This window comes from Hakea prostrata, chromosome 5 (assembly GCF_041222555.1).
Source record: "Hakea prostrata isolate BN-2017 chromosome 5, UWA_Hpros_2, whole genome shotgun sequence".
NCBI classification, from domain to species: domain Eukaryota; kingdom Viridiplantae; phylum Streptophyta; class Magnoliopsida; order Proteales; family Proteaceae; genus Hakea; species Hakea prostrata.
Window position 1 is genome coordinate 15,624,003 of NC_142604.1, and position 144,179 is coordinate 15,768,181.

The 144,179-nt window shown below is 38.2% G+C and overlaps 6 protein-coding genes across 11 annotated transcripts in view; 3 read left to right on the top strand and 3 right to left on the bottom strand.

Annotated features, from left to right (window-relative positions):
• The first annotated feature begins 1,501 nt into the window (after positions 1 to 1,501).
• Positions 1,502 to 8,929, top strand: LOC149015406 (uncharacterized). Its single transcript, XM_089156302.1, has 14 exons — positions 1,502 to 1,996; positions 4,529 to 4,640; positions 4,741 to 4,853; positions 5,060 to 5,182; positions 5,285 to 5,493; positions 5,824 to 5,899; positions 6,259 to 6,345; positions 6,465 to 6,545; positions 6,661 to 6,693; positions 6,788 to 6,841; positions 6,930 to 6,971; positions 8,325 to 8,403; positions 8,564 to 8,634; positions 8,752 to 8,929. Exons 1-14 carry the CDS (start codon positions 1,835 to 1,837, stop codon positions 8,839 to 8,841), a joined length of 1,332 nt encoding a protein of 443 aa, XP_089012428.1. The 5' UTR covers positions 1,502 to 1,834; the 3' UTR covers positions 8,842 to 8,929.
• Positions 8,930 to 10,605: 1,676 nt separating this feature from the next.
• On the top strand, positions 10,606 to 71,280 carry LOC149015407 (phospholipase D delta-like). Its single transcript, XM_089157014.1, has 10 exons — positions 10,606 to 12,027; positions 21,976 to 22,092; positions 32,653 to 32,838; positions 43,793 to 44,071; positions 44,160 to 44,213; positions 44,707 to 44,854; positions 65,298 to 65,446; positions 68,878 to 69,042; positions 70,380 to 70,577; positions 70,811 to 71,280. Exons 1-10 carry the CDS (start codon positions 11,077 to 11,079, stop codon positions 71,102 to 71,104), a joined length of 2,541 nt encoding a protein of 846 aa, XP_089013140.1. The 5' UTR covers positions 10,606 to 11,076; the 3' UTR covers positions 71,105 to 71,280.
• A 2,217-nt stretch (positions 71,281 to 73,497) lies between these two features.
• On the bottom strand, positions 73,498 to 80,324 carry LOC149015408 (uncharacterized). Of its 5 annotated transcripts, none has more exons than XM_089155958.1 (6): positions 80,231 to 80,304; positions 79,728 to 79,896; positions 77,188 to 77,439; positions 76,643 to 76,786; positions 75,506 to 76,258; positions 73,498 to 74,067 (listed from the first exon to the last, which is right to left on the bottom strand). In XM_089155958.1, exons 2-6 carry the CDS (start codon positions 79,845 to 79,847, stop codon positions 73,735 to 73,737), a joined length of 1,602 nt encoding a protein of 533 aa, XP_089012084.1. In that variant the 5' UTR covers positions 79,848 to 79,896; positions 80,231 to 80,304; the 3' UTR covers positions 73,498 to 73,734. The 5 variants fall into 5 exon arrangements, with proteins under 5 accessions (XP_089012084.1, XP_089012083.1, XP_089012081.1 ...); XM_089155957.1 differs by lacking the exon at positions 80,231 to 80,304 and adding an exon at positions 79,961 to 80,224; XM_089155955.1 differs by having other exon boundaries at positions 73,499 to 74,067; positions 79,728 to 79,982; positions 80,231 to 80,324.
• Positions 80,325 to 97,722: 17,398 nt separating this feature from the next.
• On the top strand, positions 97,723 to 104,953 carry LOC149015409 (putative RNA-binding protein C25G10.01). 2 transcript variants are annotated; one of them, XM_089155271.1, is made up of 7 exons: positions 97,723 to 97,809; positions 97,965 to 97,984; positions 101,432 to 101,563; positions 101,651 to 101,747; positions 101,821 to 101,970; positions 103,407 to 103,476; positions 103,573 to 104,953. In XM_089155271.1, exons 1-7 carry the CDS (start codon positions 97,807 to 97,809, stop codon positions 103,797 to 103,799), a joined length of 699 nt encoding a protein of 232 aa, XP_089011397.1. In that variant the 5' UTR covers positions 97,723 to 97,806; the 3' UTR covers positions 103,800 to 104,953. The 2 variants fall into 2 exon arrangements, with proteins under 2 accessions (XP_089011397.1, XP_089011398.1); XM_089155272.1 differs by having other exon boundaries at positions 101,438 to 101,563.
• Positions 104,954 to 105,063: 110 nt separating this feature from the next.
• On the bottom strand, positions 105,064 to 107,037 carry LOC149015410 (ornithine decarboxylase-like). The gene has a single exon (XM_089155270.1). The coding sequence runs from the start codon at positions 106,561 to 106,563 to the stop codon at positions 105,295 to 105,297; it is 1,269 nt and encodes a 422-aa protein (XP_089011396.1). The 5' UTR covers positions 106,564 to 107,037; the 3' UTR covers positions 105,064 to 105,294.
• A 3,439-nt stretch (positions 107,038 to 110,476) lies between these two features.
• The window catches only part of ATR (Ataxia telangiectasia-mutated and RAD3-like protein), a 43,453-nt gene continuing 9,750 nt past the window's right edge, over positions 110,477 to 144,179 (bottom strand). Inside the window, exons 6-15 of the mRNA XM_089154946.1 lie at positions 138,524 to 138,668; positions 137,836 to 138,399; positions 137,608 to 137,683; positions 136,837 to 137,146; positions 121,847 to 123,103; positions 118,024 to 121,414; positions 117,340 to 117,909; positions 113,403 to 114,026; positions 113,078 to 113,272; positions 110,477 to 111,645 (exon numbers count right to left, since the gene is read on the bottom strand). Of these exons, the coding sequence (XP_089011072.1) occupies positions 111,478 to 111,645; positions 113,078 to 113,272; positions 113,403 to 114,026; positions 117,340 to 117,909; positions 118,024 to 121,414; positions 121,847 to 123,103; positions 136,837 to 137,146; positions 137,608 to 137,683; positions 137,836 to 138,399; positions 138,524 to 138,668 (7,300 nt within the window). The 3' untranslated portion in view covers positions 110,477 to 111,477. The remainder of the gene's footprint in view (positions 111,646 to 113,077; positions 113,273 to 113,402; positions 114,027 to 117,339; positions 117,910 to 118,023; positions 121,415 to 121,846; positions 123,104 to 136,836; positions 137,147 to 137,607; positions 137,684 to 137,835; positions 138,400 to 138,523; positions 138,669 to 144,179) is intronic.

Here is a 144,179-nt window from a genome sequence, read left to right on the forward strand (position 1 = left end):
AGGTCAAAAGTTTGAATCTCTTTGAGAGAGAGGGTGAAATCTTATTTTATATTAAATTATAGTGCAAATTGCACTGACACCCCAAAATAGAGGTCTTAAAGCACTAACACCCCATTTTATGTTTAAAAAGCATAGAGACCCCAAAATTGAATTTTTATTGACTATATTTGTCAAATTTATCACTAAAAATAGTAAAATTATTGTTTATCATTGATTATATCCCAATAAACAGTGTTTGAAAGGTTTTTAGTGAAATTTTAAAAAATTTATCGCATGAAAATCTAATTTTGAGGTCTCTGTACTTTTTAAACATAAAGTGGGAGGTCAATGCTTTAAGGCCTCCGTTTTGAGGTGCCATTACAATTTGCTCTAAATTATATATAAAAGCTATTCTAAAAATGTAGTTGATATCAAGGTTTGACATGTCGGCCCTTGTCGCCTTGTCGGACCCTGGCGACATGGCGACTCGGGCGACTTTTGGTTTCATCGAACCCCTGTTTTGATTGAAATCCACTTTGATCGATCGTTGCTTCTTGTCTGAGATGGTCTTTCCATAACTCCGAGAGTTTTTTTCTCGCCGGCAACTGGAGATCCGAAACCTTCCTCTTTCTGTAGTTGCGACTTGCGATAAGGTTTCTTATTTTTACTCGTTTACCGTCGTTCTTGATGTAGGAAACCGAAACCACGGTCGGTGAAAGCGATGGCGGTAGCAAAGTACAGAGGGACATGGATGAGAGAGAAGAAGCTGACGGAGATGATAGAGAAGAAAGTGATGGAAGTGGAAGTGTTGTGCGAAGGAAACGAAGAGTCGGATGAGTGCAAGGTTGCGTGGGATGAAGTGGAAGAGGTGTCTCAGGCCAAAGCTGATCTCCGGAAGAAGATGGAGAAGCATGATCCTCTGGAATACTTCTGCCAGGAAAATCCGGAGACGGACGAGTGCCGGATCTATGAAGATTGAACAGTTTGTTGCTTGATTATCAATCTCCACCCTTAATTCCCATCGTCGTCGAAGCTATGCGCCACAATATCCAGGTTCTCGATCTTTATTCTTCTTTTCGACCGTCGTTGGCGATATATCGCCGAGAAAATGTAAATTCGGTGTCGTCGGGGGGTGTCGTGTCGCCCCCCAACGACATGTCGATTTTTCGCCCCGTGTCGGCGATATATTGCCGACACACGAGGAACCGTGGTTGAGATACACATGACATAAGCTGGCCCACCCAACTTCAGAAAAAATAAAATAGAAAAGGTAATTAGAAGAGAATGCTGGGGAGAGTTTGGTAATTTGAAGTCCCTGAAGTCACTATTTCACTTCACTTGGAAGCTACGCATCATTCCATATAGTAGCATATAGTTGTCTTACGTTGCTTCTCTTTGATTGGTCGGTTCTAAACCAAAATAAAGTGAAAGAGACCGACGAATCTCATCCAACCCTTGTCTTCTTTACTCTCTTTGCTCTCTTTGCTCTCTTTCTTCTTCTAACGGCTAACTTGAACGCAAAAGCAAACAAGCAGTTTGTGAAGTTATAGATGATAATGAGAGAACAGACTCCATAGTGTGATTAGTGTCAGACATACACTTATATATATTTAGAACACAGTTACACAAGGTCCTTCAAGTCTCTCAAATCTTTGCTTAAGATTATTAAGGCGGTTGGGAAACTTCAACTGGGCTCTCAGCTTCTTCCATTTCTTCATTTCCCACTTGCTTTAATTTTTAGCTTTTCGTTGGTTTTCTGGTTGTCATCTCTGTCTGAGAAGAAGAAGAAGAAGAAGAAGAAGAAGAAGAAGAAGAAGAAGAAGAAGAAGAGAAGAAGAAGAAGAAAGAAGTGGAGATGGTGTTTGCCAGGCTGAGCCAGCTCTTTGTGACAGTGTTTCTGTATCAAACGGCCATGTTCATGGTGATTCCGGCGATCACTGACGTTACAATGTCTGCTCTTTGTCCTGGGTTGGATGAATGCTCCATTGCTATCTACCTCAGTGGATTTCAACAAGCGGTATCTCTCTCCAACCTCTTTCAATTCTTTCTTCTCTGATAGCTAGATTTGGTTTATTTATTATTTGTTTTTAATTCCTTTCCTTCTCTCTTGCTACATCTTTCCATTTTCCTATCATATATAAGAGGTGGAGTGTTTACAGGTTTTCCATTTTTCTTTTCTTTGGTAAGAGATGGGGTAGGTTATAGAAGATGGACACTGTTGGCATACCTTTTTACTTTTTTTCTCTCCCCCAAAACTCGTTCAGATGAAGTCTCAAAGTGGTCCATAATAATGCTTAAAGTTTGGACAATCAAGGAACTTTATAATACCTACTAGGATTGTGGTTGTGCTTCTGGTGACAATTTCTTATGTAAAGGTCTTAAGACTTATAAGGTCTTGTCTTCGAGCCTCTGTCTGTACACTTCTCCCCTCTCTCCCCTCCCAATCTGAGTCTATGGACCCACAATTTAGTGATATGCACCAACCCCGCTATAAGCTACAGGAATATGGAGGCCTTTCCATAGATGACACTATAGAACGACCCACACTAATACCTAATGGCACGTTAGTCTTTTTTTTCCTCAATAAAAGATGTTATGCAATGACTATTGTACCATGATAGGCTAATAGTAGCTTCTATACAGATCCTGTAAGACCAAGAATATCTTGAATTCAAATCTCTTCATTCGACATGTTCCTCCCCCCTCCCCCCCCCCCCAACCCGAGGCCTAGATTACAGGTATTACTAATTTTTAGATAAATAAATGATACAAGTACATAGTTAGTAAAATCCAACTTAGCACTTATTATCATGCATTTACTTGTTCTAAATATCTTACCAGAGAAAGGAAACTTTTTCTAAATAAATTAATATCAAGATGGCCAAGTTAGGCCATTAGTATCTAAGTCACATTCAATAAAGATTCCTTTTGGCTCAACAGTCAGAATTCCATCAAAATTGGTTTTCTTTCCACAATTTCCTTGGAAAGTAGGATTTTATCATTTCTTCTTTTTTTTTGGTAGAAGGATCTTATCACTTGCCCTTTCTAGTATGAAACTGACATACTTCGTATTCAAATGATGAATTTTTAAATTTAATTCCCTCCTAGTGTATGTATCCTAATCAAAATTCCATCAAAATTGGTTTTCCTAGTTTCCACAGTTTCCTTGGAAAGTAGGATCTTATCAATTCTTCTTTTGTTTTTTGGTAGAAGGATCTTATCAATTGCTTCTTCTAGTATTAAATTGACATACTTCGTATTCAAATTATGAATTTTTGGATTTGATTCCCTCCTAGTGTACGTATCCTAGTCATAATTCCATCAAAATTGGTTTTCCTAGTTTCCACAATTTCCTTGGAAAGTAGGATCTTATCAATTCTTCTTTTTTTTGGTAGAAGGATCTTATCAATTGCCCCTTCTAGTATTAAACTGACATACTTCATATTCAAATTATTAATTTTTGGATTTGATTCCCTCCTAGTGTACGTGTCCTAAAGTTGGAGGATATCTAGTGTATTCTTAGTTGTAAGTTTGTTTTTATTCATTGGGAGGTAGATGTTGTTGGCTTTGTCCGAAAAAAAAATCACTTTTCTATGAAAACATGGAAGGTTGTTGGATTAAATCCAAACACAGGATATGTAAATAAAACAAAAAATTTATATATTTTAATAGAAAAGTTTTAAAGATGCTCTAAGATAACCGTTAAAAAACATAAACACCCCAAAACAATGTCAAATTGACAACAAGCCCCCTAATATATCTCTTAAATTTTCACAGTCATATATTCCATTAGCAAATTATGTTAAGTCATGGGTTGATAGTTTCATAATTCTTATATTGCCCTTAACTTATTTGACTTCACAATGTTGCCCTTGGTAAAACAGAATTTTAAATTTTATCTTTTTTCTTCCTCTTCTTCCATGAGTTCCTACTTTTCATGTTCATCATTTGCTCTAACTAGCCTAATGGGAAAAAAAGAAAAAAAAAAGGGTGACTATCAATTTGACAGAGTTTTATGGTGTTTGTACTTTTCACCAATTATTTTGAAATTTTCGCTAGAAAGGTTTATAAAGTATGTTTTCAGACCTAAGGATTATGTTGATTTGGAATATGTTAGTAGCAAAAGAAATCACTCAATGGTTCTACAATCTCTCTCTCTTTCTCTTCTTTTACATCGCACATATATATACGATTGCACTAAAATTTATTGGCCAGTATGATATGATATTTGATACTAGATGATAATGTCTCTAAATTATCTTGGAAGTAAAACTATGATGTTTTACCTTCTTTCAGTTCGGATAACTTATAGGAAAAGTTAACCATTGAAGTATTGCTCAATCAATAATGGTCTGACACCTCTTAGTGAAGAGTTCCCATATTTCATATTTCTTGTAGTATGTGTAAGAATTTCCACTTGTTAATATAGAGCAATCAAATTTAATAAAAATAATAAATAGTAATAAATAAAAAAAGAGTTGAGCTAAGTTTGGGTTTGCAACTAAAACCCTCCCAGGTACTAAAGTACTGTTTTGAATTGTTTATGCAGATCATTGGATTGGGAACTCTTGTGATGATGCCCATTGTAGGGAACCTATCTGATGAATATGGCAGGAAAACTCTGCTCATACTTCCAATGAGTCTCACCATCATTCCATTGGGTACTTTCAATCCTGATTTACACAAATAGAAATAAGCGACTTATGGATTACTTTGGTTTCTCTTTTTCATTATGATAATTTTAACGTACGGTTTTTACAGTGATATTGGCTTATAGCAGGACGAAATACTTCTTCTACGCTTACTACGTGCTCAGGATTCTCACCTCCATGCTTTGCGAAGGCAGCGTTCAATGCCTCTCGCTTGCTTATGTGGTAAGTCATATGTGTTAATCAAGTTAGGTTCCTCTACCCAAGAGACAACTGTTGAAAAGCAAGCATAAATCTGTCCGATCCAGATCGGTTATCTTTGCTTTGGACCAGTTCCAAAGTTTCAGCCTTGAACGATCCGGTACAGATCCGGGGATTAATTATTTTATGTAATGGCATTTGGGTAATTGTTGGCTTTTATGTGGTGGCAGGCGGACAACATTCCGGAAGGTCAAAGAGCGTCGGCTTTCGGGATTCTGTCGGGTATAGTGTCTGCCGCATTCGTCTGCGGAACTCTAACGGCTCGTTTCCTCACAACTGCCTTGACATTCCAGGTCTCGCTCTCTCACTCACTTCTCTCATGTATGTGATCTTCTGCTTAGCCCTCGGTGTTTGATCTTTCTTCAATCTTCACTGAAGCGTCAAATCTCTTTCAGGTCTCTGCAACTGTGGCTGTGCTTGCTGCATTGTACATGAAATTTTTCCTAAAGGAGTCGAAGAACTGCGGTATTGATGCGACTTCACTTCTTACACTCTCCAAGAAGACCAAAAATGTTGTTCATTTTGAAGGGGAGTCCTCCACTAAGGTTCAGCTCTTTAGAAGAATCCCGCCTATGAACGAGATTTTTTTCCTGTTGAGGATTAGGTAACTCGAGTATACTCACTTTGTTGTTCAAATTTCAAATCCCATTAATTAGATTTCCTCTAAATTGAAGCCTGTTAAGTTTTGATTCTTGAGATTATCTGATCATTTAGTGGTTTTTGGGCTTCTCTCTGTTTATGTAATTGGATTCTCTTTTTTTCTGGGATTCCACTGGCAGCCATCATATGCTTCATACACACTTTTTCTTTCCTAAGATAATCTTCTGGAATTCTAATCCACTGATTTATAGTCCGGTAGAATCAAATTTTTTTCTTACTGCTCTGACCATCTTATTTGTTTAAATATGTTTGATAAAAATGTCTACTTTTACAGCCCAGCATTTTCACAAGTAGCAGTTATTGCATTCTTCAACAATTTTTCGGAGGGTGCTCTTCATTCTTCATTATTGGTAATTTCCTGAACTTCATTCAAGAGCCTGGAGTTAAACCTTGACATTATTAGGAAATCAAATTTTTGGTCGTTGAAGTTGTTAATTCAAGAATGTTATTACAGGCAAGGCCGTAAATTAGGAAGAGTAGAATGTGGGTTAGGGTAGCAGAAAACACTCTAGGGAAACTTAAAGAGAAAGCAAAACTAACCTACTGTAGGTCAGAAAAATCAACACCCAGAATTACATATCACCTAATTATATATCAACTGTTCAACTAATCTGACTTGGTTTGTGTGGTGTCTTAGTATTCAAGAATTGTGCTGCATAGTCGTGCACACCCATAATCTTCTTGCTAATGACATTTTCCCACTATGCAGTATTTTTTAAAGGCCCGTTTTCACTTTAGCAAAGACCAATTTGCGGATTTATTACTGATAGCAGGGATTGCAGGGGCCATCTCACAGGTAGGTTTCCACGAGTTTCTCATTGTAGGTCCTCCATTTTCCCTCTTCATTTTCGTTTTAGTAACGTATTGCAGTCAAAAGTATGTTTTGTCGAGTTCATTCATGGTTTCATTCTGCAGCTTGTTCTTATGCCGCTATTAGCTCCATTTTTGGGAGAGGTGAAGTTGCTTATTATTGGGCTCTTCGCTGGTTGCACACATGTGAGTACCTAGTTACATTCTGTTGCCTGTTTTATCTTCAGGTTTATCATCTGAGCCTATCTGCATTTCTGCTTGTTACTTTGGGGTCATTGAGCTATTCCTTGGAATAATGCAGATGTTTCTTTATGCTGTAGCATGGTCTTCTTGGGTAACCTCCTTGGAACTAAATCATTTGGCTTCTTCCTTCTTCACAAGATTCAAATGTACATCATATTATGGTTTTGGATTTTACATACTTGCAGGTTCCATATGTCGCCTCTATGTTCTCCATTTTGGTTGTTCTCGCACCTCCATGTGTGAGTTCCCCACTTTGTACCATGCCATACCTTTTGGTCTCTCAGGTGAGAGTTTTATTTTGTGACGTGGAATTTATCATTTATGCAGATGAGGAGTATTGCTTCAAAACAAGTTGGTCCCTCTGAGCAGGTATTACATGGGGTTACTATCATTATTATTGTTGTTATTGTTGTTCGTGTAGATATAGATGAACAGTGGCCTCCTAGAACTGTATAGTGGTTTTCTCCTCATATGGTTCGAGAAAGAATGGTTTGGTTTTTTTACTTTACTGTCAAACATATCCTGGAAAAATGAAATCAATTCAACTATGATTTGAATCCCTTTTCTTTTCAAAAAATAAATAAGATTCTCTCTTCCCCAAAACTGAAACAAAAGAAATTGTTTGTACCCATAACTCAGGTTCAATAATTAGAACAGCTGAAAGGAACCCATTGGAGTTCTATTTATTTGGCTGTCCCCAAACCCCTTTCTTTGTCGCCTTTCAAACCTATTTTGATTTCTCGTTTTGGATCAATTCTATAGACCACTAAAAATATTGTTTCCTTGTTCATGGATTCTTTATTATTATTGTGAATCATTGGGTTTGTACATTCTTTGGTGACCCATAATCAGTTCAAAGGTGGAAGCAATATACCTTTTGCAATTGCTTCTATTCAAGAATCAGAGGTGCTACTGATGTCAAAAGGCTTTTCACCAATTCCAACAAAATTTCCTTTTGGATTTGTTGAAATTTGTTTAAATTAGATCCATTTGACTTCAATTTTTAAGATATGCTTACGAAGCCATTCTAACTGATTAATCTGATACTGGTCCTAGATCCTTGCCCCTTGAGAAATAAATTAATACTGAATGCTTAAGCTCCATCATATTATTAGTTTAAGAGAAAGGGAGGGGGGGATGTTCTATTTGTGGGGGGGGGTGAGCTGGGGTTGGAGGTGGGCAGCACCGCATCTGCCAGCATCCCCGAGTCTTTCTCTGCTCACCATATGGTTCATTTCACATGGGAAGGAGAGAGACAGACTATGGGGTTACACACAGAGACTGTGTTCCTTCACAGAGAAAATTATCCTTTTACTATTACTATGTAGTGATACCATTATCATTATTGTGGTTGTTACTGTTGCAATGGGGTTTGGAGAGTTTGGTGAACTCCTTTTTATTTGTAGTCATTGATTGCTAGCAATTTCTTCATAATGAATTTGTATGTCGAAAAGTCTAATGGAAAAGTCAAATCTTCAAGAAACTCTTGAATATGTAATATTTTGCTTTGCATGTATTGGGTATTAGTATTGCAAAAACCATTGATGTAGCATTTGTCAACCTAGTTTTGGGACATTTTAGGCTTAAAAAGTTGACTTCCTGGGTTATTTGGTTGTGGACTGAGCAAGTCTAATGAGTATTTGGTTTTGGTACTTTTACCTCCAGTTTGTTGCACTACAGTTGATTTGCTTGGTTTTTATGGCTGAACAACATTTATTTCAGGGGAAAGCGCAAGGGTGTCTTTCAGGCATATGTTCATTTGCCAACATTATATCTCCATTGGCTTTCACTCCTTTGACAGGTAACAGGAAATTGGTGGAGCAATAAACCGATTTTGGTATTTATACTGACAAGCAAACCTTTTGCTCTTCCAGCATTGTTTCTTTCTGAAATGCATCGTTTTACTTCCCATAAACCTATTTTGGTATTTATACTGACAAGCAAACCTTTTGCTCTTCCAGCATTGTTTCTTTCTGAAAATGCACCGTTTTACTTCCCAGGCTTCAGTATTATGTGCATTGGATTTTCACTGGTAAGTGTTGCTAATGAACAGTGGCTTGCTTCATTTTCTGTGATAGATCTATTATTAATCATCAAAAAGAAGGAAAAGTGGTGGATAAGATTATCACAGACGTCACCTTTTGTGCAGTTGATTGCCTGCATACAGAGTACAATGATAAGGGTAACTCCTCCTATTTCAAGCAACAAAATTGCCACCAGCAACTACTCGGAAGCCTAGTTTGCAATGGATATATCTACTATAGAACAACATCTGTCTGGCTTCCATCTCGCTATTGGGCAGCAATTAAACATTCCCATGCCTCTGAGCCATACTTCACTAACCTGCTTATGACTTGTTGCTTTACACTTGACAATAGAGGCTTCATGTTCCAAGTTCCTATAACCATGCAGAAACTGGCACTGAGCACCTGTTAACAGGATGGTTTGGCTGCAAGAGATCATGATTTGCCAGACAATAACATCTCACTCTTCACATATTACATACAAAAGGGAGCTGAATTAGATGATTAATTGCTCATTTCGTTCGAACAATTATGAGAATTGACCACTTTGTTATTGAAGAACCTATTGATCGAACTGTTCCTGTGCTGTTCACTTTGTTTTTTTTTTGTTTTTTTTTTTTTGGGTAGAAAACAGGGCTATATATTAAAGCGTGCCCTCATGTGCTGTGACTGCTGTCTACTTAGTGTGGTGGAAATCGGATCAAGCTGTTCATGTTCCTTTTCAAAAGAGACAAAGAAGCAGGAAGTCTGATGTTGCTGTTAGCAATGCACATCTCTTATGTTGCATTAGCTCTTTCTTATTTTGTTTCTTATGATTGCCTAATAAGTGGCCTAGTGTAGTTATTTAATTTATTTTGGACTGATGGCCTGAATTGTAAATGCTTTAGGGCTTCTTCATCTTTATTCCCTGGACTGAACTTGCTGCAAAACTCATTGATAGGATAAGCTAGCTAATTTACCCTCCTTGAATTTGTTGTTACATAACTAAGCCCTTATTGTAAACGATGGTATGTATCATATCCCTTGGTTTGTATAGGTTTTTTGACCTAAACTCTTTCATTTAATATAATCTTACTTTTTTGTTTTGGCAAAAAAGTGGTAACCAATCTATAGATTTAGAAGGGAAGGGTCCTACCTTGTCAGGTTTCGAAAGCGGGCCTTACCTAAATGCAAGGCGGGGCCAGAATTCAACATTGGAGGCCACAATAACCTTTTTATCCATTTTCTCTACTTTTAGAAAAAATTTCAATAAGAGAAAAGGATAGGGGGTGGTATAATTACATTGTAAAGGGTCAAATGACTGAGAAACAAAAAATAAAAAACCTAAAATTGGCTTTTATAAAGAAAGTTTAACAGGAATTGGGGCCATGGTCCCCTTGACCTTGGGGAGCTCTGTACATTCCTTAACATATATTGTAGAGGATTGAGTATAACGTTATACGCTATCCTCAATTGAATATGAAGGATAACACTAGGTGGTCCATAGCATCTTTTCTTTTCAAACTAAGAAGAGAATCACCACCCATCAAGTAAAGTATGCCAAGTTCCCAGCCTAACCATGTCTACCGGGTAGGACTCCAAAGTGGAGCAATGCCACTAGAATTCAAGGTAGTAAAAATGTATTTATATCTTAGAATTTTCTCATAAAACAAACATGTCTAATTTTTTTTTTTTGCCTGCATTTAAGATGTCTAGGACAGCTTATGGCTTACATGTATTAGGCCCTAAGAGACTTTCAACTCATCTCATGCTTATGTATGAGCCAACCTTTTAAGGTTGTTTTTTTTGATCGCCTGTATGGTGTTAATGTGTGTTATCTTCCAATTATGATTGAAAATTTTTGAACTTTGAATAAAAAAAAAAAAACACTAGAACGAAGGACATGGTTATCAGTAATTTCTTTTTCTTTTTCCATATTTTTTTCTTCTTATAACCGTTATGGTCTGTTTGTCTCGTGGAAAAGTTGCGGCCTTCTCCGTCTCCAGTCCTTCCTCTTTCTTCTTCTTCTTCTTCTTCTTCTCTCTCTCTCTCTCACCTTTTTCTTTTTCAAGTAAAGCATTACCAAGGGTTTAAGGAAGGAATCCTCGTGATTTTGATTGTCAAAGAAGAAATGAGGAAGTTTCTCTTTGCTTGCATGTTGCAATTTGCAACTGTCCTGTTTCTGATTCTTATACCTTTCAAGTTCGTTCTCACACTGAATAACTACCAACATGGAACCAGTGTAGATAAAGAAGAAGAAGATTGTAATGCCATTGCTTATTCTGAGTTTCAGATTTTAATCGGTGGTTTCTCTGCTACTGTTGTACAATCCTACAGAATAACATTCAAACGGAGCATCGAAACTCCGCGAAATCTTTCCTTCATCCCTTCCTCTAAGCTCTTCATTTTTTCGTACTAGATATTCATAGCATTCTTCTCTGAGGGCAACTTTCCTGTGCCTTCTTTTTCAGATGGATGATACTGTTGCTAACTCTGCTTCAATGGAAACTTGTTCTTCGGACTTGATTTTCCTCCATGGCAACTTAAAATTGGAAATTGTAAAAGCTCGTAACTTGCCTAATATGGATTTATTCATTTACCATCTCCGTCGTTTCGTTAGCTTTTTTGATACCTGCCGGAATCAACCTACAAATGGCAACCGCAATCACCACAAATCTCACCGCAAAATCATCACTAGTGATCCTTATGTTGTTGTGGTTGTAGGTGGGGCAAAGGTTGCTCACACCACAGTCAAGCGTAATGATGAAAATCCTGTTTGGAACCAAGAGTTTAACATCCCTCTCGCTCATCCGGTCTCTGAAGTTGAGTTCCTGGTTAAGGATAACGATATGTTCGGTGCTCAGCTTATCGGAAATGTTCTGATCAATGCTCGTAGAATCCTTTCTGGAGAATCCATCGATGACTGGTTTCCGATTAACGGGCCCAGTGGAACGCCTCCAAAACGTGACACGGCTCTGTATCTTAAGATGAAATTTACTCCAGTCGAGAGTAATCCTCTGTACCAGCACAGCATTGCTGCAGATCCCGAGCATTTGGGTGTTCGAAATACTTATTTTCCTGTAAGGAGAGGGTGTTCAGTGACACTCTACCAAGACGCTCATGTTCGAGCCGGGGACCTTCCGTATATTAAATTGGACAATGGAACGGTCTTCGAACACGAAAAATGCTGGGAAGACATCTGCCATGCCATATTGGAAGCCCATCACTTAATATATATTGTTGGTTGGTCTATTTATCACCAGGTGAAGCTCGTTAGAGAACCAACTCCCGGCAGACAATTACCGAATGCTGGGAAACTGACTCTTGGTGACTTGCTCAAGTATAAGTCCCAAGAAGGAGTACGGGTTTTAATGCTCGTCTGGAATGATATCACTTCCCTCAGTAATTCCTTCATCAAAACGGTAAGAAATTTGAAAATGATGCTTGTACTGTTAATTTTGATTTTGTTCTCCTACAGCATCCTTCAGTTCTCTTCTTTATGCCTTTGTTTGGATACCTAAGCCTAGACCCCATGATTTTGTCCCGTTGACTTGCATTTCAGCATTTGCTGAGATCTTATGTTAGAAAGATCTTTCCTTTTGACACAGTAGTGGTTCTTACGTTGATTTTTTCATCTTATTTGTCCCTTATTATAATTTTATTTGTCACTGTAGGATATATAACTTGCCAATCTTCAACCAATTCAGTTTCCAATCCATCGTCCACTCTTCCATTGAAGAATTACCACCGTTTTTTTAGGAAAAGCACTCTCCTATGACCTGAAGTATTTTCATGTGCATGAATTTGAGAAGAATGCTTTATGCTGTTGATTTGAATTCATCATTGTGTAGTTCTATGTTTCCTAGAAAATCAAGATAATTAATTAGTGCATACCAGTGATTTTTTTTTATTACTCATACAGTACAGAAATGAAGTAGTCAAACAAGGAAAGTGGGATTTTAAGGGGATACTAATGCAATGTGGAATGAGATGGCTATGTGTATCAAGAAGGTGGCTAAAGATGTCCTAAGTGAATCAAAATGAAAACTCCATTCTTATAGAGAGACTTGGTGGTGGGATAGTGAGGTTCAAGCTGCCATTAGGAATAAGAAAGCTAGTTTTAAGACATGGCAAAGAACTAAGGATGTTGAGGATTTTCAAAGGTATAGGTTGGATAAAAATGAAGCTAAGAAAATTGCGGGAAAAGCAAGGGAAAAGAAGTATGATGAGTTATACTTTAAGTTGGGCACGAAGGAAGGGGAAAAATCTATTTATAGATAGCTAAGATAAGTGATAGGAAGATTAGAGATCTTGACCATGTTAGATGTATTAAAAATGGAGATGGTAAAGTATTAGTATGTGATGAGGACATTAAGAAAAGATGGGAAATCTATTTCTCTAGTCTACTAAATGAGCATACTTCAAGCACTTATGATTCGGAAGACCACACCTTTCACCAAGGCACCAATTTTCAAACTTATATACGTAGAATTTCGTTGTCCAAAGTAAAAGAAGCACTAAGGAGGATGAAACTCAGCAAGACACATGGTCCTGATGAAATCCCAATAGAAGTATGGAAGAGCTTAGGAACCCATGGACTAGTTTGGTTGACTAAGTTGTTTATTAAGATTATGAGCACATGGAAAATGCCAGATGAATGGAGGAGAAGCATCGTGGTTCCAATTTACAAAAATAAAGGAGATATTCAAAGCTGTAATAACTATAGGGGCATTAAATTAATGAGCCATACTATGAAATTTTGGGAGAGAATAATTGAAACCCGTTTGAGACACTTAACTACAATTATGGAGAACCAGTTTGGGTTTATGCCGGGAAGATCTACAATGGAGGCTATTTACCTAATTAGGAGACTTATGATAAGGTATATAGAATGTAGGAAAGACCTTCATATGGTATTTATTGACCTAGAAAAAAATCATGATAGAGTCCTTAGAGCGTTAATTTGGCAAGTACTACAGAAAAGAAGTGTTGCAAGTAAATATGTAGATATAGTTAAGGATATGTATGATGGTTCGGTGACAAGTGTAAGAACAGTGAGGGGACAAAGTAATGAATTCCCAATTACAGTTGGGCTACATCAAGGATCAACTTTAAGCCCATATCTCTTTGCACTTGTAATGGATGAATTAACCAAAGACATTCAAGATGAGGTCCCTTTGTGTATGCTTTTTGTTGATGATATTGTGTTGATTGATGAGACTCGAGTGAGGATTAATACCAAATTAGAATCATGGAGAATAACTTTGGAATCAAAAGGCTTTAAACTTTGTAGAACGAAGACAAAATATCTAGTTTGTAACTTATAGTCATGATCGGATAGACGATGGGGTGGTGATACTTGATGATAAGGAGATTCCTTAGAGTGAATGTTTTAGGTACCTAGGTTCAATCATAAGTAAAAGAGGTGATTTAGAGGATGATGTTTCCCAAAGAATTTAAATAGGGCGGATGAAGTGGAGAGGTGCGTTTGGGGTCTTTGGTGATCAGCGTATTCCATTAAAGGTTAAAGGAAAATTTTATAGGACCGTTGTTCAACTAGCTATGATGTACGGTGCAGAATGTTGGGCTGTTAAAAAGAATCATATAGATAAACTCAGTGTGGTAGAAATGAGGATACTAAGATGGATGAGTGGCAAAACTAGGATGGATAAAATAAGGAATGATCATATTAGAGTTGGTTTGGGAGTTGCTCCCATAAGTGGTAAGCTTCGAGAAAGTCGTTTGAGGTGGCACGGCCACATTCAACAGAGACCTATAAATGCCCCTGTACGGAGAAGTGATATAATCCAGATTGAAGGAACTAGAAGAGCTAGGGGTAGACCTAAGATAACCTTAAGTGAAGTGGTGAGAAAGGATATGCAGAGCTTAGGCCTAGTATCTAGCATGGCCTCGAACAGAATTGATTGGAAGGCAAGAATCCTTTAGCCAACCCCATTTAGTTGGGACAAAGGCTTATTGTTGTTGTTGTTGTTGTTGTTGTTGTTGTTGTCATACAGTACAGAAATACAGTGAAAATGGTTGGGCCTTGTTGTAGGAGCAACAACTAGAGGATGGGGGGTCAACTAACTTGTGGACACCCCACCCCTTTACTATGTTTGGTCCACTTCAATAGCTGGATATATACACACGGAAAAGACGAGCCGGGTACGTAGACATAATCGTTTTTTTTTTTAGCCTAAATTTCAAACATCTTTGCCCTAAACAACAATCTCAGCCTTATTTGGACTAAACTCCTTGCTCTCTATGTGAAATCAGAAAGTATGAAATCAAAAACCCATCTTCTCATTAATGAGATCATACCTTTATATAGACATAAGGTATGAAAATTACATCAATAATATATCTTATCCCTAGTCTTTATTCTCTGACACCCTCCCGCAAAGTCAACGGTCCTTCCAGGAGCTTGAGTTTGGACCGCAAGAGACGGAAACGAGCAATAGAGAGACTCTTGGTAAGGAGATCGTCTAGCTGATCAAGGGTGGAAAGAAAACGAACACAAAGCTCCTTCTTGGCCACCTTGTCACGAACAAAATGAAAATCAATCTCGATGTGTTTCGTGTGAGCATGAAAAACTGGATTAGAAGTGAGATATGTAGCCCCAATGTTATCACACCAAAGGGTGGGGGAAGAGAAAGAAGAAACCCCCAACTCCTTCAATAAGGATTGAATCCAAGTAAGCTCAGTAGCAGCAGCAGCAAGGGCCCGATATTCACTCTCGTTACTGGAACGAGCAACGGTAGATTGCTTCTTTGATTGCCAAGAAACCAAATTGGATCCCAAAAAGATAAGGAAACCACCTTGGGATTTGCGGTCATCAGGACAGCCAGCCCAGTTGGCATCAAAAAATGCCTCAAGAGAACTAGAAGAGGATGGTGTCAAGTGTAGACCAAAAAGAATTGTACCCTTCAAGTAACGTAGAAGCCGCTTAAGAGCAATCCAATGATCCTCAGTGGGACTAGCCAAAAATTGACACAACTTGTTCACAGAATAGGAGAGACCCGGTCTTGTAAGAGTGATATATTGTAAAGCACCTACCAAACTACAATAAGTAGATGGATCTGATAGAGGGGCACCACCATCCTTAGAGAGGTGAAGAGAGGGAGCCATAGGAGAGGAAATGGGCTTTGCATCTAGCATACCGGCCCGGTCCAATAAAGATTGAATATACCGCTGTTGGGAGAGCAAAAGACCTGATGAAAGAGGGATTAATTCTATCCCAAGGAAAAAGCGAGCAATGCCGAGATCTTTAAGAGCAAATTCTTGAGCCAACGTAGAGATAAGGCGATCAATGGCCATAGGAGAAGGACCAGTGATTAAAATGTCATCAATATAGACCAAAATGTAAATAGGAGCCTCAGAGTGGGGTAAAATGAACAAGGACGTATCTGTCTTAGAGCCCATAAAACCCAATGCAAATAAGTATGAGTTGAGGCGCTGAAACCAAGCCCGGGGTGCTTGCTTTAAACCATAGAGGGATCGCTTAAGCTTACACACATAAGAAGGATATTGAGGATCAACATAGCCCGAAGGTTGGCTCATATAAACTTCCTCAGTAAGAGATCCATGAAGAGAAGCATTATTGACATCAAGTTGACAAACAACCCATCGTGAAGAAACAGCCAAGGATAGAATGATACGAATCGTGGTAGACTTAACCACCGGACTAAAGGTTTCTTCATAATCAAGCCCATATTCTTGAGTATATCCTTTGGCCACAAGACGGGCCTTATAACGCTCAATACTCCCATCAGATTTGCGTTTGATACGGAACAACCACTTACAACCAATAATATGCCGATCAGGAGGAGGCATAGTAAGTTCCCAAGTGTTATTAGATAAAAGAGCATTAAATTCGACATCCATAGCTTGGCGCCAAACAACATCTTTGCTAGCTTGACTGAAGCAAGAAGGCTTAAGATCAATAGGTCCAAGAGCTTGTAATGCCAAAGGTAATGGATATCTAGTGGCAAAATAGCTTTTAGGTAGCTTGGGCACCCGAGTTCCATCAAGAGAACGAGTGACCATCGGATGGAGACGAGAACAAGTGGAGTCGGGTACAATAGAATTTGAGGGCAAATGAGGATCATCCGAAACATCTAATGGAGCATGACTAGTGGTTGTAGGAGATAAAGATGCACTAGGTACAACCATGGGCTGAGGCAAAATAGTGAATGTAGACATCGGAGTGGGCTCAGGTAAACAAGAAATAGGCCCATTGGGGTTTAAAGAAGGAGCAGGGGGGGCTAACAGAATGATTTTCTAATGATCCAACATGATCTAAAAGCCCAATGGAGGACATATCTACAGGAATTAAAATGGGCCCAACATTTTCTGAAGGAGCTTTAGAATGTAATGGAGGAATAGAATCCTGAAATGGGAAGACCAACTCATCAAACACAACATGCCGAGACACAACAGTTTTGCCAGTGAGCAAATCAAGACATTTATAACCATGGTGCCGAGGACTGTAGCCCGTAAAAACACATGGAGCCAATCGATAATCAAGCTTGTGACGATTAAACAGACGTAACAAAGGATAGCAACGACATCCAAAAATTCTCAAAAACTGATAATCTGGAATCCGTCCAAACAATCGATAATATGGACTGTCAAACTTAAGAGTAGCAGTAGGCAATCGATTCATAACAAACACAGCAGCAGAAAAAGCATTAGCCCAATATTTCAGAGGCATATGTGCCTGGGAAAGCATAGCAAGGCCCATCTCAACAATTTGACGGTGACGTTGTTCAACACGGCCATTCTGTTCAGAAGTTTTGGGGCATGTTAAGCGATGGAGAATGCCATGGTCCTGAAGAAATTTGGAAAAACCACCACGAAATTCACCACCTTCATCAGTTTGCAGACACTTAATCTACACAGAAAACTGATTCTCAGCCATAGTTTTAAAAAGCTGAAGAACCTTAACAATATCTGATCTTTGAGCAAGAGTATAAAGGCAAGTGAAACACGTAAAATCATCAACGAACGAGACATAATATCTATGACCCTCAGTAGAAGGCTCAAAAGCTGGACCCCAAACATCAGAGAAAACAAGTTGCAGGGGTGCAGAGGTGTGTGTTGTGCAAGCATCAAAAGGAAGTTTATGAGCCTTAGCTCTCATACAATGTCCACATACAGTCCGTGATTTAGAATATACAGAAGGTAATCCAAATGTAAACAAAACACTACTAACAGTACCAAAATTTATGTGCCCAAAACGAGAATGCCAAACTTCAGGTGTAACTCTAACAGCAGAGTAGGCAGTAACAGAGGGAAATTCAGTAGACATCAGCGGCATTTTATAGACACCATCTTCAAGAACTCCGGTGAGCAGGACCCAGCCCGAGGATCGATCTTTGACATAAAAATAGCGATCATGAAATTCAAACAAAACATTGTTATCATGAGTGAACTTACTAATTGATAACAGATTTGAAGAGGCATGTGGAACATGAAGAATATTGTGCATCTGAAACTGTGAACCAGCAAGATGAATAGTGGAATGACCAGTGTGGGAGATCGACAAACCTGATCCATCACCAATTGTTACAGTTTCTGGACCAAGATACTCTGCTGGAGAACTAATGGCAGCAAGATTAGAGGTAATGTGATGTGAAGCACCAAAATCGGGAATCCAAGTACGAGTAGTTCCAAAAGTTGTTCCAGCAAACTGAGCCTGAGGATGTTCAGAGAATGCAGTATTCCTCTGATAACAGAATTGAGGAGAATGTCCCTGGCGATTGCAAATATTACAAAAGAGGATCGAATGTCTGTTACAACCACCACGGCCACCTGAGCGACCACCATAACTCCGTGAACCACCACGGTAACCATATGTAGAACGACCCCGAGAAGGTCAAACAGAGGATGAAGGACCTCCAGTGGTTGCAAATTGTGAAGAAAAAGAAGAAGATGCCAGTTGTGCAGAGATGTTAGTAAGATCTTGAAACACAGACTGTGGATGAATTTCCTCACATAATAGCAATCCACGAAGGTCTGCAAAACGAATCGGAGTATCCCTTGTTGTTACAGAAGTGATAAAGGCTTGATACTTAGATCCCAATCCACCAAAAACAAACAACACCAAATCTGCATCTGAGATTGGAGAAGAGGCAAGAGCGAGAGCATCACTAATACGTTTCACTCGCAGAAGATATTCTTGCATTGACTCTGATCCTTTTCGAATAGCATGGAGTTGCATCCGGAGTTGCATGATTCGAGCTTGAGACGGAGAGGCATAAGTAGCAGAGAGCGAATTCCAGACGTCTGCAGAGGTATCTAGGCCAACCACCTCTAAATGAATGGACTCAGTGAGAGAGGAAAGGATCCAACTCATAAGAAGCTGATCCTGCTTCTGCCAGATGAAGAACGCAGGATTTGGTTCGGGAGTACTTGAATCCAAATCAAGAAATGGTGAAGGACGCGGAGGCGAACCATCGATCAAAGCAAGCCGACCAGAGGACCGAAGCAAAGGCATAAATTGACTCCTCCAAACCAGATAATTTGTAGAGGAAAGCTTCACCGACAAATAGTGATGAACATTTGAAAACGATAAAGAGGAGTTCAGTTCAGCAAGAGGAATAGCAGAGGTTGAAGACGGCGACGCCATTAACGCAGAACGAAAGCTTAAAATTCCACCGAAAGCAACTTTAAAGAACGGTTTCAAGAAGCTTTAAGAACCTTTAAACGGAACGTGCAGAAGCTTTACACAAAAGGTATTGCAGAAGCTTTACACAAAAGGTTCAAAATCTTTACACATACGGTTTAAAGCTTTACACAAAAGGTAGCAGAAGCTTAAACAGAGAAGTGTTTCAAGAAAAATTCGATTGAAGAAAAGTGGTTTTAAGAAAAAGATAGTTGCAAGAAAGAGATAAGGTTCAGCACGGAAACCAAGAAACACTTGAAGACAAAAAGAAAGGATCATATGGACCGCACCTAGCTGATACCATATGTGAAATTAGAAAGTATGAAATCAAAAACCCATCTTCAAATTAATGAGATCATACCTTTATATAGACAGAAGGTATGAAAATTACATCAATAATATATCTTATCCCTAGTCTTTATTCTCTAACACTCTCCAACCACCTATATTTGAAGGCATACTTGATACAGGGCCTAAACTATGTGTATAATGTGTGTCATACAACATGCAATTCTAATACTTTAAACCTGGATGACAACACTACTTGCACTGTGTGTTCATAAGCACCTGGAAATTTTGCCAGTGTTCAACAGAGGCACAAAGACAATTCTTATATTCAACTAAAAATGTAGTATTTTGCTAACAACCATTCTATTCAGGTTGGCCTTGGCATAACTATAGATTATTTAGAAATATTCCTTATCCAAACATGAAAAGAAACAAAAATAAATATGAATTCCCTTTTTTGCTAAGGAGAAACCGTTCCTAGGCTAGGATTCTTTATGGACCTTAATACATTGGGGATTTATTTTTAGAAATTCCTACCTTACAATGAATTGATAACAATAACAAGAAGTAAATCCCAAAACTAATAGTCTACTATCCACAATAGGATTTATAGTTTCTCTATGGAACCAATGACTCTCCAAACTGTGAAGATTGGGAGAACCAAAGTTGGTTCAAAAGGGATACATCGGGCTATTGTGGAGTCCTCCTATGTTGATAGTTGAGAGAATATGTTGGACCTGCTTCGCCCACCTATTCACTTCTCTAGATCCTATATTATATGCTCTCTCAAAGCCAATGAAAACTGTATGAAGATCTTTCTGGTCAAGCTCTGGAAACAGTAGAGTGGGTATTTATGTACTAGAAAAGAAAAAGAGTAGACATGAATTTTTCAATAAATCAAATTGCTCCGGCACCCCCAAAACGGAGGCCTTTAAAGACTGACCCCCACTTTATCTTGAAAAGCACTTAGCTTCAGTTTTAGAATAGTTAGCGGTACAGTTTTAAAGATCATTATATCCTTATATATTATGGGGTGAAAAAAACCTCAGCTACGCTTCTCCATTAGACTTATTCCCCAACAACTCTTCATGATTTTGCCCCACCCCAACCTCTTTCTTTTCCTCTGTTTTTCATAAGGCATTTAAGTAATCTCATTTAATTCAAAGCAAGGACCGCAGTTTCAATTTTCAGACCGGTTTCGACCGGGCCAGAAACTGAAATTTTGGTCGAGACTTGATACTTTTCGAGCAAGGTTTCAACACTAGGTTTTGGGCTTATATGGGCTTCTATGTCATCTAATTTCTTGGCTTCTACCTATTTAAACCATAATAAACACAATGAAACTACTAGTTGTCCAAAAAAAAAAAAAAAACCATTGTTATCATTCAAATATACTAACGAATTGCTAGTTTCGAGAAATACAAACTGTATTGCATATAGATATAAAATCATTGGCATACATGAATTGTTCGATAGAATGATTACATAACAACAAGTTAATACAATGACCAACTAGCAATTATAATGTCCCATTATTCATCCAAAAAGAAACTACAATATCCCAAACTTTAGTTCCATGTTGAGTGTTTGCCTGGAACGTGGATCTATCCCCTTTTTGTAATAGTACTCCGAGTACTGGATGAAAGTTGGCCATGACTTTTTCTCATGAAGTTATCCATGAATTGAGACACTGTGTATCTATAGGTGAAGCATCCACCTTAATGTAGATATCCCCGTGTTAATTTTTTCCCCAAGTTTTGACAAATTTCCAGCATTTTCTCTAAGTTTTGACAAATTAGTTATTAAATTAGTGTAAAGTAGAGGTTGACATCACAAAATCAAGCCAAAAAATGGTTTGGGGGGGGGGGGGGCGGAAGTTGTTGAAACCTGCAAAATCTTGCAGGTTTGATAGGTTTGGACTGTTTTGGTGGAAATTTCGACCGTTTGGATTGAAACCTGATACTTATTTGACTCCACCCAAGTTTTGTCGTCATTTTTTTCAAAAACTGAATTTGAAATTTCGGTGGTTTTGACTGAAATTTGTATTGTGATTCAAAGATAGTTTTGGGATTTAGAAAAATAACAACAGTTTAATGGCATTCACTGACATATTAGACTAATGTGCCCAATGAAATTCCAACTTTGGGGTGTCGTTGAATTTCAAAGATAAAATAGGATATCAGTATTTAAAGGCCTTTATTTTGGGGTGCTGGAGCAATTTGCTCTTTTCAAAAATCATTGTTTTCTCTCTAGTATTGTTCTTTACATGCAATTCATTCAATTTCAGTTTGCTTTCTGCTCGGTTACAGAACTGCAGTTAATGGTAACTTGATAGTCTTGTGGAGCCTTAGAGGTAGCTTCTGGATGTTTGCTGAAGGTATATTCCTACTTTTTATGAATTTACTTTTGACTGCAGACAGGAGTAATGCAACCTCATGATGAAGAAACTCGAGAATTTTTCAAGCATTCATCGGTGATTTGTGTGCTGTCACCTCGTTATGGCAGTAGTAAGCTTAGCATTGTCAAGCAAAAGGCAAGTTTTGTACCATGAGTTCATTTCCTACAGTAATTGGTTGGCATATAGTTTTTCTGGGCATTAGGCTATTATCTGCATCTTTTTATGTCTATTTTACATTTTTCTTTTTTCCTTCTGCCCGGGGGGGGGGGGGGGTTGGAGGTGTGGGTGAGGTTGTGGTTTGTTTCTAAATGGAGAAGTCACATTTGGAAGGCTAACTATTGAATTCCAAGTAACCAACTACTATATACAACAACGGCAATAACAACAACAATAAGCCTTGTCCCAACTAAATGGGGCTCAGCTACATGGATTCTTGCCTTCCAATTAGTTATGTTTGAGGCCATGTTAGATACAAGGCCTAAGCTATGCATATCCCTTCTCACCACTTCTCTTAAGGTTACCTTAGTTCTGCCTTTAGCTCTTCTAGTTCCTTCAATCTGGTTTATATCACTTCTTCGTACAAGGGCATTTATAGGTCCTCGTTGAACGTGGCCGTGCCACCTTAAAAGACTTTCTAGAAGCTTATCATTTATGGGAGCAACTCCCAGACCAACTCTAATATGATTGACGTCTGTTTATTATATAGGCAGACTTCAAACTATAGGAATATACTATAGGATATAAGTCTAGACTGCACGATTATAAGAGAAGGACCCGATTATTCTTATTGTTTTCATCCAAAACCATCAGTGCATACATAAACTGTCAAAATTAGGAATTGAAAGTTGATCTGATTATCATACTCCAACCTAGGTCCAAGAAAAGATTGCAGTCCAGGCTGAAAGTGTGGTACTTTTGGAAAAAAAAAAAAAAAAAAAAGAATTGTTTTTTGGACTATCTATGCACTTCAACTTCCTTTGCTTGGACCACACATAGGGTCTGGTGAAAATTTTGGTCTCATTTGGCTAATATATGGTGTTAAAGTATACGCAAGTTTGGGCTATTTTACTGTTCACGTGAATAATAAAAGTTGTGTTACTGTTCACGTGAACAATAAAAATTGTGTTACTGTTCACGTGAACAGTATTATGCTAGTGATGCTACTCTACTTTCTATTTCTAATGTAGGAGTCTTGCTACATAAGTTTTGGGAGTTTGTAGAAAGCATAGTTTCTATTTTCAGCACTTCCTATTTTAGGAGCTAAAAGCACTTCTATTAGATTCTCTGTGTGATTCTAGACTCTTTAGCTAGAATCACAGGCCTCTTCTGCTGGTTCTTCATCTCTCTTCTTCTCTTCTTCTTCTTCTTCAAGTTCAGCTGTTGTTTTGATTATTTAAAGCTTGTTTTCTAACATGGCGTCAGAGCTTTTTTGAATCAAAACAATGTTGTTACTTGTTATCAATATTCTCTTCTGAAGTTCTCTTTTGTTTTTCTGTTTTCTTTGGTGTGCAGCCACCTAATGCTATATATTATGCATTGTTAGATTAGGTATTCATGTGAACTGATCTTCTTTACCTATTACCTTACTCTTACAAGTTCCAAAATTTGGAATACTATTTTCTACCTACCTTCGCTACCTCTTTTTGCTACACTTTGCAAACTTCCCCCCCTATTCGGTTCTAAGGTTGCAGAGTTTTTTTTTGTGCTCATTCTACTTCAAGTTTTAGAAAACTAATTTGAGGATATCTACCTCAATTTTAATGTCTTTACTTACAAGTGATTCAACCATGAGTACGGATGAATCTAAAGGATCTCAAGGAGATCATGTAAACGTTCAAATTACATCCATTAAGCAAGCTCAAAGGTAGTTCTAATTACTTGTTGTGGTCACAAGCGGTTCGGGTGTACATACTTGCAAAAGGTAAGCTTAAGTTTATTGAGGATGAACCTCCTGCTGAGATTGACAAATCCTATTTTAGTTGGATCCAAGATGATGCAATCATCAAAATTTGGATGTGGAATAGTATGGAACCTAATACTATAGCGAATGTTATGTTCCATAAGACTGCAAAGGGAATATGGGATGACGTGCAAGAGACCTATTCCCAAGCTAAAAATATAACTCGGATTTTTAGTATTTATGAAAAGCTATTTCAATTTTAACAAGCTGATAAGTCTCTGTAGGATTATTACAACTCCTTTAAAGGCATGATGGAGGAGTTGAATGTCTTTCAACCTCTCACCACATATATAGAGAAGCTTAAGGCCCGACGGAATGAATTTTTTGTATTTATGTTTCTTGCAGGATTGAACCTTGAATTGAAATCTGTCAAAGGACATCTTCTTGCTAGTGAGCATGTCCTACCCTTAGTGAAGCATATTCTAGACTTCAACGTATTGCCTTGCCTGAAGGGAGTTCTCTAGAAAAAAGTTCTAAAGAAGAAAATTGAGCCTTCACTACCTCTCGTGGAAGGGGACTTAATCATGGTTCAGAGGGAGTTAGCAAGTCTTTTGGAGGTCGTGGTGTTCAACTGTCTAATAAGACATCTCGACTTTGTACTCATTGCAGTAAAACATGGCACTTAGTGGAAGCTTGTTAGGCCAAACATGGAAAGCCAGAGTGGGCCAAACACCTTGCCAATTATGTCGTTTCTAATGGTGGTACTGATATAGTAGCAAACAACAATAGTGGTTTTGAATCTTCTTCAAGGGACTTGTCTAAAACTCTAAGAGATGATGTAAGCCAAATCCTTTGCCGATTGCAAAATATTAAGGCCGGCGCTTTCACATCCATTGGTACTCCTGCTGCGACACTTTCTCATGCAGGTAACACAACACTTCTCACTTCTACTCCCACCCCTTGGATCATCAATTCAGGGGCCTCTTCCCACATGGCTGGTAAGCCATCACTTTCTAGTTCTTTTTTTAAACCTACGACTAAAAATTCTGTTGCATAGCTAATGGGACTTTCACACCTATTCTAGGCTCTGGAATGTTTCTCATACACCTTCTCTTACTTTGTCATCCGTACTTCATGTTGCTAACTTTCCTTTTATTTTATTATCTGTTAGTTAGTTAACTAAAGCACTAAACTGCTCTATGACTTTTACTCCCACTTATTGCATTTTCCAGGACCTTCACACAAGGAAAATGATTGGTGGAAGTTGTGAAAGGAACAAACTCTACTATCTAGACTATACTGCCCTTATTGCGGCTTTCTCTGATGATGGTGTAGATGCTCTCCAGTGGCATTGTTGTTTAGGCCATTTGTCTTTACGTAGATTTAAAATTTTATTTTCTTTGTTTAAATCAGTGTCTAGATTAAATTGTGAAGCGTATGAGTTAGGGAAGGATCATCGTGCCACCTATCCTCCACGCTCTATCCCTTGTAGTGAGTCCTTGTTTTCTCTTGTTCATTCTGATATTTGGGGTCCTTGTAGAATTAGTAATAGGCATGATTTTCGATATTTTGTCACTTTTGTGGATGATTTCTCCTGTCTTACATGGTTGTATCTTTTAAAGGATCAGATAGAGTTCTTAACTACATTTAAAAGTGTTATTCATGAAATTTGGACTCAATTTTTTCTTCCTATTAAAATTTTTCAGTTTGATAATGCTTAAGAATATGCGCAACATGATATATCTAACCTTTGTGATTCTCTTCAAATGATTCATCAAACTAGTTGTCATTCACTCCCCAACAAAATGGAGTGGCTAAACGCAAAAATCGTCACCTTTTGGAGGTTGCACGCGCTATTTTGATTCAGTTGAATGTTCTCAAAAGTTACGGATGTGATGCGGTTTTGACTGTTGGTCATTTAATTAACCGAATGCCTATGACTTTGCTTTTTGAAAAATCTCCTTTTTCAATTATTTTTCCCAATAGAGAACCGTTTTTAGTTCCACCCAAAATTTTTGGTTGTGTGTTTTGTTCACATACCACATCCTTTGGATAAACTTTACCCCCGTTCTGTTAAGTGCATTTTTCTTGGGTACTCACGTGCTCAAAAAGGTTGTTGCTGATATGATCTGATTCTTCACAAACAATTTATAAATGCGGATGTGACTTTTTTGAAGACACTCCTTATTATCCTAGTCAATCTATGTCTGTTGAAAATTGTGTTTTGCATGATACTCCTCCTATTCCCTTTTTAGTTCCTTCCACTAGCAGTGTTCCTCTACAGATTTATCAACGGAGATATAAGTTGGCGGAACATATTGTGGATAATAGAGTTCCTCCTAGCAATATTAGCAGCTCTCCTTTAGTGGAGCCTGAAGCTGGCCTATGGATGTTCCTTCTTCATCCTCTCCACCGGCGGATTCTTCTAGTGGAGATCCCACTCTGCCTTCAGATGACTTACCATTGCTTTGAGGAAAGGTACTTGTACTTGTACTTTACGCTCTTTATCCTGTTCCCAATTTTGTGTCTATCTCTCACCTCCCTCATAGCTTTCGTTGTCTTGCCTTGTTTATGTCTGCCATTCATATTCCAACCTATCATATCAAGGCTCCTAAAATTCTTGGCTGGAAAGCCGCCATGGATGTGGAAATGGATGCTTTACAGTCTTGTCATACATGGTCTTTAGTAGACTAACCTCCTGGGAAAGATGTGGTCCGCTGTCGGTGGGTGTATACTATTAAGTGCCATTCTGATGGTACGGTTGAAAGGCTTAAGGCTTGCTTGGTGGCTAAAGGCTATACACAAACATATGGTGTGGATTATTTTGAGACTTTTTCTCCTATGGCGAGACTTAATTTTGTTTGTGTTTTGATCTTTTTAGTTGTGAATTATGATTGGCCTCTTTTCAGCTTGACATAAAAAATGCATTTTTATATGTTGATTTATAATTAAGTTAAAGTAGAGTAGCAAGGAATGTTTCTCGGGGAGGACAATGTTTGTGTTTTAACTGCTATACAAACGCTTATTTATTTACTCAAACAGTCTCCATAGGCTTGGTTTGAGAAATTTAGGAAAACTGTGAAGTCTTTTGGATTTTTACAGTGTTATTCTGATCACTCTATCTTTGTTAGATGGCAGGGTAATTGTGTTGTCATTGTGGCAGTTTATGTTGATGATATTGTTCTTTCAAGCAGTGATGTTGATGCAATTCATAATGTTAAGGCACACTTACAGAAATCTTTCCAAACCAAAGACTTAGGTGATCTACAATATTTCTTGGGGATTGAAGTGATCCGCAGTAAACATGGAGTAAGTTTGTCACAAAGGAAGTATGTGTTAGATCTTTTGACTGAGACTAACATGCTTGCTTCTAAACCTAGCGACATGCCCATGGATCCTTAGTTGAAGTTAGGACATGATGATGGTGACTTATTGAATGATGTTCATTGTTACAAGGGTCTTATTAGGAAACTTATTTATCTTACTGTTACTTGTCCTGATATTTCTTATTCTGTTGGTGTGTTGAGTCAGTTTATGTAGTCTCCCAGGAAGGCCCATTGGGACGCAGTGATGAGAGTACTTCGGTACTTCAAGAGTGCGCCCGAAAAAGGGCTCATCTATCGACCAAATTAGAGTATGGACTTGGTTGCCTTTTCTGATGTAGATTGGGCTGGATCCATCATTGATCGCCAATCAACTATGGGGTATTGTACTATTCTTGGTGGAATCTTGCGACTTGGAAGAGTAAGAAACAATCCACCATTGCTTGATTTAGCGCTGAGGCTGAGTATAGGGCTATGGCCCACACCGCTACTAAATTGACGTGGCTTCGTTTGTTGTTAGAGGAAATGGGATTTTAATTTTGTGCCCCTATGAAAATGTTTTGTGATAATTAGGTAGCCACTTACATTGCTAGTAATCCAGTGTTCCATGAGAGGATGAAGCATATGGAGGTAGATTGTACTTTATGCGTGATGCAGTCAAGAAGAAGCTTATAACGACTCCTTTTATGGGCTCTACGGACCAACTAGCTGATTTGTTTACCAAAGCTTTGTTCAGACCAAGTTTTCAGTCTATTTGTTGCAAGCTAGGCATGGGATATTTGTATGCTCCAACTTGAGGGTGAGTGTTGAAGTATACGCAAGTTTGGGCTATTTTACTGTTCACGTGAACAGTAAAAGTTGTGTTACTGTTCACGTGAACAGTAAAAATTGTGTTACTATTCACGTGAACAGTATTATGCTAATGATGCTACTCAACTTTCTATTTCTAATGTAGGAGTTTTGCTACATAAGTTTTGGGAGTTTCTAGAAAGCATAGTTTCTATTTTGGTGGTAGTTTATATTTTTAGCACTTTCTATTTTAGGAGCTAGAAAGTTACTAAAACTGTAATTTTTGTTTCTTTTTTTTTTTTTCTAGAGGACAATTACTTGTCTCTTAAGTTGTATTAGATTCATTAGAAGCTATAAATAAAAGGACTGTGTGATTCTAGACTCTTTAGCTAGAATCACCTGGTTCTTCATATCTATTCTCTTCTTCTTCTCTCTTTTCTTTGTTCAAGTTCAGCTGCTGTTTTGATTATTTAAAGCTTGTTTTCTAACATATGGTAAATTTAAGTAATTCGTGCGTTTCTATTTTTTCTGAGGCAGAGTTAATTAGTAATGAAAATATTTGTTTGGTTTTCTGAATTTGATTGTTGGTTCTGTTGAAGTGAATATGATTTTCTATGAAGTATTTGAGAGCTTATTCTGATGAACAAAAGTTTGTACACAACTATGTTTGTTGGGGGTTTTACTTAGATCATGGCAGTAAGATTGTTGAAGATATGGAAAATATTGCCGTACTTGTTTCTGTATTGGAATTTTTACTTGGTCTTGCATGTGCTTCTATTAACTAGGAATTGATCAATTAACAAATGTCGGTTTCAAGTGACTGTGTTTGTTTATATTCTTTGCCTTTTGCATTATGTTTATTTATGTTATGAGATGCAATCTGAAAAAAGCAAGTGGCTCACTATATCCTAGTGGAGGCATTTAGCTAGAGAAATGGTAACTTCCTTGTCGATTCAATTCAAAAGAAAGGAAAAAATGAAAAGGGGGGGGGGGGGGGGGGGGAGGGAACAAAACTTGTTTCCTCTAAGTAAAGTGTCCCTTGAGGACAGATTAGTTGTATAGTTAAGCTTTCCTGGTAATTGTTTTGTTGTTAGTCAGAAATTTCGAATACACGCAGTTGCAACAACTGCAATTCCTAGCATAGTTATCAAGGCATTGGCTGGGCATGACATGTCGTCCAAACTCATTCATCGCCTTGGGCACCTTGTTGATGTTACCTTGCTTTGTTTACCCATCACTCTGGTCGCCTTGCTACCTTGATAACTATGATACCTGGTCTATTCTTTTTCCTCTTCCCTAATGACTTCATTTGATATCTCATCCCCCTTGCTTGGGGTGTGTATGATACCTTGGCTCCTTGGGGGGTGGGGGGGGGGGGGAGATGTAAGAAAATTACCAACTTAACCATTATCCCCAGTGTTATTTTTGGTTATTTGCTAAAATCTCCCTTTGGGGGAGAAGGACGATTGTTAGTGTGGATGATTTAGAAGATATAATTGGAGGACCTGTATGTTTAGGTTGCATTTTGTGTACTTGGTAGAATCTAGCATATCCTAACCAAACCCTTTGCATGGGCTTGCCGTGCACTAGCATGGTCTGGAGAGGCTTACTTTTGTTATAGTTGAGCTGTTTTATCTGTATTTTGTTTAATTGCTTGTTGCTTTGTCTGTATGCAAAATTACTGATTCCTGTATGAAAATTTTGTTATATTATTCACAAAGCAATTCCTATGGGATTAATTTACTCATAAATTTACTATAAATGAAGCTATTTCTTTGTAGCCTATCTCTCAAACCCATTTCTCCACGGAAGCTTTTGCGTCATTTACAATGGTCATAGGCTTGTAATCTGTCTTTCTTTGTCGGGGGTTGTAATGTTCATACAGTTAAACTCCTTCTTGTTGCTTCATTTATGGATAACTGAGCTCTGTTGGTTCTAAGGTTGAGGTCTGCAAGCTATCATCAATTGTAATTTTATTTCTTTTCCTGTGAACCTTGTTGATGCAATAGTGATGTAGAAATAATCCAGGACTATGCTCAGTGGCTGCTCATTGATTTGGTGTATATCATAAAGAATTGACTGTGTCTGGATGATTCATGTGGAAAGGCAAAAGTATCTTGAGATTTAAAAGGTAAATGGAAGCAATAATAACTAAAATAAGAAGAATATTTAAGTTACAATTACTTATGCATCATGCCAACAGACACAAATCTGGATCCTCCACCCACATGGAGAAAAATTTTTGCAGCCCAAATGGTTTGGTTCATGAGACTATGACAGGTGTCCAATCTAACAACATAACACTCTTTTGTTGGGTAATCAACTAAAATAGAACCTAACCCTGTTAATCTAACTGTTTTCTGTTTAATCTCCAATTAGTTTTGTCATAGTAAATTTTTTCATATTAACGAAATCCCACTAATTTAGGAATCTGAAATCTTCTTTTACTCACTCACCTTCTCTGTCTCCACTTGTGTTAATCTAACTGTTTTCTGTTTAATCTCCAATTAGTTTTGTCAGTAAATTTTTTCATATTAACGAAATCCCACTAATTTAGGAATCTGAAATCTTCTTTTACTCACTCACCTTCTCTGTCTCTACTTGCATTCATTCTCACTGTCTCTCTTTTTCCATTCCTTCTCTCTCTTTCCCTCTCCGCCCCCATTTCCTTCCTCTCTCTCTCTCCTGCCCTCCCTTCAGCATTCTCTTCTGGATATCAAGAGAGAGAGAATGAATGGAAGTGGAGACTGAGAGGATGAGTGAGGGAGAAAGAAGATTTCAGATTCCTAAATTACTGGGATCTGATTTTGTTTTCTTAAATTAATATGTAAAGATTAGAAGTAACAAAATCAATTGAAAATAAAAGAGAAAACAGTTGTTAATGGTGTTAGGTTCTATTTTAGTTAATTACCTACGAAAGATGGATTTGTTTTTATATCGGACACGTGTCATGAATCTAACATGTGGGCTGGAAAATTTTCTCTCCGTGGGGGTGGAGGATCTTGACTCATATGACACAGTCCACCTTTACTTATAGTAGAAGATGACTACAAGGAAAACAAATATATCCAGTGTGGGATATTACAGGATAATACCCCAAATTAGTAGGTTGCATCTCAGTAATATTTCATTAATGTTTTGATAAATTCTGGGATTGTTTTTGAAGGTACTAACATTGAAACCTTGGCAAAGAATTAAGCTGATATTTTCTTGTGCTGTTATTATTGTTGTCTGTGCTGATTGTGTTCCTTCTTCTGGGTAGACTCAAAGAAGTTCCACAAGGACAATGTTTATCATAGAGAAGAAAAGGTTCTTGAGTGGGGCTACCTGCATTTCTTTCTAGGTTGTCCAAGTTCACCTTTTGGAGGGATGGTGTGGCTGATCCTCACTGCCCATTAGATATGAGATCCTCTGGAGTGGATGTGAAGTTATTCGTTGTTGACATCTACTGTATGCCAAACCATTTACTAGTGATGTCCCTTCTCACTTATTTTCTATTTTCTAATTGAAGTTCAAAGGAAAGGACTCCATATGCTGTGGTGGCTGTAATTTGCTACACAGTGTGTTTGCCAAAATTCAAAGTGGCTTATGGTGCCAACTAAACTACAATGTTGACTATTTGGAGGTCATCTAGATTTTGTAAGGTGAGGCACCTAGCAAAACTCAAATGACATATGCACATACAATATTTGAAGGAACTTTTTTGCTTTTGTGCAGTCCTACCACTTTTTCCCCCTCTCATCTGATCAAAATTATAGACTCTGTTTCCTTGATGCCTGCATCTTTCGGCCTTTTTAAAAATAAAAAAACTTTTCCCACTTCTTCCCAAAACAAATTAGACCCAATTCTCTCCTTCTTAACCCTTGAAATTTCACAACTCATTAAGAAACCGTGTTTATTACCAGCCTAAGAAGGTGTCACTTCAAATAGTTTAGTTCACAAGAAACCATTAGATTGAGTAAATAGCTTTTTACTAGGGGCATCAGGGTATAGTCATTTTGTTATAGCTGAGACCAATCTCATCATCCACTCAGCAGCCATCCCAACAAACAGAGTCTGATCCATGGTTCCTATTCTGATGTTTCAATCTACCAGGTAATATTGAATAAACACATTTCTCTAAGTGATACAATCATGTGCTTTACAGTCTTCCTTACCTGGGTCTTTTAACCTGTGGTAATGGTTTCTGCTAGCTAGTTGTTCCCACAATATGGCATTCAATCAACATGAACAGAACATCTTTATTTCTTCCTTTGCTTTATGTTCAAATGAATAGACAGCTAAGTTGAACACAATTCCCTCTGATTCTCATTTCTAATCTTGGTAACCATTCATCATTGTAAAGGTATATTCAATGCTATGCTTAACTTTACGTAAATGATAATGGATTGGATGATGAAAATGTGAAAGAAATAAGCACATTGCAGATATCTATACGTATCATTTGACATTTTACTTAGCCACATCGTTTACATAAAAACATTTCTTTTTTATCTGAAATAAGGCAAATTATCATTGCTTGGCCCATTTAGATAAATAAATAATTTAGGGGCTATTTGAATTTTATTACTTGATTTCTTTGGATTGGTTTCTAATCCATGTTGATATTTCTTATCTCCAAATTCACGCAATTATATTCAATGATGACATGCTAAGATTGATTTTTACTGGTGTCTACATCAGGTTGTTGGAACCCTCTTTTCACACCATCAGAAATGTGTGCTGGTGGATACTTATGCATCTGGAAATTGCCGAAAGATAACTGCATTCTTGGGAGGTCTTGATCTTTGTGGTGGTCGCTATGATACTCCTGAGCACAGACTGTTTGATACCGTATTCCAGGATGATTTTTATAACCCTACACTCCCTGTAAGAGATTTTCCATTCTATCCTCTCTTTTTTGCTCTTTCTTTAATACTTCCCGCCTTTTCTTCCCCCTTATTGTGGCTGAATTACAAAGTGTTAACGTCTTTCTTTTATTTTCGTGATTTCATGTCCCAAAGCCAAGGTTTTAGATCTTGCCTTTTTGAAGGCTCAAGATGAGTTTGCCATCAAGTCCCATGAAATATGACATCTCGATCGAGATCTCGGTTTGACATGAGATGTTGGTCCTCACTTTCTTTCGAAAACCAAATTTCAAGTGAGACAGGTCGGGATCTCAACTTGTCTTGCCTTTTATTGCCTCCTCTTGCCTCCCATCTTGCCGACAACTTCCCAAGCAAGACATTGGGTGTGTCGGGGGGAAGTCTTCGGCTACAAAGTGTGAAGCATGAGCCATACCGAAGACTTTTGTTGTGAACCTATGATTTCTATTGAACTTATGATGGTTGTGTTATTGTATTCTTGAGAATCAAGAATGTGATTTTCTATTGTACTCATATGGATGGAAATTTGTTGGTATTTAAGTTATTTAATGAATCTTATCACTTGCTTTTCATTTATATGTCCTAATGGTTCTATATTTCATGTTTTATAACCTTGCATGTTCATTCGTGTAGCATTCTGGTTTGAAACTTAGGGTCGGGTTAGAACTCATACTTAGGGTTGTTTTCTCACATGCCTAAGGTCTCGAGTGTGTTTATAAGTCCTAAAATAGGTTAAATACCAAATTTGAGCCCAACCCCACCCCCACCCCCCCAAGATAGGCCCCCGAGTTAGCTTGAGTTCGCACAGGAAAAAATACAGACCTTGAGTGAGATCTTGCTTTTTCTGAAGGGCGAGATTACCCTTGAGTGGGAGGTCTTGAACCTTGCTCAAAGCTTGGTAGGTACCTTCTATGTTTATCAAAGTAAATCTGACACGATAGTGATCCAAGTCCCCAACATCCTGCTGTAATGGGCTAAATAGATCTGTGTTAAGAATAATATTCAAAACGTTCTTTTTGATCACATTTCCAGAACAGGAAACAAGTATTAATATAGGCAGTGTTGGGGGAACCCTAGAGACTAGGGTCCTACAAAGAGCTGGTTAGATGTACTCTAGATGGGTGCAAGTTTTAATTGGAAAACATTAAGCAAGATGAAAAATGCAGGAGCAAGTAAGAGATAAACATGCAAGTTAGACAAAATAAATTGAGTTATAGTCAATATCAGCCCATACTATTATGCAAGACTAAGCAAAGCCGAATTAGGAAACATGAGGGTGGATGTTTTACTCAGCTGCTGCCTCTACCAGTACTTCCCCTCTTCAGTGGCATATTTTCGTCTTTGACATCCATCCTTGGCAAAGCTACAACCTGTGGTTCCAAGTTGTTGTTCTACTTCACCATTGCAATGTGAAACACATGAATTGGGAAATCATCATAGGGCTCCGTTTCCCACTCGTACATCTCATAGTTCTTCCCTCTTTTTCTTGGTTCATTCTAACATATGGGCCCTTGTCGTGTCAGAAATAGATTAGGGTTTTGTTACGTGAATAAACACCTCAGAGGGAACAAAGAAAAAGATTCAAAAGGAAGGGGGGGGGACTTTGAGGCTAAGCTAGACAAGGAGATAAACAAAGTGATGAGGACATTAGTGAACAGTTCCGAGTTCACTGGCGACGCCGACGTAGAGATCATCCCACGATAGTATGTGGATGGATGATGAGTTCGGAGGTTAACGGATTGCTAGGATCCTATGGTTCGATGAGAAACATTGCTTATAGGCAATTTGTCATGTTATTTTCCCAAGTCTTAGTGGGTTGGGTAGTAGTTCGCTATTGAAATATTTTAATTTCATGTATGAGTCTTTATGGGCTGGGCCTAGAGTCTATTTTAGCCCAATTTTGAATTATTTTGGGTTTGGGTTATAGTTACAACTTAAGTTGGGGTTATTTTGGGAATTAAACATGTAGGGTTGGGAAGGATCAATTTTTTTATTTAGACCTTGTATGGAATTCATTTTTGGCGATGAATGAATGAAAATTAAAAGATTTCTCTCTATTGTGTGATTCTCTTTCTTGGCGTGGATTTTTAGTAAGTTCTTCTTCTCCTCTTCTACCTTTCCTCTCTTGCATGGGTCAGTTTTCTCTCTTCTTCTTTTATTTTCGCTGCATAATTGTTTTTTCCTCTCTTTCATTTTTTCATTTCTATCGATTTCTTTTTCTAACCCTCTTCTCTCAGTTTTCTTTTCTTTTTTTCCTTCTTTCTCTTTCCCTACTATTTTGTCCTTCAGAATTTTCTTTCTTTCTTTCTTTCTTTTTTTTTTTTAATCTTTTCTTTCTCTATTATCACCTCTAGTATAGCAGTCTTGCTGTGGTTCTCCATTCTAACCCTACTATCCTTTCCTAGGATTCACCATTACTTCAAAATATTTATTTTTTCTCTTATTTTTGTTCCTAGATGTTTTCTAACCCCTGTTATGCAGCCAAGATCAGCAGGTAACATTATCTCTCCCTAAATATTTCTCATTTATTCTTTGACAGTAGTTTACTTTAAAACAAAACTTCCTAAGACTCCCTTTACATTATAAATTGCTGAATTCCTTGTTATAAATCTGAGGACAGCTCTATTTTCTTTAAGTTTCTTAATCCCCTTTCATTCAATTTAGTGTTATCGTGCTAAGATCCCCATCCCCTTGTTTCCCTATTGATTATTGTTTAGTTGTGCTTATCAATTAGGCCTTATTGTGTTTTTTTCTCTACTTTAGTTGTCTTATACAAGCTTTAAAGTATCAATATCGAGTATCGTATTGATCAGATGATTTTAAGAGAAGTATCGTCCTGTATCGAGTATTGTATCGCTCTGGCTAATGTATTTTAATGTAATTCAATGGAGAGACATATCGAGATGTATCGTATCGATTGGGTCAAATATGGATACATATCGACTACTATCGTATGGTATCGTGGGATACTTTAAACCTTGGTCTTATATGCATGATTAATCAGAATTCAAGTGCTACAATTCCTTTTCTTTACTATTTGTCAAGAATAGTTGTTTCATTCTGAGAGTCTAATAGCCCATTTGTAGGTCCCCTAGTTTCTAGGGTTTCTCCTACATCAATTTTGGTATCAGAGCCTTGTTTAGAGTGTCAGTACTGTTGGACTCTTAGGTTTCGAGTTGTTAGAACTTAGAATTCGGTTTTAGTTTAGGTGTCTTTAGGTCAGACTGTGTATGGTAGTAACCCGAAGTGGAAACGAATATTCCAATATGACTGGTTCATCGAGTGCCCAATTGACCCCTGACCAATTGACTCAGCTGCTCCAACAAAATGGAGAGATCTTAAAGGCCATTCAAACAACTCAAAAGGAGTTAAATAACCAAAGGGCAGCCCATGCAGCCCAAGCCACCACCATTCAGGCCATAGAATGCAATGTTCGGACCCTTGCAACATGACTTACAGCCATAGAGGGACAACAAGGACATAATGCTGAAGCCAATGGACCTAGGAATGAAAACTACCAAGTGGACCTCCAAAACTTTGACCACCGCTTCGAGGATCTTGATAGAACTGGGGATAATTTCCAAGGTAATGGAAGAGGTAGAGGTAGAGGTCGTGGAGCACGTGGACATCTTGGCACTATGCATCATGCAACCTATGAGCATGATGATGTTCTTGACACCCATGATAGAGGGTTCGATATTAGGAGGATAGTCAAGGTAGAGGCCCCATCTTATGATGGCCAAATAAATGCGAAAGTCTTATTAGATTGGATTTGACAAATGGATAGGTACTTTGATTTTTATAATATGTCGGAAGAGGTTCACTTTAGGTTTGCTAAGATTAAGCTTACCGGGGCTGCCCAAGATTTTTTTACAGAATTAAAGTACCAAAAGAACAATTTGAGTCTCCTCCACCACTTTGGATCTCCCTTGGGGCATTGGTGTAGACTTTAACATCATCCGGTTTTCTCATGAGCGTGTTGGAGGCTCCACTCTGGATCTAGCTATGATTGGAGACTTCAATGCCTGTTTAGATGATTCCGGTATTTCTGACCTCCGTTGGTCTGGTCATCCCCTTACTTGGCATAATCACCGATTGGGACCTGCCAGAATCGCCTCGAAGCTTGAACGATTCTTCTTGAATGCTTATTGGCTCTCTTCCTTCCTCGCCTCCAATGCCTCTTTCTATAAATCCAATTTGTTTTTATCATTCCCCTTGTTTTGTCCACCTTTCTCCCCTAGTCTTATTTGGCCCCAAGCCTTTCAAATTCTTTGACTTGTAGACTTCGAATCCTTCCTTTATTCCTACTGTCAAGGATGCCTAGTCCAAGCCTGTCCACTGTTTCTCTCTCCCCCTCATTGCCTTTGCTCACAGGCTTCGCAATACTAAGGAAGCTCTTCATTCCTGGAACTCTTCCACCTTTGACAATATTTCCTCTAGTGTCTCCTCTTGCCACTCAAATCTTTAGCAGCCAATCTCTTCTCCAAGATGATCCCTCCAACCCCTCTCTTGCTGAAAATGAAAAGACCCTTTCCTCTGAGCTTTCTTCCCTTCTTGCCACAGAAGAAAGCTTTCTCTGCCAGAAAGGTGGAATCAAGTGTCTTAAGCTTAGGGATTCCAATTCGGCATATTTTCATCAGTCCCTCAAAGCTCAAAATAACTTCAATTCCATCCCATCCCTCATCACTAGTAGCTGCTCTTGGATCTCCGACCCCGCTAGCATTAAGACGAAGGTAGTTTCTTTCTTTTCTAATTTCCTTTCTCCGCCTTCCCTTCCTTCCTGCTCCCCTCTCCCTCCTAACCTCATCAACAAATTCATTGATACTTCCATCACCTCGTCTCTCTGTGCCATCCTAATTTATAAGGAGATTCTCCATGCCATCTGATCCCATAAGCCCAATAAGGCCCAGGGGCCTAACGATTTTAGTATGGGTTTCTTTCTTGCCTCCTAGGAATTTATTGAGAATGACCTAGTTCAAGCCATCCGCAACTTCTTCTTTAACCCTTCTCAGCTTTCCTCCATCAATCAAACCTTCTTTTGCCTCATCCCTAAGAAGCAAAGAGCTTCCCTCTCTCTCGATTTTCGCCCTATCTCCCTCTGTAACCTCCTTTACAAATTCATCTTTAAGGTCCTAGCGAATAGGCTAAAAAAGGTATTACCTTCCCTTGTGAGCTCGAATCAATCTGCTACCTTTGACTCTATTTGCTAGGACTTCATTAGTGATGTCCTCTCTTCCATAAGCTTCCCTCCCCCCTTCATCACTAGATTTAGATTTGTATCTCTTTGCCCCGCTTTTCCATCATCACCAATGGCTCGCCTGTGGGCACATTCGCCAAGGTTGCCCCATTTCCCCCTTTCCTCTTTTCCTTAGCTTTAGAAATCCTCTCCCGTATCCTCCAATCCAAAATTGATAAACTCCTCATCTCCCCCATCCCTGAGTGTTATTCCCTCAACCTTACCCACCTCGCTTTTGCCGATGACCTCATGATTTTCTCCAAAGTGGATCACCAATCCATTTACTCCATTCTCTCCGCCCTCTTGTTTTTTGAACCCCTCTCTGGCCTCCCGGTCAACCTTGATAAATCCACCTTCTTTCTCTCTGGTGTCCCTGATCAGCTTTGTACCTCCCTTCTTCAGCTCTCAGGTTTTAAGCCTAGCTCCTTCCCCGTTGTCTACCTTAGCCTCCCTCTCATTCTTGGTAGACTTACCCACCACCATTGTCTCCCAATGCTCTATCATATTCGTAAGAAGCTCTAACTCTGGGAGGGCAAGCTTTTGTCCTTCGCTGGTAGAGTGGTTCTTATTCGCTCTGTGCTTCAATCCTCCTATCTCTACTGGTGTGGGATCTTTTCCATCCCCAAATCTACCATCCATGCTATGGAATCCCTGTTTTGTGCCTTCCTTTGGAATGGCAAGAAGCCTCTCATTTCATCCATCTTATCAGTTGGTCGACTATTTGTCACCCAACATCTAAGGGAAGTCTAGGAATCCGCAAATCACTGATGTTAACCTAGCATGCCTTCTTAAACTCATTTTGAAAATTGCCTCAAAGTATGACTCCATGTGGGTTAATTGGGTCCATTCTTACCTTTTGTGAGCAGATTCCTTTTGGACTACTTCTATGCCCTCCAACCCTTTTAGAGTCTGGAGGAAAATCCTCTTAGTGCATCCCCTTGCTCTCTTTGCTATTTCTACCATTGTCTCCTTTGGCTCTTCCACCTCATTTTGGCTTGACTTGTGGCGTCCTATGGGCATTCTCTACACCCACTTTGGCCCCCAAAATGTTTATGACTCCCGGATCCCAAAAGACACCCGCTTGTCCGCTTTCATCACAAATGGTTTCTGGAACCCTACTCCTCTACCCCTTCTCACATAGGTTTAGGATTCTCTCCCCTCTCTCGCTAGCTCCACTCATAATCTCACTGTTTGGCTCTCATCACCCACCAAAACCTTCTCCACATTCTCAGCTTGGAATCTCCTTCGCGCCCACAATCCTAAACCCCCATGGGTTCCCTTGGTCTGGTTCAAAGGCTTCATCCCTTGTCATTCCCTTACCCTTAGGAGAGCTCTCAACAATGCCCTTCCCACCCAATCCTTCCTTATGAGCCGCCATATCCCAGTTATCCCCAACTGCATCCTATGTTGGAACAATTTGGAAAACCTTGAGCACCTTTTCTTTTCTTTCCCTTTCTCCAGATCAATCTGGAGAAAAGCTCTAGCTTCCATTTGGCCCCGTTCGAGGTGTTCCTTTGGGTTTGCTCATGACTGATCTTGGATTGTGAGAAACTTTAAGGCTCTTCCATTTGTGATCGGATTGGAAAGCTAGTTTTTTGCACCTTTATTCATTACCTTTGGTGGGAGCGCAGTCTTTGGAGATGGACATCCAAATCTCGCTCTACAGACATGATTTAGAATGCCATTTATTTTGATGTTTCTTCTAGACTGTTAGCTTCTTCCCATCCCCCTGTTGATGATACCCCAAGGAACAGATTCATTGTTGTCTCCTGGGATCTTAGCTCTTCTTTTCAGTCTTCCTCTTAAAGACCTTGGTCTCTTGTTTTCCATTCTTTTAATATAATTGTTCATTCATCCAAAAAAAAAAATGAACACATATGATTGAAAATCAAATGGCAGATCTGGGTGGCAGATTGCTCCCACTTCACAAGAAATTTTCCGTCATCTGTTACTGGTGCCATGGTACTGTAGCCTATGAATGGTCTGCATTTACAGTGTTGAAAATCTGCTACTATACCCCTAAAGGATCATCCTCTGCTGCTAAATGCGCCACGCTGGGTCTTACAATTATTCCATTTCTAATATAGATATCTTGAACCAGCCCTGCATTCATCTCCTCCCAGAATACCTGTATGATAGCTATGAGGACTATCATGGGTAAACATTCACGTTTTTTGTAATGTTCAGAACTTCACATAGGGCCAAGTGCAGCATTAATAAAACATTGTCCTTATAGATCTCAAATTAAAGATAATCAAAATGGAGCAAAAATGTTCTGCTGGAAGTGCCTAGTAACTGAGTGTTCCTATGACTTCTCATCCTTCTTGCACATGAAAGTAAGATGTAGTAGGATGTGCATCTACCTAAATGAAAATTGTAAAAGGTGCCACCTCAGGTCTCCACAAATAGGATTTGAAGCAACTAGTAAGTTACCTCTAGTGGGAAGTTTCCCACTTTTTGCCCCACATTTCGAGGGGACTTTTGGATCTTCATGACACCTTGTGAGGAAATGTTTTCTAGGATTACAAAGATGGGAATAATTGTAAGGAAAAAGCTTGAATCAGTGAGTGCAAATTGAGTATTTTTAAATGGTATTATATATACAAAGTTCAGGGGTCACTGCATTTTATGTGTTTTGGATATATTTACTTACTTCTTAGGGACATTTAAACGTCCATTGTCAAAAGTACAGCGGCAAACAAAATATTTGAAATCAGGTCAATGTTGCCACAGTTAGTTGGTACAGTTGCAGCAGTTGTGTGGTGACAGTCCTACTTGTACTCTGCACAAAAAGGCACTTCCCTGCACCCCTCTCTCCCTCCATTGCAGTCAAGACTGACCAATGGGGCCTGAGAAAGCCTTATTTTAGGCCATGGATGGTTGTATGGGTCTTCAGATATCTATTTATGTATTATTTGTTTCAACAAGCTTAGTTTATATGATCATTTATGTGGGTTTTTTTCTTATGGGAATACTATTATTAGCATCCAAGTCTGCTTAGGTAAAAGAGTTTTGAGTCAGAATAGGATGCTTGTTTGCTAATTAGAGTCTGGTATGAGTGTATTTATTGTGTGCAATAGATTGCTGCCTGCTTGGAGGGGCGAGCCTTGGCGCAATGGTTGGTGGACCATCAATTGTAGTCTGAAGTCAAGGCATTGAAACAGTCTCTCAGCAACAATTGTTCAGGTAAGGCTACGTAGGAAGACTGCCCCCTCCCCCAGGGACTTTGCTTGTGTGAAAGCCTTGGGTTCGCCTTTTAGATCACTACCTGGTTGTGTCAAGCATGGCCCTTGCACCAGCATGGGAACCAATGACAACATTTAGGGGCATCAACGTGGATGGGATTTTTTATTTCATGGGGGTAGAGTGCTAGGTTCACAGGCTCCTGTGTTTAGCATAGGCTCCATTTGACCAGTCAGCTTTCTCTTCCCTTATTTTATTCAGCATGGTAGAATGTTTACAAGTCCAAAATTCGAGTGGAATCAAGAATTACCAAAGGACGTGTAGGAGCACCTTTCATCAATTGAACATGATATGAGTAATAGCAATTGAGAATTTACAACAGTTTTGGAGCTGTTGAGCTGTGCATATGGAATGCATCCCAAACTTGATTTCTTCCCTCTTCTTCTTCTTCTTCTTCTTCTTCTTCTGATCTGTTCATTTCTAGTGTGGTCTTTCCTCTACATCTTCTTGTTCTTCTTATTGTGATTTCTGTTATCTAAACTATTTGTCCTCCTTATTCTTATATTAGTAGGCTGACAACTTCCTGTAGTTGTCTAGTTTCTTTTACTGTACTTGTTAATCACTACTCTAGGTTTGCTAAACTGAACTGATGTTTCTAATCAAATCATTCCGATTTGTTCTTTTGATCTGATCAACCCTTCTGCAGTCTTTCTTAGTTCTTGCTTGTCACTTGAATTAAGGTACCTGAGTCTGGAATCATGTTGACATCTGATCTTTCACAATTTCAATACCAGTTCATAGGACTGTAAACTCATTTGAACAGGACAGTAGTCTATTCAGACCACTAGTTTGAGAGGGTATAATTCACCTTCCCTTCTTCCATTGAGGCCCTATTTTAAGGCTATTGATTCAATTCAAAGCTGGACCATTAACAGTTTTTGGTTTGACATTTGTTCTAGAACCTTGAACTGCACTACCCTCCCTCCTTCCTCCTCTCTCTTTGCAATGCTGTCCCCTCTGTGGTATATAGAACTGTATATGTAAATCCCCCCAAAAGATGCATCTGCAATAATCTTCTTGGATGGAGCCTCTTTAACATGCAGTCTGGTTTGCTGACTGTTCACTTCCCAATACCATTTACCATCCTTTCTGCAGCTGGCTCTTCTTCGTTTTCCTTGTTCTTTTGATTTTTTTGGGATTGGGAGTGGGAAGGAGAAGTGTTCCAAAGAATTCTCACTGTTTAGATGCTGCTGATTGTTTGTTGTGTTGATAGATGAGACTTAAGTAGGGATTAATACCAAGTTAGAATCATGGAGAGCAGCGTTGGAATCAAGAGGCTTTAAATTAAGTAGAACGAAGACAAAATATCTAGTTTGTAACTTTAGTCATGATCGGGCAGACAATGAGGTGGTGAAACTTGATGATAAGGAGATTCCTTAGAGTGATTCTTTTAGGTACCAAGGTTCAATCATAATAAAAGAGGTGATGTTTCCCAAAGAATTAAAATAGGGTGGATGAAGTGGAGAGGTGCATTTGGGGTCCTGTGGGATAGACGTATTCCATTAAAGCTGAAAGGAAAATTCTATAAGACCGTTGTTCGACCAGTTATGATATACAACACATATTGTTGGACTGTTAAAAAAATCATATAGATAAACTCAGTGTAGTAGAAATGAGGATGTTAAGATGGATGAGTGGCAAAATCAAGAAGCATAAGATAAAGAATGATCATATTAGAGTTGGTTTGGGAGTTGCTCCCATAAGTGATAAGCTTTGGGAAAGTCGTTTTTTGGTGGCACGACCATATTCAAAGGAGACCTATAAATGCCCCTGTACAGAGAAGTGATATAATCCAGATTGAAGGAACTAGAAGAGCTAGGGGTAGACCTAAGATAACCTTAAGAGAGGTGGTGAGAAAGGATATGCATAGCTTAGGCCTTGTATTTAGCTTGGCCTCAACAGAACTGATTGGAAGGCAAGATCCATGTAGCCAACCCCATTTAGTTGGGACAGGGCTTGTTGTTGTTGTTGTGTATGGCAATTGGCAACACCCTTTGTCCCTATTAGTGTTGAGTTATCCAACCCATAATCTTAAGTCAATACGTAGAGGTCTAGCTGGTATATGAAGTCATCTAAACTCTCAAATGTTGTTGATATAGAAAATTAGAAATTATATGAAATGCTTCCTTTCATGGTTGTCCCTATTTGGGTGGCAGTACACATGGCATGTGTGGCCTCTCTTTTGGGTGGCCATACAAAGATGTATCATCAATGTAGTAGGCCTGGTGAGTCTGATACCATGTTGAATTCTGTCCAATACAGAAACTGCTAGATGGAATGGCCATATGGTTTATGAATTCATCGAATGTGCTAGAGTGAGTCAATGTAGGATTACTCCTAGCCTTAGAACTCTGTGCATATGATGATAGTGTATAAGAATTAGTCCCTTGACTCTCTGGAGACAGACGTTTCAATTTTCTTTTTACTATTAAAGATTTCAATACATCCCAATAGTTTTACATGGTTTTGTGTATAATAGGCAGGAGCTAAAGGTCCACGACAGCCATGGCATGATTTGCACTCCAGAATTGAAGGTCCTGCTGCATATGATGTCCTTGAAAACTTTGAGCAGCGTTGGAGAAAAGCAAGAAAATGGACAGAGTTTAGGCAGTGTTGGAAAAAGATATCTCATCGCCATGATGATGCTTTGATAGCAATAGAACGTATCTCATGGATACTTAGTCCTTCAAATGTTACTTATGGTCACCCTAGTCCTTGGTTCTCTGATGAACAGCATCCAGAAACTTGGCATGTTCAGGTTGGGTGACCGAGCTCTCATTGCAGTTCAGTTATCAGTTCCATTGTTTAAATCATGGTTTTTAATTTGGTTTCATTTTTATCGGTAGGTGTTCCGATCAATTGACTCTGGATCTGTAAGATTTTCTGAAGATGTTCATGAGGTATGTCTTTTAACTGATCTTTCCTGGCTGTAAGTTATTAATAGGCAAGTGCATGGTTGGCACAATGTGTAACAGGTCATCTAATTCCCAAACTTGGGGCAACAGTAGACCTCACTGTTCACATTCTGCCAAAATTTTGATTGAATTGTCTTGAGAAAGCAAATCAACCATTGAAAAGACTCAGTGAAAAGTCCTTTACTACTCAATCATTTGGAACAGTTGGATAGCCAAATTTGATGTGTACCGACAATTTGGATCATGACCTAATAAATGGTTCAAATAGGCTGAATTGAATCATAGTGTCAAAAATAGGTGCGTGTCACAATGCCTGGCAAATTGGAAAACGAGATTTGTACACCATATATGATCACATGCTTTTAGGGTTTTCTGCTAGGATTCCTGTATTGACAAATTTTTTATGGTAATGCTTCAAACATTCCCCATTGTCTGATGAGATAATACAGTTGAACTGCATAATATTCTTCTACTGCAGAACCTTGTCTGTGATAAAAATGTGTTGGTCGATAGGAGCATTCAGACAGGATACATCCAGGCAATTCGATCTGCCCAACACTTCATATATATTGAAAACCAATATTTTCTGGGATCATGTTATGCATGGCCATCTCACAAAAGTGCAGGTTGGAAGCAACTTCCGTTTACTTTCTTGCCATAACTATGTCCAACATTATTTTCGTTTTTCAGAGAAATGATTTGACTTTTTTTTCCTTTTAGTTATTTTTTTATTTTCTTTCTACTGTAGAAAGAAGAAAAAAATCTGGTCCATAATTGCTGTATATTCTTAATGCTATCAATTTCAGTTTACATGGAACAGTGCCCTACAGTTACCATTTCCTTCTTCTATTTATAGAAGTTTGATAGTTTGCAACTTCTTATATTTTTGTGTTTAGTTTTGGAATATGCATGGCTATATCAGGCATTAGGTTATGCAGGAAAGTTATTACATCATTTAGGAGTGCCGAAACTGAACATGATGTCCGATTCCCTGCAAATATCTTTTTTCATTTGCTAATATTGGATTTGGTTGTTTATTGGTTCCATTTTGCAAATCTTGCTGCAAATACTGTTCTATATCAGTAGCTTCAGTATTTTGACTGAAATAAAAAAAGGGCGACCCCGGTACCAAAGGCTTCCATTTGATTTCAGTCAAAATACTAGGGGCGGGCCTTGGTGCATCAGTTGGTGGACCAAAATTGTAACCCCAAGGTCAAGGCATTAGCCTTCCAGCAAAAATTGTTGGGATTGCAGTTCAACAGTATGCAGCCCACACAACAAACCCAAATTTTAGAGTTACAACTACCCATATTTTCTCTGTTTCTTTGATATAAAATAACAACCAACATTTGATGGTTTATTGATTGTCTGACTATCAATGCCTAATGGCAGATTGATTGTTTCATAGTATTAGACCCATGGTACAAAATTCAACCAAGATGGGGTGAATTTTAGAAATATCTGGGTTTCTGGTTTTGTACAGTAAAAGCTTCCTGGTTTCAACAAATTTCCACAAGTTTCAACAATATTTCAAATTTTTTATAGTTTCCACCAATAAAAATCCAAATTATGACCAATTTTAATGAATTCAACCATTTGGTAGTTTTTATAAGTTTCAGCCTGTTTAACCAGCCTATCACATGTTAAGTTTTACCCCAGAGGCCCAGAAATCCTTGGTTTCATCCCATCCTAGCCATATCTCAGTGTCTGGCTGATCAATACCAGCCTTGAAACCAAGTTCTTGAACCTTGATCAGACTGCATCCATTTGTTGGCTGATATATATCTTGTTATCCTGGCAGCTAATAGCTCTATTGTCCATTCAATGGTGCTCAGAAGACATTGGAGGGTAACAATTCCACACCCAATTAGTAGCCTCCTGATGAACACATTTATGTGTGAAATCTTAGGGCATAAAGCATGTATTTTATACACTTTGAGTGGAGCTACCTTGGGTTTTATGTTGTTTTTGCAGATTTTATGAATTTTCAAGACTTGAGCGAATATTTGGAGTTTTGGGTATTAAACATGCGATTTTACACGTCAAGAGGTCCATTCAAATTCTCAAATGCGAAAATGGGCCTGACCTGGAGCATGATGGGCCAGAGATGTGATTATGGGCCAACTCCAAAGTATTTTAGAGATAAAGAAGCAAATTTTGATTTACGGCTGAGATTAGAATTTATTAATCAAATCTACAGAGATATTATTGAGAGAGTCCTAATGGAGAAAAAGAGTCCTTGCACACCTCAATATCTTATTTCCTATTTGGGACTTGGTCAAAGAAAGAAAAAGAGGAAAAGAATTATATTCAGAAAGAAAAAGAGGAAAAATCCCCTTTTTGAATGTCTCTGTCCAGTTTCAATCAAGCCCTTCATCGAACGGTCATCCGGTGTCCGATCGAGCTGAGTTTTGGAGGAGAGCTTTACGACTTCTTAACCCTAAAATCCAACGGTGGAATTATGTATTTGATATCTCTAAGTTCATCCGATTGGTACGCCAAAACCCTAATTGGTTGAGTCAAATAAGAACTTTGAGTTTTATTCAAATTCAGTCGTGCCTCATATCCCATGTAAACTCTATAAAAGGAGAGCATACTCCATCAAGGGAGAACGTGTTTTAGAGCTTAGTAGAAGCATTCTTTCTTCTCTCTTCAGTTTATTTAGGTTTTCTTTAGTTTTCTTTGCTTGCATTTGTAAGATTTTAATTTCTAGATTGAATGTTTAGGTTTAATTTTTTTGTATGTAATGCAATTCAAGTTCAAGTTTCAAGTTTTTAGATTTGTTTTTCTCTGGGTCTAGTAATTGCAGATTTAGATCATTCTAGATCTAGATCTGGTTGTTAGGGTTGGTTGAGATTCGAATCGTTTGTTCAATTCGCCAGTAAGTAAACTTCTTCAATAATCTTCTCTCCTCCCTCCATTTTTGCTTCTATCTACCCCTCCATATTCTTAATTTAGGATTTACTTTCAGCATTTATTTATTGTTCTCCCTTGCCCTGGGTCCTTGATCAGAGATGCCTACAGTCGTGCCTCTCTTTGGTTAAGGTTTCCCTTTCCTTTTATTACTCTGTTATTTACTTTATGCAATTTACTTTCTGCAATTTACTTTCAGCATTTATTTATTGTTCTCCCTTCCCCTGGGTCCTTGATCAGAGATGCCTACAGTCGTGCCTCTCTTTGGTTAAGGTTTCTCTTTCCTTTTATTGCTTTAATTATTTCTTTTCTGCTATTTCTTTTTCTCTAATATCCTTTCCCCCGATCGGTGGACTGTAAGCTACGGCAAAGGGTCCACGGTCAAAGTGATTATTATTATACTCCCCTTCCCTTAATCCAGAGCTGACACTCGGATCACTTCCTTTTTCCTTTTATTTTTATTGTTCGCATTTTTTTTCTTGTCTTTTATTTATGCATTGATTGTGTTAGCTTTATTTTTCGTTTCAATTCGATTGCATTAGATGTATGGATTAGGATCGTTTAGTTTAGTTAATTAGTTTCCAAAAATTGAATCATTCCACTCTCGCATTATCATTAAGAAATTAATTCTAAAGTGGCATATCTCCTTGAGATCGACCCGTTAGCTACACGATACCGTGCGCTTGCAGTTACTTTTAATTTCACAAACACCTCCCCTCTTCTGCCCCAGATTGGGAGTCGCCAATCATACCCCTACAGCAATATGTTAGGAACTGGTTAATCTCTGTCAGAGAGTTGTTTAACCAGAAAATTAGCTGTATCTGAACTCTGATTTTATGAGATGACCACTAAATCTTTTATGCACTAACTTTTTTTTTGTTTCTCCAAGATTAGCCTTAATTCTTTAATTAGGGTTCTTGTGGAGCCATAATCCCAACTTCTATTCAAATTTATTGATGCAGATCCAGCAACAAATTAGCCTATTTTCCTTTTGAAATCAACCTAGAGTTGATTGATATAGGTGTTGGTTCTTTGTTTAATACATTCATGTGGTCATGGGACTATTCTCACAGGCCCAAAAGTTTAGTGTTGTTGGTTGGTTTGGTTCTATTAGTGGGTTGATTGATTTATTTAGATTGTTGTTTCTTATTCCCCAAGTAAGGGTGTTTATGTAATATTGTACTTTCCACTTCATTACAAATAAAGGGGTTTCAGATCTCATTGATTTAACAAGCCATTCTACCACAATTGGCTATCTCAACATGGCATTAGAGCCAAAAGTCGATTAGGGAATAAAAGCAAAAGAATAAAAAAGGACAGATCTTCTCCTCTCTATCTCTCTCTCTCTCTTTTTCTCAATTTGCAACTACAGTCCATACCTATCCCTCCTGCTGCTGCAAAGCCTGCAACTACACCACTGCCATCCCCATCGCTGGCCTGCAACATCCATCGTTAGCCTTCCACAGTCATTGCCTGACCTGCAAATCCTATTTATAGCCATTGCTAGACCTGAAACTACAATCACATACCCACCTGCATCATTGACTCACAATTCAAGCAGCATTGCAACATGCTGCAACTCCTTTTTTACCCATCACTAGCTTCCTTTCCCATTGCTAACCTGCAAAACTCCCATTCCAGCAACCATTGAACCATTGTTTAACCATTCCAGTAGCGATTGCACCCATTCCAGCAGCCGTTTAACCATCGTTTAACCATTCCAGTAGCCGTCGCACCCATTCCAAGCCAATCCTTCAACTCATCCTTCCGCTTTGTTCCTGTTTTTAAACTCTGCAACCTCTCATCCAATTATCCCATCATTCTATGTTAAGTTCTGTTTTTTCGCCTTATAAGTCCATCTTCTAATCTGTAACATTAGCCCCTCAATTTCTGTTTTTTTGCCTTCTAGCCCCCCCCTAAAAAAAATAAAAATTGATGCTATTCGTTATCCTATAAATCCTATGACTCCCTAGATGTATTTGGGTGGTTTGGCTATTCAATTCTGCAACATTTCAATTGTTTCAAAACGGTGAAAACTGATGATTAGCATGAAGTTTTTTTGCAAATATGGCAACCACTGATGGTGCTACTATTCCCACTAGCTCCGAACATTATCCAATTCTTCCTTCTCTCTTGATAAGATTTTATAGAACAAATTATTTGATTTTGTCTCAATCTACCTACTTGACAATTGTCAGACGAGGATCTGTTGGACACATTATGGGCACCACTATCAAGCCTACAAGCACTGGTGTTTCTCAAGATAAATGGATCTCGAATGACTCTCTTATCATGTCATTCCTTTTGAATTCCATGAATCCAAATCTTGCCTATGGATACCTATTACTTAACATTGCAGCCCAAATTTGGAAAGCTACTACAGAAACCTATAAACAATTGGGGAATGATGTGCAAGTTTATGAGCTACAGAAGAATCATCATGAGACTACCCTAAAGGAACTAACTATAGCTCAATACTATGTTGAACTCTACTCTCTTTGGCAGAAGTTGGATCACTATGACGATTATCATCCCATAAATCTTAATGATGTGGCTACTTACAGAAAGCATGTTGGTAAGATTCGTGTATTTAACCTCTTGGCTGGCTTGAATATGGAGTATGATCAAATCAAAATACAGGTATTGAGTTGTTCCTTCTTTCCCACACTAGGACAGTCTTATGCCCTTGTTTAGTGTGAGGAAAGCAATCGTTTGGCCATGCTTTATGCTTTTATTGTAGAGAAGTCAACCTTAGAGTCTATGAGCACCAACTCTAATTCAACCAAGGAGATTGTCAAGTGTGAGCACGGTCATAAACCATATCATATCAAGCACTTGTTGGAAGCTCCATGGGAAGCCTATTGATTTTGGACAAAAAAAGGCACAAAGAAGGGAAAAACTGAAGGCAAATCTTTCTGAGACTGTTCCCACGTCACTCTCTTGTCTTTGCAGACATTGGTTTTTCATAGGAGGAATCAGCTACTCTGCGACGTATTCTACAGTCTGCTACTGGAGGTGTAGGCTCTACTACCGCTTCTTCCACTACCTATACCAACTCTTATCTTGCTACATCAAGTAAAACTTTTATAGACTTCAATGTCTCTTCCATTTCTGCTCTTTGGATCATTGATACAAGAGCCACAGATCATATGGCTGGTTCATCTTCTTTTTTCTTACATTATTCTCCAACCTCAGGGAAATATTATGTTCGAATTGTTGATGGCTCTTATTCTTCTATTATTGGAAATGGGACCATTCAGCATTTTCCCTCACTTTCTTTGTCTTCTTACATGTTATTTCCTTCTCTACTAACTTGCAATCTGTCAGTAGTCTTACACGACTTGAATTGTAAGGTGATTTTTTTCCCATCCTACTGTGTCTTCCAGGATCAGGTAATGGGGAAGGAGATTGGACGTGGTAAACTAGACAATGGACTTTATATGCTGAAGCCAATTGGAGGATCTACTTCTGCTCTGGTTGCCTCTTCTCTTCAGGTCCATTCGGTTATGTTAGACCTTCATCAGTGGCAACATAAGCTAAGTCACCCACCTCTAAGAACTAAGTATTTCGTGATTTAGTTTCTTCTTGTACTAAGGACAAATTTTTTTGTGAAGCCTGCATTTTTGCAAAGCAAACTCACTCTACTTATTTACCTTCTCTTCATTAATAGAAAAATTAATGTGTTAATTCATACTAATGTGTGGGGCTTTTGCTGACAAGTGTCTATTACTGGCCATAGATACTTTGTTACTTTTATTGATTATCACTTTCATTTACTTGGATTTATCTTTTAAAACAAAAAATGAGGTTTTCCATTGTTTTCGAGAATTTTCACAATATGATTAAAGCTTAGTTATGCCACTGAAGATCCTTCGCAGTGACAATGGCACATTGTATATTGATGGTGAATTTTACAAATATCTCTCTGACTCTGGCATAATACACCAAACCAGTTGTGTTGATACAATTGTCCATAATGGGGTTACCGAAAGAAAGAATCGGCATCTATTAGAGATAGCCCATTCTATTATGATTGCTATGAATGTACCTGACCAATACTAAAGTGATGCTATCTTCATTGCCTCTTACCTTATGAATAGGATGCCCAGTAGGACACTTGGTTTAAAGTATCCTAATGAAATTCTCTAGGGAGACTCTTCATTTGTTATTCCTCCAAAGGTTTTTGGATGTACGTATTAAACCAAAATCACAACCCACCGAGTAAGTTGGCTCCTTGCAGTCAACGCTACATCTTCTTAGGGTATTCTTCTACTTAAAAAGGGCATAAATGCTATCACCCTCTTTCCCGAAGAACCATTATGTCCATGGATATCATTTTTAATGAGTATAGTCTTTACTATACACCCTCTAAGGGGAGAGTCCTAGTGGAAAGATGTTCTTTCCAACCCTTAATTCTCCTACCACACATACGGACTTACACACATCACCACAACAGAGCTTAGAGGCCCTGGAAGAGATTCCTGACCAAGGGGAGAATTCACCCAGCATACAAAAGGACTTTATGTCTTCCGCTTCTTTGTGTGAACCTTATAAGGTACCTAATCTGAGGGAGACCACTCCTGTGAGGCACACTATTCAGGTCTTTTAAAACAAGATTGACCAAAATAAGGAGGTGCAAATTTTTCAGAGGAAGAATTACACATGGCCAAAGCAGGTGGAGAAAGTTGACATGTTACCACTTCAATCTCTTGCTCCATAATTAGACTCTATTGTTCCCCCTTAGGTATCCTCTTTTGATCTTCCTCTTGCTGTGAGAAAAGTAGTTAGATTTTATACTTATCATCCCATAGCTAAGTATGTTTCTTGTGACTCTTTATCTGACTCCTACCGTGCTTTTATATCCTCTCTATCATCTGTTTCTGTTCCTAAGAGTTGACAGGAAGCCTGTGCTAATAAGAGATGAAAAACAGCTATGGTAAAGGAAGTGTAGGTTAAAAAAAAAATAATACTTGAGAGCTGGTTGCACTTCCTCCGTGAAAACAAACCCATGGGTTGTAAGTGGGTGTTTGTGGTTGAATAGAATATAGATGGATAGGTCAATAGGTTGAAGGCTAGACTGGTTGCAAAAGGTTTTACCCAAACCTATGGGATAGAATATCAAGAGACATTTGCTCCTGTTGCAAAACTGAATATTATTTTAGTTTTATTGTCTATAGCTGTGAACAAAGACTGAAACTTGCACCAACTAGATGCAAAGAATGCCTTGTTACATAGCGAGTTGGTGGAAGAAGTTTATATGGAGGTTCCACATGGCTTCTCCAATGATAGTACTGCAAGGAAAGTTTTTTGGTTGAAGTGGTTAATCTATGGATTGAAACAATCTCCTAGATGTTGGTTTGGATGCCTCCAGGCAGGCAGTGACTTCTATTAGGTACAAGCAAAGTAATGTTGATCATACACTATTTGTCAAGAAGTCAAGCACCAAGATCACTCTTCTCATTTTTTATGTGGACAATATTGTCATCACAGGGAATGATGGTGAGGAACTAGAGAGGCTGAAGGACTTTCTTGGCAAAGAGTTCGAAATTAAAGATTAAAGACCTAGGGAAGCTACAATACTTCCTAGGGATTAAGGTGGCCTAGTCAAAGAAGTGTATATACCTATCTCAGAGGAAGTATATTCTAGATTTATTATCTAAAGTGAAAATGTTGGGGTGTAAAGCAGTTGATACTCCTATTGAGGCTAGAGCTAAACTTAAGGAGAAAGAAGGAGAACCAGGGTACAAAGGAAGATATCAAAATCTGGTGGGAAAGCTTATCTACTTCCCACACCAGGCCTGACATTGTATATGCTGTGGGGCTGGTAGGCCAGTTTATACATGATCCATATTCAAATCATATGAAGGTTGTTACCACATTACTACAATATTTAAAGGGAACTCTTGGAAAAGGGATACTTTTGTCACCCACAAATAATCTAAAGGTAGAAGAATATATTGATGCAGATTGGGTTGGGTCTCTTGACAAGAAATCTATTTCAGGTTATTATACCTTTGTTGGAGGTAACCTAGCTACTTGGAGTAACAAACAAAATGTGGTAGCCTTATCCTGTACAGAAGTTAAATATAGAGCTATGGTTTGTGGAGTTTGTGAGCTACTATTGCTAAAAGGTCTGCTAGAAGATATTGGAGTTCAAATCCCAAGCCCTATGATGTTGTAATGTGACAACAAGTCTGCAAATAATGTTGCCAATAATCCTGTGCAACATGATCAAACATTTGAACCAAGCACATTGAGATTGACATATTTTTTGTCAAAAGAAAGCTAGAACAAGGCTCATCTGTATGCCTTTTCTGAGATCTGGAGACCAAGTGGCTGATTTTTCACCAAGGCTTTGAAGGAAGGAGATTTCCTTCCTATTGTAGGCAAGTTGAGCATGACTAACATCTATGCCTCAACTTGAGGGAGAGTGTTGGTTGGTTTGGTTCTATTAGTGGGTTAGATTATTTATTTAGATTGATATTTCTTGTTGCCTAAGTAAGGGTATTTATGTAATATAGTACTTTCCTCTACATTATAAATAAAGGGGCTTGGGGTCTCAGTGATCTAACGAGCCACTTTACCACAATCGGCTTTTTTAACTAGTGCCTAGGCTAAATATGGAAGTAGTTTAAGCAATTACTTTAATTAGTGTAAATTCTGTGTGACTTAAGAGTTGAGGACAGAATAGTCTTTTCATTTCAGTTCTAAGAGTCTAAGCCAGTATAGGCTAGTTAGTTTCTATTTTGAGTTAGTTTTTAATTTCGAGTTAGAGTCCAAATTAGATTAAGACTCCAGCATGTTATGTATAGATAGACCCCTCCACTCGATTTGGGGGGGGGGGGGGGAAGAAACTTGAATATTGAATAAAAAAGCTTCTCTTCGAGTATTTCCTTGTGTGTTTGTTATTAAGTCCTGGTTGTGTCAAGTGTCAATTGGGAATTGAAGATCTAAGGCTGATAAGGGTTCTTAAGGTGAAATCAAGCCTAGACACCCTATTGGTTAAAGATTAGAGTTCAACTTCCATTCTTCATATGTGTATTCTATTCTCAATGCTCCATTCAGGTATTATAGGCAACCTACATAACTACATCAATGCCTTTGTCCTATCATTTTTTTTTTTCCTTTTTTTTTTTTTTAATTTCCGAAGTTCCCAAGACACCCAAAATTCATGGTCAGATATACACGAATCTAACTATTAGATCTGCCCTAACCAACCCTAGTGACCTTAGCTCCCAATTTGACCCTATTCTAACCATCCAATTTCAAGGTATAGATATTCTCTTGAATTTTTGTACTCCCTAAACCAAACTTGAGGGATTATACCTTATATTATTACATACATTACTTCCAAGTTTTGCCTCATACCCTTGACTTTTCAACCCCGTATCTCAAGAACCTTCTCCATCCCACTCTACATTTCACCATTCTAAATTCTCCAAAACTAACACCCCATCATCCTCATTAGAACTTAATTCCAATCAACACAACCAGGAAATTCAGAGGCCATTAGTTCAAATCCAGCTGAGGTTAATACCCATTGTCCATCCCGTAGCCCATAATCAGAATTTCAAGATACCCTTTCTTAGTCCCGTGTGAGTTGGTTCTCTTAAAATATCTTGGAAGAAGCAGCCCTCATCAAATTGGGTCTGCATCACTTATCAACTGAAAGATGTTATGTACAACAGTGTTGACGTTTCAATGTTGCAAATAAAGAAAGTGGATTGTGGAGCATATAAAATCAAATAAGGAAAGTGGATCATGGAGAATACTAAAATTGAGTGGTCAAGTTGGCTGATTTGGTGGAATATTGTCTTTTACTTTTTTAGGTAGATTAGATCTTATGTTTTTTGGATTTTATTCTGTTATATTACTAGTATGGATCCCATCAGATATTGGGATCTCTCTCTCTCTCTCTCTCTCTCTCTCTCTCTCTCTCTCTCTCTTCTCTGTCATTGATTGATCTTCAATAGAGGTTCTGGTTTCGTTATATGGTGTCAGAGCCTACTACTGAAGGTGTGATCTACCTGCAAATTGGAGTTTGGTAGCTCTTGTGATTGTCTGTGCGTGGCAGCAGCAGCCTCAAGTTGCAAAAGTGTTTTAATTGTCAGAATGCGTCAAATACAAAGAAGACAATTAGATCTTGTGTGTTCATGATAGTTGTTCTTGTCCATAGTTAGTATTGTGGTGTACGTTTCAGCCGTGGCTGATCCTTCAAAGAATATGTCCAAGGAAAGTATACCATTCCAAATCATGTGTATTAAGTTGCAAGGAGCATAAAAGTATTCTCTCTATGCGAAAGCAAGTACGGCTCTATCCATACCCAAGGTGAATTAAAGTACATAAATGAGGTTCATCCTGTTGATTTGAAGGATGCAATGTCGGTTTCCATGCGTGAAACATAGAGCCGTACTTGTCATTAAGGGATGGATTTGGAATAGTTTAATTCTTCCATTGCTAATAATATTATCTTTTATGACAAGTCCAAGCAGATCTAGGAGGATTTGCAAGATTCTTTTGGTTAAGAAAAAAATATTTTGCATGTATATGATTCATATGATCAGATATTCAGATGTTTAGTTTAAAAATGGTCATCTGTTGATGGAGTATTATAGTGGTTTCAAGGGATTAGTTGAAGAGTTGCAACAATATCAGCCTCTCACCACTAATCTGGAAATGTTAAAGGCACAGAGGGCTGAATTTTATGTCTCAAAATTCTTGGTCGGTTTAGACCCATAATTCTCTATAGGTAAAAAGTCAGACTTTTAACATGCAAAGCTATTCCTACCTTGGATGATGCGTTCTATGGACTGTTGCGCATTAGTGGAAGTAAAAATCCTCAAGGAAGCAAAGAGAATGCAGCCATGGTTACTAGTTGTGGCTGCGGTACCTATCCATCACGTGGAGGAGATGCTAGCTGAGGAAGAAGAAGAGGAGGACGTCCCACACCTCCACCAAATTTGTCAAAAGTTAATGGGTTGTGTTTTTAGTGTGGCAAACAAATCACACTAAAGAAAATTGTTGAGAAAAACATGGCCATCTTGAGTGGGCAGAGAAGTATTTTAATGTGACAGCATCTACTCGAGAAACTCCTACTGATCATTCTTCTAGGTCCACTCCTGTGGCATCCACAAATCCCTTGTCTCCTAGTGTAGACCTCAATCAAATCCTAAAGTGCCTGCAACAGTTGGAGCAGAGCCAAAGTACATCCACTTCCAATCTAGCTCAATCAGGTATATCTATTGAGTCTTATGCTTTTGGTTCCTGGATTTTAAACTCTAGGACCTCCCAACATATGACAAGTACCTCTTCCCTATTTTCAGAATTCTCTAAGTTTCCTAACCCTACCCCTATTGATATAGCCAACGGGGAGGAGTCATCTACAGTCAATAATGGAAGTCTTTCTCCTTTACCAAATTTGAACTTTTCCTCTGTCTTATATATTCCAAAATTTCTAGTTAATCTTATTTATATGAGTCGTATTGCCAAAGCCTTACATTGTTTTGTTTTGTTCTTCCCGAAAGGAGGATTGGTGGAGAATTGAAAAAGGTGGCTCTACTATTGGACCAAGATTGATTCTTCTACTAGGAGGCGTACAACGTGTCTCCGTTAGATTGGCATTATCGTTTGGGACAACTTTCTCCTAGTAGGGCTTAGGTTGGTAGTACTAGTACCTGATTGCAAAAATGTTACTTCCATAAATTATGAGGCATGTGAGTTAGGTAAACATTGTTAGACTGCTAGGATTAAACCTAGAAGTAAAAGTGTGTTTTCTTTAGTTCATTCCAATGTTTGGAGGCCTTACTGCATTCCTAATCGGTTTGGTTATTTTTGTGGATGACTTTTCCAGATTTACCTGGTTGTTTCTAATAAAGGATCGGAGTGAAGTTTTAAAAATATTCATAGTTTTTTTGTTGATGTTTCTACTCAATTAAATACTCTAATAAGATTTTTCCTACTGATAAAACCTTAGAATATAAGCAAAATGCAATTTTTTACTTATGTTCTACTAAAGGAATTCTTCATCAATCCAGTTGTTCATACACACCACAACAAAATGGTGTGGCCAAACGTAAACATAGGCATCTGTTAGAAGTAGCAAAGTCTCTTTTGCTCCATATGAGTGTTCCCAAACAGTATCAGTGTGATGCTATACTTTCAGTATGTATTTTGATAAATCGAATGCCATCTTCAATTTTGTAAAATGAGAAACCATTTTTAGTTATTTATCCAGAGTCACCCCTATTTTTTATCTCACCCTAAGTGTTTGGTTGCGTATGTTATGCACATGTTTTGCCTCAATCAAAAGACAAGTTTTTAGCCAAGGCTCATAAGTGTATATTTAAAGATTATTCTCAGTTTCAAAAAGGATATAAAGTTTTTTAACCTGTAACTATGCATCAGTTTGTCACAACTGATGTTACTTTCTTTGAAGATACTCCATATTATGATCCTAACTAGTTTTTTGAAGATGACATGTTATGGTTGTGCCGTTTTCAATTGAGACCCTGGAATGGTTGGGGTGCCTAAGGAAACAACAGAATGTTTTGAGCTTCCCTCTGGAGACCTGAGGTGCAAGTCCAATTTCCAGCATTGCAAGTCTATCATCGGCGAGAGAAACAAAAATACTCAAATGGTACAACCGTCAATATCACTTCTTCTAGAGATCCTCCTCTAGCATCTGATAATCCTGATGATCTTCCCATTGCTTTGAGGAAAGGTAAGCGTTCTTTTTCTCAACGGTCAAATGTTGTGTATCATATTTCTCATTGTGTTACTACCTCCGACTTGCCTACTCATTGTTGTAGACACGTCATTGTCTTCTGCTACTATTCCATCTACATACTTTGAGGCTCTCACTCATCTGGGTTAGAAAACTACGGTGGAATCTGAAATTGAGGCTTTACATTCTAAGAATACTTACACTCTTGTAAATATGCATCTAGGTAAGGATCTAGTTAGACATCAGTGGGTATTTGTGATTAAATATAATTATGATGTTCTATGGAGTGCTTTAAAACACAATTGATTGCGAAGGGGTATACCCGCACTTATAGTGTAAATTCTTTTGAAACTGTTGTAATGTGAAGAATTGCTCCTCAAAAGTATATTATTCACAAGACCCCAATAGGGTATTTATAGTTACAACCTAGTTAAGCCCTACACTAAGTAGGAAAAGGTAATATAAAACAAATAAAAATAAAACTCTAGACTTATTAGGAAACATAATCATATTCTAATTAGAAAACCTCAGTCCATGTTTTCAAAACTCCCCCTCAAGTTTGAGCATAGATATTTATCATGCCTAAGTTGCTCATAATGTAATTGAATATCTTCGTGCTCAAGCTCTTTGTGAGCACATCAGCCCGTTGTTCTTTTGAAGTAACAAAGGTGATATGGATCAACCCAGCTTCAACCTTCTCTTTGATGAAATGTCTGTCAATCTCCACATGTTTAATCCTATCATGTTGTATTGGGTTATGAGCTATGCTGATTGTTGACTTACTTCTAAGTATAATTGTATAGGAACCTCCAAATCTGTCCCAACCTCTTGAAGCAACTTTTTAAGCCATAGTACCTCACAAATGCCTTGAGCAATTGCCCTAAACTTAGCCTTGGCACTAGACCGCGCAACCACAGCCTGTTTCTTGCTTCTCCAAGTCACAAGGTTACCTCCCACATACACACAATACCCAGAGGTAGACCTCTTATCATCTAGACATCTTGCCCAGTCTGCATTTGTATATGCCTCATTCTTCAAATGTCCATGAGCTGAAATTAAAATTCCTTTTCCTGGAGTAGTCTTCAAGTATCTCAAGATCCGATATACTGCATCCAAATGTGAGGAATAGGGATCATGCATATACTGGCTAATAAGACTAACTACAAATGTGATGTCAGGTCTAGTGTGAGATAGATAGATCAACTTTCCCACTAATTTTTTTATACCTAGATCAACTTTCCCCTAATTTTTGATACCTTGTCTTGTCAATTGGTTCTCCTTCCTTTGCCTTCAAGTGTAGGTTAGGCTCAATAGGAGTCTCAGCAAGTTAACATCCTAACATTCTAGAATGATAACACTTATATCCCTTATGTGTAGGAGGATAATCCAAGAAAATGCACTTTAACCCACGAGGATCTAACTTTCCATGAACATAGTGGTTCCGAACAAAGGCAACACATCCAAAAACCTTAGGTGAGACTGTAAAGGCTGCTATCCCTAAAAGAACCTTAAGGGAACAGCGTTGATTTAAGACTCAGGAAGGCATTCGGTTAATTAGATATGTCGCAGTAAGAACGACTTCACCCCAAAACCGAAGAGGCACATGCATAGAAAACTGAGGGAACGTGCTACCTCAAGTAAATGTCTATTCTTGCGTTCAGCAACCCCATTTTAAGGTGGAGTGTCGACGCAACTAATTTGGTGTATAATGCCATGGTTTGCTAAGTAAGAAGGGAATGCGCCACCCAAGTACTCAGTTCCTTATCCGTATGAAGGATTTTGATTGTCGCCCCAAACTAAGTCCTAATCATATTATGAAAATTTTGAAAGCACGAGAAAACATCACTTTTTTGGTGAAGTAAACCCATGTGGTCCTAGTACAACAGTCAATAAAGGTACAAACCATCTATGACCAGATATAGACACGGTTCGAGAAGGACCCCACACATCAGAGTGAATGACTTAAAAAGGGATTTTTGTACGATTATCTAAAATAGGGTAAACATGCCTAGTCTGTTTGGCCAAAATACATGTCTCACAATAAAAATCATTCAAATTACACCTTTTAATCAAATTCGGAAATAACTTGGACAAAATAGGTAAAGGAACGTGGCCAAGACGACTATGTCACTGCAATAAGGTAAAAGTGCAGGAGAGGTGGAACTAGAAACCGTAGAAAGAGCTGATGGGGACCCATCCATTAAGTAGAGTCCCCCTTTCTGTCTACCACTGCCAATTGTAAGCCCCGCTTCCAGGTCCTGAAACACACAATGAGAAGGAAAGAAAGTTATTTTGTAGTTCATATCACGAGTAAGGCTACTAGTAGATAAAAGATTAGCCGAAAACTTAGGAACATGCATGACATTAGATAAGGTAAGAGAAGACGAAGAGATAATAGATCCTTTTCAGAGATAGGGGAGAGAGACCCATCAGCCGTTCGAACATCCTGAGCAATAGGGACAGATGAATAAGTATAAAACAAAGTAGATGAGCATGTCATATGGTCGGTTGCCCCAGAGTCGATTACCCAGGAGGGATAAGTCAAATCGACATTGTGACAACCAAAAATACCTATGGGGAATTGTGGATCAACAAAGGGAACAATAACAGAGGCTATACTCGCACTGGAAATCGGTACTGGAGAAGATGAGTCAAGTCTGGACATCAACTAGCGAAGGTGCTAGAGCTCATCTAAGGAAAGAGGTGTTGGAGTACTCAGGGTGTCAGAACTGGCTTGATTTGCAGATGTTTGATTGTTGCCCTTGATTCCATTCCTAGCTCCTCCACAGGAATTTGTTGGACGTCCATGCAACTTCCAACATTTGTCATTTGTATGAGACTCTTTTCCACAATACTCGCACTTTACTGGAGGGCGAAAAACACCAGGACTAGATTTATTATTGCCATAACCAGCCACTAATGCAGATCTATCAGATGTCTGAGTGTGTACCATTGCTGTCCTTCGACTGTCCTCTATATCTACCATGGCATAGGCTTGAGCCAGAGAAGGGAAAGGCTCTCTAGAAAGGATCTGTGAGCGAATTTGATCAAATTCTATATTCAATCCTGCCAAAAAATCGTAAACTCTATGTTTATCTTCCCATTGTTAATAGGCAATAGCATCTTCAGCATTCTTCGGTGTAAACTTCCCATAGAAATCTAAAGTTTGGTAATATCCCCGAAGAGTGTTATAGTACTGAGAAAGAGTAAGGTCCTTATGTTGTAACTAATTGATTTTCCGTCTAATTTCAAAGCACTGTGCATCATTGCCGACTCTGGAGTATGTATCTTTAGTAACTTTCCAAATAGTTGCCGCATCAGGAAGGAGGAGATAACTCTCTGCTATGCTAGATTCAATGGAGTTGATGAGAAAACCCATGACCAAGCTTTCATCTGTATACCACTTGGAAAGTTGCATACCAAGTGTGGAAGGTTTTGTAGAAGTCCCATCAAGATGGCCAGTAACACCACGAGCACCAACAGCGAGGAAACTGAACGAGACCATCTAAGATAATTTGTCCCATTAAGTTTCACAGTGGTCATCTGAAGCGCAGAAAACTCACGATCCCTATGAATGGAAGACATGGGAGACTCTTCAGATGTACCAAATAAAGGAGATATGGGATCAGTCATCATTGCAATGATAAATCATTCAAAATTATGAAAAAGTCCTTGAACTTTTCAAAATTACAAAAAAAGTCCTTGCCCTTTTTCAAAATACGAAAAAGTCCCTGTACTTTTTCAAAATTACGAAAAAGTCCCTGTACTATTCGAATTTACAAAAGGCATCCCCTCTCTCATCTCCTTTCTCTTAGACCGAAAGCTCAGCCAACGGTGTTATGTTTCAACCCAAGACCTCCAAGAACAGGGTTGAAAAATCTGGGTCAAACTGGCTTAAAAATAGATTACAGAATTCCTGAGTCTCTTATTCTTTAGAAATCACTATCTCCTCGATATGTTTCTTTGATTCTCTTGTCGCTTGTCGCACCTGCAACGTCAGAAGCGATAGCGATCGAAGCTATTACAGAATCAGGAATTTAATAAAGTCAGCAGTTGCAGAACATTCCACTACGATTCTTTTCTGCTATATATATTGCTGTTTCTGCTCACGTGAAGATGCGGGGAAAGGATTCAACTGGTTCAGTTTCTTGGTTAAATCGATCCTTGCTTCTGAACAGAATTGATGAATCTTCCACTGACGTCAATCGCAGGCTGCCACAATGGGTATTGTGAGAACACCAGCAACGGAAGAAGAAAAAAGAAGCAGCGACAGCGGCAGCGATAACGGACCTTTGCGGCAAATCAAGAGAAAGGAGAAAGTTTTTCTAGTTCTCTCTTTCTTCCCTAATTGAAATTAGGCTCTTGATACCATGTTGTAATGTGAAGAATTGCTCCTCAAAAGTATATTATTCACAAGACCCCAATAGCGTATTTATAGTTACAACCTAGTTAAGCCCTATACTAAGTAGGAAAAGGAAACATAAAACAAATAGAAATAAAACTCTAGATTTATTAGGAAACATAATCTTATTCTAATTAGAAAACCTCAGTCCATGTTTTCAACGGAAACCTTCTCTCCAGTAGCCCGTTTGAATTTAGTGCGCATTTTTTGTCCTTGGTGGCTAACTTGTGATGGCTTCTGCATCAATTAAATGTCAAAAATGTCTTTCTATTTGGAGATTTGGCTGAAGAGGTATACATTAAGCAGCCTCCTGGATTTGTTGCTCAAGTGGGAGTTCTACTAAAGTATGTCGAGTTCATAAATCAATCTGTGGGCTGAAACAGTCCCCAAGAGCATAGTTTGAAAAGTTCAGTTCCGTATTATCTGAAGTGGGATTTTCCCTGTGCTATATCACTCTGTTTTCTACACAAGACAGAGTCTGGAATTATGTTACTAATTGTGTATAGGGATGACATAATTGTTTTTGGAAGTGATACTTCAGCTACTAAGGAAGTGAAAACATTTCTTGGTATTCAGTTTAAGATAAAGGACTTGGGGCATCTGCAATATTTCCTTGGAATTGAGATTTTATGAAGCAGTCAAGGTATTAGTTTTTCCCAGCAAAAGTATGTGATGCACTTGTTAACTAAAACCAGTATGCTTGGGTGTATACCAATGGATACAACCATGGATCCTCATCTCAAACTCACTAAGGATGACGGTGAGAATTTCTCTAATCCTGAAAGATACAAGCGGTTGGTAGGTAAACTTATATACCTCACTGTGACTCTCCCAGACTTATCAAATGCTGTAGGGGTTGTTAGCCAATTTATACTCTCACCTAAAAAACCGCAGTGGGATATAGTGATCCGAATCTTATAGTGCCCGAAGAAGGCTCTGGAAAAAGGACTAGTGTACAAAAGAAATGAGCATATGAAATTGTGTGCTTATTCAGATGCAGATTTAGCGAGATCACAAAATGATCAGAGATCCACCACTGGTTACTGCACATTTCTTGGAGGGAATTTGATCACTTGGAGGAGTAAGAAGCAGGTTATAGTGGCTCAGTCAGTGCTGAGGCAGAGTATGGGTTATGGCTCACACAGTCTCAAAGATCTTTTTGGGTGAAATCGTTCTTGAAGGAAGTCAATGTTGAGGTTGAAGAGCCCGTTGAGATGTTTTATGTTAATCAGGCCATGATCTACATATCCAGTAATCCAGTTTTTCATGAGAGAACCAAATAGATTGAGGTAGATCTGCGTTTTGTGCATGATGCAGTTATGAGAGGAGTCATTACTACACCCTATGTTTCTAATGCTGAACAAGTTGGAGATATATTTTCTAAGTGTTTACCTGGTCCAACTTTTGTAGAAGGATGTCGCAAGCTGGGAGTTTGTGATTAATACTCTCCAGCTTGAGGGGTGGTGTTGACATTTCAATGTTTCAAATAAGGAAAGTGGATTGTGGAGCATATAAAATAAAATAAAGAAATGGATCATGGAGCATATAAAATCAAATAAGGAGAGTGGATCATGGAGAATATAAAATCAAGTGGCTAAGCAAACTGATTTGTTGGAATATTGTCTTTCCTTTTTAAGTTAAATTGGATCTTTCTTTTTTTTTTGGATGGATATGAAAATATATTATAAACACCCCGAAGGTAAAGAGTACAAGGAGGGAGGGGGGAGGGCAACCAAACTAAGTACATTTGGAGGATATAAGCAAGCTATCAAGACCCTAGGTAACAACATTGTAGCTATTCCTTGGAGTATCCACAAGGGGTTTCTGAGACAAAAAGGAAATCCTGGAACTAATAAATGTTAAATGGATTTTATTCTGTTATGTATCCTAAATTAGTAGTATGGATCCCATCAGATATTGGGATCTAATCTTAAGCTTGTAACAATAATAATGAAGTGTGAACTAAAGGGAAGAGGCTTGCTAGAGTCGTCCCTCTCTCCCATCTCTTTTTCTCATTTTCTTATTTCTTTCTCTCTTGTCTTCTCTGTCTTCAATTGATCTTCAATAGAGGTTCTGGTTTCGTTACAAATATTAATGTTAAAACTGTTAATTGTGTCCCCTAGAGTTGAAGCAAGTTGTAACTGTTTGAATATTGCTATGATCCAGTGGTGGGACTCCTATGCAACTTCAGTACCTGACCTGCCTTATTCTAATTTTGCACTAGTGGGAAGACAATCTCTAAAATGAATCAATGATAACATTTTATTTGTCACTCATGGCTTTCAGATGGCAGGTATCCCATCAGTATATCTAATATCATTCTGTTTTTCACTGCTGCTGAATCAATTTCTCAGACTTCAAAGTGCCAATTAAATGATCAACAGGCTCCCTGGTTCAGTTTACAGCTTCAATTCTATTGCAATTACCTACCGACCTGGCTTCCGTGACCATTTCTTCTTTAGTCTTTCAATGAACTGTAACAAGAAGGCATTTGCACATTTATGTGGTTTTATGCAAATATTAAATTCACTAACATCATTATGCCTTTTCAAAAGCTTGTACCCAGTGCATACTGCACAGAGCTCCCATATTTAGTAGGGTCTGGGGAGGTTCAGATATACACGGTCCTACCCTTGTTTCCAGGACTTGAACCCCTGGCCAAGCATTCAGCAACTGAGCACTTGACCAATTCGCCAGGCATGATCTTCTCAGTATGCCTTTTCAAATTCTCAAAATCCGTATAAAGCCATGCCTTCATTCTTCGTGTTTGAATTTTTTTGATGTAGAAGCATATTCTTGTTTTTTCTTGCTGTTCTGTGTTCCTAATTTTGTATCTTCTTGATTTTACTGCCGTGTTTTGAATTCTTGTGGATCCATTTGCACCTTACATCAATTGCAACTATTTTGATTGTGTCATTTTGTTACTTACTGCACTTCCCCCAGCCTCTTAATCCTGATAGAGGTTCACTAATCTAAAACTTTTATCTTAGATAATTTGAATTTTGAAGTCATGCCTTATTCTTATGATCAGGTGCTTTTAATTTGATCCCAATGGAGTTGGCATTAAAGATTGCTAGCAAAATAAGAGCTAAAGAAAGATTTGCAGTGTATATTGTTATACCAATGTGGCCTGAGGGTGATCCTAGTTCTGCTTCTGTGCAGGAGATTCTATTTTGGCAGGTGAGTTATACACTTAGTTTTTTTTATTTAAAATTCTAAGATGTCTCTTTTCTCGTGTAATCATTATTCCTCATATCCACTTATAGGGCTGTGAGCAGGTTGACCAGACTGTTATGCCCTTAACGGATAGACGCTGTTATACCCCTACCCTTATTCAGTCTATTTATTTTACATACTAGCCAAAATATGATTTAATATTCAATGTTTGTGATAATTATCAATATCCATATCTCTTTGTATATCTGGATCAGGATCTGGTAATCTGATATCTGATCGAAAAGGTTTGTTTTTCACAATCCCTTGCTTTTTCATCCTTCAATATGAATCTCTCTACAAATACCCTTACCTTTATATTAGTTCCATTCACATCACAATATATTGGGCATAACACAATGTAGAAATCACATACATAATGTATATGTACGACGTAGTAATTATGTGTACTATATAGTAAGTATACTCATGATGTATCTTTACTGGAACACAGATGATCCTAGTGATATCTCATCTGTTAATTCTGCAGTGGTATCTTGATGTTTCTTGTAAAATTTATTTTATTTCAAGGCTATATGACTAATTACTTGTATCTTGAGAGATTTATTGTGATTAGCTAGAATAATAATGTTAGACATATATCCCATTCTGGTTAGGGTATCTTAATATCCTAAATTGATCTTCTTTTCTTCTTCTTCTTTTTTTAGTTTGTCACATGGTATCAGAACCACGGTGGGAGATCTTGCTCTTGACCACGATGGCGAGATCTCGGTTGAGATATGCCATTTTTCTGGCGTAAATTCGGTGGCCCATCTCGGTGGGTTTTAGGGCCCCGTTTGGTTGATACATGCATGATCCTTACTCTTCACATGTAGGTGTAGTATACCATATCTTGAGGGGCATCTTGATTTCTTCTCATGGGCATCTTAGAGTGAAAGCATATGGAGATGCAGATTGGGCAAGATGTCCTGATGATAGAAGATCTACGTCTGGTTACTGCGCTTATATAGGGGATAACCTTGTGTCTTGGAGGAGCAAGAAACAAGCAATAGTTGCTCGATCCAGTGCTAAAGCCAAGTTTAGATCTCTAGCTCAAGGCATTTTTGAAGCATTATGGTCGAAGGGCCTTCTCCAGGAACTTGGGGCAGATCTAGAAGGACTTATGAGACTATTTTCTGACAGCAAATCAGCTGAGTATAGAACATAACCCAATTCAGCATGACTGGACCAAACATGGTAGAGATTGCCAAGCATTTTATCAAGGAGAAGGTCGAGTCTCGGTTGATTCAGATTTCATTCATCACATCTGATAATCAACGAGCTGACATCTTCACCAAGGGCTTGAGTGTCAAGTTATTCAGTAGCATTCCTAGCAAGTTGGGGTTGATAGACATCTATACACCAACTTGAGGGGGAGTGTTGTAAGTCAAAGAACAGTGGTTTTCTTTTGTTTAGGTATTTTATTATTTTTAGTCCAGATCGGGTATTCTTGTACTCTTCACTTCATTCTATTGTTATAAATAAAGGCCTACAGTGTCATAATGACATAAGTCAGGATTCACTCACCTCTTTCAACACAAGTAATACTCTGATGGTGTTCAGCTTTACAATGTGTGCAAATGTGTCTTGATAATCAATCCTGAAAGTCTGGGTGAATCCTTTAGCAACCAGTCTGTCCTTATATCAATCTACAGATCCATCACTTTCTGCTTCACTAGTGAATACCCACCTGCAACTAACAAGTCTCTTTCTCAGAGGAAGAATAACGAGCTTCCAAGTCCCTTTTTTGTTAAGTGCTTTAATTTTTTCCGACATTGTTGCCATCCACATAGGATCTGCATTAGCCTCCTGCCACTTCTGTAGGATGGGTATAAAAAAGAAAAGGGAGACGCGAAACTACAATAGAAAGGTGAAAGAGAGTCAAGGGAGACAACATGGTATATGGGATAACTACAACTCTTAACACCCTCTCGAAGGGCTATAGGTTGTTCAAGAGAAAATTCCTTTTTGAGAAATGTGGCAGGTAGAGATCTAGGCTTTGGTTCTAGAGAGGATTCTTGTAATGGTAAAGGTGCTTTGGTAGTGATTTCTTGTTGAAATCTGCCAACATATGACTTCAAGATGCTGTTACCAAGAGAATGCTGTTCATTTTTCTCTAAGGTACCTCTAACAGGAGTCTACGGCTCCCCCTCTCTTGGTATGTCTGGTTGATCTGCTGTGCCTGCTCTGTAGGTGACTACTCTGGTTGCTGTCCATCTAATCTTGAGTTATTGGATGAACACCCAAGTTCTTGAAACCAGAGTTCAACATATCTTCACCTCAAATATTATTCTCCCCCTAAAAAGGTGTCAAGGTATGGTAGGATGAGGTTTCATGAAATGCGACACCCATTGATAGAAAGAACTCGGAGTGGTGGATTGTAGTAGCAGCAGCCCTTCTGGGGAGGAGATTATCAGAGAGATACTTCAAATGCTTTGTGGATCAAGCTTGCCAGTATAGATTACAAGCATAGTAGACACAGCCAAACACTCTAGGGAGAACCAGAAAAGGATTCTTTCCAAGGACAGCTTCAGGTTCTTAAAGTCAAGTATGCTGGGAGGCATACGGTTAATCAGATAGATGGTGGGGACGACAGCATGACTGTATTATTGGGATGGAACATTTTGAGCGAACCTCAGGGCACAGGCATCCTCTAACCAGTGCTGATTTTTCCTTTTAGCTTTGTCATTTTGAGCAGGAGTGTCAACACTGCTGGTCCGATGGACAATGCCATGATCTGCCAAGTAGCCTGAAAAGTGTGCTTCATATATTCTTTGCCATTATCAATGTGGAGTGTTGAATCTTACTGTCGAACTGGGTTACTGGAAGACTTTACTCTTGTTACACATTAGGTCTACCCAAGTGACACGTGATAGTCTACAAAGGTTACAAACCATCAATGACTAGAAATAGAATTACAACGAGTAGGCCCCCATATGTCAGAATGAATTAAATCAAAAGCACTATCACTTTGTTTATCAGAATACAAGTAACTAGAGCACGTTTGTTATTATTTATTGCATTGGCCATAGTAACTTTGTATTGGGGATAAATATATTTGGCCCATTTACAGGGTCACAATATTGCAGAGTCAGGAAACATGTCACTGTTGTCATTATGAATTACTATGGTCTTGTCTAGTGATAATTGTTGGCTTTATTTACTCTCAAGACAGTCAAGTTATCCAAAATTGCTGCTCCTGTTACCCAAGTGGAAATTGACACAGCAAAGCATTTTATTGCCACAACTTCTTGTTAATCATGATATCACCATTGTTCACTTCAGAACCTTAGTATGGTTTGGTTGGTGTAACACTAATAATTTGGCATATATTTAAGTACGTGCAATCATTAAGTATTAATGGAGGTGCTATTTTAATTTTTCTTTTGCATTTGCAGAGCCAAACAATGCAAATGATGTATGAAATTATTGCACGTCAGCTAAAAGACATGCATCTTGAGCACTCTCACCCTCGAGACTACCTGAATTTCTATTGTCTTGGTAATCGGGAGCCTGATGGAATTTCACATCTGAGTAGCCAACCATCTACTAACGATGATGCGGTAATCATACAGAAACTGATTGACTTTATGGTGTAATGTTTGCTGATTTCAGTCGTTACAACTTACAGTGTAACAAATAGAAACTTGTAGTAGTGACTGCAATTATTATATCCAGCCTGTCCAGTGGTTCACAAATCATTAGTTAGTACCATGGGTCCACTTATCAATAACTCTTGTCGGACATACACTCCTGAACAAAAATAATGTCAACAGAAGAGGCTCCGGCTACTGCCGGGTCTGGTAGGGGAAAATTTGTTGGACCTGCACCCTGTTTCCAAGATCTAAACCCACAATCTACAGGTTTCATTATCACCACAACACTAACTCTCCCTGATTTATCTTGTATTGACTTAAATTTATCTAAACACAGATAAATTTGTGACATCTAAGATCCCTTTGCTGACTTGAGCTTTATCTATGCCTTCTTTTAGTAGATGTCTTAAGAATTATGGGAGTATATAATCATGGGATTTGTAACACTCACCCCTGCCCAACTATTCATTGCAAGGCTTTTTTTTGTAATTTGTCCAGGCAATCATTGCTATGGTGCTCCAACTTTTTATCAAGCACTCATGATTAATTTGATATTCTTGAAATAGAGATTTCAGACTTGCTTAGAAATCCTTTTGGGGTGATTCATAATGATATTACCATCATTCAGCCTGTATTTCATTTATTCTTTCATTCATGTTATTCAACCGGCTCCCACTTAAATTTACTTGTTGCATCTCTGTATCCATGCAATACAAAACTGGGAGTTGTCTCTCTTTTGATTAAGGGTAGTTATTCCCAGAAACTGAGCGTCACATGCCACATGTTTCCTACATCTCATTCTGCTTGTGTAGCAACTAATTGTGGGTAAAAGTCATTGCAAGAGCATGCATGATTGTCTCCTGTACAAAAATTTTATGACTGAATGTCCCACATCTCAGTTTTCATCTGGTCTGATGAGCTTACATTTTACATGAGACGTGCCAGCTGTAAAGACCAAATATAGATTGTTTTCATTAAGAACCAATAAATTAATTGGCATTTTATGTATGACTTGACTCTTTGAGTCACTACCACTAAACTAAACTCTTGAGTCATGGTCAATTGATCCTCCCCAAACTAAACTTTGCCTGGAGAAATAGATACCAAAAAAACTACTTGGTACATGTCTTTGCATTTAACCTTTTATATTATTCTATTATTTCTGCATGTCCTAGATTCTTGTGGAATATTGATGCAATAGGAAATAGCCAGCAGTTGGATCTGATGCATGTTTGTAAGAATTATTTCTCATGTGGATAGATAAATTCTGTAGTGTAATGAAAATTCAAAAGCTGTTCTTTCAGGAGTCCGCTGCCCAAAAGAACCGGCGGTTTATGATTTATGTTCATGCCAAAGGAATGGTAGTGGATGATGAATATGTCATTGTAGGATCTTCTAATATCAATGACAGATCATTGGATGGTTCAAGGGACACCGAGATAGCAATGGGTGCATATCAGCCACATCACACATGGACTAAGGAGAGACATCCACATGGCCAGGTTGGTAGCCTTTTTTTCATCTTGTTTGAGTTTTGTTTGTTGTGTTTAGCATGCTTATTTCTGGAGTCGAAAATACAGCCTAACTTTGAGTCTGAGTCACCACAAGCATGGTTGCACCAAGAGTTGAATGGAAATGTGATATTCAAAAGCAATTTTCTTTTGCTTTTCTCTGTATGTTGCCATTGATTTAGAGTAACCAAATAAAGGTAAATTTTCCTGCTTGGTTTGTGCAGGTACATGGGTATAGGATGTCTCTGTGGGCTGAGCACATGGGGATGGTGAATGAACTCTTTGAGGAGCCACACAGTTTGGATTGTGTTGAATATGTGAATAAGTTGGCTAGCCAGAACTGGGAGGCATATGTAGCTGAGAAGTTTGAACCATTGTTTGGCCACCTTCTCCAGTACCCTATCTCAGTAGAAGCTAATGGAAAGGTTAGTACTTTGCCTGGACATGAGAATTTTCCTGATGTGGGTGGTCAGATTCTAGGGACTCCATCCTCCATTCCAGATGCTCTGACCACGTAGTGTGCAATCATTTATCTGTAAATATTGATTGACTGACCCTAGAGAGTGGGGGGTCTACACAGCTGAACAATTTCAGAATTAGTAACTGATCACCACCCATTTGTTGCATTTCATACAATGTAATTTTTTATGTACTGGGAGACACATAACTACACTATTTCCACAGAATCAGAAATAAAATTTATATTTCTATTTCCACTATGCTCTGATTAAATTTTGAGGTTGAAAAAGAGAAAGTAGGAGCTGAGGACCATGCCAGTTTGTTTTGATTATACTAAATGTGGAAAGTCTAGCCAATTTGTTGAAAATCTGAAAGATCCAATTGCCTGGCCCTATGGCCCAACCTGGAATTTCCTGCGGATCTCGTTTGGCATTTTATTCATCAGGAATTTGTACCGGTGGACTGCTATCTGATTAGTGATTACCAGGTTTAATGGCGCCCACACACTACTGCTTAAGTGTTAACACACCACAGAAGACCATTAAACTGTTCTTTGGGGTCCATGGGTCTGGGTCTGTGTACAGTGTGTGGAGATCATGCAATTATAACCTATGATCAATCGGTTGAAGCCTTGGAGGAAGAAGACAGACAAAATTCTGTTGCTCCACTTAGAAATGTAGACCTTTTCTTTGTTAATCACTTGGAAATGTAACCCAAAATTCTCTTTGTTTAAGCTCAGACTTTGTAAATTATGAACCAGTTAGAATATATGAAACTTTGGTAATAGCTAGATTTATATATCTTCTTTCACTCGTAGACATCCTTTGGATCATTCTGGTGTTTCCAAGATGTATTCTTTCCTAGTAAATTGAGGATGTCTTTGCCACTTGGACTCTCATTCTAATTGCTTTTCCCTTCTCTCGCTTGCTCCTATTGTTTGTCGACAAGTCTATATTATCTTTTGACGGGTAGATGTTAACAAGTCAAAAACAGCTTTCTGGAACTCAGAACGACTGTGGAATTGCATTATTATTTGTGAAAGTCAAAGGACTATATCTGTATTAGCTTGAAGTTGCTCGCACCTTTAACAGCAACTGAAGTACTAACTTCCATACCATGTAATCAAGGTTTACCTGTCTACCCTATTATCACATGAAAAAAAATTTAATTGTGTTTTTTCACCTATATGCGTTCACAGTTTGGTTTCTCCACCCGTTCTCATTCTAATAACATTCATCATTCCTACTAAATAACAAAAAAAAAAAAGGGTGGGTAAAAGGGGGCTTTAAAACTTTTAGAGGATCTTTGCACTGAAATAAAATCTCACATATCTACTGGTGGGTATCAATGGATTTCCAAAAATGACCAAATCTTCAATGGGGAAATTTGGCCCCTGGTGCAACCGTTCACTAGGCCAGTTATTGTTTTCAAGCAATGAGGAAAATATCTCTATTAAGGGTCAATTACAACACACATTGATACATGTTTAGGTGCTTCTTTGTCACTTGGTGCTCTTCTCCAGTGGATTTTTGTGAAATCAACTCTGATGTTGCCCTTCCTATCAATTCTGCTCTTGTGGGAAGCGAGTTTGTTATTTGTGGAATGTTCAGGTTCCCTTTCCCTTCTTGGTGTTCCTTCTAAATCTTTCTCTTCTGCAGATATCCTGATAGTAGAAGAAGCTCTGGGCTTGTGTTTGCAGCCAATACGGGTCTCTCGCATCTGAAGATGCCATTATGTGCTTCTCTTGTCCACTTTATGAGATGTCTTAATGTCCTCCCATCTTAACATTTTGCACATCCATATATTAATGGAGAGATTCAGATCATTTGAAAAAGACTAGCAGATCGTAATTGTAGCCTGAGGTCAAGGCATCAAAACCTCAACAAAAGTTTTTGGGCTAAGACTGCAATAAAATTACCTTGGAATTCTACTAATGCAGAAACCTTCAGCACTAGCTAGGTTCGTCCTTTTAGATCAGCCTTGTCTCCAGCATGTAAGACAAAATGGCCTCTTTCTTCTTCTCTGGAAGCATTTAGCTCCCCTATCTTCCCCTTCAATAAATTTACTTGCTTACAAAAGATTAAAATGAACCACAACCCAAAGCAGCATCCACTTGCCATTGCTGTCTTAACGAATTCACAATCCTTAATGGATCTAGAAGATCCATGGTGGCAAGCTAGAAGTGCACCTAAAAAGATCCATAATCTACATTCATCAAAAACTAAATGCATCTGCCACAAACAGCTCATCCAAACCTACCTGGAGGATACGGCCATGGATAATCTTATACTTACTCTTCATCCCTCAGCATTTCCATCGATGAATAAAGCCTCTAATTTTGATTGCAAGGATAAAACAGAGGCTGGGGGACGCTTCATAGCTCCAAAAATATTCGTATTGTCTGGTTCCGATCATTCAAAAAGATGTACCCAGAATTACCCCCAGAACCTCGTAGAATAGTTTCACCCAAGAAATTATTGTCCACTGATGATGTTTTCAATCAAGAAAAAAGAGGGAAAAAAAGAAACTTCATGGAACAGACAAATAAAATTGATTTTATTCTCTAAAGTATTATGTACAACTTCCATTGTTCTTCCCTCAAGATGCCACAATACCAAGTATTGATTTATTCCCTGAATTATGTACAATGTCCATCGCCTTAACAGAGAAGATGTTTAAACCTGCAATATCAGTTAACCATGCAGTCTCCATTGCCAGTATTACTGGAAGAATCTCCAGCAGCATCATCATCATCATTGCTGTTGCCATTGGCATCACCATCACCATCACCATCACCATCACCACCATCACCATCACCATCACCATCATCACCATCACCACCATCGTCATCATCACGGTTACTATTAAAGGACATCACAAGCTCTAACAACTCCCTGCTTGGTGCACCATCTTCTTCAACGGAATCTGGCCTGGATCTTTGCCTTTGCAATGACAAAATCTGAAACATCAACTCTTGAGGAGATGATATCCTATACAGCAAGCGCCTTTTTGGACGTTTCGACTGAATAATAGAAACATCCATACCAGACACCATCACAATCATTGAGATTATCAGCGACATCATCATAGTTGTTGTCAACATGATCATCATCAACAACAATAAAGTTAGCATCATTGTCATAATGAAATCATGAATAGGGAGGAAGCAAGTAAAATAACCAGTTTTCTGCACCTTCACAACAACAGGGAGGTTAGAACTTCCCCTGCTGGTGAGAACGGACCTAGGGAAGGCAAACGGGGTTTCTTGTTCTGGCCGGTCTTTGGTTTGAAGACGTTTGGGAGCGTCACCTTCAACCAGAACCTGCCACTCTTTATAAGTTTTTTTTTTTTTTTTTTTTTTTGGGGGGGGGGGGGGGGGGAAGGGAGTTTCCTAATTCTGTCATCCTATTTTCTCCTGTCTCTAATGGATTGAGCACAAATCACTAATTATTCTGCCTCAAAGTATTTTGAGAAAGATTAATCACAGTCAAAAGGCTAAGAATAGATATTAATAAGCCAATAGAAACCAAGCAGTAAGTTTCAAACTGCGATCTCCAAGTTCATATTCAGCCATGACATTTATGAACAGTAGCAGATGCCTAAATCCCCAAGATTAAATTTACTGACACTCAAAGCACTACCTAATACACCATTTTTCAAATATAAAAATATAACATTTGCAAGTTTAAAAAAGGGGGGGGGAGAAAAGGGGAAAAAACCATAAAACATTGACACAAAAGATAAAATAATCAAAATATTGAATAACTGTTTGTAAATACACAAGAAGTGTCTAAAGATGAACAGTAAGTTTTTTAAATTTCATAAATAAAGTAAATATAAAAAATAATAATAATAAAGAATGACACCAAAGTCAAAGCCAATAAGCAGAAGAATCAGAAAAAGAAGAAATTGACACTGAAGAAATTACTGCCTAAAGTTAATACAAAAGAAACTTTCTAGTGGATGCTGAGGACGTCCCACTGTGTGCAGAATAGATATAATAGACATCATTAGGATCTTTGCACAGACTGGATACTCAGCAGCTCACCTGAATGTCTTCCCTTTGCTGATGATAATAGTCATCCAATTGAATGCATTTGCTTTAGACAATCTTAAGAGACACAGGTTTAGATGCAAGATAAGATTGGATGACTATGACCATCCAAGAGGGATTTTTATGAGAAGGATATCCTAGGTCCAAGTGGTTGTCAACTTGTCATTACCAACTTTTGAGTCCCCAGAATTGGCAAGTATACCACAAGAAGTAACACCATCCCCATAATCTACCTACCCCACATAGAACCATACTCTCCAAATTTCTGGATGCAATTATACATACACAAAGAAAAAATGTGTCACCAAGAAACACAAGTTTTAGCTTTTCCCGTTTTCAAGCTTCAAGAGAAAAAACCATAACCCATAGTATAATACTCCACTCTATCCAAAATAGAAAGGCATACCTGTTCAAGGTTCACTGGCAATGAAGACCTCTCTAAGGCCTTGGGAGTCCATATCTTGACATCATTATCAATTCCACTACTAGCAAGAAAGGAGGCATGAGGATGTGGCTCGATACAGTTAACAACATCCCTGTCTGCTTCCATAGCACGCAGCAGTAGTCCATCTTTCTTCCTCCAAATGAAGATCCTACCACAGTCAGATCCACTCACAACATACTCAGAGTTGGGGCCAAAGAAGCCAACACCCTTCACTGTTTCACAGTTCCTATGCCCAGTGTAGACTTGGGGCATAGACTCCTTGTAAAGTTTCTGAGTCGATGAAGACGCTCTGCAGACTGGCTCAGATTCTGTTCTGGTGGTTTCACCAACACTAGATGAAGATGATGCATTTGGATCAGGTCCCAGTCCCATATCCCTGGTGAAAAGATAGATATGCTCATTGTTGTAAGAAACAAGAAGCTCACTCTGATATGAGAAGGACACGCCTGTTATTCCCACATCCTCCCTACCAGAGACCAGATGTGCAGGGCAGAAGGTATCTGCAGGTTGCCCAAAATCAGTTGATCCATCCCACTTGTACTTGCGGATGTCATAAATCCTAGCATATTCATCAGAACCCCCAACAGCAAAGCAATTTGGATTTCTCGGATCTATCGCAATTGTATTTAGATTGATGATGCTGCCATTTCTTGATTTTTGATGGGATGATTTGCATGTAAAGAGTTCAGTAGCAGTTGCAGTTCTCAAATCAAACTGTAAGAAGTCTGTTGTTAGGTGTCCACGGGTAATGATTCAAAAAATAGGAAATCGAAGGCAAAATTCAAGGGATAATCCAGTTAGATCCAACAACAACATATTAAAAGAAGGGGGGAAAAAGGAAAGAAAAAGAAGAAGAAGAAAAGGTTATTCATCTTTCCATCTCTTGAGGGGCGGGCGTGAATAGACCCGGCAATCAACCTCATATTAAGACTTAAGAGATCTGGTTGTTGGGACCCCATCTACTGGTTTGAGTCTCCCACCCAACAAGTAGCTATGCCAGATTTTATTATTAAAATAACAGGCAATTACCATAGATTCCCCTAAAAATAAAAACAAAACAGAACCAACAAGCAAAGTGCTATAGATATCACAACTCACATGCTGGACCAATCCATCTTCACCACATGTGTAAAATATGTGAGGGCTTCCAGGCTCAATAGCTAATTTATGAGCTCTCCCTTGATGCTTTCCGAGCTCTTCAGTCTCAACTTTCCCACGTTCCAGTATCTTAGCAAGTCTCACCTTATAAATTTAACAAGGATAAAATCAAATTCGCATTAGAAAATTGGTCTACAAATGTTTCAAAAAAATTTACAATAGAAAGTTTCTAGAGCAATATAAGACTAAATTTTTTGAAACATGACATGACAGGGCTACTCTACCAGTGAACTGCAAATGCAGTTGAAGGCAAATCCCAAGGACTCACCAAAATTTTGCAAGAGACTGACTAGCGAAACAAGTTGTGATAGAAATAATGAAAACTAGGACAAAACAAAATCATGAACAAAAAACAGTTCCATTTAAAAAAATCTCCATTTCTTAATTCCGTCATGGGACTACAGCATAGCCACCAGACAGCAGAAAAAGGTGGAATAGCTCTTTTCTACTTTCGTGATCTAAATTAAGAATCTGCCAAAGATTACCTGCCCATCAGCAGCACATGTGACAATGGTACGGTCATCTGTGAATGGCATGAATTTTGCTTGGAAAACGTTGTTAGTGTGACCTGAATGGAAAGAAAGTTTGACACGTCCAGCCTCCCAGTCCCACAGCTTAATCAGCCTGTCATCTGAGCCTGAAACTAGAATGTCACCAAATGCATTATAGCTAACAGTGTTCACGCAACCTCTGTGCTTTTCCAGCTTTCTGTAGAGCTCAAGTCGGAGCACAAGATCCTGAAAAAAGAAAAGACCAAAAGAAGTAACGAAATGCAGTTTGAGAAATTAAGTTCCCAATTAATGATGGTGTATTGGTACAAATGACAAAGCAAATTTGCAACAGTAAACATTTACTGGACAAAGTATTTTACCCGAGGATCAACAATAACAATAACAAAGGTCCAAGTTCTAAGGGACTTAATAACTTATATAGGAAACCAACATACAGGCAAACAGCAAACACATTTGCACCAGGGATATGCTGGCCTGCCAGGCCAAGTGAAACAGAGGAATATTAGAATTTGAAAAGAAAGTGTAACCGTCACTTATAACCTAGCAAACAACATGTGATTGCATTCTGTTTGCCATAGGCAGCCCACCCCTCTCTTTAAGTTTTTGCTTATGTATAGATGGCCATCTTTAACAGTGGCCTTAGTACCATGGTAATGGTTGCTCCATAGTTCGAGTAAGGAAGCAGCCTTTGCATAAAGCAAGGGAAAGGCTATGTACATTATGAACACCCCCCCCCCAACCCCCAAAAAAAAACCCCATAATGGTGGGAGCCTCAAGCAAAGGTACACCCTTCATGCAGTATGCTCTTCACCAATAATTGATTTATTCCCTTAATAAGTAAATACAAATCTAGGGCGAACTCATTTGAATTTCCTTCTCTAATAAGAAGCATAGACAAAAATAAGTCCATTTGACTCAAATTTAGCACTACATTGGGCCCCACCATCAGAATAAGCCTAGGATTTGGTCATATACAGGTTGAGCCCTTTGTTCCATGAACTTACTTGGAGATGGACCTCCTCTACGGGCCTAAAACATGAGTGTCAAGGTAGTACACGAATTTAGTTTTAATAGTTCAAATGATTCAATGTTGGTTAAAATTAAGTTAGCAGTTCCCCCCAATGTAAGTTAGGGCATTTATGCCTCTTTCCTAGAATGTAAATTAGGCCCATCTACGTATAATAAAATATGAGGAAAATGAGGCCAAACCAGTCCATGTTACTGTTCTCATGAACAGTGAGACCCCACCCCCCCCCCCCCATTTTTGGGCCTATAACAAGAATATTATAAGAAAATTCATAGAGGCATGATTGTCATTTCAAACTGATTGAATTTTGGACTTCTAGTAGGGTCCACCTGAATGGCATTTCAGAAGGAACCACCAATGATTAGATGCTGCAACCCTGAAGAGTGGTTATAATTTAGTTAGTTTCTGTTTTTATTTGTTTTAGTTGCTATTAGACTTGTGATACTTCTAGAGCTCAGAATTAGTTTTATTCTCAACATATCTACTTTCTGTCTTAGATAAGTACTTTCTAATTTTCAATGTAACTTGACAGTAAGTTCCCCAATCTCTATTTCGCATGTTTCTGTTCCACGAAAAAGGAAAAAAAGAGGACACCGGAATCATTCAAAAGAGTGCTACCATAAACACTGTAAGTGTTCTAGAGAGTTTGATTCTGCTATTGAGTTGTTTTCCATCTAGAATTATCAATTCTGGACTATATTACTGTAGTTATCTCCGACACCTGATTTCTTCTGTTAAGAAGGTGTGGTACCTTGTTTCATTAGGGGCCGTATGGCAAAGTTCCTGTTCCAAAATACTATTCCTGAGTCAGAAATAGTTATTTATATTTGTATGATTTTGTAGTTGTTCTATCAAGTTATGTTGACATCTAAATTCTGTAACTTAAATCGGTACTGAACTTCCAACAAAGACCACAACCCCTATGGCCCTACTCTTTCATTGTTTAATATTTCCAAATCCTATTTACTAGCCTGCAACATGCATAAACCCATAAAAATCAACCTTGTAATGGGACATCACCAGCCATTCAATTCAACTTCCCCTTCTTGAACTATTTATATACCGTCACTGAGATGTTTGATTATCCACTTACTACGAGAAAATATGTTTAACCCATAAATTCTCCATACAGTAAAAACCTTCCCTTCACCACTTTTAGTCCATATGGAGCAGGATGGAACGATGGGATCATCAACAAGAAAGACAACCACATATTCAGTTGTTTAAGTGCCTAATCTTTTTTGTCTTCGCCTAATCACCTCCTTGGGATAAGTTTCCGACCTTGGGCACAGACCTAAACTTAAAATCAGAGCATGAAAGCTGGACATCCGTAATTCCATAGAGAAGTAGTAACACATTTAATACAATCAAGAGAAAAAGTTTGATACGAAATTTCTGAAAGAAACAAATACGGTACCAAACACAACATCAAAGAGGCCAAGAACTGAATGAGAGACAAAGCGACTGCACATATACACGAGTTTACCTCAGCAGCACCGGCAGTATGAGCAAAGGTTTTGGGCGATAGCTCGCCGAGCTCTCGCTGATAAAGCCACAGAACTGATTTCTCAGAGGTTGTCCTCGCCCTTTTCCCTAACATAGTCATTCTTTCGGTGTATCGATCGGAATCGAAGTATTGTTGGATGACTGATTAACTATAGTATAATGTTAGAACAAAAAAGATTAATGCTGAAAGCCTGAAAAGGTGAATCGTCCCACCTTATTCCAGATTTCGGTGTATCTGTAAATTTTGAAAAATCACAATGAAAAATCACTCATACGGAAAACATCAACATCGAGGAGATAATGAAAACGCAAGATTAGCTTCTCTGATCTTTCACCTTTGCCTCTTTAGCAGACATCTGGCCAGGTCTGAGTTTTTGGGTGATTTGCTAAGAGCCTAGGAAGGCTAGTGTGATTAAACTAAAATCTCCATTGCCAAAGAATAAATAGACATAAAACATAAACAAATAGATAAAGGAACTCTACCTCTGCCCCTTGGGATTTCTGGTCTCTCTAGTGTACTAGACTTAATCGAACTTTTGGGTTCGAGAGTTCCAGGCTTAACCACCAAGTAAGAGAGGTTTGGATTGAATTAAAAAATAAAAAAACAAAAGGAGAAAGAGAAAGGGCATGAACTTTTTTCTTTCTATCTGGATCTTTTATTATGTTAAGGTTAAACAGCATTGTGCTCCCTTTATATTTTTCTATCACATATTTAAAAATAACATTCTAAACAATGATAAAATAGACCACAAATGAACCGTTCTCACCCAGATTTGCCAGCTCTATGACCAAGAAAATAATTCTAAAATTCTCCATCATTTGGCTTATATATGTATGTATTTGTGAGTGTGTGCAAATTGTGTATGGTTTACATTCGGACTGTTATCGAATAAATTTTGTGTGCATGTATGTACTAATTTTGGTTGGCATACTAACAAACTTACTATTTTTCTAAATATTGACACTTTTTTTCTTTTTTTTTCTAAATATTGACGCTTTTTTTCTTTTTTTTTTGTTTACCAACCCCGGTTTTATAAACCGGTGGTTCAACCCGCGTCGCACACCTGGCTGTGGTGGGTGAGTCTCCCAGCGGGGATTTTTTGCATCCATAAGAATTCGATACCGGAACCTTACTTAAGCGAACCAAGTTGCTTACTACTTGGACCAACCCCGTTGGTAAAATATTGACGCTTTAACTTCAAAACTATAATTGAACCTCATTTATTTTTTCATTCTTATACTAAATCCATAAAATAAAAAAGAAAAAAAAAATGTATAGAAAACAATTTATTTAAACATATTTATTTGGTTCTCAAATACACACACTCAGATTGATCTCTAGTAATAGCACTGCTAAAATATTATTGGGTAACTGAGTTGATGTACGTGATATTCATATAAGAATGATATGCGTATTTTCGACAATATATCTACGCAATTGTTTATCTTCCTATACACTAATATAAAGTTAATATTTATAAAATTAGGGATCAACCCCTCAATCTCAAATAGAAGTTCTCTAAAGCAACTCCGAGTTGGTATCTCCTTAACTTTAACCTCAAAACTGTAATTGAACCTCATTTATTTTTTATTTTTTCATTAAATACACAAAATAAAAAAGATTAAAAAACGTATAGGAGACAATTTCTATAAGACATATTTTGTCCGTTCTCAAATACACACGCCCAGATGCATCTCTAACAATAGCAGTGCTGAGATGTTACGGATGACAGAGTAGATTACGTGAAATTCATACAAAAAGAATGTGCGCATTTTTTACCATACATCTACGCAACTCCCTATACATAAATACAAAATTAATATCTAGAAAAATAGGGATCAACTCCTCAATCTCCTCCGAAAATTCTCTAAAGCACCTAGGAGCTAGTATCTCCTTAACTTTAACCTCAAAATTGAACCTCATTTATTTTTCATTTTTATACTATATCCACAAAATAATCAAGATTAAAAAAATGTATAAGAGACAATTTCTATAAACATATTTATTTTGTTATCAAATATACACTCATATGGATCTCTAGCAATAGCATTGCTAAAATATTGTTGGGAACCGAGTTGATATACGTGATATTCATACAAGAAGGGCGTGCACATTTTCAACAATATATCTACGCAATTGTTTATCTCCTATACACAAATACAAAGTTAATATCTAGAAAAATAGGGATCAACCCTTCAATCCCCTCTGGAAGTTCTCTAAAGCACCTAGGAGATATTACCTCCTTAACTTTAACCTCAAAACTGTAATTGAACACTCATTTATTTTTCATTTTTATACTAAATTCACAAAGTAAAAAAAAATTAAAAAATGTATAGAATCGAATTTATATAAGACATATTTTTTTTCGGTCTCAAATACACACGCCCAGATGATCTCTAGAAATAGTAGTGCTGAGATATTGTGGGTACAGAGTAGATGTATGTGGAATTCATACAAGAAGGGTATGTGCATTTTTGACATTATATCTACGCAAATATTTATCTCCTTATACACAAATACAAAGTTAACATCTAGAAAAATAGGGATCAACCCTTCAATCTCATCTGGAAGTTCATTAAAGCACCTAGGAGCTGATATCTCCTTAACTTTAACCTCAAAACTGCAATTGAACCTCATTTATTTTTCATTTTTATCCTAAATCCACAAAGAAAAAAAGATTAAAAAAATATATTTGAAACAATTTCTTTAAGACATTATTTCGTTCTTAAATACATAGTGTTGAGATATTGTGGGGGACAGAGTAGATGTACGTGAAATTAATACAATAATGATATGCTGCATTTTCGACAATATATTTGCAAAATTGTTTTATCTCTTTATACAGAAATACAAAGTTAATATATAGAAAATAGGAATCAACCCCTCAATCTCCTCTGAAAATTCTCTAAGAGCCTATTTGGTTACTTGAGTCTAGAGATTTCAAAAATCTAGATAGTTGAAATCTATGGAGTCATGGTTCATAAAATTAATTGTTTGGTTAGCTTGAATTTCTAGAATAAATTTGTAAATTCATGTTGAAAAAACATTTATGGAGTCATGGTCCAAATGTTTAATGCTTTTATACTAGGGGTGAATCTGGATTTCACCTCATACCCATAAATCTACAGATTCACATTTTTAGTGTTAAAAGGTGAATTTGTAGATTTCATGAATCCAGAGATTCACACAACCAAACGGGTATTAATCTCTCATTTGTGAATCTAAAGATTTGAAATCTCTGGATTCATGTAACCAACCAGGTCCTAAAGCACTTAGGAGCTGGTATCTTCTTAGCTTTAACCTCAAAACTACAATTTAACCTCATTTAGTTTTCATTTTTATACTAAATATCCAAAAGAAAAAAGATTAAAAAAAATGTATAGCAAACAATTTCAATAAGACATATTTATTTCGTTCTTAAATACACACACCCAGATTAATCTCTAGTAATAGTAGTGCTGAGATATTGTGGTGAATAGAGTAGATGTATGTGAAATTCATATAGGATGGGTATGTGCATTTTCGACAATATATTTGCGCAATTGTATATCTCCCTATACACAAATACAAAGTTAATATCTAGAAAAATAGGAATCAATCCCTCAATATTCTTCGAAAGTTCTCTAAATCATCTAGGAGCTAGTATCTCCTTAGCTTTAACCTCAAAACCGTAATTGAACTTTGTTTATTTTTCATTTTTATATTAAATCGTCCAAATAAAAAAGATTAAAAAATGTATATGAGACAATTTTTTAAGACATTTATTTCATTCTCAATTACATCTATAGCAATAGCGGTGCTGAGATATTGTAAGGGACAGAGTAGATGTATGTGACATTAATACAAGATGGCCGTTTAACAATATATATGCGCAATTGTTTATCTCCTTATTCATAAATACAAAGTTAATATCTAGAAAAATAGGGATCAACCCCTCGATCCCCTTTGGAATTTCTCTAAAGCACCTAAGAACTGGTATCTCCTTAACTTTAACTTCAAAACTGTAATTGAATATTTTTCATTTTTATACTAAATCCACAAAGTAAAAAAAAAAATGTATAGGACTGAATTTCTTTATGAGATTTTTTTTTCGATCTCAAATAAACACGCCCGAGATGCATCTCTAGAAATAGCAGTACCGAGATATTATGGGGGGACTAAGTAGATGTATATGGAATTCATACAAGGAGGGTTTGCAAATTTTCAACAATATATATATGCAATTGATTATCTTTTTATACACAAATAAAAATTATATATTCTAAAAAATAGGGATCAACCCCTCAAACTCCTTCAGAAGTTTTATAAAACACCTAGGAGCTGGTATCTCCTTATCTCTAACTTCAAAACTGCAATTGAACCTCATTTCTATTTCATTTTTATACTAAATCAATAAAGTAAAAAATATTAAAAAAATGTATAGGAGACAATTTCTTTAAAACATATTTATTTCGTTCTCAAATAAACACACACATATTCATCTTTAGCAATAGCAGTGCTGAGATATTATGTGGGACATAATAGATGAACCTGAAATTCATACAAGAAGGGTATGCGCATTTTCGCAATTGTTTATCTCCCTATACACAAATACAAAGTTAATATTTAGAAAAATAGGGATCAACCCCTCAATATCCTCTAGAAGTTCCCTAAAGCACCTAGGAGCAAGTATCTCCTTAACTATAATCTCAAAAACGCAATTGAACACAGTTGTCAAGGCGCCGCCTTGGCGTCCTGGCGGAGTTTGAGGGGATGAGGCGAAGAGCGCCTCATGTGGAGTCCATAAGGCGGTCGCCTTAGGCTCTGAGGGGTCGCCTCGGGCTCTAAGGGGTCGCCTATGCATCGACTCAGACGCCGCGGACCCCTAGGCGACCGCCTTTGTGGATTTTAAGAACCACCTTATTTTTATTCCAAATCAGAGGCCAAAAGAAATTAGGTTCCAATTGGGAATCGTCTAATGGTTGAGTGCTTATATAAGTTTTACATGAGATACATGGGATCATTCTAACATTAAATCATTAACAAAAAAAAAAAAAAACCCGAGAATTTCACTCGAGACTCTTCACTCTTGCGAGCCCTAAGCCCCTAATCTCTCATCGTCTCTGCCTCTCGGCCCTCTCTCTCTGCTACTTTCTTCGGCTTCCACTTGATCGACGACGAAATCAGTAACTCTGGCGACAACTAAAAACATCACCAGAGACGTTGTTACTCTCTTTCAGCTTTTCATTTCTTCTATTGACACCTACTACTATCTTCCAGAGTTCCCACTCGATTAACGATGACATCCAGCGACTCCGGCAACAGCCAGAAACATCACCGGCAACACCATTGTACTCTCTTTTTCAGTTTGGAAGGTCCAAAATTGATCGACGTCTGCTGCTACTCTCTTACTTTTGCTTCTTCTTCTTTTTTTCCCCTCATAGTTGCAGAGCCTACAGCGACCAAGTTGCAATAATTTCCGGTAACTCTGGTCACCATCTCAGGCGACGGTATGTCGCCGGAATGCTTTTTTTTTCTTTCTTTCTTCTGCGTTGTAACAATGTTATAAGTTACTACTTTTAATTTCTGTTTGGAGATTGTTAACTGATTAGGTAGTTACATGTCGGGGTGCTCTATTTGACTTACTCCTCTGTTATTCTGGAATTTTGGTTTTGATTTCCTCTTGGTTTAAGTCTGCATTGGTTGTTTCCTGTTTTTGTTATTGTTTAGGATTAAAGTTATTTGGGCAGTCTTTGGTAAGTGTTTCTTTTTGCTTTTCAGTGTTAGTATGGGGGATTGGAGGATGTTGCAGCCATTATGTCTTCTTTGTCATGAGTACTACTAATTTGGTAGAATTTGTAATTCAATACAAATTCCTCTTAATTCTCTTCAGATTTTTACTACAAGTAAATCTGGATTGCTGTTTTTTTATTGGTCTACACTTATACAATTGCTTGATTGATTGTTGGATCTAGGTGAGGTTTCAACAATGATTGTATTCTCATAGAATGATGGAATGGCATTCAACCATAATTGTTTGTTCATCTATTCCTTTGACCAAGTTCTATTTGTCTAGTGTCTATTTGTTTTGCTCATACATCTATGTGTTTACTATTTAGTTACATTTATCATATCTTGATTCTTGTTAATGATAGTATTATACTTGGAATTTATTTAGGACCTACTATGTGTGGTTTGTAGTATGTTGGATGACTTGAGGTAGGCTAAATGGCTAATGTTAGTTTTTTTTTATTATATATAAGATAGATTTATAATGAATTAGCGTATGAGATGTATACTAAAAAGTAAAAATTTCACTTAAGGCGCCTCGGAGGGCGCCACGTTGGCTCATCAACTTAACTAGCTAAAACCGCCTCAAAAGCGCCTCGTCTCCATAACAATTATGATTGAACATCATTTATATTTAATTTTCATACTAAATCCATAATGTAAAGAAGATAATAAAAAAAAAATGCATATGAGACAATTCCTTTAAGACATATTTATTTCGTTCTCAAACACGCACACTCAGATGCATCTCTAGCAAAATCAGAGCTAAGATATTGTGGGGGACAAAGTAGACGTATTTTAAATTCATACAAGAATGGTATGTACATTTTCAACTATATATCTGCGCAATTGTTTATCTCCTTATATACAAATACACAATTAATATATAGAAAAATAGGAATCAACTCCTCAATCACCTCAGGAAGTTTTCTAAAGCACCTAGGAACTAGTATCTATTTAGTTTTAACCTCAAAACTGTAAATGATCCTCATTTATTTTTTCATTTTGATACTAAATCCACAAATTAAAAAAGATTAAAAAAATGTGTAGGAGATAATTTTTTTAAGACATATTTATTTTGTTCTCAAATACGCATCTCTAGCAATAGCAGTGTTGAGATATTGTGGGGACATAGTAAATGTATGTGAAATTCATGCAAGAAGGGTATACACATTTCCAACAATATATCTACACAATTGTTTAACTCCCTATACACAAATACAAAGTAAATATCTAGAAAAATAGGGATCAACCCCTCAATCTCTTCCAGATGTTCTCTAAAGCACTTGGGAGCTGGTATTTTCTTAGATTTAACCTTAAAACTGCAATTGAACCTCATTTATTTTTCATTTTTATCCTAAATTCACAAAGGAAAAAATATTAAAAAAATGCATTTGAGACAATTTCTTTAAGACATACTTATTTCGTTTTCAAATATACACACCTAGATGCATCTCTAACAATAGAAGTGTTGAGATATTGTGGGGGACAGAGTAGATGTACGTGAAATTCATACAAGAAAAGTTTGCGCATTTTCGACAATATATATGTGCAATTGTTTATCTCCCTATACAAAAATACAAAGTTAACATCTAGAAAAATAGGGACCAACCCCTCAATATCCAATAGAAGTTATCTCAATCACCTAGAGTTGGTATCTCCTTAACTTTAACCTCAAAACTGCAATTGAACCTCATTTATTTTTTATTTTTATATTAATTCTACAAAGTAAAAAAGATTAAAAAAATGTGTAGCGGACAATTTCTTTAAGACATTTATTTCATTCTCAAATACTCACACACAGATTCATCTCTAACAATAGTTGTGCTGAGATATTGTGGGGCACAGAGTAGATGTACGTGAAATTCATACAAGAAGGGTATGCGTATTTTCGACAATATATCTGCGCAACTGTTTATTTCCCTACACACAAATACAAAATTAATGTCTAGAAAAATAGGGATCAACAACTCAATCTCATCTCGAAGTTCTCTAAAACGCCTAGGAACTGGTATCTCCTAAGCTTTAACCTCAATACTGCAATTGAACTTCATTTATTTTTTCATTTTTATATTAAATATACAAAGTAAAAAACCTCAAGGAGTGGCTCAGTTGGCAAAAGACCAACGCTTCCACATAAGAGGTTAGAGTACGAATCCCCTCGAGGCCAAGGGCAAAGCCCCTTTATATATTAATTATATAAAAGCTCCCTTGAGGATGTAGTCGTGGTGCGTGCAAGTTGACTGCTGCTTCTCGATTCACTCACTCCGACAAGCATTCTGAGAGATCGAACTCGAGTTGGAGCTTTCGTCAGTTCAGTCAGATACTGGATCGGAGCGAGCAGAGCCCGGGAACAGGGGGAAGCTCATCATAGAGCAGTCTTCTACAGCTCGAGTTGGAGCTTTCAGGGAACATTCTCACCTTTGGTCTTTCTTCCTCGAAAACAAGCCTTCTACGGGTTGGGAGCCTCTCCTTCTCTTCGGGCCTTGACTGACCTCCAACACTTTGGCCCTTGTCAATTTCCCGTCGCTCTGCCATTGCCCGGTCCAGAAGGTTGGGTATATATATATATCATACTATCATACTACTATTATAAAAGCATGAACTCAAGGAACGCGGCTACATTTTTGTTTCCTTAAATACCCTTGTTCATTCAATCAATTAGACTTTTAAGTAACTATTAAATGATAAACAAACTTGTAATTTTCTCTTAAATTCATAAGTCATTAATAAATGATATCTAAAACTGTAATTTTCTATTCATATGTATTAATTATTAGGGATAATTACTATTGGCCCCCTGTACTTTGATTTTATTACAAATGTATCCCCTGTACTTTGCAAAATTACTGATCCAACCTTCAACTTTGTCTATAATTACTATTGCCCCCCTACTGTTAAATTCCGTTAATTTACTAGTAATGTGGCATCTTTATATTTTCTCAAAAAATCCAAAATACTCTTATACTTATCTCTTTACTTATTTATCATTTTGTCAAGTTACAGTAGTACCCTTAATTAATTGTAGACAAAAAAAAAAAAACTATAATCCATTTTATTCTAAAAAAACACCAAATAAAGAAAGAATGATTGAATAAAACTCAAATAGAAACCGAAGAGGAAAGAAAATCGAATTCAACCCAAATTAGAAACTGAATATAACCTAAAATATTTTCAAAATAAATGAAGCTTAGTGAAGGCGGAAACCAAATCGGATTTGGATTTTGTCCATTTATTTAATTCAAAATAAATGAAGTTTAGTGAAGGTGGGAAACCAAGTCGGATTTGGATTTTGCCCATTTCATTAATTCAAAATAAATGAAGTTTAGGGTAAAATTGACATTTAATCTGGTTTTTATAAATGGGGTAGCATCGTCTTTTGATTTCTTAATTTTAATGAAGGGCAAATTAGACATTATATATTCAAACTTAACAGTTACTTAACACCGTTATAAGGAAGGGGGGCAATAGTAATTTGTAAAGAACAGGGTTTTATTAGTAATAAAATCAAACTACAGGGGGACAACAGTAATTATCCCTAAATATTAATAGATAACATGTAATACTCATATTGTGGTTACATTTTAGTTTTCTAGAATACCCTCGAATCTTCACTAAAAGATGTGATTAATTAAGTCTAAAATTGTAATTGTAATCTATCAATTAACTTTAATTAATTTTCACCGCCTTTTCTCTCCTTCTCATTTCTTTTAAAAAAAGTTATTATTTGATATCATATAACGTATTTTAGCTCAAAATAAGAAAACTTCTCTCCTCAATTAATTATTAATAAATAGCTTTTCGTATTCTTTTTTTTTCCACAAAACCTTTAATATTTCATTCAAAAAATAATAAGGGCCTGTTTAGTTACATGAGTCTGGAGATTTCAAATATTTAGAGATTTCAAATCTATGGAGTTATAATTTATAAAATTAGATGTTTGGTTGTGGAATGAAATATGTGGATTCATCATAAAAAACTATTTGATCGACGTGATTTTTGTAAATGTGCAAATGTATAGCTTTTCTGGAATCTCTGGATTTCACCCCTTACCCATAAATCTACAGATTCACGTTTTTAGTGTAAAAATGTGAATCTCTAGATTTCATGAATCTAGAGATTTTTACAATCAAACGGGTATAATTCTCAGATTCATGAATCCAAAGATTTCAAATCTCTGGATTCATGTAACCAAACAGGCCCTAAACCAATATGGTAATTCCCTCTTCGGTGAACAAAATTATCGGACGATGAACAAAATAATTGTGAAGTCCATGGATGTAGTTTGGAAGCTCAGTGTGAAGCCCTTAAAAGAAAGAATTACAGTTCAGATATTGGAGATGTTATTCCACATTCACGTCACTTTGAAAATGCTTGCGGTTTATCAATGAGTGATATTGTTCTTGGCTGTTACGGTCATAGCCTTTCAACTTCTCCTTCTCTTGTTACCATATCCGAAAACTCTCGAGGAAGGACAAATCGACAACTCTTCAGGTACACCCCTTTCTTCCGGTATGCCAATTCTAACTAATACACTATTTCCAACCCACTAACAATCATTCCCATTTCCCTCCCTTACGGATTCATACCCTCTGTAATTCCCTTCCCTACAATTCTATGTAATTCCTATCTAGGATTATGCCATGTGGCATTAAGTAATCCTACAGTCACTCAATTCAAACTAAATTTGATTTATATTTAAACCCACCCATTTTTTCCTCTCTCCTCTCTCCTCTCTCTTCATGAAATTTAGGAATTATTTATAAAAATCCCTGAATCTCTGCGATCTTCTAGTCTCTCTCTCGACTCTTCCATGCTCACGGCTTTCTCATCTCTTTTCAAGAAATTGGAAAAAAGCCCTGAATTTGCAGCTATTCTCTCTCCTCAGAGATAACTTGTGGCTGAGTGAGGAAATTACCATCCATGGAAGGATTTTACGATTCTCTCTCCTCAGAGATAACTTGTGGCTGAGTGAGGAAATTACCATCCATGGAAGGATTTTATGGTTTGATACTCTTGAGATCACCGGGAGCTTAGATGTTTTCTCTACCTCTCTATAAAGATCTCCAAGTGCTGGCCAAAAAAGAAAAAGGAAAAAAACAGATCTCCAAGTCCTCCTCGTGTAGATGCAAGTGTAGATGCAAGTTTATTGTTTTTATCATCAACAACAGACGATATGTAAATGAAACACTCATCTGTACAACTAATTGCAAAGCTTTTCGTCGCCTCATTTAAATTAATCTCCAATTCAACCTCTATCCTCGCTGCAATTCCAAGGTATTCTAAATTTCATGAGGAGACAGAGGACTGAGCCGTGAGCATGGAAGAGAGAAAACTGATGCAAATCCAGGGCTGAATTTTGTGAAGAGAGAGGTGAGAACCATGAGCATGGAAGGGAGAGAGACGAGAAGATTGCATAGATTCAAGGATTTTTCTAAATTTTAGGAAGAGAGAGGAGAGAGGAAAATATCGGTGGGTTTAAATAAAAATCAGAAGCGATTTTTCTAAATTTTAGGAAAAGAGAGGAGAGAGGAAAATATGGATGGGTTTAAATAAAAATCAAATTTAGTTTGAACTGGGTGACCGTAGGATTACTTAATGCCACGTGGCACAATCCTAGATGGGAATTGTAAGAAATTGTAGGGAAGAGAATTACAGAGGATGTGAATCCCCTCCCTTACACCAGTTCCATGCATAATTCCAGTGTAACTTGCCACTTTCCCTTGCAACCCAAATACCCAATAATGACCCTAATTAGACTTCCCCAACTAACCCACCTTCTCCAATCTTCATCCACAAATAGCCCACATTGGCTTATTATGCCGCTTACTTACGTAATTTATATGCTTACTCACTTTCTTTCAAGACAGAGGATATCGTGCTTCTTACACTTGCACTGCCACTTCTAAGGTGCAAATGTCACAAACTATTAAAAACCTAATTCCTTACTTGACAAAAGTTAGCTTTATGTTTCGTTTTTTATATAGGATTAATTGGTTCCTCAGAAAGAAGATCACTTGAGAAAAATGAAGAAGAAATTGAAAACGTATATGAATCCTTACTCTTTGTGTGTACATTTTGTTCTCATTAGATAGTTTTGAGCTGATGACTTGAGGAAATAAGAGAACAATAATCTTCAATTCCAAATAAAAGAGTAATAATCTTCAATTTCACCCTTATGTGTTGCATTATGCAAATAAATGTTGGCAATAAGTAGCATCAAGGGGGGAAAATCTAAATCATCACCTTGCGGTAGCAAATAAAATTTCAATAATAACTCTCTCCAACCTTCCCTTATGGTAGCCAATGAAGCGCAATGCAAGCGTTAATCTTCCAAAGTTCAAATCCCAAGGAATCAATTTTGATTGTAAAATCTAAGAATAGTTATGGGACAGTCAAAGCAAATATACCAAGCTTTAGATTTACCGAGAAGAGGTAGAGTCAGGATCTAAAATATATTACAGATAAATCAGAATCAAGAAAGATTCCAAGAGATTAGTGCAAAAAGGTTTTGATTGGGGTAGTGGATGGATTGAGTTACATGCAAGAGCAATAGCCTAAAATTGGGTATGATCTTAGGACAAGTGATGTAAAGTTATCACCAAAATGAGGCCATTAATCTCAAGGTTTAAGGTTGGAGAACAAAATTTACACACAAAGAGTAAGGTTTCATGTATGTTTTCAATCCTTTCGGTTCTTTCATAAAAACCTGGAAACTAAAATGTACACACAAAGAGTAAGGCCATTATTGAAGCTCAAGGAAGATAAAATGCCTCTTATAATCAAGTAATTACAATATTTATTTTCTTAGCCTAGCAAATTATGTCCTATAAGGCAACAATTGAGAAAGAGAGATACAAATAAAATATCATATTAGAGCTCTGGGTCTTGAAGGATAATTATACAGAGGTATGACATGAAAAACACAATAGAAGTTTGGTTCCACTAATTGAGCTTGTTGGAAGGAGTTACACAATGTTATATCAATCACACTTTAAAGTAGCTCATATGGTACAACCACAGAACTAGAGTAGCAATTCAAAAATTAGAACACATATTTAACCATTTCAACATCCATTCAAGTTGAACTGTATGCCTTCTAATTCACACCAAACATAGATAGTATGATGTAATTTCAAATTATAAGTTTGACTTTTATTTGGTTTGAAATATTTGCAATTAAACAAGCTCAAACAAACATAATGTGGACGCTATTAATTTTGAACAAGTCCATGTCTTTTTGTTCTTTTAAAAATTGTTAATGTATTACTCACCTATAGTTCAGTCGTGAAAAATGATTTGGGAGATTACATCACACGTGCATATGGACGTGCGTTATTACTAGTGTGTGTGTATATATATATATATATATATATACACAAAGTAAAAAAGGTTAAAAAAAATGTATAGGAGACAATTTCTTTAAGACTCCCTTTGATTCCCTTTATTCTCTCCTTTGTTCTATGAAATTTTGAATCACTGGGAAATTTGTCGAGGTCTCCTGAATAGCTGGCGTCATATCGTCAGCTTTCTCGGGCTTTGTTTCAAGCTTGAAGTCAATCCCACTCTTCCGCTTTTTTCTCATTTCTATTACATCAGCAAATCCAACCCTCTAGGTTGGGTTTTTCTTTCCAAAATACCCCAAAACTGAATTGGGGTGGTCGAGCAGTATCCTAGCCAAGGGTACTTGCCCTTCTAAGGAGTGGCGCCATCAATACTTCTTTCGCCAGGCGCTCCCCTCCGAACTCAGCTTCATGATCGCCTAGAATCAATTGTCATTGCCTCTCGACGACGAAAGCACCATCAAGAAGATAAAATCTATCAAGGCACGTCATGAGATCCATGATTTGGCAATGGAGTGTGATGTTGTCCTTCAGATGTGGGGTTTAGTCCTCGGTGAGCTCCCGAACCCATTATAGCTTTTTGTCTTAAGTTTTGCCTTGTATTGTATGCTTTACTGACTTCTTTTCCCTTTTCTTTTTCTTTGAGCTCCCGAACCCATTATAGCTTTTTGTCTTAACTTTTGCCTTGTATTGTATGCTTTACTGACTTCTTTTTCCTTTTCTTTTTCTTTGAGCTCCCGAACCCATTATAGCTTTTTGTCTTAACTTTTGCCTTGTATTGTATGCTTTACTGACTTCTTTTCCCTTTTCTTTTTCTTACAGTGCCTCCCTAATATAACACAAAGGTTGTGAAACCCTTGGCTTCCAAGGGATTGGAAGCTGTAGAAGATAGGGCACTAAGGGCCAAGAGAAAAGAGCCCGAGACTGCTGTTACTGATTCACCAAAGGCCTCCACCCAAGCCCCAAAGGGGGTCCTGAAGCTTCTTCACAGTGCCACTGAACAAGCTAGGGATGGCTCCAACTAATGTTGGGGAGTCTACCCAAGATGAAGTGTTACTGACAAAAAGGAGGCATGACCTCCAAGATGACGCAACCTCAAAGAAGGCCCAAATAGAGCTGGAACGTTTAATGGAATAGTTTGTTACTCTTTAAGATAAAACAAGAGGACTTTACTTGCTGTAACCCAAGAGAGCCTTTGGCTTATTGTACTTAGCATCTATATGTTGTTGTAGTTCTTTTTCCCATCGGAAAAGAAAAAACCCATTTTGATTAATCATCATAAAAATACTGTAAAAAATTGCATACACAACTTTGGTTTCCATAAGACCAACCATCACTAGAGCTACATTAGGGCCCGGGGCCATGGCCTCCAAACCCCCACACACACGGCAAAAAAAAAAAATTTTGACATTTTTTTCTTTTCTAATTTTTTTGAAATTTCCCCAATAGTTATCTTTTCATGTATGAAACTTAGCCCTTATTTTTTTAAATTTCCCTCATTCCCTTCTCAAAATTTTGAAAATTTCCCTCTAACCCTATCTTAATGTGTCAAATATCAGTACTTAGGCCCCCCAATTGGAGAATTTTTTTAATAATATAAATAATGGGTAGAATTTTTTTCTTCTTTTTCTTATGGAATATCAATATTTGGCTCCTCCCACTGTTAAATCCTGGCTCCGCCCTTGAGATCAACCACCATCTCTTCTGAATCTGGTTAGAGCATGCTTTCGAAAGAAATATTCTCAAATACCTTGGTAGATAATTTACCATTGCTATATAGAATCTAGTTCATCTTTAATGGCAAAAATAGGCTAGAAGTATCATCAAAATTCTATTGTGGACCATAACTAAATAATATTACCTAGTAGTTAGGATGAGAGACTTGAAGATCATTCCATAAACAAGAGGCTTTCGAGGAGGGAATCAAGGACATACCAAGAAAAAGGAAGAAGTACCATTATTTTTTTTCTTTCAAATTACAATTTTAAGGATAGCATGCACAATTGTCAAACTATACTAAATACAAGAAGAATGTGGAAAATATTTAACTTTCAAAGCCCTCCTAGAATGTGGTTGAGACAATAGTCTCCAAGCTTGATGCAACAATATAGTGGTGTAGCTTAATATGTAACTTTTCTTCTCTTCTTGATTGCTTGTTTTCAAAACCGACCTCTTCAAGCTTGAAAAAAGAAAAAAAAAAAAACTTTTTGCCCATGTTACTTGGGCTCTTTTTGGTATCAATTATAATTCTCAATTATGAGAATTGTTCATTATTTTAAGTTGTTTTTGCAATCTATACTCAATTTTATTTTTATTTAAAATATTAAAAAAACCTCCAAGATCTATAATAGACTTTTTATCCATCATGGATTATGATGAGAATTTCATTCTCTTCATTTATGTACAAGTTTACTTGAAGTTTTATAGTTAAGATGGGGGTAAAATAGTCAATACACATTCTTTTATAACGACCATATTTTTTCCCTCTTCTCACTTTTTCACTATCATTTATAACAAATTTTTTTATTTATTTTGATAGCAAACTTATTTTTCATTTCATAATTTATTTTCAACAAAATTCACCAAACCATTTTTCATTCTTGACCAATAATGAATTTTTGTACTTGTTTCTTTTAAATAGAGATAATAGAGAATGAAAATTGATAAATAATAATAAAAAAAAGCCTTGACCCCAACACTAGGGGTGTCAACGGTTCGGGTTGGGCCGGTTTCGGGCTGAAAAGCACTCAGTCCAAACACGGCCCATTAAGAAAATAACGGTTTTGGGCCGGTGCGGTTTGGGTTCGGGCAAACTAACGGTTTCGAATTGGGTTTACTAGCGGTATGTTTTGAGTACTTTGTTGACGTGTGAAATTTATCAAGAGCATGTAAACACATATAAGCATTAAGTTCTCTTCAAATCTCTTGTATTGGGTGTTCAAAACCAAAAACTCTTTTTTCTACAAAGAAGTAAAAATTATAGAACTAATATAAAAAAAAGGCTAGCATCTTGATGATTTTTAATGGGTTGTATTTGCCTATTCTCCTTTCCCTTATTAACACTTGTAAAAATGGATCAAAATAAAGTATTAAAAGATTTTCAAATGATAATACATTTGCTAAATATTTACTAAACCCATCTTCCAAATGGCAAAGGCTTTGACAGGCTTGTTGTTTGCATATTCCAAAGCAAAACAATTAAGAAAACAAATAGAAACTTGGGGGTTTTCTTGGCTTTTACATTTAGATTTATTTCATTTTATTTATTCATAACGGGTTTAATGGGTTGGTTCGGGTTAGTTTCGGGCCAAATGATTCGTGCTAGCGGGCCGCACACGGGCTAGCCCGGCCCAGCCCAAACCGTTGAGAGCTGAGGTTGTTCAGCCCAAACACAACCCATTAAGCTTCGGTGCGGCCAGTTCAATCCGGTTTTAACGGTTCGGGTTAGGTTTTGACACCCCTACCCAACACTTATCCAAATAATTTTTATAAAAATGTAAATCCCACAACACCCATCCAAACAATTTTTATAAAAATGTGAATCTTTTTCTTTTCTTCTTCTTCTCTTGCCCCTTTTTGTTTCTTTTGTTTCTTTTTTATTTTTTAATATCAACAACTCTTTGTTTTTCTTCTGTTTGTTTTCATAACCAACCACTACTAGCTTAGGCTTTTTTTTGTATCAATTCTCATTCTCTATTATACATTTTTAAAAGAAATAAATAAAAGAATTGATTATTGGTCAATAATGAAAACTGGTTTGGTGAATTTTTTTGAAAATAAATTATGGAATGAAAAATAAGTTTGGTGTAAAAATAAAAAGTTAAATAATAGTGAACAAGTGATAAAAGAGGGAAAAAGTATAACTTTTATAAAAAAAATATGTATTGATTATTTTACTCTCATCTTAATACAAAATTTTAAGTAAACTTCTGTATAAATGAAAAGAATGAAATTCTCACCATAATCCATAATAGACAAAAAAATTCATTATGAATTTTAAAAGTTTTTCTATTATTTTAAATAAAAATAAAACTGATAATAGATGCCAAACAACTTAAAATAATGAAAATTTTTCATAATTAATAATGATAATTGATACCAAAAAGAGCCTTAGGAAAGAGGAAAAAAAACCTTATTATTCATATTAGTTGGTCCCTTCCCAACTCTCATCCAAATAATTTTTGTAAAATAATAAAAATCTATGCTTGTTTCTTGATTTCATCTCCATCATGCATTGGTTTCGTTTCTTGTTGCCCAAGACCTCCTTGATTTTACCATTTTGACATCTAAGAGAGTACCGGTTTGCCAGAAGTACATCCACTGCTCATAAAATGTTAAAGGTGCCAACTAAACCAACCCTAGGGGTGAAAATGTCCAAAGGTTATGAAAAAATAACGACTTTACCGTTTTGGACAAAATAGTGATTTTTCTGCTCGATGTGATCAGTTTTATGGGTAAAAAATGTCTAAAAATGTGAAAAATTAATATTTTGGCTAGTTTTATAAATGCAAACTCAGTTTTGACTAATTTTGTATAGTAAAATATTGAGTGATTATTCTTGTAAGGGACCTAAGAACAACTAATCACGTAATTTTCCCAAATTTCTATGGAAAATTCGGGATAATGCACATCACCATTGCTACACTATAAAGGCATGAGGGTTAAGAACCCAAATCAGTACGCTTGATTAACGCAATACGACCTCGTGATCCCAATCCAACCGTCATTAGCGCTCTGCTAGGTTAGCATGCTTATCTATCATTATCGGAAAGGAAAAAGATTCCAATCGTGTATTATCTGAAAGAGTCAACAGTGCTATGGTTTCCTATAAAAACTGGTCATAGCCAATATCAATTGCGGAACGCGAAAGACCTCTTGACCGGAGTTGGAAAACTGGAAACCCTAGTCTCGGTATCGTCGGCTAAGTTCATCTCGTTTGCTTGAGAATGGTAAGCTCCCTAGCTCGTTTCCAGTTCTTTCATTGTCTATTTTCCCGATTCTTCTTCAGTATTTCTGAATTTTTACTTGTGCTCCGATCAAAATCGTAGTAAATAGATGGGGTTGGTTGTTGTTTTAATTTATACTCTTCTGCTCGTTTTTGCAGGCGGATTCTCCTCGTGGAAGGTAAATTCTGAAAGCTTCGCGTCTGTTAAAGAAAATTTTGATTTTGATCTGGTTTTTGTTACAGAGATGATTTTGATATGTATTGAAAGAGAAGTTTTTTTCCTCGCATTTAAGCAGATAGGTGGTTTTACTGGTTTCCCTTTTCCTCCATCTATGAAACTAATACCATTGTGTTCACTTTTGATCACATTGTTCTGAAACGTGTGTGAAATATCCGACACTTTTGGCCAGGAAAATTTGTTTTGGATTCTCCCCTTTTTAAAATTTTTTTTTTTTTTTTTTGCCAGTATCGGATGCTTTGACTCATCTTTCAAGTTAAGAAAGGTGAACTATCTTCCTGTTAAACTCAAGCGAACCAATACATAAACGTTGGTGGTGGAGACGCTCATATATAATGAATCTTATTTCTACAGTTACCCCCAGCACTGGAACTCAATAATTCCAGCTCGTAAGCTATTAGACATGATTCATACAGTTTTCGTTAACATATGTACTATGTTGGGGCTGACTTAAAACCAGAATTTCTTATAAATTTATTGAGATAAGTGAAGGAGTCTAGAAACCTAGCATCATTAAGTATGAGGTATTTGGAACGGCTGATGCAGTCGGTAACACTTATGTTCTTTGTTGAGTAGAGTATGCTTTGGTAATTCTCTTGCTTTATGGACTTGAAAAATCTAATGCAGTCAGTAGCTCTTCTGTTATTTATCTAGGAGAGAGACTCTGATCATTCTTTAGTTTTGAGGTACTTGAAAGATTGATCCTGCAGTTCTTATTTTTACTGGAAGCCTGGCACCTTTGGTCCATGCAGAGTAGAGCACATTTTGATAAGGGAGAAGGCATATGAGACCCAGTTTTGATTATCATATTGAGCTTTTCCTTATGTAGAACTGTTTTTTTGCAAGACTTGAAGCCAACGCCTTGGGGCTGAAGCTTGTGTTGTACTTGTTTAGTTGAAAACTTCAGGTGCCTTTTGGTTGGCTGTTGAAGTATTTGACACAAAGTGCAAGCTCACTTACATTGTGGATTTGACAACTTGAAACCTTGTTTTTTTTGGTTGAATATGCCCTATTTGGAAGAGGAGGGAAAATGGGGTTTAGGATTTGGAATTTGAGCAATCCCAGTCATTGCAAATCAGAATTATCATCTGTTGTTTTTGAGCTAATTATTAACTTATGTCTTCAGGTTATCATCCTACATTCCAATGGCTCTGTTAACAATATGTGTTGCAATTTTTGTGTGTATGATGATTACGGGTTCCGAAGCCAGTAGGTTGTAATGTAATCCGCTGATAAATTACTTCCCAGAATTACCTTGCTCCTGTGCATTAAGAAATGGGACACATGCATACACTGAGAGTAAAAATAGCCTCTATTTTAAAAAAAATCTTATCTGGACAGAATCCAGAAAATTCAAAGTTGGAAGGACTTAGAAGAAGATAAACGCAATTTTTGGGTTTTTATTTTTTTATATATTTGTTATCTTTTAGTTGCTCTACATTTTATTAAAATAAAAAATGAATATGAACTTAAAGTAAAATAGTTAATAAAAGATTTAAAAAAACATACTAGACAAATACATAAGAGGGGACATACGCCTCTAATTTGTTTGACTATATTTAGAAAGCATAAGTTCTAATGGAGGATCTTCGGATTTTTTCTTCTATTGTCAGTGCTTAGGCCCTCGTAGTAAGATTTGTACTTGGATTACGATTTATTTCTTGAATAACTTCAATAGATTGGTATTGGTCAATGAATTTTAATTGTTTGGTTTTATTAATTTAAACCTAATTCCAAGAAGAAGAAATCTGTTTGGTAATCTAGTTTGAGAATAGATCCCTTTTTTCAGTGGTTTTCTTCTTATTTAATATTATGTTATGCTTTGAGGTTTGAATGAAGGAGAAACCAGAGATGGTGGTTATCATGTTTTACAGGGGGTGCCTTCATAGGGTCCCAACATTCGTCATCAACTCCTTGCTTTCTGCTCAAAGATTTCAAGTTCTCATCCTCAAGTGAACCAAAGGCCTTTCTGACCTCCATGCTGTCAGCACTGCTCTGAAAGCCACCCTCGCTATTCTGATTGCTTTTATAAGTCCAGCACTAATCCTTCCTCTAATCCTGTTTCAAAGCAAGATGAAGACATTGAGTCCAATTGCTTCTCCAAACAATACCCAGCAACCCACTGACAGTTTTAGTCCCATCCAATTCCTATCACGAGGGTGCAATGAAAAGTTTCAATTGATTAGGTAAGTAGCTTTCAGTGGATTGGCCTCAGCATCTGTTTTTGCTCAAATTTGTTAGTAATGAAGTGGTTGAGAGAGTTTTTCTGGAATCCAGTTGATGTCTGCTGGTTTGCTTAATGTTGGGTGGTTGATAAGCATAGGGGTGTAAATGGATAACCGAAACTTGCTTCCGAATTCGCATCTGCATCCGTTTAGGGGTATCCGAATCCGTCCGATTATTAATAGGATACGGATATGGTATACCCCTTTCTTACCGAATATTATCCGTCCGATAAAATTATCCAATTAAGTTACTTATTTAGATTTATTATTCTTATTTTTATAAATTTTACCTATGATATGTGACTATTTTTCTAGATTTTCTAATAAAATAGCTACCAAAGTTGTTAAATTCTTAAATTTCAAACCTAGCTCTCACAAATAAAAAGGTAAAGATGTAAATAGGTAGTCGAAAATTTGTATTCAATCTATATTCATGCCCATTTAGAAGAATCTACTTAAGAAAATAACTATCCGATTATCATCCGAATCCGACAGAATCTATCCGAAAACCAATAGGATATTATCCGAATCCGTCCGAATATAATAGGATGCGGATATGGATATACCACTATCCGATCTGAATCCGGTCCATTTACACCCCTAGATAAGCATCATATAAATATATTCAGTGTAGCAGAAATGAGAATGCTACAAGAAAGTTGTTTGAGGTGGCACAACCACATTCAACAGAGGCCATTATATGCCCCTATACAGAGGAGTGATTTAATCTACACTGAAAGAACTAAAAGAGCTAGGGGCCAACCTAAAATAACCTCAAGAGAAGTGGTGAGAAAGGATATGCATAGTCTTGTATCTAGTATGGCCTCAAATAGAGCAGATTGGAAGGCAAGGATCCATGTGGCTGACCCCGTTTAGTTGGTATATCTGTTTTTGTTGTTGTTTGTTTGCTGGTTTGCTGAATATGCTTGTCTGATCAAGTCCAGTTTCTTGGACTTTATGTCACTGTAATGTACTCTTGCAAAAGAAATCTTAATAAAAAATTATTGCAATATATTCTTTTTGCATCTGTAGAGAAGTTGCTTATATTATCCCTTTCTGAAGCTTTTATGGAAAATGTCAATGGCATCAGTTGTTGTCTTCCTAGTTATATACTCCTAATTTCATTTTTACCCCGTCCTGACTGTTTACTAATATGCTAAAAGAACCAGGTCTTCACGCTCTCCTTCCCCTTGGCAAGGAAATTCGGCCAGGTCCAGGTCCAGGTCTAGGTCCAGATCCAGATCAAGGCCTAGGTCCCAATACCGCTCAAGGTCAAGGTCTGGGAGTCCTGGCAGGTCTGTAACAGTTCTGAGGGTGGTGCTGTTTCATGGTGTATGCATCTTTTTAATATTTCTCTTGACTTTTTACCCTTGTGATGTCAGGGAAGCTAATAATCCTGGAAATACACTCTATGTAACTGGTTTGTCTACTAGAGTCACAGAGGCAGACCTAGAAGATCATTTCTCTAGGGAAGGAAAGGTAAGTTTTGTAGTGGTTACCACTCTCAGTTGTTGCTTCACAGCTATATTGATGTTTACTCTTGTCATATCAGGTAGTATCATGTCGACTGGTTGTGGAGCCTCGGACACGTATCTCTCGGGGTTTTGCTTTCGTGACCATGGACACTTTAGAAGATGCGGACCGGTGCATCAAACATCTTAATCAGTCTGTTCTGGAAGGCCGGTACATAACAGTGGAAAAGGTATTTCTTTGTTGTTTTGGTGCTGAGATGAAGTGGGGATTTTTTTTTAAAACTGTAATCCATGTCTTGACTTCGAGGTTTTTGATCATTCAGAAGACATTGTGTCAGCTATGTTGGCAGCAATCAAAGATGATGAGTTCATCCATCTCAACTTAAGTCACACAGGCTAGATCAGTGGCCAGCTTAACAGCTTTTCTCGTGCACCTGATCAACTAAACATAGGCAATAGCCCAACTACTAAACAACCTCAGGATTCACCTTCAACATTTATCAACTAATCAACGGACATTACCAACAACTCTCTAATCAGGCATTTATGGTACCATTACCTGATGTTCATTTGATGGTGCTGTTAGTTGTGTGGCAGTGTTATATTCCTTTCCATATGCTACCCATTGTTTTCCCCATGGGCTTTTCTTTTTGGGATTCAGTTAATTATAATTTATCTTTCTTGCTGACATAGCATGGATGTAGGGTATTTATGGCCTTTATTTGTTTTTATTTTTACCTTTCAAGAAATATCATTGATTAAACCATTTTTTTTTAATGAAACTAGAAATCATTTGGTAAACATTCACTAATATAAAGTTAAGAATGAGGAATTGTTTAGTTGACACTTTAGTATGCCTATGTTTATAGTAGTGTTCTTGAAATTTTGTTCCAGTTTGTTAATGACCCATATATAATGTAAGTGGTGAGGGTGAACCCCTTCACCCATCTTTACATCTTGGGAATGAATCCCACTGGGATCCGTTAGTCTCCATGCAACCAAGTTCACCTTCTTCCCACTTGACCCTCTCTCTTAGGGTGGTAGGTTAGAAATCTCAGGAGAGAGGAAGAGTTTGAGCCATCAATCATAAGTGAGATCTGAGAAGTTGAGATAAGTGCAATTTTCCAATAATCTCTTGTTGCTCTTATTTCTTTCCAACCTAGGGGTTAGAGAGTGAAGATCCTATGGTATCACACATCCAATTTCATGTGACGAGACCTTCCTCTCCATCTCTCTGGTAAGTTATATGAGGGTGCGTAGGTGGAGTTGCAGGAATAATAAGACGGTTGTGGTAGATGGGTTTGCAGTGGGAATCCTTGGGGGTTCAATACTTCAAATGAAACATGAAAGGATGCTGCTATATTTTGAGACTTACGAGTCTATGTTCATTGCAAAAAAACCAAAAGTGATTTTTGGCCTAATCACATACATTGGTCAGGCCTATTTGTAGGGTTTCATTTTTTTCTCTTTCTTTTTCTTGTTTTAATAGAATCAAGCTCCATAAATGATACCGAATGCAATTATAATCATTTTTGTGTGCAAGGACCAACGATAAAAATGAATGCCAAGGAGAGCATTTGCTGTGTTTTTATCACTTCACCTTTCAGTCATTCACATGCTTCTTCAGGCTTGAGGTTTTATTATACATGCTTTTGTAACATTTCAGTCAAGGAGGCAACGCCCAAGGACACCCACACCTGGAAATTATCTTGGAATGAAAAGTTCCAGGGAGTCAAGTGAGTTTCTTCCTTCAAGCATTTAATTGGCTTACCTTTGGATCTCTTATATATGTATGATTATATTGTGGTTGTGTTCCATTTCTGTGTGAGCAGGTTATCGTGGTGATCGTGGTCGGTACCGTGGTGGCTATGGCCGTGATGATTATGGGTACCGGAGGTCTCCTAGGCGCTCACCTTATCGAGGGGGCCGTGATTATTCTCCTAGGCGCTCACCTTATGGTGGTAGGTCAAGAAGAGAAAGGTCGAGGTCACTCCCATACTCTCCATATGGTAGCCCAGAAAGGGGCTATGGCCGTAGGGGTAATGTATATGGAAGGTAGACGGTTCTTGGACCGTTGCTGAGAGGTCCAGATAAAGATCCTTTGGCAAATTGTCGACTTTATTGTCTTGAATTTGGTATATTGGAGATGTTATAGACAGATCTGATTCTTACATGTGTTTCTAGTAGATGGAACTCCTTTGCCGCTTCTCTTTCCTTTTTTTCTCGTGTTCTCTTTCTTTTATTTTTTAATGTTTTCTGTTGCTTTTCTAGTTGGAGATGAGAAAGCCTCATCATACGCAGATATATATATATATGTGTGTGTGTGTATGAAATCTTAGAAAATTTTGATTGTGTGGTATATGTATGTATGTGTTGTGTGGTTAGAGCTGGTTTGTGGTAGACCTACTGAAGGTCCTGACAAAGACGAGCTATCCAGGTTCTGTTTTGATGGTGTTGCCATGTCTCATCTGTTTATGGTGTTCTACACGATAATCCTTGTCTCATTACTGGGAAGTTGTCATTCTTGGTGGAAGAACCACCAAGGTCTTGATGAATATTAGCCATTTGGGTTCTGTTTGGATTGTCGGTGTTGCTATTTCCCATTTCTTTGCAATCTCTCCAATCCAATGTCTCATTTCTGGTAAGTGGATGATCAGTCGTATACACTGATTATCCTGTCTCATATTTGTTTTACTGTCCAGGGTTAAGTAGGATTATTATAATATGGGATAAATTTGATGATTGTTTACTGTATACTGCATAGGGAGAACGCAAAGCAGAGGCTGAACCTATGGGTTGCCTCTCAACAGATATGAAGGACAGTATGAACCATACTGATAGTACCCTTGGGGTAGTTGCAGGAAAAAGAAAATGGGAAGCTGAAAATTTTCAGTGCGAAAGAGGGTCTGAACCATCAGTTAGTAATGTGGAAGAGGAAGGGCTTCAGACATTGCCTTCCAGGTTTACAATTTCACATGAATTCATTTAGATGGTGAACTTAGTTTGGGCAGATGATATTTGACGTCCCTAAAACTCCTTCCATCCTCATTTTCTCTTCTCAGGGAAAAAAGAACAAATAAAACTAGGCAATCACATATCGGATTGCCTAAGCTAGCTGCCAGAGTAGAGTTCTATAGCAGAGACCAGGAGAATATCTTATAAGTTCCAAATGAAAATGTCGGTCTTGTTTTTGCATCAAGTCTTAGGTTAATGCATGAATGATACTCTTACCCAGATTCTCATTGGGATGTCCATTTGCTCTACTTAAATTGGAGGCAATCAGAAAATTAAAAGGCATGAGATAAACATACACGTGTGAAATGAAACTATATTATCTAAAACATTTTGATGGTACATTAAAAGGTTCAAAGTAAAATTACAAGTTATTTGACACGTGTGTCAATAGAAAAATCTCCTATGGTATGTCAGAAAAGGCAAAATCTAACTGTTCCATTAAAATGGAGGACTTTCTTCTTTGCCCATGAATGGATACAAAAAGAAATTGAAAGCTACATGAGCCCAACCTCCCTAGCATCTTTGGTGGAAGCATGGTCTTAATTTGGGCTAGAACAGGCAAGGTGAATGCCAATGGCTGAAGTGTTAAAGCCATTGAAACTGGACCCAGCAGATGCTGTGTAGGCACCCATGCTGGGGAACACAAGCCAATCGTTTACCAGAAGCTCTGGTAGTTCATGGCCTGTAAGAACTGTGTCCAGAGCATCACATGTTGGCCCAAACACTGTAGAAGGATATGTCTTCACCTCTCCATCTGTTGGGTCGATCCGGTTTGATGCCCATGCCAAAGGAACCGCTGTAATGGTCGCATGATCGTATAGTATACAATTCATTGAACCGTAGATCCCATCATTGATCCAGTATTCCCTCAGGTTGCCACGTACACGTTTCCCTATTATATTAACAGCCAGAGTAAATGCACTCTCAGCAAAGAACCGACCCGGTTCGGCAATAACGGTCAGCTCCGGTTCATTTGAGAAGTATGATTCCAGAGCTGTCTTGATGATAACAGCAGCATCATTGAACTTGGAACCCACGGTGAACCCGCCACCAATGTTGAGGATGTGCATCCGGGGCATACCAAGCTTCTCCGCCGTGTCAAAGGCCTCCTTAGCGGCGGCGATGGCACCATGGTAGGCGTGTGAATTAGACGCGCCACTACCCACATGAAATGAAATACCAGCTACAACCATGCCTTCATCATGGCAAGCTTGGAGCAGTGGTGTTACCTCTTCGGGCAATGCACCGTACTTGGGGCCTAACGGGCACCTTGCGCCGCTGTCTTCCGGGGCCTTGAGTCGCAGCAAAAGAGCACACTTTGGGTGCCACTTCTTGATCTTCTGGATTTCATCGCATGAGTCGAATGTTGTGAGGTTAACACCAACACTAGCAGCATATCTGATGTGTGACTCGGCCTTACATGGGTTGGCATAGATGATCCGATCTGGGGAGACTCCGAGTGCCAAGATGGCCTCGATCTCTGCACGGCTAGCACAATCAAAGCCAGCTCCCAGAGCTGCAAGAGCACCAAGAAGGGCTGGTTCTGGGTTACACTTGACAGCATAGAAAGGGAGGACATTAGGTAGTAAACGTTTCCATTTTTCCATCAAGCCGATCACCACTCCCAAATCAAGCACATAGAAAGGATCTCTCAGATCTTGTTTCTTGGAGATTATGAATTTTATCATATCGGTTAAACCATCAGCTGGTAAACTGGTTACCCTCTTCCCTTTCACCCCAGGTGCAGCCAAGACTGAACGGAGGATCTTGTGGTTTACACCCACGGCTCGTATCTGCTCATTCGCCATAGAAGAAGGAACGAAGGGGAAAATAGAAAGCAAAGAACACCCACAAGGGCTAAAGAGGAGATTGAGATTGAGATTAAGAACACCTTGCGTTGAAGCTGTTCTACTTCTGCTTTTCTTGGAAGTATGCGTGCGTGGTATATATAGAGAGAACAAGTGGCTACCACTAGCTGTGAAATCCTAAAAGGAGACGTATGATTTGAACTGTTTTCAGATCTTCGAGAATCAGCACAAAGGGTTATTCAAGGGTTCGCCTGCAATGTGTTTGGTATAATGTACAAATGGAAGAATTGAAACCAAAGAAGAAAGCGGATTGGTAGCTCTGTAAAGATCGAATTTTGGCGTTTTAGAAAAATACCCAGATCGACCCAGTTTTCAACAGCTGTTTATGTATGAGAGAAGGAACCTTTTATCATTTCTAATTTCTCAGAACGTTCATGGCAGGACTTTTCTCCTCACTTCTCTCAAGAGGCAAAAACTCTAATGGAGGAAGGTTTCACGTTCAAATGCTACCTGGGTCCCGCTTCCAAGACACAAAATAAATATAAAAAATGGGATTGGTTTCCGTTTAAAGTAAAAGGACGATCAGTTGCAGAGAAAAATTTTCAAACATTCAAAATTCAACGATTCCTTTTCTTTTTCCATCTTCCAAACGCGTGCACGGCGCGGGTTGAGAAGGAGAGTGACGCTATGTTGATTCCTTTCTGATTTCCCCAAAGCTGAGATAATGATGCTGTTTGATTGGTTAGAAATAAAAGTAATGAGTGGTGGAAGTAAAACTCTCGTGAGGTCAAACAGCCATCATACTGGAATTTGGTATAACAAATTATAAATCACAACTTCTTTTGGCAGAGAAATTATAAATCAAATAAAGGGTTGGTAAACGGTTACCCCCTCCCCCACCCCCACCCCCTCACCCCAAAAAAAATGGAAGAAGAAGAAGAGCAATATCTGTTCCTTGCACCCAAACCAATGCCCTACTTGCTGACTGGGATCATGTTCTTATTTTATAGTAGAATCTAAAGTGATATTCCATTCTTTATCTATCATCCATTTTTGTCTTTTCGCCTATGATCGAGAGCACACTAACTTTTTCTTTTGTGTGTGGAATCAAGCACAGTAAATTTACCGCATGTATAACGTGGTTGTACATGCCAAGACCGCCTTCACAAAGTTCTCAATTCTTTATTTTGAGAATGAAATTCTATCCGATGGCTTATTAGGTCTGGGGAGTCAATGGTGAACCAACGATAGTAGCCAGCCCAAGAGTTAACCATCCAATAGCTTGTGACATGGCTCTATTTTAAGCGTAATCATACCAACACTAATACACCGGATAACATGTTTAAAACAGATAGTTGGTGGAATCTATTGATATCAACAAATAATTAAGGAAATACATTTTTGTTAATTATTGTTACTCAAAAATGTAAACCAATAACACAATCTTTTACCCCCAAAAAGATAGTTTCTCATGCAGGGTCTCTTTTGTCTTGTGGTGAAACTGAAAGCCCCATACAGCATTTTATCACAGCTTCCAAGAATTGAAACATTAGAAAGAGATCATCTCCTCGTCAATATTATTTTATTTTATTTGAAAAAAAAAGGGGAAGAAAAGGTATTATTTGGAAAACTTTGGGAGTGTATATTCTTAATTTGTTGAAAAGCTAAAGAACTAGAACTGACAGTTAACAAGTTCAGGTCTTCGATTTCGATTTGTCAAGTCTACTAGTGCAGATTTGATCTTAACACTTTACGCATCTTTAAACCACACTAATGGACACCTTAAAACCTAATTAGAACCCACAATTGTCACCATCAACTAACGAATTTCTTGTTTTACAAGAGATACCATGATATTTTTTTTAAGTTATAGAAGATAATTATTTGTCTAAACATAATCACTACGTGTAGTACAAGATCAGATGACGTTCTTTCTTTGTTTTTTCTTTCCATTTTCTTTTGGAAGAGCCTAATCAAAATGTGAGGCTTCCATTATTCCAACACCATGATTATTCAACAGAAAGAATTTAGTAACTGTTTATCAAATTGCTTAAGGACAAGGCAATATAATTGTTCCCCGCCCCATTTCTCTTTATTCGTTAAAGATAAACACTAGCATGCTTTCAATCTTGTTTTTCTTCCGACAGATCACTATAGTGCTGCATTTTCTTGATCATATCTATCTCTTTGCCATGATTCAGTTCTGCTGAGCTTCTGTTTCTAGAAATACTTTTTTTTTTTAAATATTCTTTATGGCACAAAGTGGGACACACTATTTTTTTTTTGCAGACATCACTCTAGTGCTGTATGTGCAGGTGAAGGTATGGGCAAAGGAACTCACATATCAAGAGTGTTTAAGCTTCTAATTGTACTCCTTTGCTAGGGATAGTAGTTGAGAAGCAAGGATAAGTGGCATGAAAATATGAATCAGGATGTGTGACCTTGAAGACCTGTCTGTAGTGCACTTTTAAACGTCACAATACTAGTGTATCAAGCACTTCCTCACAAAGAAAAAGATCATTCAAGAGAGAGATGAGTGGTGTTGGGTATGGGTCGTTGCTAGATGTTAGAACCAACACTAAGAAATCATAAATATAAACAAAAACAAATTGAAGCAACATCGATATACTTTGATGGATGACTTTGATATATTTTGTGAGATCTGTGCTAGGGCTGATGGAGCTATCAGTAGAGTAGAACACTAGTAGATTCTCTCTAGAATCCACCTTTGGTACTGTCTTCAAACACCATCATTAAAAATGAAAATAGGACCACTTAAGTGTGTTTGCTTACATACTTCCACAAATTTCCCATCTATAGAATCATGAATCCAATTTTTTTTTTTTTTTAAATCTTGGTTGATGATTTGTGTCATAACCAAGAATCATGTGAAATTATGCATTTTACCTAAATATTGGTATTATTTGGATTTCATGGTTTGAGGTGTGAAATCCCTTGAATCACGTAATCATAATAACCAAACCATTACAAGATCAAGGTAACCAAACAATTAATTTTAATGAATTACAATCCTATAAATATTGATTTCATGGAGTTTTTTGACACGCAAGTAAACAAGGCTGGAAAGGAAACACTACTTTAGGCAAAGCATCTACCACCAAACCTAACTTTTAAAAGCAGAGAGAAATCCTCCAAAATTATTTACCCCAAATTAAGTGATAGCCATATTTAATAGAATGATAGTTTAGCTCCTCAATTCATCTTTTTTGGAAAGATCAAGGTAAAATGAAAAGTATAGTTGGAAGAGGCCAACCAAAGAGTAAATAATATAGAAATAAAACTCATGAGTTTACTAGACTTTTAAGAATCTAATCTGATTATATTTTCTAGTCCACTAGACTAAAAGTGTTGAACTGCTTTAATCAACTAACCTAATAAGTATATAAATTTTAATCTTCCAGTTACATTGACAAATAGGCCTAAATAGATATTCTAATAACTGAATATGATTCATGTGTCATTGTCACATTGGCTGATTAATTCTAGAGACTGCTACCTCAATGGATATTCCTCTCACTGAAGGATCAATTATATAATGACCAATGCCCACCACTCAAAAGGTTATTTTTGTGACCAGAAATTCAAGAACTCAACTTCAACCTCTCTTTTAAAAGCATTTACTTTAGGTAGCAGAAGATAATCACTTCATGTCCAACCTACTTTAGGTTCTTTTATGCAATATTTGGCCATCAAAAGAGTTGCTTTCTATTTCCTATTGGTAGCAGAAGAGAGACAAATATCTTTGACTCAATCAAGTATTCTAAGAACATTTTCAAATGTAATATCTTATTTCAATAGTTAGCCCTTTTCACCTTTTTTAATCTCTTTTCCTATTATAGTGACTTTGTTTATATTCACTTCACCACATGTTATCTCAGGATACCCATCAAAACCCTCGCACAGAGAGGTTGCCAGCCCAACTTCCTCATTAGTCCTTGATACGAACTTTCGAAAGGGAAAAGGAGGCAGATCCTAGACCACCCCACATTTTTCTCCTTTCTGGGCTTCTTACAACTTAATTTGTTGACGTCGCCATTGGAGAAGCCCACTTGTAAGAATTTCAAGAGTGTTTTGAGATAAATATTTCAATTGGAGTACATTTTTCAAGAAAAGATCAAATGATTTCTGGCATACCATAGGTTTCATGCTCTTTTTTTTTTTTAATGTTTTGTCGTTGCTGTTATTGGGGGTGGGGGAGGCTATTAAATATACCACTAAGCACAGTCAAACCTGTGACCTCTTCAGTGTTGCATTGCCAACTGATCAAAACTTTGGTTGTCAGTAGATATTGTTAGTTCCAGACAATATTAAAACGAATGAAGATTCAAAACATTTCCATAAGTTTTGGAGAATCTCCGTGTCCCTCCATTAATCTCTTCAAATTGCTATAACATATTTACATAACCATATCTGTTTCAGTCATTTTGGAAGCCTGGTCTTAATTTCTCCTCTTAAGTGGTTTCCTATTCATGTAAATAAGGGGAGTTCATTAATCATTTGAGTATTAATGAAGTTCTCTTAAATCTTCTGTGTGCATGTGTGCTTTTCTTTTGTATTATTGTCAGTGTTTTGCCCTTTGAGTATGAACACAATCCTGTAATTTGAAGGAGTCTTAATAATCAAACACACGATTAGTAGAGATAGGGAGATAAGCTAGCATAGCCAGCAGTGCCAGCTCAGCATCATAGACTATCGACAATTTGAAAGATCGACCAATTTGATCGATGGAATAATAAACTTGACGACTTCCCTTAGCCCACTGAAATGGCTACAAAATGAATTCTTTGGTGGGCATGGGAAGCAGATAGCCATAGGCATGAAGAAGATAGGAATAATACAACATACCTATCGCCTGATTAGGGCAGTTGAAACCTTTTCAGCGCATAGCAATCACTAGAACCAAGGCATCCACCATATGTACATCTTTCCGAGGTTTTTGAGGGACACAGCTTCAGCAATTAGACGATGAGCCTGACCTTCTACAGCCAAAGGCAAAGATGGCGCAGCACCAACACCGACCACGACTCCTTGAAGCCGTGCTTCAATGTTGCTGATAGCCCTCTGGAATTTACAAATAGCAGTCAGTAACAGAAATACATTGCTCATAATTTAACCATTAAAGATGACACTGGAAACCCAAATCTTTTATATATATATATATATATATATATAAAATATTTCAGCATGCCAACTATTGATGCTCAAATATCTAATTTAATTTCTTTATAAATGTAAAACTTGATTCTTGCTTCAACCCTAACAAATACAAAATCTTCAATGTATTCAGCGACAATAGGAAGTTGATTCTTGGTTCAAGCAACAAAAAAGATCTTCAATGTCTTCAGAGACAACTGGACTGGAAGGCCAGTGGAAAAGGGACCATTCACAACCATCAAGCCCTAGGTAATAGCATCCTCATGCATAAAAACCCATTGACAGGTATGACAATCTAGTTAAATGCTGGATCAGTCCATGCAAAACAAGGAAACCAACCATCAAACGATAGACCCTGAAAGCCCCCAGGATTTGGTATCTGGGAGACTCAAGGCTCTATACCTCTATTTGACAGACAACTATGCTATCAATATAAAATGAATGCTTATGTGTACTCATTGCTCTATGCCATTTCTTGCCTGGAATATGCATACTGCCCAATTACTGGCTGATACGACAGAACGGTTATTCCCTGGTCCAGCTTTTAAAATATATATAAAGAAGGAAACTCACTTTATATACTTCAGCACACCATGCATTACCACACCATATCTCCCATATATAGTTTTGGCCTTAAGGCACAGAAAGACACCTTGACTCATCCCCTGGCACTTCCACATGTGACATATGCAATTGTACTAGTACAATACATTCACTAAGACACAGAATAAAGAGAGCATAATGTACCCTTCATTGCTTGGTTGAATGGCCTTTAAACATGCAAAGTAACTTGGGTTAGCTGATTGACAGAGGTTACTCAGTTTAAATGGCTCACATTCAAGGCTCCAAGCCAGCCTAAATATGACATGAAAGTTTAATTTATTCCAAGTCCAAGCATTTTGAGAAGACAACTAATGTAACACACTCCTGCCAATCATACAGTCACCAACATAAGTATACATGTATCACATCACTATGGGGCTCCAGAACATGCATCACATTACTAAGCGATTGTAAAACATGTACCACACTACTAAGTGGTTGTAGCATAAGCCCCATGACAAGGGCAACCACCACCTACTTGTTGCAACACAAACTACCAACACATTTGTTTAACTGCCACATGTAAGCAATTACAATAATGAGCCCAAGGTTGTTTCCCATAAACACAAAATCAACTCATGCTTCATTCTTGGCATGCACACATCTTATTTAATTAACTTGGAGGTTGAGACAGCGGACCAAAAAGGCATTGACAAGTCCTGGAATGACTCGGCTTTCCAATTATGATTGACAATTAATAACAAAAACAATAGAGGACAAAAGTGAGTGTCAAAACCTGAGCATGGGGATTCTGGACTTCCACTCCACTGGACTTGTGAGACTTTGTCCACTCTACAAGGGGGTCATGAATGAATGTTTCAAGAATACTCATCAGTGTCTCCCTGTGTGTTCTGAGAACTGAAAGTGTGATCTCGCAGACCCTCAAGAATACACCTTTGTATCCAGTAATTCCCAAGCCATCAATCATGTTCTGTACAATCAAACATAGCCCATCAAAATACTGGCATTGAAAAATGTTATACATTCGGATTCTTGACAAGCATAGGGATTACATTTTCTTCTTCTTCTTATTGTTATTACTTTATTTTTATTTTTTTTACCTGCGTTAGCCTGAATGGGACCAGCTCGGGCTTCTCCAGCTGTAAGCCTTTGTCAAACAAGCAACTGAAATCAACATGAACACAATCACCACTTGTGGAATCAAAAAGGATGTTCTCACCATGTCTGTCGCCCAAACCCACTATGTGCCCAACCATGGACCAAACAGCAGTAGTATGTGCATAAGCAATCCTTGCCCTAAACCAAGCAGCCGGCTCAGAAAATGTGGTTAAGAACCACTTGTGGAAGACTGGAGGGAACATTGGGAGAACTTTGGTTTTTAGCATCTCATCTGCTGGCATCTTAGCCTGAAACTGGTCATAAGTCCGCTTTATCAGAGGGTTAGTCTTCTGTCTATCAAATTTCCCACATGTAATATAGATGTCCTGAAGTATATGTCGCAGTCCACGAGTGTGTGGCACCCACTCAACCATACCACAATCTTCTGTCAGCGGAATAACAGCAAATGTGCGGATGTAGAGCTTCCTCCGGCGGCTCTCAGGGTATTTGGACAGTAGATGATTGATCATTGCAGTGAATTCCATCATACGTGCATCCTTTCTGAGGTCATCCTTTGGTTTGCAGAGGAAAGGACGTGCAACACCATCACTACCCAGAAAAATAACCTGAGAAAACAAAAATGAGGTAAAACAGTGAGAATAAACAAGAAATCATAAGCATTATTATCTTACATCATTAAAAAAAATGCTTCTTAAGCATAGAAATAGATTTGCCTCTTGGGACATTAGATCTTTCGCGGGTAAGAACCTAGAGTTGATAAACATCATGAGCAGAAGGACTAACATAGCCTGTATTCAAGAGAATAGATGGGAAATTGAATCAAATGCATCTAGATTTTAGTATTCTAGGATAATAGTAGAAGAGACAAGGGCATAGTAGTGGACAAAGATTTAAAGAAGTATTGGAAGGAAAAAGGTTTTGGGATCAGATGATGTTCATCAAGCTTGTGTCTTAGAAGGAGGTCATAAACATAATAAGTGCTTAAACAACTCAACCAGGGTTCGGAAAAAGTAGTAAATTACAACTTGCATAGATGGTTAGGACAAGGTTTTTGTCAAGAACAGTTATTAGAGGGTTGATACAAATGGACATGTTGGGCAAGACCGTAGAGGTGAAGACTATGATGACGCACATGGAGGATATCAACATGTTGAGGACCGTAGACTATGAAGATGAATGGAGTATGTGTTTTTGGAGAGTGGAATGATCATAGTAGCCAAATTGATTCTTCCTCACTAGAAGGCCCAACAGATTGTTATGTAAGGATTGTAAGGCAATACTAGTGATGTTAAACAGATCCAGGACCACCTAAAGAGGGCCCAGGAAGGTAATCAGTACCCTGAGGCCCTACCAGCAACCCAGAGAATTTCCCCAAGGATATTTTGGTAATTTTGCTATTTTTAGGTTGACTCTACTTAGGTTTTAGTTGGGTCAAGTTTGTGGGACCCCAGATTTACTTCTATTGTTTATTTTGACTCGTTAGTTGTTGAGTTATCAAAGAGTCCTTGTTACGTTGGGATTCCCAAGTTGTAAGGGAGTCCCCTAGTTTCAGTCTACTTCTGGCAGGTATTCCATATCTACTCTTGGTTTTCCATTTGGATCGTTCTAGAGTGAGATATGATAAGAGTCCTTGTATTAGTAAGAGTCTTTAGTCAAGTAGGAGTTTTTGTGTGATTTGTCTTCTAAAATAGAGTCCTAATGTGAGCTCCTTCTAAAGGCTATAAATAAGCCTATCTACAACGTAACAAATCAGTTTATGATTAATGCAATAAAGCTGAGACTGAAGGAGCAAGGATTAGAGATCGTGGGTTCCCATAGAGGACACTTGCTTGCAGCAGCCATTGAATGAAGAGTTTTGCAGAATTTTCAAAATTCCAGCTTCCTTCTTCCATCTCCAAGTACAAGAAATCCCCAGCCCCTATCCTGCCCTTTCCATTCTTCTCTTATCCGCAAGTCCTATCCCATCCCCGTAACCCTAATTCTACCATCACACCCCACCCCCCCCCCTTTAAATCATCACAGACCACCCCCTTCCCCTTCCCCTTCCCCTTCCCGAACCCTGCAGCAGCTCTTTTATCACACCCCATCCATAATTCTCTAATTCCCCTCCACTCCCCTGTCTTAGGATAGTTTCCCAGTCTTCTCCCTCTCTTTCCTTCTTCTTTTCTCCTTCTAAAGCTGCAGCAACTTCCAGAATTACCAGAAATTTAAAACCAGAATTGCAGCAGCATTTTAAAGTTTAATCCTAAGTTAGACCTAATCCCTTAACCTGGACCCAACCCTTATTGGACTTAGACATCCCTCCCCATCCTTACCTTTGACCCTAGGTTTCAGCCCCTCCCGCTCTAAATCCTAGAATTTTCTGCAATTCATCTTCTTCATTAGGAAACCCTAAACCCTTAAAACCTCAAAACCCTTAAACTCCTTAACCAATTAGCCAAACCTTGAACCATCCCTATCTCTCCTAAAGCATTTGACCTTAACCCAACCCTAATCCAAACCCTTGAAACCCTAATTCTCATAAAACCCTAAAATCCCCAAATGGTAACTTCAAAATCTAGTCCTGAGACTAACAAGACAGGAAGGTTTTCAGACTTGATTCACCAAACTCTGGAATTTGAACCCTGGCTGAACCTAATCCTGACCCTTGTCCAACCCTAGCACCCATAAACCAGTCAATTACCTTCAACTGTAGGTACTACAGACCCTAGAAGACTACTGATTCTCAGGAAGAGGATCCTGAAGTGGACCTAGATCTAGGGCTTTAATCAATCAAACCCTAGATCCTGGTTCACATCAACTAGGGGAAGAAGCATAACCACATAACATAGATTAGCGAACATAAATATAGTTAGCAAACAGGGGAATGGGTTTTAAGTGAAGATTTATGTCCAAGAGCAGAATTAAAAAGAGGTCAAGAAAAGGGAAATATTCACTACTAGTTACTTTTTCCATTTACAATACTGAATAAAATTGGGTCTAGGTTTACAAAATTAGCCATTAGAGTCTCCTCATATCCATCACCTATATCATTAGACATTTTTACTCCTTATCTTGTCACCTTTACCTTACTGCTGCCAGGCTGCCCAGCATGGCCTATCACCTGCCATCACCCTTTCATCATTCTTCAGTCACTCTTAAATTGCTTTACCACTTCTTTCTTCTTCTTCAAAAACACACCTTTTTTTCCCCCTTCTTGCAACATTATTCAAGCACAACCCCTGCAAGACTGCAATCCTTCCACTGTAACAACATCTACAGAAATTCCCTCTTCTTTTAAAACCAACTGTAAACCCATATAATCCAAAACCCTAGAAAATTCTGCAAATTTCATCTTCTTCGTCAGAAACCCTAAAATTCTCATCAACCACCCAAACCTTGAACCCTTCTAGAAATAGATTCAGCCAACCCTAAGTTACACTCAAACTTAACCCTAGCATGTTCCAAAACCTAGAAACCCTAGTTCCTTTCAAACCCCATATTTCTAAACTTTACACTATAAATTCAGATCTCAAACTGCAACTACAGCAAGGTTTCAAGCCGTCAAAACCTAAAACCCTAGACCCTTAAGCCTGGCCAAACCTGACTTAACTCTAGTCTTATCCTTACATACCTAGAATCTACCCAAAACCCATCCATTGAAGATGTTTTCAGCCCTATAAGACTGATCCTCAGGGAAAAGGATCCTGGAGTGAGCTTGAATCTAGGGAATTATTCCAATCAACTAAACCCTAGATCCTGTTTCACATCAGCAAGGATCCAAGTAGCCGATCCCATCAAGTGAGATAAGGTCGAGTTGTTTGTTACTTTATCAATAGCTGCTACCGATATCTCAAGCATGTTAAGAACCAACAAAAATATGAGAAGCAAATATTTAGAAAAACAAGTACACTAGTAAGTAATACTAATAAGATTCACCTTCTTGGGTCTCTGAAGAGATGAAAGGATTTCCACCTCATCAGCTATTCCTGAAATAGTAGGAATATCTGAGGCTGAGAATATACCAAACTTTAGTTGGTCAGTAAGAGTTGTATCACATGTTGGTAGAGTGACAGTAAGAGCTTCTTGGATGGGCATTATGATTCCCAGGGGCATCATCCGCTTCAAGGCACTAAACTCAGTTGAGAGGTTGATGGTCCTTGCCTTTGACTGACCCGCATGGAAGCACAATCTAATGAGATGATCAATCAGGCAACCAAACTGAACAAACAAGTTGCTTCCATCTTTTCCTTTATGTGAACCCTTCCGTGCAGCTTGCATGATCTCAGCAGCTGCTTCTCGCCTTGCAGGAACAGTTGATTTTGAAACAGCTGCCATAATCCAAAGAGCTTGCTGTGGATATTCACGGAGAACAGAAGTGATGATAAGTTTGACAAGCCGTACAATCTCTTCATTCTGATGACAAATTCTAGAAACCAACTGAGACAGAGCAGTTAACCACTGATATGTTGGCAAATCCTTAAAGCAGCCTCTCATGATGCTCATAACCTGAAAAATAAGAAAGATTGAGTATATAAATAAAGAAAAATGACATCCTGGTTTCAGATATCATAGAAATAAATTTTTAGGGGAAAAAAGAGAGTCATGGCATTGAAACCTTACCTTTTCATGGACCGTCTTCAAATCTTTATTAGTTGATGAGCCAGCTCTAGGATATTTGCTCCCAAAATCAAACCACAGAGTTAACAACCTGGGAAGTGCTTGAAAGAGATTTCTGTGGCCCCTATGAAGCCCTTTGGCATAAAATAGCATCACGTCAGGAAGGTAACACCACCAAGACTTCTCAGTATTTGAATTCACATCACCTGCAACAACATAAGTTGGTACACCAATTCTTGAACTTGGTTCAAGGTTCTCTTCCTGCCTTTTTCTGGCATCAGCGAGCACATCCTCATAATACCTTGCAATATAGAAGTATCCCTTCTCCCACTTTGGCTGCAGTTCCCTCACTCTGGTATATAGACTAATCACGTCTTCTTTCTGCTTCTGGCCAGTGTAATGGATCCATCTTGAATATAAGAGGAGGGTCTTGGCAACAACTTCAGTATCACCTGAAGCTTGCGTAGCAGCAGGAGCTTGGTTCAGTGGGACCAGTGAAAGGCTACTAATTGATGAACTTGCAGCAGCACCAACAACATCAACAGGCATGTTTAAAAGGGATTGCTGTAGCTCTGCAATTGCGCCATCAGACCGTCTGGTGTCCCAAAGAAGCTTTGCCTTCTCCATGTGCACATTGGGTGCACCTGAAGTGTGGGCCTCTAAAATTGCTCGATTGGCTGTCTCATAATGACCAGCAGACCGACATAACTTTGCATATTGTAGCCAGCAGCTTCCAACATGTGTGCTGAGGCCACTAGCACCAAATACCAGCCTCCTGAAAGCCAATAGTGGCTCCCTTGCCCAAAGAGATGTTTGTGTAAATCTGAGCCGATTATCCCAGTCTTCTACAATTTTTGAGAATCTTGGGTCATCTAAATGGAATGACCTCTCCAAGAAAGATTCATTGGAAAGGAGGGCATGGAAGTCTTCTAGTTCATGTAGTACGTGCAGCTTCACAGAAAATGGGTATGCTCGCATGTAGGAGTCCATGCCAGCAGCAGCCAGAGGTGCAAGTAAAGTTTGTTTAGATTGAGCAATTTTCTCAGCTACAGAGAAATTGTCTTTCTTCATCATTGCCTGGAGAATTTTGGCTACATCCATGTCAAAGGAAGCATTATTTTCTGCACTGCTACAGAGTAAACCTTCTCCATCAGCCCCACATAGGTATTCATCCATTAGGTCCCACCTGCCAAGCCTCCAAGCTGCCCGAACCCCTTGCATGCACCAAGTCTTTTTGTAGAGAGGAATTCTTGAAATCAAGCCATCTACATGAGTAACCATCGCCTGAAGGTGACACATGTTTAGCAAACAGTTAAGCACATCTGAATGCCTCTGCACCGAAGTGGACTCGATTTGTAAAGCCTGCTCACAGGAAGTTAAGACTTCTGCCCAGTTGCCTGCCTTTTTGTTGATTAAGAGCTGGTCATATAAGCTCGATGATTTCCGAAGATGTGCCAAGCCAGATAAGCCATCAGGCTCATCCAAGCCACTATATATCTCCATCAGAAATGACACATCTTCATCCTCGAAGTCACCACTTCTCTCAGCTGCTGGGTTGAAAGAGCCTGACTTTCCCCGTACATGAGACTCAAAGTACATCAAAGACCTAGCATAAGCTTGACATCTAAAAGAAGCCCTGGCAAGAGTAACCTTTGGAATTGCACCCAATAGTTCTAAGACATTATTACACTGAATCAAGAGTTGGTCGGGAACTCTCATGGAATCTGTAGGCTGACCATTTTCTTTGACTGCTTGTTTCTTAGAAACAGAGGAATGAAGAGACTGAGAAAGAGCAACTTCCTGTTTCACATCATCAACCCACTGTCCAAGATTATCAAGAAGAGTGAACACAGCTTGAATGCAGACTTCATTTTTTCCACCACTGATTCCATGGACCACAGCCCCACTGTTTTCTGAGGCTGCAGCATTGAGGACAGAAAGTATTTCCTCTGTTATACCATGGCGTGCCTCCATAGCACCGTGGCAAACAACATCGAGGACCAAATAGGGCAGAAGGTACATTGCTGTCTGCATATCATGTCGTACAATACCTCGGCATGCATTAAAAATACTTGCACGAGGAGTTGCATGTGCAGTCAACTTTCTGATCCAAAAGAATATCCACCTTCTGAATGACATTGAAGGCCGATATATCGGCCCTAGAGATGAAGAATCAGATACATTTGGTAGTTGAAACCTTGAGGTCAGGCATGGAGCAATAATCTCTTTAACATAGTTAGAAAAACGATCCCACAATCGCTGACCCCTGTTGTTCATCTCATTAGAGTCGTTTGTGATCCTAATGCCAGACAAAGGGAGCTTCAGCGGTTCCTTTCCCTTACGTGTTTGGGATGTAGAAACTGCAACATTCTCATCAAGTGATGGCTCACAACCTGCAATTTTCAGCAGTTCCTGTATGGCCAATGCAGAAGAGTCTTGGATAATTGTATCAGATGCGGCCCTAAATGCCCTAGCTAGATGCTTGTGAATTAATTCAAAGATAAGGTCATCATCTGAGCATTCAATCCTCATGCGTTGGCAAGGAAACCCCTTCACTTTTGCAGGGTCCACAGCACCAAGGGCTCCCAAACAATCAGCACAGACCAATTTCAGCCTCTGGCCCACTGCAGTCCTTGATTCTTCTGCACACCCTCTAAGTAATGATGCTATTAAAGAGCTGAGAACATCCAGATCTGAACCAACTTCCCCAGCGATGATGGCTGCAACATCTGCCCATCTATGGTTCAACAGTTTACACAATTCACAGGCCACCATGTACCTCACATTTAAGCTCTCATGGTTCAGACCATCAACAAGATCTCGGAGTTGATCCTTCAATGTCATTGAACCCCGAGCTTCTTGTATTACTTTATTTACTTCTGCTAGGACAGGAATGCTTGGCAACAGAGGAAGCTCCCGTATATGCTGGTTTAGCAGAACCCTGTTCTCAACCACAAGTTCTTCCAAGATCTCAACAACTTTATTTAATTGTAAAGAAGGAGTTTCTTTATAGCGCTCCAAGAAAGGAATAAGGGCTGCAAAGACTTGAGATATTACATGTTTAATACTGGATGGAGATACCTGTATTAACTGCTTGATGAAATAATGCAAAACCGAGAGACCCTCACTGTGAAGAATTTCTTTTTCAACAGCATACGTAAGAAGAACCATGACTTTCGGCACATAAGTATTTACATGGGATCCCATCATCTCAATCAGCATTTCAATGCGCTTCAAGGCCTGTTTCTGCAGCAGTAGATCATCTTCATGAAGCATCTTCCGATCAATGCTGTTAAGAAGGCCAACAAAATGATTCCTTAAAAACCCAGGAAGATCATCAGAGCCTGTAAGAACTCTAGCAACTTTTTGTATCATCTGAGGGACTCTTTTTAACCTGTGACAACATAAATAACATCAGTATTTCTGCAGAAACAATTTAGAATTAATATAATCAAGGCTGACAATTACAGATTGTATGCTTATATGTGACCAATCAACATTCCCACAGCATGAGATAACAATCAACATATAGAGCCTGATATGTGCAGATTATTTGTTTATCCATGCATTTATCTGCATAGAGATCCAGGGCCAAGCAAAGCTAAATAGCTCTTGGTAGTCCACTAAGCAAGTGTAAAAGAAGGCGAACCCGGTGCCAAAGGCTTCCTCAAAAGCAGAGTCCAGGGGGAAATTTTCCTACGCAGCTTTACACCAAGAAGTTTTTCTGAGAGGCTGTTTTGATGCCTCGACCTCAGACTACACCATGGTCCACTGAGCAAGTTCCATCCTAGATATTGGCTATTGCTTTATTGATTGAGTGTTCTACCTTTTGTTTGTCTCATCTGAATCTCCATCATCAAGAAAGCACACAAGTTCATCAAGCAGTGCAGGCAATGCAGCTGCAAAAATTTCTTGGTTGTCAGATCCAGTCTGAACATGGTAAAACTGCAAAGCAGAAGATAACTCTTGTCCATCAGCATGAAGAAGAGCAAAGGCAAGTACTTTTGGCAGCCAATTAACTATCAGTGGCACCATATCCATGTTCAAATGTTTAGCTAACTCTTGTAAGATAAGAACAGCTTCATCATTATCCTGCTGAGTGACCACTAGTTTTGGAAGAACAACAGGAACCATTTTCTTGACCAGTTCTGGAGTCTCAATACCAACAACAGTTTCTGCAAACTCTCTAACCATTATTGGGCGGCTCAGTAGCCTAGCACATAAATAATCAAACAGCGCATTCCGAACATGAACAACTTTAGAAATTAGCAGTTCAAATCCTCCTTTGAGATGGAAGTGGCAAGAACTCTGTATTAAATTTGTTGCAGTTATTCTTACAGTAAAATGTGGATTATCAAGCTGATCAACCAATAGAATAAGTGCAAAGAAGAAAAGTTGCATGTGGATATCAACTGCATTCATAATTTCTGCAGCTGATTCTAAAAGTGTCTCAAATAGCTGAGCATCCTTTGCTTCCACCAAAGCATGTTTTATTTTGTCCAAAAATTTCTGTTCTTTTGTTTTATTTGATGCCTCCCCATCTATAAATAAACAGTTCAAGATAGAGTCCTCCAGGAAGCAACTAATCTGCCCACAGAATGCTTCTCTTACAGCCTTTTTCCTATTAAGGAGCAGAAATTCAATACACTGAATCCATTGAGACCTCATTTCGAGCAGAATTTCTCTTGGCCCATGCATGAGGATCCTTGGAAGGATTCCCACACATGCAACTTGAACATCTTCAGATGACTCATCGAACAGAAGTTTCAAAAAAAGAGATTGTATGTCAACAAAGTTGCAGCCAAAACTAGGCTCTTTGCCATGCAAATCAGCCAGATAAATAATTTTAGAATCTTTCTCATGAGCACATGTTACTCTTTTGTCACACCTTGGGCAACAAAATCCTTGCAAAAGATTTTCCTGCGTCTGATGCTCCCTCCAACAGTCACCATTTAAGATCAGTCTGCACCCAACTTTGTCCATGTCATCAATGGCATTATAAGATCCATAAAGGCATGCCAAGTATCCAATTGACATCGGAATAATCTTTTTCACTTGATCTTGCGTTTCTTTCACTAAGAACCTGCAAATTAAGCCATAGAAAGACATTAGAACAAAATCCACAGCAGAAAGACGTTAGAACAAAATCTAAGTACACCAACAAATCAGGATTAGGTTGCATCATCGATGAGGCCAAAACAAGACCACATTGACTCTGCCCAATGAAACAAGACCACATTGAGTTTCAGCTGAAGCCTCTGGTTGAGAGAAGCCTCAATGAAACTCACTGCCATGTAGCTAGAAGAGTTAATGTGTGTTTGTACTGTAATATATGTATATATCATTTTTGGTTATGAGTGAATATTGGGGTTTTGGGGCAGTAGGCATTTGCTTACAACCTTCTGTTAAAGGCTTCACTTTGAATATTACACCACAGCAACAACAACAAGAAGCCAACTAAAAGTGGTCGCCTACATGGATTCTTGCCTTTCAATGAGCTCTAATTGACGCCATGCTAGATACAAGGCCTAAGCTATGCATATCCTTTCTCACCACTTCTCTTAAGGTTATCTTAGGTCTAGCCTAGTTCTTATAATTCCTTCAATTTGAATTAAATCGTTTCCCCATCTAGGGGCACTTACACGCCTCCGTTGAACATGGTCCTGCCACCAAAACAACTTTCTCATATCTTAACGTTATCAGAGCTACTCCTAGACCAACCCTAATACAATCATCCATTATCATATCGTTCCTACTTTTGATTATCTTACCATCATTATTTTCTGCTACACTTCATAACCGCCCAACACTCAGCATACAACATAGCTGGTCGTACGATGGTTCCATACAATCTTCCGTTCAACTTTAAAGGAATATGTCGATCACACAAAACTCCAGACGCACCTCTCCACTTCATCCACCCTATTTTAATTTTTTAGGAAACATCATCCTCTATAGCACCTTTTTTATTCATGATTGAGCCACGGTACCTAAGATAATTGCTTTGTGGAATCTCCTTCTCATCAAGTTTCACCGCCTTATCATCCATCTGACCATTATCAAAGTTACATACTAGATATTCTATCTTTGATCTATTAAGTTTAAAGCTTTTTTATTCCAAAGTTGCTCTCCATGAATCTAACTTGGTATTTATACTCACTTATATCTCATCTATCAAAACAATATCATTAGCAAAAAGCATAAACACCAAGGAACCTCATCTTGAATGTCTTTGGTTAATTCATCCATCATAAGTGCAAATAAAAAGGGGTTTAAAACTGATCCATGATATAGTCCAACTGTAATTGGGAATCACCACTTTGTCCCCCCACTGTTCTTACACTTGTCACTGAAGCATCATATATATCTTTAACTATGTCCACATATTTACCTGCAACATTTATTTTCTCTAGTACTTGCCAAATTAACGCTCTAGGGATTTTAAGGTAAGCTTTTTCTAGGTCAATAAAAACCGTATGAAGGTCTTTCCTATACTCCTACACCTTTCAATAAGTCTCCTAAATCCTAATCATGATGGAAGATCTCGCTCTCGAATGAGATCTCGCCACCTTGAAAAACCAAGATCTCAACCATCTCAGTGAGATCTCGATCGAGATATGCAAGATCTTGGTGAGATCTCAGTCGAGATATGCGATTTTATTGCATCAACTCAGTGGCCCATCTATGTGGGTTTTAGGGTCCTAATCGAGCTGAAACTTCGTATTTAGACTATCTAAGGCCTTTTAAACACATTGGTGGCCTTGGATTTGTCATAAAACAACCCTAAGTATGATTTTTAAGTCTACCGATAATGTGAAACCAAAAATGTTGTAGGATTAGGGAACGCAAGGTTATACAACATGTAATATAGAACCTTTAAGGTATATAAATGAAAAGCAAGTGTATCAAATGCAGCAAATAACCTAAATGTCATCAAAATTCCATCCATATGAGTATCACAATCTCAATTTTCAAGAATAGAATAATAAAATTATACAACCATTATAAGTTCTATAGAAGTCATTAAATCATAAGTTCATAAAATAAGTAGAGAATGATTGATCTTCCTTTGATGTTGTAGATGTGCTAAGAATTGTTGCAAATGAAAATCAGCCCAAATCTGCAAACAAAGGGCAAAATTGAGAATTCCAGCGAGATAGGGCGAGATACCCCAACTCTCTGCTCTCTATATCCATCTCATCTTGCTTCTTGAAAAAGTGAGATATCTAGCGAGAACTAGCAAGATCTCCCACCATGCTCCTAATAAGGTAAATAGTTTCCATTATAGATCTTCCAAGTACAAAGTCAAACTAGTTCTACGTAATTGTGGTTACTTGGCTTAAACGGGTTTTAATTACTCTCTCCCATTAATTTCATCATATGACTCATTAGTTTAATGCTTGTATAACTATTACGGTTTTGAATATCTCCTTTATTTTTTGTAAATCGGAACATGATGTTTCTCCCCCCATTCATCTGGCATTTTCCTTGTGTTCATAATCTTGTTACACAACTTGGTCAGCCAAGCTAGCCAATAGGTTCTTAAGTTCTTCCATACTTCTATTAGGATTTCTCGGGACCTCGTGTCTTGCCTATTTTCATCCTCCTTAGAGCTCCTTTTACTTCAGACATCGAAATTTTCCATATATATTCTTCAAAAATTGGTGCCATGGCTAATGTGGTGCATTAGTCCAAATCATAAATACCTGAAGTATGTTCATTTAGTAGACCAGAGAAATAGGTTTCCCATTTCTTCTTGATGTCCTCATCACGTACTAGTATTTTACCATCTTCACTTTTAATACATCTAACATGGTCTAGATCTCTATTGTTTCTATCCATTCTTATAAATAGATTTTTCCCCTTCCTTCGTGCCCAACTTATTATACAAAACTCCAGCTTTTTCTCCCTTGCTTTTCTCACAACTTTCTTAGCTTCATTTCTAGCCAGACCATAGATAGCATTTTGGTCAGTTTACGTCTAGGTGGTGATGAGCCTTAGACAAGCTGGTACGTTCCTAGGTGTTGAAAGAAAAGATTGTGGTGAATGGCTTATGGATCAATGATCTCAAGCCCTCTATTTATAATTAAGTGGAAAGTACACTATTACAAGGAATCGAAATCTACATGAATACAAACTCTAATTTAACTCCTAGTAGAATCCAACACTCCCCCTCAAGTTGAGGCATAGATATTAATCATGCCCAACTTGTCTACAATAGGAAGGAAATCTCTTTCTTTCAAACCCTTAGTGAAAACATCTGCTACTTGGTCTCCAGATCTTACAAAAGGCATGCAGATAAGCCTTTGTTCCAACTTTCCTTTAACAAAAAACCTATCAATTTCAATGTGCTTAGTTCGATCATGTTGCACCAGATTATTAGCAATACTAATAGCAGCCTTGTTGTCACAATATAGGGTTTGGAACTTGGACTCCAATATCTTGCAGCAAGCCTTTCAACCATAGTAGCTCACAAACTCCACGAACCATAGCTTTATATTCAGCTTCGGTACTGGATAAAGCTACCACATTCTGTTTCTTACTTCTCCAAGTAACTAGATTACCTCCAACAAAGGTACAGGAACCTGAAATTGACTTCCTATCTGGAGATCCAGATCCAGCCCAGTCTGCATCAGTATATGCTTCTACTTTTAGATTATCAGTGGGTGACAAAAGTATTCATTTTCTAGGAGTTCCCTTCAAATACTGTAGTATTCTGGTAACAGCCTTCATATGAGCTAAATATGGATCATGCATGAATTGGCTCACTATCCCTACAGCATAAGCGATGTCTGGCCTGGTGTTGGACAAGTAAATAAGCTTCCTTACCAACATTTGGTATCAATAGGGGTATTAACTGCTTTACACCCCAATATTCCCACTTCTAATAATAAATCTAGGACATACTTTCTTTGGGATAGGAATATACCTTTCTTTGATCGAGCCACCTCAATCCCTAAGAAATACTGTAACTTCCCTAGATCTTTAATTTCAAACTCTCTGCCAAGAAAGTCCTTCAACTTTTGAATTTCTTCACCATTATTCCCTGTGATGACAATATCGTCTACATAGACAATGAGAAGTGTGATGTTAGTACCTGACTTCTTGACAAATAGAGTATGATCAGCATTGCTTTGTTTGTACCCAATAGAAGTCATTGCCTTCAGGAGACGTCCAAACCAGCATCTAGGAGACTATTTTAACCCATAAATTGACCTCTTCAACCGGAAAACTTTCCCTGCAGTATTGTCATCGAAGAAACCATATGGGATTTCCAAATAGACTTTCTTCGCTAACTCCCCTGTAAGAAGGCATTCTTTACGTCTGATTGGTGCAAGTTCCAGTCATTGTTCACAGCTACAGACAACAGAACTCTGACAGTGTTTAGTTTCGCAACAGGGGCAAAGGTCTCCTGATAATCAATCCCATAGGTCTAAGTAAACCCCTTTGCAACTAGTCTAGCTTTCAACTTGATAACTGATCCATCAATTTTTTGTTTAAGCACAAATACCCATTTGCAACCCACTGGTTTTTTTCCTAGAGGAAGTGTAGCCAGCTCCCAAGTGTCATTTTTCTTCATTGCCTGCATTTCCTCTACCATAGCTGCCTTCCATCTCTTATCAGCATAGGCTTCCTGCCAACTTTTAGGAACAGATACAGATGACAGAAAAGATATAAAAGCACGGTAGGAGTCAGACAAAGAGTTAAAAAAAACATATTTAGCTATAGGATGTTGAGTACAAGATCTGACCCCTTTTCTAACAACAATAGGGATCAGAAGAAGAAACCTTAAAGGGAATAGTAGAATCTGATTCTGGAGCAGGAGACTGAAGTGGTAACGTATCACCTTTCTCCATCTGCTTTAGCCGGTTGTAATTCTTCCTCTGATAAGTCTGCACCTCCTTATTCTGGTCAATCTGGTTTTGAAAGACCCCAACAGTGTGTCTCACAGGAATGGTATCCCCCTAGCAAGGTTCTTCACATGGTTCAGAAAACGAAGGGGGGGGGATTAGAGTCCTCAGTTATACTGGCGAAAGTCTCCCCCTGGTCAGGAAACTCTTCTGGGACTCTTAAGTTGTGTTGGTGTGTAATAGGAAGATCTAGAATCGGAAAGAACACCTCTCCTCTAAGACTCTCCCCCTAAAAGGTGTATAGTAAGGGCAAGACTCATTAAAAATTACATCCATGGATACAATGGTTTTCCTGAAAGGAGGATGATAACATTTGTATCCTTTTGAGTAGAGAATTACCCCCAAAAATATGCAACGTAGGCCGCGGGGAGCCAGTTTACTCTGGTGGGCTATGATTCTGGCATAACACACGCATCCAAAAACCTTTAGGGGAATAACAAAAGAAGAGGCTCCCTGAAGAATCTCATTAGGACATTTAAAACCAAGTATCCTACTGAGCATCATATTCATAAGGTAAGAAGCAGTGAGTATAGCATCACTCCAATATTGGTCAGGTACATTCATCGCAATCATAATGAAACGGGCTATCTCTAAGAGATGCCGATTCTTCCTTTCAGCAACCCCATTTTGGGCAGCCGTATCAACGCAATTGGTCTAGTGTATTATGCCGAGTCCAGAAAGATATCTCTGAAATTCACCATCAACATATTCTGTGCCATTGTCACTGTGAAGGATCTTTACAATGGCATTGAACTGAGTTTTAATCATATTATGAAAATCACGAAAACATCGAAAAACCTCATTTTTTTGTTTTAAAAGATAAATCCATGTAGAACGAGAGTGACAATCAATAAAAGTAACAAAGTACCTATGGCCAGTAATAGACACACGTCGACAGGGACCCCACACATCAGTATGAATTAACATGAAAGGAATAGTTTTTCTATTATGAAGAGAAGGTAAATAAGTAGAAAGAGTCTGCTTAGCAAAAATGCAGGCTTCACAAAAAAAATCATCCTCATTACAAGAAGAAACTAAATCAGAAAATTTTTTCTTAAGAGTTCCTAGAGGGGGGTGACCTAGCCTACGGTGCCACTGATGAAGGTCTGATATTACCGAATGGACCTGATTATAAGATGTAGTCAGAGCAGAAGTAGATCCTTTAATCGGCTCGAGCAAATAAAGTCTATTGTCTAGTTTACCACGTCCAATTTCCTTCCCCGTGACCAGATCCTGGAAGACACAGTAAGATGGGAAAAATGTCACTTTACAATTCAAGTCATGTGTAAGACTACTGATAGAGAGCAAGTTAGTAGAGAAAGAGGGAACATGTAAAACTTTAGACAAAGAAAGGGATGTAGAATGTTGAATGGTCCCTTTTCCATCAATGGAAGAATAGGAGCCATCAGCAATTCGAACTTTATCATTTCCAGAAGTTGGAGAATATTGTAAAAACAAAAAAGAGAATAAACCTGTCATATGATCTGTGGCTCCTGTATCAATAATCCAAGGAGTAGAAATTGAAGAAACTTGGAAGCTTGTAAAAGTTTTACCTGAAGTAGCAAGGTAGGAGTTGGTTTGGTTAGTTGAGGAAGCAATGGTAGAGGCTGTACCGGCAGTAGAAGATTGCAGAATATGTCGCAGAGTAGCTAACTCCTCCTGTGAAAGACCAACATCTGCAGAGGGTGTTGTGGAAATTGTCTCAGAAATAATAATATGAGCTTTCGATTTTCCTCTTTTTTGCTCAAAATCGGCAGGCTTCCCATGGAGTTTCCAACAATTGGCCTTGGTATGATATGGTTTGTGACTGTGCTCAAGTGACTATTCTAGTGTAGGAAAGGGAGAACGACTTAATAATTGCACTCTGATCTGATCATACTCCACATTCAAACCTGCCAAGAAGTCATATACCCGAATCTTATCAATGTGCTTCCTATAAGTAGTCACATCATCTGGATTAGTGGGGTGATAATCCCCATAATGATCCAACTCCTGCCAAAGAGAGCGCAACTCAGCATAATATTGGGCCACAGTCAGTTCCTTTTGGGTAGTCTCATGAAGCTTCTTTCATAGCTCATAAACTTGTACATCATTCCCCAACTGTCCATAGGTTTCAGTAGTAGCCTTCCAGATTTGGACTGCAGCATTAAGTAATAGGTAACCCAGGGCAATATTTGGATGCAGGAATTCAAAAGGAATGACATAATAAGAGAGTCATTTGATATTCATTTATCCTTTAAAACACCCGCGGTAGTACGTTTGATAGTGGTGCCATCAAATCTTACCGAAAGAGGATGAAGAGTGGGAAAATACTTGGATCCAGTGGGAGCAGCAATATCATTGGTGGTTGCCATGTTGAAAGAATTGTCTGCAGTTCTTCAGTCTTCACCCCTTCAAAGTAACTGAAATGTCGCAGAATGCAATAGCCAAACCACCTAAAAAAGGTTATAAATACCCCCCCCCCTTTTTTTTTCTTTTTTTAATTTTAAAAAATTACAAATATGACCCTAAGAAACTAGAAATTACAAATAAGTCCCTGGGATTTTGGAAAATGACAATAAGGCCCCTAAAATTTGCAAATTACACATAAGTCCCTGCAGTTATGCTAATTTACTAATAGGTCATTGAGAGAATTCAAATTTACAAAATAAACCCCTCATTTTAATTCGACAAATCGACGGTAAGTTCAATCGATAGATGAAGCACCACAAACACAGAAACTCTACAACGATTCAATCGCGATCTATCGCAGGGACTTCAGCAACGAAACTGAGACTTAAACACCAGAAATTGAGAGAAAAATCAGAGGTAAACTCACTGTTAGGCGCAGGAAGCAGCAGCAGTAGTAGCAGGGTCTTTGCGTCTGCTCTTTTGACTCCTTTTTTTCTGTCGATTGCACAGGAAGCAGCGGCAGTACCTCAGCAGCGGTGGTAACTGGAAGCAGCAGGCATTAGCAGCAGTGGCATTAGTAGCAGCGGTGGCAACAGGAAGCAGCGGCGGCGGTAATATGGAGCGTGGTTCTTCTTCTATTCTTCTTCTTTTTTTTTTTTTTTCTGGTCTTCAAGGTTTGCAACAGAAAAGATAGTGCAGCGGTAGTAACTAAAGAACGATGGTGACCCAATTGCGATGGTTTGCGATGGGTTTGAAAGAGAGAAGAAAAAAAAAAGGAGAGAAGAAGAAAAAAATCCTAATCGAATTTAGGCTCTGATGCCATGTTAAAAGAAACAATTATGGTGAATGGCTTATGGATCAATGATCTCAAGCCCTCTATTTATAATTAAGTGGAAAGTACACTAGTACAAGGAATTAAATTCTACATGAATACAAACTCTAATTGAACTCCTAGTAAAATCCAACACTAGGTGAAGTGCCCACCCTTTAAGCTTAAGCTATTAGGTAGAAGAGCCCAACCAGTATATGCCGTTATCCAAAGTCCCAGATTTTACAAATTTGGGATGCTCCCAGCACTCCCTCTGACCTGTTGCGCCAATTTACAATGGCATTATCCTAGCACACAAGGCTGTAGTAGGATATCAAAATAATACTAGGGAGGATGGGAAGGGTAAAGGAAACCTATGGTTGGCAATCATGAATCTTTCCTTCTTTTCGTTCTTTCTTTTCTTCTTTCTTTCCTTCATTTCTTTTCTTCTTTCTTTTTGCTGCTTTTTTATTTCTGCCACAAGAGATAAGAGACAGAGAGGGAGGGCCGAAGAAAGAAAGAGAAGGGGGAGAGGTGCCTCAGGGTATAGGGAGGGCAGGGTGCTGCCAAGCGGTATCGCAGGGGTGGGGGAAAGGACCTAGGGTATCATGGGGGGCTGGGAATGTTGCTGTCCAGAGGCAACAGCAATGGGGAAGGGTTTTAGGGTCCTGCGCAGGGGTGGGGGAGGGTTTCTTGACTGCTGCTGGGGTGTGGGAGGGGTTGGCGAAGCTTGCGCAAGAAAGAGGGAAGGAGGGGGAGGCATGGTTATCAAAGCGGCCGCCTAGGCGGCAAAGCGGTTTTTGAACCGCTTAAATTGTAACCGCTCAACTAACTGGCTGATTTATTGCCACTTTTTTGCTTAGATACTACCGCTTTACCGCCTTTTGCGCCATATTGCCGCCTAGATGCTAAAGTAGCCGCTTTTTTTACATTTTGTAATTTGTGCATTTTTTTTTTTTAATCATAATTTATTCTACAATGCCGTATATAAATTTAAATATGTGAGCCATTTCGGAATCGAGGCCCAAAGTGCCTGTCGACAACATAATGTGAAGCATGAGCCATATTCAATGATTATTGGCATAGTACGTATTACTTTTCTTTCATTTTCATTTTTCACATTGATTACTGATATAGTAAATACTACATAATTATTGTTACGAATCTATGATGCTTGATGAGATGAAGTTATGTTTTTATTCTCTTTTTGGATAATTTTTCATAATTGTGATTTTTGAATTTTTTTTTATTTTTATTTTTATGAATGTGATTGTTGAATGTTTGTTTAGTACTTTAGTTTATTATAAAAAGTATTTGTATTAAAAAGTAATTATATTAAAAATATTGACTAAACCGCTTTAGTTGCTTTATTGCCGCCTAAGCGCCGCTTAGTCGCTTAATCGCCAAGACGGAGCCCCAATCGTTTTGGTCGCTTTGCCACTTTGATAACCATGGGGGGAGGGTCCTTAGTTGGATCACAAGGTAGGCAAGGGACTCTTGGGTGCTGTACTTTTGTTTATGGCTTCTGGAATTGGAAGAAGTTGCTGTAGTTGTTGAAGAAGAATGCTAGACAAGAATTGTTGATCATTGAAGAAGAAAGTTTTTCTCTAAATCCGCCATGGCCCTCTCAAATAGAAACCACGGTCCTCCAAACTCAGATTTTCTTATTTGCATGATCAGACTTAACTTACAAAGAAAGAGTAGGCTCTTATTTATAACCCACTAAAAGACCTTAACTCTTAAGTGGGATTCCTTTATAGATTAGAATCACACCACCATAATGACAACCATTGAAATAAAAATTAAAAGATCTCACGGACCCTAATTGACACATGCAGAAATAAAACTCTTAAGTAACTTAAAAGTCTAACTAGCACATGCTAAATTCTATTTAACTAGAGCTCTAACTGACATGTGCTAGACTAAGGACTCTTACTACTAACTCAAATTAAGACTTCTCAACAAATTTGGACTCTTAAATTAAAACTGAATTTCTGGAATTAATTTCCAGCAACTAAATAGGGCTGAAAATGCCCAAAATACCCTCCATAGGGGTTTGGCCAGCTAGTTTGGAGGGACCTTTGAGGTCCACTCCAGGATTTGGCCAGGGGGTCAATCCATTTTAACATCACAATATCTCTGGGGATTTTAATTTTTCAGTGAGTGGGTCTGCCACCACCACCACCAAGGTTTCAACCTCTTGGTTTAGTAAGGTTGACTGAACATGTGTTAATAAATGTTGGACAACGATAACCACTGACCACCAAAATGCTACCTACCAATGCCACCCTACAGTGTATAACCCTAGTAAGATGCAATTGGGTCTTTACCATCAAACAAAAGGCAGATGGTGGTATTGAACAGTACTAAGGCCAGATTGGTGGCCAAAGGATTTACATAGACTTACGATATTGATTACCAAGATACCATTGCTCCTGTGCAAAATGAAATTTTTCGAGGAATCCTATCTTATTCAGGAAACCTTGGATGGAACCTTCAGCAAATAGATGCTTAATGCCACCCTAAATGGGGAATTGGAAGAAACCATGACAGCCCACCTGGTTGCAGTCCAGCTATCACTGCTGGTAAGTATGTAGACTCCCAAATCATCTTCATACCCTCAAGAAGTGCCCTCAGGCCTTGTTTGGACATTTCCAAAAGGTTCCGATGAAGTTTGGGTATAGTCATTGTCAAGCCGACTATCCTCTATCAAAACAAGGAAAAGAAAATCACTTTCCTTATTGTTTGCCTAGATGACATAGTCATAATAAGCAATGATGAAGCAGAAATATCCTTACTGAAGGTTCCATTGACATCAGAATTTGAAACTAAAGATCTTGGACAAGTCAGCTACTTCTTAGGGATTAAGTTTCCCACTCTACAAAAGTCATTTTCATTTCCCAAAAACAGTATGTCTTAGGCCTTCTCAAAGAAACAGGTATGCTAGGATGCAAGCCTACTCATTCACATACTGGGGTAGATCATCATTTCAATTGCACAAAAGATGACCTGGTTGATAAGGTATCAGCGTCTTATAGGAAGAGATACACCTACCAGCCCATATTAGATCAGATATTGCCTATGTTATTGGAATTGTTACCAGATTTCTTCAAGACCCAAAGACTCCACACTTTGAAGCTGTATACCAGATCCTTCAATATTTAAAGTCCTCTCCCAGAAAAGTCTCCTATTATCTGACAACAGCAGCTTGAAGCTAGAATCATTCAGTGATGCTGACTAGGCAGCGTGCATATATGATCAGCATTCTACCTATTATTGTATTTTTTTTCCGGGGGAAATTTGGTCACATGCTGAGCAAGAAATGTTCAGTTGTAAACAGATAAAGTGGGGAAATTGAATACCAAGCCATGGCACAAGGAATATGTGAACTACTCAGATTAAATAAAATATATGAGACCCTATGAGACTATACTGTGATAACAAGGCTGCTATGAAACCACCCATAATCCAGTTCAACATGGTCGAGTTAACATATTGTGCTGGATCGCCATTTCATTGAGTAGAAGCTTGAAGAAGGCTTTATATGCATACGTTCAGTCAATAGTGAAAATCAATGGGCTCATGTTTACACCTAGGGTGTGACTTAGTTCATCCTATTGCCTTCATGTTGCGCATATAAGTTTTCCATGCACCAACTTGAGAGGGAGTGCTAATGGATGGCCCCACAATACATGACCCATGACCCGTGGCTCAGAACCCACACCAAATACTCTCTACCTTAATTGTCAACAAGGAAGCGTTCATTGTAAGTTAGTGATGTGAACAAGGGTCCGCCCCTAACCGAAACCCTAGAGTGGGCGCCTCCAGGCAACTCCAAAGTGGCTTACCTAGAGCTGGCCGAATCCTCAAAGAGGGGTATTTTGGTCAATTTCAGCCCTAATTATCTGCTGGAATTTAATTTCAGAATTTTAATTTAATTTTCAGAGTCCAGATTAGTTTAGAAGTCTTAGTTTGATTTGTTAGTTGAGTTCTTGAGTCCTTAGGAGTCTTTCTTTAAAGTAGGACTCTTATAAATAAGTTAGTATTTTATTTCAAGAAGAGTTAGCTTAGTTTATGAGGTTGTTATTTAGTTGTAAACAGGGTATCTTAAGTTATAAAGGAAACCCTAGTTAAGTTGGTTTCTAAGTTTTAGTTGAGTCCAAATAGAGTCTCCCAGTTCGAGTGAAGTTCTTTCCTTTTTATGTAAGGCTATAAATAAGCCAGTCTATGGCTGTAAACTTTAGTCAACATTCAATAAAGATTGAAGATTACTTGTGGGAAACAGGTTGTGATTCTCTTTGGGAGGGCCAGAGCGGATTTTCAGCTCTTTGAATTCAATTGCAGCATTTAAACTTCACGAACCAGCAGCCTCCACCTTCAACAGCAGCAAACCAAGTACCAAGCACCCCAGCCCCTTCCCCACCTCTTTCTCTCACTTGCGCACCTAGGAAAACCCCTCCCTGCATCGCAGCCCCTAATCCCCTCTACTGCACCCCTGCCAGCACCCTAGATCCCCTACCCCCTGCAACACACCCAAGCCCCTTCCCCACCCCTCGCCTACCCTGCAGCTCCCCCATTCCTTGTCTTTTCTCTCTCAGCCCCCTTTCTTTCCCTCTCTAAGTCTTGTGGCAGATCCGAAAACCAGAAAGAAAAGGAAAAAAAGAAAGAAAGAAAAGAGACAAAAGAAAGAAGAAATGAAAGAAAGAAAACGAAAGATCAAGAAAGATTGCCCAAGAATTTACAAAGAAATCTTCCCTCCTCTTTACCCTTTTTCATCATCCCTAATCCCTCCCATACCCAACCACAGGCTTCTTAGGAATCCTTAACACACCTTACATCCGACATTAATTTTGGTTATCCTATAACCAAGTAAACCATCCCACATTAGGGTTTTGATAAAACCCTAATTTTCCCCTTTTCTAGATTCCTTCCATAAATTCTTTAGGATCTACAAACATCCCAAACCTCCCCCAACCCAAGTTAGACAATATATCTCTTCTCCTTTCACATCCAAACCACCCCATAGGTTATCTAGAAATTTTGAATCATCCCAAAGAATTTTAGATTTAGTTGCAGGAAGATTCTAGGCAACCCTTAATTTCTTCCAAGAAACCCTAACCCTAAAATTGGGTTTACAACTTTACATCAGTTAGCTAGGAGATCCATTGTCAAAGTTAGGTGAGAGATTGGTGTTAGATGTAGACTTCAACTTTTTTAAAGTACTGTATAAGACGTAAGATCCTTGAGTTCAATACAAGAAATCATTAACTACTGTATCAACTTTAATGTTCTTTAATGTTTCTCTTAAGCCTTAACTAAATGCCTGCTCAAACCCTCGAGGTAAATTTAAAGAAAAATAAAACAGAAAGGTCAAGAAAATCTACATAGAAGCAGAAGACTATGATTTGCTTTTGACAGTAATCCATTTCTACCCTTTCCAATGATGCATTTGCATGCTTTCAGGTTAATTCTGAAGTTTTGGAACTTCAATTACTAATGTCTGCGTGGCAAATAGAAATGGAATTCAATAATACTATCACTGGGCGAAGCCATAATAAATTTTAGTACAACTTTCCATCTAAGACATGAAATTACCTTTGTAAGGATGCATCATATTATTAACAGATTTTTCCAGTATTTCTTCCTGATTTAATCTTGTATGATGTATCTTTGATTAAGGATTGTATGTTATAATGATTGACTTACTCTAGCCTTCTGAAGATATCAGCCAAGAGGCCAAAACCAGACCAGATGATAATCATTGGCATAGAAATAACAGCTTCAGCTCTAACCTCTTCAACTTCATCTTGGAGAGCCAAATCCAAGACCTCAAGATCTCTTTCACACTTTATTCTAATTCCAATCTTGGAAAGAACTTGAATAGAAAGACACTTTGCCTTCCGAATGTGATGCTCTTGTCCAACAGCATGAGAATGAGTCCATGGAAGCTTCAGTACATCTGTAAAATCCACATCAACTCCTGTATTTTTGAAAAGCTTGCTCTCAGGGAAGGAACCTATAACAAAAGAAATTTTTAAAAAGAAGGGATGTCAGATACTGCATAGAATGCAAATTAACAAGCTCAAATACGATATATCTAAACCAGTAAGCAATTCATTATAAGCATTTTCACCACCACTGTTATTGCATTAATATATCATCATCATCGTAAGATCCAAAACAAGTTTTCCTATTGTAACCCTGTAACTGATTAAGAGTCTAATCTTGAGAAACTCTCATTGTAAAGTAACTGATTAAGAGTCTAATCTTGAGAAACTCTCATTTGACAATCATAAAAATGAGAGGGGGGGGTTTCTCAAATGTAATTTCTTTTTTTTTGGAAACAAATTTAAGTATTTATTTTTCATTTTTTGAAATTTCAAAGAAAAAGGGACTGGGGATTGCTGGAAGATAAGTTGTCAACTGCATCCCAAAAACTTCATGTCACCTAGGAAAAAAATGACGGTATAATCTTACTCTGCCAAAGCATTATGCTGTGGACTGCTTTCAAATAAATGGATAAATCAAATGTAACCAAACTTCTCTCCATTGTCTGCAAGAAGCAATTACCAACTTAATGAAAAATAGAAGTGAAACATACTCTTCATCACCAAGAAATAGAAACTGAGAACATTAACATACTCAGTCTATTTTTACCCACAAAAAGAGAAAAAAATGACAAGCTTTTAATGAATACGTACAAACCTGCTTAACTATCCAAGGAATCCAAGCAAATATTTGCTGAAAAATGAGAAGTGAAAGACTGGTGTGCGGGAAGTTGCAAAAGGCAAGGCATAGCATGCTAAGACTTGTTATTGCAATTTCAGGTCTCAAACAGTTAGTTTTACTGCTGTTAGGTTTTAGTAGATTAACATATGAAAGAAGTAATCCATGCATAAAATCTGCAAACTCTTCATGTCCTTCACATGTAAGTGTAGAAGTAGGCTCAACCGACATCATAACATTAGCATTGCTAACCAGCCTTCCCTCATCTGTTTTTTGGCACTTAATCTTAAAATTTTCTGGGCCCTTAGCCGGCCTCTTCTCTCCAACCTGTAAACTCTCAATTCCTCCACTTGGGATCCCTACACCATTATTAACCACTCCACCAACTCGATCAGGACCAAGTATACATATGGCTACTTGTATGCAATCTATTAAAGCCAAGCAAGGTTCTGCAAAGCAGAGCATGTTGATTAGGGTTTCTGGCCTCCAAATATGAGGGGGGCAGGTTTTAGCTACCCTCATATATGCACTGCACATTGCAACCTGCAAAAATGAAAGCAACCAAACCTTTACAGGGAATCAACTTGTATAAACTACATAGGAGCAGATAGAAATGTGCCACATTTGAATACAGGATTGTCTAATATACAAAAAAGGTGCCACTAACCTTGAGTTCAGGGCTGTCTGTGCTCTCTATTGATTTAGGGAAAACACTGATTATATCTCCAGCTGTGAACTCAACAACATCATCTGAACAACTAGAGTGCAGAGCATGAAGGCAAGTGCCCATGGAGGAATCGTAAACCGTGCTTCTGCAGTTTTAGCCCATTAGTGACAGAGGGAAAGAAAATGGAAAGAGATACAAGCTCAATTAAAATACTTTTTGCAAGTACTTGCAGACTACAGAAAAACCAGAGCATGGAGGAACCCACCAGACAACAGACACCAATAACTAAATCTTTCAGGTAAAATTCGTGGCCCATTAGACAATTACAATCATCTAACCTATAAATCTATCAAGGATGACCAAATAACAGGAGGACATAGAATTCAACAAAACCTGATCCTAAATACTTCATTTACTTGGGGTTAGCTACCCAAATTAGTTCTGCAACTCCACTCACTGTCGTTTTCTACATTAAATCATGAGCAGACTTCTCCTGTTACTTCAACCAGAGTCATTTCGCCCTTCCCTTCTTCAAACAACTTCCAATTGCAGTCTTGCACCATCTCTCCTCATTGGAGCACTGATTGGTAAGGACTCAGGTGATGGCCCCAACAATCAGGTGGGAGATGCACTCAAGCTGGACTAGATTGGTGATTAGCGTTCAGATAAGGAATAACAGCAAATAACAACTAAAAAAATTAAGGAAACCGGCAATATAAGAAAGGGTAGAATAATGTGACAAGAATCTGAACAACAGAGACATACTTAATACTTAATACTTAGCACTTAATCTGGGTGAATAAGTGACTAAAGATTGTAATGAAACTGAGCTCATTCCAAGATAAAGAGCTTATAACTATGCTAGTGATGCACCCATATCATCTTCACTCAAACCATCTCAATCAATTTTTTTTCATTTATACCTTGTGAAGAGATTCTTCTGTCTGCTGCACCCTATCACAATGTTTTCCGTTGCCGCAATTTCCAGTCATGTTCTCCTGAGATGTTCCACCATTATCTCCTTGTTTCCGATGAGCCCCTTCTGTGTTTATACCTGATTCAATGACCACAGGTCTGAGGGAACCAGCGGTGATAACTCCTCTAGAGGCAGTGGCAGTTGTATACTGGGGTCATCCTCGTACCCATGGCCATTCTTGGTTGCTTCAACCAGGTCCTATCAAGTTGGATGGACAAAATTACCTCACCTGGTCACTTGCCTACCTTCTTACCATCCATGGCAACAATTTCACAGGTCTTATTCCAGTTCATACACCCAGGCATATGGATCCTATGGCTGCTTGCACCTTGCTCGCTAATGACACCCTTTAAATGTCATTCCTGCTCAATTATGTGGAGCCTTTCATCAGTCCTAGCTTTGTCATGCTCAACTCAGCCAAGGAAATCCAACAAAATTTCACAGGCTGATAACAATGTCCAACCCTGTAAAATCCAACAGAAAGCCTGTGCACAACTAAGAATTAATTTTCTCACTGTATATTGCTCTGTTTTGCATATTCACTTGCAACAATTGGATTGGTATCATCCTATGGTTTGCTAGGATGAAGTGGGAACCTTTCAAAAGGAACACAAGTTGGAAGGCATTTATGAATTCTTAATTCTGGTCCATAACACTTTCCCACTCTGCTTCAGGCCCATAATATGATTCAATCTGAATAACATTTCCACCCTGTAAAGATGCCTTCTATTCCTGCATGTTCAATTCTTCTTGCAACTCCAACTGCACCAGCCACCATGCACAAAGCACCATTGATTACTAGGCTCATCTTCCAAGACTCATAACAGTGCTTTTACTGCTGCACCCTTCTCTGCAGATCAACTGGCTGCCTTCCAGCTCATGATAACACAGAACTACAGAAGGCATCCTTCCTTCTTTGGCCCATCTGTAATCTTATTCAGTTGGGTATTTCCATGTTTCTTCTGCTTCTAGTCCCTTGCGGCTTCTCAATTCCAGTGTTGTGGATCATGATATTATGACCAGTAGCTCTGAGGTCTTCTGTACCCTTGTCCTGGTCGGGGACAAGGTGCGCATTGCTGACGGGTCTATCTCCAGTAAAGGGTTACATGCAACCCCCAGTATTTCTCCTGTGTCTGTTCTCCACATCCCTAGATTGTGTGCCAGTTTACTTTCTATTTATCCTGACTCCTGACTGTGGAATTTAACTGTTCTGTTCACATTCTTTCCCATTCATTGCTTGTTTCAGGATCTGTTGACAAGCTCAACGATTGTTATGTTAGGTCCATGATGGCTTACCAACTTAGATTCTCCTTCCACTACCATCTCTTCTCCATTTCAGCTAATTCCCTCAGTTTGGACCCTGCTCTTACTCATCTGACCCAATGGCATCGTCTAGGACATCTTTTGACAGTTAATGCCTAGTTTTTCTTTCTCTGGAGAAACTTTGCAGTTTGGATCAGTTGAATTATGATGTGTATGAAATACACTAAACATACTCGATCCTGTAATCCCCCTACTAATATTAGAAGTGATTGCTCTTTTAGTCCATTATTCATTTTGACTAGTGGGGTCCTTCTTGGACTGTAAGTCATAATGTTTTTCAATAGTTCAATACTTCTATTGATAGTTATACTCATCTCTGCTCCTACTTGGGCTTAAATTCTTCACAATAAATTCAAAGTTTTATTGCTTTTAGCTCTTCCATGCCACGATTAAATCAGTTCACGTCACAGGTCAGATCCAGTGATACTGGCACAAAGTACACTGATGGTCACTGATGTAACAAGCACTACAATTAGGACTAAACCTCAGTTTTTCAGGTATGATCTTCGTCAATTCTCAATGAACAGCAGCCAGGTCAATTCCGAATTACCCTGCAGCTTAGAGTTCTTAGCTGAGTTAGGTTTTGAAAGTTCTGTACTTAAGTTTCTAATGTTGACAGCAGCTGTACTTGACCTAATGTGACCTGAGGATGAGCTTATTTAAATTCCAAACCTTGTCAAGAGGGGAATGGTTTTGGAGGGGAAGATAGGGTTTGGCCAGGCTGTATTAAGGCTGAAACTTGAGAGGATTAATTCTGTTTTATAGTTCTGTAATTTCAGAACTAAGTCCTTAAGGCCAGGGTTCAAACTAGGTTTCCTACTTGGCTGAGGACTCTTGGTTAGGGTTAGGGTTTGAAGGGAGGTAGAGAAGGTCTGGGGGAAGGTACTCCTAAAAAGGTTTAGGGTTTAGTTGAGGGGTTTGGTAGTTATGAGAGTTTTAGTGAAACTAAGATTAGCTTTTCTATAAGTTGAAGACGAAGTGCAGAAAATTCTAAACTAATTGAGATGGAGGTCTATTGATGATGGAAGGAGAGGAATGCGATCTCAATGAAGGGGTTTTAGGTGAAGGGGGCTAGGGTATGGAAGGTTTTAAGAAGAAGGAGTGGACTGTGATGCTGCAAGGAAGAGGGGGAGGGGAAGGAGTGTTGTGCAAGGGTTTGGGAGGGATTAGGGTAGGGTAGGGGCGCAGGGAATGCACTGACTTGGTTGGGGTGAAGGGACACGTGCTGGTTGCTACAATGTGAATGCCTCTATGCTGCCCCAAGCTGATGAAGGGGAAGATGCAAGCTGGGCGTTGCAGAAAAATTGCAGAAACTCAAACACTAAGGCAGTGGGCTTCTTTCTAGGATCCCACAACGTCCATAGTCTTCCTTAAATTCTGTTTTCATTCAATCAATCATAAACTGTTTTGTTACATGAGGGGGTGGCTCTATTTATAGCCTTACATTGAAGGAAAATTAAACTAGGACTCAAAAAACAGAAAATCAACTTGGACTCAACTTAGAGAACCCAGATTGGATTAAAATTCACTATTACAACAAGACTTAACTTTCTAAACTAGAAAAAGACTCTTAGGTTAGAATGCCTAAACAAATACAATTTGCAAAATAAGCAACCAACTTCCAAAAGGAATCCTACTTGAAAAGTGGACTCCAGCTAGGATTCCTACTTGAACAACGACTCTTTGGTAACTTGTTAACCAAGGATTCAAACTCAAAACAAGAAGTAGGTCTAAACTCCTGGTAGAAAGTGGTGTATAACTAGGGAAATCCCTTCTCTAACTAAGACTCTAACCACTTATCCAATCGAAAAACAAAAAGTAGATGTTGGATCCGAAAATTATCATGGACTCAAATGGACCCTTTTGCACCTTTTAGGGTCCGTTTTGGGGCTCAAAAATCTGAGGTGCCCTATGTTTGCCAACCCTGGTTACATCAGCCAATTTCAGTAACTCCTCAAATCTTCCCCCCCCCCCCCCCCCCACAAAAAAAAAAGACACTTGTGTTTGGACACCAAGACAAAATGCCATTCCAAAGGGCAAAAAGTGTTTCCTTGGTTTGAATCTTTAACCCCTAACAATTATGTATTCTTTTAATCATTGTCTTTTGAGTCCATCCCACTGGAAGGAGGCCATACTGATCCAAAGCGGCAGCCGCCATGTGATTTAACCTAGGGTTCTTCAGGAGGATTTTCTGTTAACTAGAACCAGCAAATAAATGGGTTATCAAAAGGTTAGGGTTTTATTGATGGGTTTGTTTAGGATAAAGAAAGGGGAAATATGGGTTATCAAAAGGTTAGGGTTTTATTGATGGGTTTGTTTTGGATAAAGAAAGGGGAAATTTTAGGTTATGGGATGCTTGGAAAATTATGGGTTTTCCTATGGGATGGTTTTGGAGAGGAATTATGGCTAAGTTTAGGTTACAAAAACCTAGGATAGGCTGAAGAATTGTGCATCTTGGTTATGGGAAAGATTAGGGAAGGGCTTAGGGTTTTAACAATCAGAAAGATGGGATAGATTTTGGGAACTTAAGGGTTTAGGGATACCCACAATACTTTGTGTTGGGGAAATGCCACATCAGCCTCTATTAATTTTGATGATAACAGACACAAGGTACTAATGTTTATATTGATTTGTATATGCCTAGTTCAAGCCAAGAGTAATGGACCAAGCCCAACTCATGACAGAGGATCAAAGTCCTAAGCAATGGCCCAGTCAAGATGGACAGGAAGACTAAGTCAAGTGAGCATGAAGACTAAAGCACAAGAAGAGTAAGAGTGAAGATGAAGCTCAAATCAAGCTCAAGACAATAGATGTAGTATACTTAGGGCCTAGGACACCTCTCATGCACATATAAACTTGTATTTGCACTTAATTAATGAAATCATGAGCATCATGTCATTAGATTAACCTAGGACATGTTAGGAGAGTGTTCCAGGACATAGGGTTGGTTAGGAAGACAAAAAACCCCAATAAATCCACTTATTGTCCCAACGGAGCACCGTCTCCTTGGAACAGTGCACCGTTTTGGACTAGTGCGCTTTGTAAATAAAGTTGCATCACAATGGCTTAACGGATCAATCCATCTGGCCAAACAGCGCACCATCCAGCCCAAATGGCATATCATTTGTACCATTTAAACCCCAACAGCTATATTTTCCCAAACGATGCATTGTTTCCCCAAATAGCACACGGTTTCAGGTAAAATGTGACTATAAATTCTAGTTGTTAGGACTTGGGCTAAGGCACTTGAATGCCCTTTTTATAAACCCAACTACCCTCATTTGAGAGCCTCTATCTTGTACATTGAATACACTCACCATACACTCTCAAGCTCTCAAATTCTCAATCTCATTTGCG

Coding starts and splice junctions, on each gene's coding strand:
- LOC149015407 (XM_089157014.1), top strand. CDS start 11,077: ATGGATGATACTGTTGCTAACTCTGCTTCAATGGAAACTTGTTCTTCG. Junction 32,839..43,792: donor TTTATAACCCTACACTCCCT/GTAAGAGATTTT, acceptor TGTGTATAATAG/GCAGGAGCTAAAGGTCCACG. Junction 65,447..68,877: donor AGGAGATTCTATTTTGGCAG/GTGAGTTATACA, acceptor TTGCATTTGCAG/AGCCAAACAATGCAAATGAT.
- LOC149015410 (XM_089155270.1), bottom strand. CDS start 106,563: ATGGCGAATGAGCAGATACGAGCCGTGGGTGTAAACCACAAGATCCTC.
- LOC149015406 (XM_089156302.1), top strand. CDS start 1,835: ATGGTGTTTGCCAGGCTGAGCCAGCTCTTTGTGACAGTGTTTCTGTAT. Junction 4,854..5,059: donor GCCTCTCGCTTGCTTATGTG/GTAAGTCATATG, acceptor ATGTGGTGGCAG/GCGGACAACATTCCGGAAGG. Junction 6,346..6,464: donor TTGCAGGGGCCATCTCACAG/GTAGGTTTCCAC, acceptor TTCATTCTGCAG/CTTGTTCTTATGCCGCTATT.
- LOC149015408 (XM_089155958.1), bottom strand. CDS start 79,847: ATGACTATGTTAGGGAAAAGGGCGAGGACAACCTCTGAGAAATCAGTT. Junction 76,787..77,187: donor CATGTGCTGCTGATGGGCAG/GTAATCTTTGGC, acceptor TAAATTTATAAG/GTGAGACTTGCTAAGATACT. Junction 74,068..75,505: donor TGCCAGTGAACCTTGAACAG/GTATGCCTTTCT, acceptor TCTATTATTCAG/TCGAAACGTCCAAAAAGGCG.
- LOC149015409 (XM_089155271.1), top strand. Junction 101,564..101,650: donor AGGTCTGGGAGTCCTGGCAG/GTCTGTAACAGT, acceptor TTGTGATGTCAG/GGAAGCTAATAATCCTGGAA. Junction 101,748..101,820: donor ATTTCTCTAGGGAAGGAAAG/GTAAGTTTTGTA, acceptor TTGTCATATCAG/GTAGTATCATGTCGACTGGT.